Source organism: Mustelus asterias, chromosome 15 (assembly GCF_964213995.1).
Source record: "Mustelus asterias chromosome 15, sMusAst1.hap1.1, whole genome shotgun sequence".
NCBI lineage: Eukaryota > Metazoa > Chordata > Chondrichthyes > Carcharhiniformes > Triakidae > Mustelus > Mustelus asterias.
The window spans coordinates 72,733,756-72,877,934 of record NC_135815.1 but is presented as its reverse complement, the minus strand read 5'-3'; the positions used below and the strand labels follow the sequence as shown (position 1 = coordinate 72,877,934).

General features: G+C 45.5%; 2 protein-coding genes across 2 annotated transcripts in view; both read right to left on the bottom strand.

Moving 5' to 3' along the window:
* The window catches only part of LOC144504837 (platelet-activating factor receptor-like), a 1,455-nt gene extending 147 nt beyond the window's left edge, over window positions 1-1,308 (bottom strand). Inside the window, exon 1 of the mRNA XM_078230589.1 lies at window positions 1-1,308. This exon is cut by the window's left edge and continues 147 nt beyond it. Coding sequence (XP_078086715.1) covers window positions 1-999 — 999 coding nt within the window. The 5' untranslated portion in view covers window positions 1,000-1,308.
* A 36,395-nt stretch (window positions 1,309-37,703) lies between these two features.
* Window positions 37,704-141,952, bottom strand: kif25 (kinesin family member 25). The gene is made up of 15 exons (XM_078230480.1): window positions 141,884-141,952; window positions 135,136-135,201; window positions 122,881-123,019; window positions 119,057-119,160; window positions 115,238-115,326; window positions 108,713-108,755; window positions 102,642-102,709; window positions 89,396-89,470; window positions 73,874-74,023; window positions 63,876-64,052; window positions 50,031-50,185; window positions 49,738-49,950; window positions 46,916-47,071; window positions 39,016-39,159; window positions 37,704-37,839 (listed from the first exon to the last, which is right to left on the bottom strand). The coding sequence occupies exons 1-15, from the start codon at window positions 141,950-141,952 to the stop codon at window positions 37,760-37,762; spliced, it is 1,728 nt and encodes a 575-aa protein (XP_078086606.1). The 3' UTR covers window positions 37,704-37,759.
* Window positions 141,953-144,179: the final 2,227 nt, after the last annotated feature.

Here is a 144,179-nt window from a genome sequence, read left to right as displayed (position 1 = left end):
CTGAATCGCTTCAGGTTTAGAGCTTCTCCTAATGGTACATTTCTGTCTCCAGGACTGTGTTAATTCTTTAAAATATTGCTTGAAACGTCTTGACAGGAAGCAGTAAAGAACGGGGTCCAGAATACAATTGATAGACATCAGGCACAGAGCGACTTGATGAACATCGTTGACAGATTTTCTGAATGTGCAGTTCTTAGATTCCCAGAAATTCAGAACTAGAAGTGTCCAGAACAGATGGACTATATGATAAGGTAGAAAACAAACAATGTAAATGACAAAGACGGCAAGCACCATTCGAAAAGCCCGTGTCTTCAACCTTTGGGAAGGTCTCAATATTTCCTTCGTCATTGAAAGTCTTTGAAGAATAAGGACACTGTTAGCAATCACCACTCCAAAACCAACGATAAAACCCAGTAGCATTACCAAGTGCAAAATTAATAATTTTATTTTGGTGTCTGCCTCCTGATAATATTCAAAACATCGTATAGTCCCGTTTGTTTTGTTAATGTGATCTTTGTGGTTGATTAAAATTGGTAAAGCAACCGATATAGTGAGTGTCCAGATTAAAGCTGTTAAGGCGACGCCTCTTCTGTTCTGACTCGACTGAGCCACCTTGACCGGCTGTGAGACGGCGAGATAACGAGTGAAACTGATCAGAGCCAGAAGGAAGATAGTATTGTAAGTATTGATGTAAAACAGAGATCCCCACAGGCTGCACATGAAACTGGAGAAGATCCAATTGCCTCTGCGATAGTAGTAATCAATCCAAAAAGGTAGAAATGTAACGAACAGCAGATCAGCTATTGTTAGACTGATCATGTAGATTTTGATTTCAGTCACTCTTTTTTTGCCACGTACTAAAAAGCAAAGTGATGCAACATTTAGCGGGAATCCCACAATAAATAGAAAACTGTAAAATATCGAGGATATTGAGTACCTAAATTCAGATGAATCATAAAAATGTTCTTCATTGCAGTTTTCATATATTGAGGCATTCATTTTAACTTGCAAAAATCTAATATCGCTGGACGTTATTATTTCCTCCTGTTCTTAAACATTCATAAATTTATGTTGTAAGGTAAAGTCACGAGTCACTTTACCGCTTTTTTCAAGATGGTTCTTCTGTCACTTTTAGGTCTGCGATTATTTAAAAATCACAAAGCGCGATTTCTGTGAAAATGAGTGAATTGTGCAACAGACTGAGTCTTCACAACCAGTTCAATGCGGGTACTTGCACAATTCACACTTGTCAAATGCTTCTCTGTTATAAGAACTGAAAAACGGTGGAAACACTCAGCAGGTCAGGCAACATCTGCGAAAAGAGAAAGAGAGTCAACATTTCAGCTCCATCACCTTTCATCAGAATTCCGGCTGGAGAGCAGAGCAGAACTTTTTCAATGCGGACATCCCGGGCTTCTCTGATCAACACAACGAGAGAAAACTGCACCTTCTGCTCCATGTATCTGGCAGGATGTGATGCTGAATGTTCACAACAGCTGAATGGTTAATAGTGATCAGACTGTGGGCAGTGTATCTCTAAATGCTGCATTTGCTGACGCATTGAAGGGTTTATGTTCTCCCACCAATCTTCTGTTTTCTAACTTGCTGCCCGATTTGAATTAATATCAGCAGTTGGTTATTCGAGCCAAAGCCCAACTTTCCCTCCTTTGGAAATCGGATGGAGTGCTGGTAGTTCCAGGAAGGGGTGAAAACTGTGGATTTGTGCTTGGAATTTTATTGGCGTCATTGTGTGTTTCTGCCAGGGCTTGTCAGCTCCCTTTCTAACTATTTAGCTATTCCGCCTATGCTGGTCACACCACAGTAAGAAGTTTAACAACACCAGGTTAAAGTCCAACGGGTTTATTTGGTAGCAAACGCCACTTGCTTTCGGAGCGCTGCCCCTTCGTCAGATGGAGTGGAGAAAGTCCACTCCATCTGACGAAGGGGCAGCGCTCGGAAAGCTGGTGGCGTTTGCTACCAAATAAACCTGTTGGGACTTTAACCTGGTGTTGTTAAACTTCTTACTGTGTTTACCCCAGTCCAACGCCGGGATCTCCACATCATGGTCACACCACTACCCACCTCTTGTATATTTTAACCCTTTGATATCTCTCATTGCATCTCCTTTTGTTTTCTGCAAAATCACCTATGCAAATTTAAAATATCTCAGTCTTCAGCTATTCAGACATATCTTTTGTTCCTCCAGTGTGTGTGCTGTTTTGGGTTTCTCCTTTCTCCGCCTTGATCTTTTCCTTTTAAAATATTTATCCATTATATTTTCCATTTCTGAGGGTGGGGTATTACCTGAAACATTGACTTTTGTATTCTGCACAAATGTTGTCTGACCTGTTCAGTGTTTCCAGCACTTGTTTCAGATTTTCAGCATTTGTAGCAGTTTGTCTTTGGAAGTTAATGTCCACGTCCAAAAAAAACATTCGCCAAACAGGAACAAAGTAAAAGCTGGTGAACTTAACGCAGGAAATTGCCAAGCTTCTTACATTTATTAAAAACACCGCAGGCATGAACTTGCACAAATGTATGTTTGAGGGAGGAGTTAGTTTGTGATGTTTATGCATGGAGTGAAGGGGCATTTTGTAACTTGCTCTCCTGCGTTCCACTCAAATAAACATTCAGGGCGGAATTTTCCGCTCCTGCCAGCAGCTGGAGTCACGGCGGGCGGGAACGGAAAACTGGCCTTGAGACCAAAACTCCAATATTCGTCGGTAAATAAATTAGTTGGAATCTTCCCCTTGGGATTTTCATGTTGCCTAATGGCGAGTGGCCTGTCTGCTGCTCCATGTTGGGAAGCCAATTTGTAAATATTAGCAGATCATGAATACTCGTATCACAACTGATCAGAATCACAGTCTCCCTCCTAATTTGGTGCCATATCGGTGAGTAATTAGACCGGTCTGATGTACAACAGGAATACCGAGGCATCCACCCGCCCACCTTCACTTTACTCACAATTTCCAGGTGCGTATATGCAGTGTTCTCCCACCTTTCACTGCTCTGCTGTCAGCTCTCACCAGCGCTCAGACTCCTGATCACTGGCAAAGCTGCTCTGTCAGGCAAGAGCAGGGTGGAGGTTGGCAGCCTGGCAGCACTGTATTCAGCGAGACTGTTGTGGGGCATAGGCAGGGCTGCCCTGTAACCTGCGAGACCTGACCGGGCAAGGGGAGGTGGGGGAAATAGTAGTCATGCTGGTGTTGCAGGGGTGTGTAGGTTTCAGATGAACAAGAGAATGAGTGACTGGATGACAGGCAGAGGAACAACTGTGGCTGGGTGGGTGTGAGGAACTAGGGATGGGAGGTAGAGTCATAGAGATAGAGTCGTAGATCTGGCATACAGAGGAATAACTGGGACTGGGGGGACTGGAACCTGACATGGAAGGGGTGGTTGCAGAAGGGGGTTAAGTGGAGTTCAGATTTGGACAAGAGAGAGGGGCTTCACACAGACTCGTGACTGGGTGAGGTGGTGGTTTTATGGAACTGCGAGTTTAAGTGACAATCTCTCATGTAGTCGTGTTTCTTGGGACCACATTGTCGGAGTGGGAAATCAAAGGGGCTCTGCAGATCTTTGATACAGGTGCATGCCAGGCAAGCACATTATGGTCGCTGTCCAGTGAGAGGAAGGCCTATCCGTGCTGCCTGGTGGTTCACTCAGTGGTATGCGGGGCATGATCCATGCCTCATACACAGCAGTCCCAGAAGTGTGTGGCTCAGTATTGGGCGGCACACTACCATAGATTGCTCTAAGGGCTCTGTGGCAGCAGCTACTGATCTTCATCAACATGAAGGGGTTCCACTCCCTCAATGTGCAGCTAATGTGCAATCATCAGAAGAAGACCATGCATGTTTGTGTTAGGTTCCCCAGGAGTTCTCACAGGTCCTACATCCTGATTCACTCCCAGGTGCCACAGATCTTTGAGGGCCCGCAGTGTTTATGGGGTTAGCTGCTGGGAGATAAGAAGACTTGGCTTGTGACACCGTGGGGGGAATGTTCCCATCCTGCCCATCATGGGAATTGTAGCAGGTGGGGGGCAGACCATGCAAAGGTCCATTCCAGTTTTGGGGCGAGCGTGGTCAGAAAATCACACCCCTTGTGTTATCCTCAAAGTGCCTCAGAGGAGAGGTACGAGGTGGCACATACTATGACAAGGTCCATCATAAAGCAAACCATTGGCATCCTGAAGATGTTCTTTTGATGTTTGAACCATTCATGTGGAGCTCTGCAGTTCTCTCCACTGCAGGAGAGGAGTGCAGGGGAGAGAACTGCAGAGCTCATCATGGTCTATTCACCCTGCACAACCTGGCAGTTCAAAGGAGAGATAACTTGCCAGAGGGAGACATGGAAGAGGCAGAGATTTCCACTGAGGAGGAGGATTTGAAAGGGATGGAACCTTAAGAGGGTCAGGGTGGAGACTTTCCATCACAGTAGCACAGTGCGGAAAGATGTACCTATGAAATGCTGATCGCTTCTAGCTTCACAGAGGGGCCAGGCCCACACAAGGTGACAAATGTGCATTTTGTATGTATCCCAGCGGCATGGAAGTGATTCGGAAGACCTTTACAAATGTACAAATCTCAATCAAGCTCATCTTTCAGCCTGGGACCAATAACCCTCAATGATTATGAAAGTATCAGTGTTGGAAGGATCTGCATCAAATGCTGCATGTGGTGTCTGTGCAATGTGAAAAGCAGCACACTATCACTCACAAACTGAGTCAACTGCTGATTGTACAGTCTTCGCCAGCAGCACACAACACTTTTAGCAGCCATTTAGATTTGGACTTGGTTGCAGTGAATATAATGTACTCAGGAAGTGTAGCTTCCACACTCAACCAGGGACACAGCTCAATGCTGATGCTACTACAATAGCCATCACCGACGGACTACTCCATCCCTTGTTCTAGTCTGGTGATTGCCTGGGGTAACTCTGTCTGCTGCTCACCTGCCTACTTCTGCATCTACAGCATGTGTGCAATGGCCGACTGCAGAGGCTCATCATCTGACTCAGCAGGTGCCTGTTCTCCAGCAGTCCTCCAACAGAGACCTGGGCTGTCACTGCCTCCAACTGCTGGGGAAGCATGTCCATGAGGCGTTCTCCAGATAGTGAATCCAATCCTATTCTAGGTCTAGTACCCACCGAGGTATGTGCCCTGATGGTGGGTGCAGGTGAACATTGTGACAGATTGACACCTAGTTGGCCTCAGCATCATCATTCGAGGTGAACTGGCAGTTTGGGTTGAGGGGCTAGTTGGTGGTTTGCCTTGGCCTGCTTCTGCTGGTGCCTGGAAGAGAGAGATGATCAAGTTAGTTCCTGAATAGGCAGTATCCAACATTACATTTAACTCACTGTGAAGGGCATGCTGTCACAAGGGGACACAGGTTCAAGGTGAAGGGCAAGAAGTTTTTGGGGGGATCTGAGGAAAAGCTTTACTACCCAGAGAGTGATGACAGTCTGGAATGCACTACCTTGGAAGCTGGTAGAGGTAGGTTGCCTCACATCCTTTAAAAGTATCTGGATGAGCACATGGCACAGCACAACATTCAAGGCTATGGGCCAAGTGCTGGTAAATGGGATTAGGTGGGAGTTCAGGTGTCTCTCGTGTGTTGGTGCTGACTTGATGGGCTGAAGGACTTCTTCTGCATTGTATGATTCTATGTATTTAACTAATAGAGGATCACTCATTCTGCTTTTCTGGTGTGAACTGATCTGGCTTTGGACACAGGAGCAATCCCTATCCTCCCCTACCAAATCTGTTGCTGCCTCCTCAGATAGAGTCAGTTCCTGTATTTTGGAGGTTCCCAGCTGTTCTGGGATCGCTCCCTCTTGTTGTGGGTGAGCTTGACCTGTATGAAGACAGATGGAATGTAATGTGATGAACATGGTTGGAACAGAAGTTGGGAGTGTGCTGTATGTGCTGTGCCCTTTCCAGTAAGGGCAAAAGCTGTTGAGTGTGGAGGATGATACCTGAGAGAGTGGTGATGTTGAAGTGTGCGTGAGATATTCAGTGCAGATGGAGGATTTGATGTCCAGCCGCACCACATAGCTGGCCTGCAGAGAGAGTGAATGTTTGTTTGGACGCAGCTTAAATATGGCGCCAGGAACCTTAACCCGATGAGGTAGTGTTCTGCAGACTAATTAGTGCCCACTCCCTAATGCGATTCGGCGACCAGCACCCTCATACATAATTAATCCACGCTCAAGTGGAAAATCAGACGTGACAATCCACCTACCAATCAAGGGAAACTCACTGATTATCATACCGCACTTAGTCTGCAAAATGGAAAGTTCTGCCCTGAGAGTGATAGCTTCCATGAGTGTTTTCTTTTCAACATTGGAACGATTTTAGTGGTTAAGTTTAAAATTGACCTGATGGAAATGTTGGAGCATGTTATGATCCTCTTCGTTAAAATTTAAAGAAGAAATCTGAACATCCAATGATTAAGTTGCAGGTTCATTCATTCGTTCTTTGGGACGGGTCTAAAAGGTATATCACAGCACTCTGGAATTTAGCCTGATTTCTCTTCAGTGTTCCAGCTATTCTCCAAGGACAAGATTTAATTGAGAGGATCACTGTAGATGCCAATTTTTAGTTTCCAGCTAAATAAATCTTCCAGTTGGTCTTCCCCTTTCCAGTTTTGAATACAAGCTCCCAACACAGACTGCGTCACGGTTTACTCCAATTCAAGTAAAGGTCTGGTGAAGGTCCGGTTTTGACTCTGAACTTCCAAGGAACTACAAGTTACATACAACCTAACGATGAAACGTTCTCATAGTTGCACTTCCAAACATCTGTCAGTCCTACCTGCTTTCTATGCCCTCACTGAGTTCACAGAGATAAAGTTAAAGCAAAGAATCTCACTAAACTCCACCATCTCCATGGCAATGTAATACACTCTGCCTGCTTCCAGGTCAAAATGCAAATTAACTACCTGTTAATTTCAAAGCTTTCCTTAATTCTGGGAAACCACATGAACAACTATTGGAATAACTGTAAACATTATGTCTTCAGTTCTTTACCTAAGTAAGCCCACCGGACTTTCTAGTTGTTAACCTCTTAGGTCAACAAGGTCCCAATGGTTGAAGTGTAATAAGCTCCAAGCTTGTTTGAATTATATTTACTTCAGTATGGTTTATCAATTTCTTAACTAAATGGCTCAGTTAAAACATTAATTCCTAAAATCAAAGGTTACTCTAAAACATATGAATTATGAACTAGATATTCACAACAAATAAAGGACATTAGATTCATTTTATCATCTATTAGAATATATATAAAACTGTAAGTTAGGTTACATGGTGCACATCGAAACAATATTCTTTTTGTAATGATTAAATAACACCCTAATTTAAAAATGAACTTTCATACAAACAAGAAAACAGTTGAAACAAGAGTCCAGTAAGGACATAATGTTATCAGAGTTTCCCCAATAACCCTGATAAAAGAAATGGATATGGCATAGAGGACTGGCAAATTATAAGACATGCAAAACCATGGTAATGGTTATGAAGTGGGGAAAACATGGAGAGGGGTACACAACATGGCTGCCTGGCCCATAAACGGTCACCTGGGAAAAGAGACATTAAACAGGCACTGACTTTTAGTGCAGATAGTTATTTAAAGTTAAAAAATGCAGGGAACAAATGTTGCAGGAAGCCAGGGCTTGAGGCACTTTTAGATAAAGGACACCTGGACAAAAGGGTCTGTTAAAGAGATTAGCCACAAATGGGAATGGGAATACATAAATGCAGGAAAACCAATTACTGTATGAATAGACTGAAACCAAACCATTGATAGTCACTGACGTAGGAAATGTATCCATTCATAGAACAATGCGATGTTAACATGCTTATGTCTGTATCTGTCTGTATTTGTCTATAACGATGTGTTAACGATCGATCGCCTACTTGATTACAATGATGTGATAATGGAGGGGAGATCCTATGAGGAGAGGCTGAGGGATTTGGGATTGTTTTCGCTGGAAAGGCGGCGGCTAAGAGGGGATCTTATTGAAACATATAAGATGATTAGAGGTTTAGATAGGGTGGATAGTGATAGCCTTTTTCCTCTGATGGAGAAATCCAGCACGAGGGGGCATGGCTTTAAATTGAGGGGGGGTAGTTATAGAACCGATGTCAGGGGTAGGTTCTTTACCCTGAGGGTGGTGAGGGATTGGAATGCCCTGCCAGCATCAGTAGTAAATGCGCCTAGTTTGGGGGCGTTTAAGAGATCCGTAGATAGGTTCATGGACGAAAAGAAATTGGTTTAGGTTGGAGGGTCACAGTTTTTTTTTTTTTTAACTGGTCGGTGCAACATCGTGGGCCGAAGGGCCTGTTCTGCGCTGTAATGTTCTATGTTCTATGTTCTATAATGGCTAGATGTCCGGTCCATCTATTGTGTAAAAAGTATAAAGATGGACCGCTCCTATTGTCTCATTGAGAGAAGGTAGCTGTCTAGTGTGCTGCAGAGTGCCAGTGCCTTTTCTCCACAAAGCTTCGTTAAAATAAAACTGTATTGTTGAAACCTCCAGTCTGTCTCCAAAGTGGCATTTTTCCCACAACAGTTAGACCATAAGACATAGGAGCAGAATTAGGCCACTCGGCCCATCGAGTCTGCTCTGCCATTCAATCATGGCTGATTTTTTTCTCATCCCCATTCTCCTGCATTTTCCCCATAACCCCTTATCAATCAAGAACCTACCTATCTCTGTCTTAAAGACACTCAATGACCTGGCCTCCACAGCCTTCTGCAGCAAAGAATTCAATAGATTCACCACTCTCTGGCTGAAGAAATTCCTCCTCATCTCTGTTTTAAAGGATCGTCCCTTTAGCCTGAGGTTGTGCCCTCTGGTTCTAGTTTTTCCTACTAGTGGAAACATCCTCTCCACATCCACTCTATCCAGGCCTCGCAGTATCCTGTGAGTTTCAATAAGATCCCCCCTCATCCTTCTAAACTCCAATGAATACAGACCCAGAGTCTTCAACCGTTCCTCGGTTGTTGCAATCAGTGTCCTACAGCACAACAACTATAGAATAAAGAGTCAACAGATAGGATATGCTATTGTATGATATAGATGATGTACCACTGACATTAGTCAGCCATGTGTTACGCTCTTTCTAGAGAGGTTGGAACATCATTGCCTAGGAGCAATTTACCTACTTTGTAATCTGTTTAGATGTAGTACTAATAAACAAGTGTTAAGCAGGTACCAGATTATGATTGCAGTTTGTCTACTAAACAAGTATGAAGCCTAGAGTTCATGGATAGTTCATAGACCATCTCAGAAGATGGTGGCAGCAGTGGAGACATCGATGTAAAAAACACAATGGTGTTATCGAAGAACCATAGAGTGCAGAAAACCTTGATAGCAGCTTGTAAAAAAATCAATAGTAGGAAGCACACTAGAAAGAGGTAATGTGACTGTGTCTGGTGAGCAGTTCCTATCCCTACCCCCCATTGGACTGCCTGAAGGCACGCAGAGAGGCCAGCAGTGGGAGTTATGGAAATGTCATTTTCTCCAGTACTGAGCAGAATCAGAGCAGAAGCATCAAGGAAGTTCTTTTCTTAATGCCGTATATCCAGTGGCAGATGACATTCTGCTAAGGCAGGGCATGGAGGAGTCCACTGTTGACTTTAAAACTATTCTCAAAGCCTTTGACAGCTAGTTTAGCCTGAAGCGAAACTTGGTAATTGAACAAACACAGTTTAACCAGCCGACAAAATGACCTGGGAAATTGATTGAATTATTTTTAGGTGACCTATGTTGCTGTTAGTTCTTGCAGATTCGGGGTGCTGAAGGATGCGTTCATCCATGATGGCATAGTCATTGGTGTCTGATGAAAAACTCTTTGGGCGGAATTTTCCCATCCCGCCCACCACAGGAATTGTAGCAAGTGGGGGGTGGACCATGCAAAGGTCCATTGTCCTCGGGCGGGATTTTCCGGTCTTGGGTGAGTGCAGCCAGAAAACCCCGCCCTCTGACTTTCTACAGACCAAAGGTGATCTTACTTTGGATCGAGCAGTGCAGTATAAGAGGCAAGCCGAGCTTAGAGAATTTAATTAGGCTATAATTTGGTGTAACTTTGAGGCTTCACATGATTCCAATGACTGTGTACACCTACAGGCAGCAGCCTCACACACAAGAAAGTTCACCAAACCAGGCAAAAGGGCAGGAAATTCCACACATGCAGCCATTTTGAGATGCTTGTATTGTGGCTCGAAAACCAAACACTGATGCCAGGATGGCCCAGCAGGGGGCGCAGAATGCTTCCAGTGCAGCAAAACTGAACATTTCAAAAGTTTCTGAAAATCCAACAATTTTAGCTGAAGTGGAAGACAAGAAATTATTTATGAAACACATCTCATCCTGTCAAATTACAGGGAATGCAATCCTAGTTTCTGCAATGTCTTCTTGTAACTTAATCCATAGAGTCCAGGTATTATTCTGGTGAAGCTACACTGCACTCCCTCCAAAGCCAATATATTCTTCCTAAGATGTGGTGTCTCGAATGACTCTACTCTTGGTGTGCTCTAACTCGAACTTTGTCTGGCTGCAGTAGAGCTTTTTACCCTCATATTCTAAAAGCCATTCTGAACATAAAAACCAACATTCCATCAGCTTTTTTGATTAATTTCTGTAACTGTTCATGTAATTTACTAATCTGTGTACCTGGATTCCGAAGCCTCTTTGGATCTCCAGGGCTGAATTCTCCCCAAAAAATTCTAAGACGTCACATGCCCCCCTACCCTCCCCTCCCCCCCCCTCAGGGAAGAGACGTCACGTCCGTCCCCCCCCCCTCAGGGAAGAGACGTCACATCCCCCCCTCTCCCCCGCCCCCCTCAGGGAAGAGACGTCACATCCCCCCCTCCCCTACGCCCCCCCTCCCACTCAGGGAAGAGATGTCACGTCCGTCCCCCCCACCCCCCCCCCCCTCAGGGAAGAGATGTCACATCCCCCCCTCTTCCCCCCCCCTCAGGGAAGAGATGTCACATCCCCCCCCCTCTTCCCCCCCCCCCCCCCCCTCAGGGAAGAGATGTCACATCCCCCCCTCCCCTACGCCCCCCCCCCCACTCAGGGAAGAGATGTCACGTCCGTCCCCCCCCCCCTCAGGGAAGAGATGTCACATCCCCCCCTCTTCCCCCCCCCTCAGGGAAGAGATGTCACATCCCCCCCTCTTCCCCCCCCCCTCAGGGAAGAGATGTCACATCCCTCCCCTCTTCCCCCCCCCCCCCCTCAGGGAAGAGATGTCACATCCCCTCCCCCCCCCCACCCCGTCAGGGAAGAGACGCACATCCTCCCCTACCCTCCCCCTCAGGGAAGAGACGTCACGTCCCCCCCCCCCCCCCGCAGTGAAGAGATGTCATTCTACACATCAGGACCCCCGGATCCAGGATCACAAGATGCTTTCGATGGACACCAGCGATCAAGATAGGTCGGGGGCCCGGGGGGTCCGATCCCAGGGGGGAGGGGGGGGGGGTTGGTGGGGCCTGCGTCCCAGGGTGGTCTGATGGGGGGCGGGGGGGGGAGTGGGCTGCCGGGGTGGTTCGCGGCGGCGGTCCGCGAAGGGTGGTCGGGGGCGATTCGGTGGTTCAGTTGCTGAGTTGAAGCCCTATCGGACTTGAATTCAGCAACACAGTAAATGCGCGGGCGCCGATCGGATCGGAACCTCGTAAAGTGGGAATCCTTGGGTAAGTTGGGCGCGGGCTTCATTATGCCAATTTAAATGCATGCAAATGCATTTAAATCGGCCCGCTGGCTGATTCGGGCGCGCACCGGATCGGCGCCCGGATCGGCCGTTGGTAAAGGTGCGATTGAACAAGAACAAAGAACAGTACAGCACAGGAAACAGGCCCTTCGGCCCTCCAAGCCTGTGCCGCTCCTTGGTCCAACTAGACCAATCGTTTGTATCCCTCCATTCCCAGGCTGCTCATGTGACTATCCAGGTAAGTCTTAAACGATGTCAGCGTGCCTGCCTCCACCACCCTACTTGGCAGCGCATTCCAGGCCCCCACCACCCTCTGTGTAAAAAACGTCCCTCTGATGTCTGAGTTATACTTCGCCCCTCTCAGCTTGAGCCCGTGACCCCTCGTGATCGTCACCTCCGACCTGGGAAAAAGCTTCCCACTGTTCACCCTATCTATACCCTTCATAATCTTGTATACCTCTATTAGATCTCCCCTCATTCTCCGTCTTTCCAAGGAGAACAACCCCAGTCTACCCAATCTCTCCTCATAGCTAAGACCCTCCATACCAGGCAACATCCTGGTAAACCTTCTCTGCACTCTCTCCAATGCCTCCACGTCCTTCTGGTAGTGCGGCGACCAGAACTGGACGCAGTACTCCAAATGCGGCCTAACCAGCGTTCTATACAGCTGCATCATCAGACTCCAGCTTTTATACTCTATACCCCATCCTATAAAGGCAAGCATACCATATGCCTTCTTCACCACCTTCTCCACCTGTGTTGCCACCTTCAAGGATTTGTGGACTTGCACACCTAGGTCCCTCTGTGTTTCTATACTCCTGATGACTCTGCCATTTATTGCATAACTCCTCCCTACATTATTTCTTCCAAAATGCATCACTTCGCATTTATCCGGATTAAATTCCATCTGCCACCTCTCCGCCCAATTTTCCAGCCTATCTATATCCTGCTGTATTGCCCGACAATGCTCTTCGCTATCCGCAATTCCAGCCATCTTTGTGTCATCCGCAAACTTGCTGATTACACCAGTTACACCTTCTTCCAAATCATTTATATATATCACAAATAGCAGAGGTCCCAGTACAGAGCCCTGCGGAACACCACTGGTCACAGACCTCCAGCCGGAAAAAGACCCTTCGACCACTACCCTCTGTCTCCTATGGCCAAGCCAGTTCTCCACCCATCGAGCCACTTCTCCTTGTATCCCATGAGCCTTAACCTTCTTAACCAACCTGCCATGTGGGACTTTGTCAAATGCCTTACTGAAATCCATATAGACGACATCCATGGCCCTTCCTTCATCAACCGTTTTTGTCACTTCCTCAAAAAACTCCACCAAATTTGTAAGGCACGACCTCCCTCTTACAAAACCATGCTGTCTGTCACTAATGAGATTGTTCCGTTCTAAATGCACATACATCCTGTCTCTAAGAATCCTCTCCAACAACTTCCCTACCACGGACGTCAAGCTCACCGGCCTATAATTTCCTGGGTTATCCCTGCTACCCTTCTCCCGGCCCGACTCCCAACTTTACCACGATTAAATCGGGCCCTAAGTGTTGAATTCGTGGTGAAACTGGAGTAATTCACACTTTTTTTGTCGTGGGAGTTCACATTTGAACCTCCCACACTCTGTGCAATGCAGAGGCCACCAGCGTGAATCTCATTAGATTTCAGGGGGCGGGATCTATTCCCGCTGGAGAGGCTGAAACCAGCAGGCCTCTGCGCATGCACAGTGGCCCCGAACTGTCAGCCTCCCATTTACTGGCCAGCACGAGGATTGGCCAGCCCTGCGACCCCCACAGTGCTGCCACCACAACCCCCCCCACGGCCTGATTGCAGCCCCCGGACCATCCCGATCTCCAGCCTCCTCCCTGCAGTGCCAATCCCCCCACCCCCTCACAGTGCAGGCACAAGCAGACCCCCCACCCCCCAGCCTGCCCCAATCGCTGGCCTCCCTCCTGCCCCCATCAATCCCAATGCTGCAGGATCCCCACACTCCACCACCCCGCCCCCATATGCCCTGTCCCTTGACACTGCCCCATGCCCAATGGATAGTGCCAAGGTGCCCCTGGGCATTGGCATCTTGCTCCTTGGACAGTGCCGGGGAACAGGCTGGCACTGCCAGGGCACCCATGCCCAGAGGGCACCACCTCCCCGCCATCTAACCTCTGGAGGGCCCCGATTGACCCACCTTCACTCCAGCAGGGTCGGGTCGCTAGTTCCCCGAAGGTGGGGAGTTAGTGTAATCCCCACTGGAGTGAAACACTCTGGTGGGGTGGGAAAAGCTAGCAGGCCCAGAGAATTCAGTCCCAGGCCCACTAATCATATTAAAATTAGATGTAAATAGGGATTTAAATAACTTACCTGTCTTCCTGCCGGTTTCCAGCATGAATCTGGTGGCACTGGAAATCCAGCACTGGGAGGTACACGCACGACGGGAACGAATGCGAGAACCTCACGCATGCCCAGCCACAAGATTCTCCCACCCCACTGCGCTGGAAAATTACTGCGGCAGGGTGGGAGAATTCACCCCTCCAATGTTTATATTTTTTCACCATTTAGAGAATAATAATCCATTTAGGTCCAAAATGGATGATCTCAGATTTGACTACATAGAAATCCTTTTATTACGGATTTGCCTATTTGGTTACTTTGTAATTTTATGCTTCCATCTATGTGAATTACAATGCCACCTATTTTATTGTCATCAGCAAATTTGGATTTCAATTCCACCATGTAAGTTGTTAATAAATCCAGTGATTAATAGTTGAGGCTCCAATACAGATCCTTGCAAGACATCACTAGTCACATTCTGTCAATTAGAGAACCTGCCCATTATCCCTTCACTCCTGGCCGGAATTTGGCTTTGAGGTATGTATCTCAATATTCCCAACTAGCTGGACCTGCCTTGGTTAAAGAGTGCCATAAACCATCAGCTGTTTTCTCCAGGGAGGTGTGAGTGGGATGCAATCAAGCCTACCTTTCCCAGAAACAAGTGCTAGAAGTTACAGGGGCTGGTTAGAAGACCCACATCGATTCTCCGGAATTCGCTCCCAATTGTTTTAAAAGATTTTAGATCATCTAGTCCTCACTGTTCACATCCTTTCAACTGTTTGTCCCCTCATGCATTCCATGCAAACACATGCCCCCAAACATCTCTTGATGTGAAGTCAATCCCAACTCACGTGTCCCACCATTCCCCTCATACCACCCATGTCAACTCATTGTCAACTCATCCAGTATCGACCAATGAGAGATCTGAGGAGCCATGAGGAGATTAAGAAAATAAACATCTAAAAATCTAATACATTTCTCATGATAGACTTGATAGTGAAAAAGTCTCATGGATACATCAAAGCTTTTAAAACTGAAGTGGTTAATCTTTTATAAAAACAAACTTCTGTTCGTACCCATAATCTTTTAATTGCCTCTTTAAGCTGCCAGGCAAACTGTGAACTCACAACTACCTGATGAATTAAATGTAGCTTTTGAAGCCAAGCATTCATAATGAATAGCCACTGAAGAAATGCCAACCAAGAACTCTATTGAAACTACTTGAACAGATGCTACACAAACTGGCTTGTGAATGAAAGCAGTCCAACAGAGCTTTCTTTAAGAACCATTGACAGTAGCAGCCAGTTTTTTTTTGCAGTTTAAAGAATGGGTGATTTAAACAAAACTTTAGATCATGACAGTTAAAACGGTCTTATCTGCCCTGCAAGAGACTTTAGGTTTATTCCATAAATTTGTGACTCCCACACTGCGGGTTAAGGTCTTTACAACAGTCTAAATGGGGTCTATTTGTATTTAGCAAAATTAAAATGATCTGCTGAATTTGGATATCCCTCCTGTGTGAATCACATCTGCCCTTTTCCCCTACAGGCAAAGGTTGGCTCTGTTGGAAACAGAGGTTGGGCTTCTGGTTCCAGGTCCAGTCCGCCATTTTTAAATGACTTCAGAGTCTTCCTGGGTCTGCCAGAATCCAGCCCTTTGTCTCCTATTGTTAAGCCAATTTCTAAACCTGAAATTGGTTTAGAAATTTCTAAATTTCATTTCACTTTCATAAAATTCCTTTTACTAAATGATTTGCTCACAATCCTTGTGTAGGCTTGGACGTGAAGGATGATCTTTTGGATGAAGTATGTGTGACAGCTCAACATCTATGGGACCATACTCTAGACTCAGTCAGCATTTCCAGGCAAATACAGATCTATTATTACTGAAAAAACAATCACACTACAGTATTGATGAGAAATCATTGCAGGCTAGAATCTGAAAGATGATAATGTTTGCGTGTGTGATCATTATGTGTTTGTTTTCCATCACTTCCCCTTTTCCTTGTTTATGTTTAAAAGCAGCTCATCTGCAATATATTTCAGTTCTGAGGAAGATCTATTCTTGAAATGTCAATTGTTCTGTGGTCTCTCAACAAGTGCCACTTGACGTTCTAAGTGTTTCCACAGTTTCCATCTCTGTTTAAGAAACAGAATGACCAATTTCCCAAATAAGATCCCATGGAATTATGAAGCAAGATATCTGAGTCAGGTTCTAGGGTTCTGCATGTCATCACATTCCTTGAACATTTTGAGATGTCAGTTGCCTGTTTCAATATTTATTTGTTAGGCAATATCCTTCTATTTCAGCTATGTCACAGGAAGTCACATGAAGAATTCTTTCATTACAGTTCTGTCCTGATGGTATTTTAACCTTTGTTGGTGGCATATCAGGGGGATGTCAGATCAGCCACTTCCATAATACACCCTGTCTGATTATCCATAATATTCGGGTCCATTGAAAGGAAAGAAACCAAGAATCTTTTACGTTTAAGAAGGATAGACAAGGAAGGAAAGGTGGTGGAGTTGTGATGATCATAAAGGATGGGATCAGTGCATTATTAAGGGAGAATCTCAGATCGAAGGAACAATGTGTGCAATCTGTTTGGATGGAGCTAAGAAAGAGCAAAGGGCAGCAGACGTTGGTTGGAGTTGTTTATAGGTCACCTCATAGTAATGGTAATGTGGGACATAGTATTAATCAGATGAGAGAAACGTGTAGCATGTAGCGTGTGCTCATGGGTGACTTCAGTCTGCACATGGACTGGTTAAGCAAGTGAGCACTAGGAAGACAAGTTTCTGGAGTGTGTTAGGGATGGATTTGTAGAGCAGTGTGCTAAGGAGCAAACTGGAGGACAGCTTATTTTAGATCGAGTATTATTTACTGAAAAAGGGCTAATTAATAATCTATTTGTAAAAGAACCTTTAGGAATGGGGAACCACAATATGATAGAATTTTAGCTCAAGTTGTCAAAATTCCAACTTGCTGGACACGCCTTGGTTAAAATTGCTGTGAACAATGAGATCATTGCTTCAAGAAGACGTGAATGGGATGAAGTCACGCCTACCAACCCCATGGCAGGTGCGAGAGGGTTAGAAGCTGTCACCCTAAGGGCGGAATTTTGCAGACTAAGTGCGACAGCGGATGTGATAGTCAGCAAGTTTCCCATTGATTCGTGGCTGGGTTCTCACATGATGGCCGGGACACTCCTAAAAAAATTCTAAGTCACCAGTTTGCAGGAAAATAGGAATAAATCCCGTTTTGTTTTTAGCGTGATTTCCAGAACGAATCTCCTACACTCTGCATCACAGAGTGCCCTAGTGGGATTCATCTGAAAATTTGGGGGCGGGGCCTAATCCTGCTGGACAGGCCAGCAGCATAGCACTGAGCGGGCCACTGCACATGCACCGATCTGTCAGTGCAGAGACCAGCGCATATGCAGTGGCTCCGCATTGCTGACCTCCCGATCGCTGGCCATCCCCAGATCACAGGCCTCCAGCCCTCCCCGGACTAGCCCCTATCCCTCCCTCCCGCCCCTCCTGGCCAGCCCATTTCTCCCTAATTCCACCCCTTCCCACCCTCCGGACAGTCCCAACCCACTGGCAGCCCTGCCTGCGATCTCGATTGCAGAGTGGCAGTGGGTAACCCCAGGCCCATCGATTGCCCCCCCGCAATAGGCCCTGTCTTCTGGCTCCGCCCCCTTGACTCCACCCGATGCCCAGTGGGCGGTGCCAAGGTGCCTGGTGGGCAGTTCGAGTTTTCCCCTTTACCAACCCCCCTTTACCCGCTACCTCCTGCAGGGACCTCTCTTCCTCCAGTGGGGTCGGCTGCCTGTTTCCCCATTCGTGCTGGGAGGGGGGGTGGGGGAGATGCTAGCGGGCCCGGAGACTTCAATCCCAGGTCCGTTAATAAAATGGAAATAGCGATTTCCAGATTGCAATCAGCTCTGCGCCGATTTCCAGCAGAGAGCTGATTACTCTGGGAATGTTAGGCTGGGAGATTCACGGAGGCCGTGGTGCAAAACGGCTTCCGCTGATGTCTCCCGAACCGCTGGCCTTCAGTACAGACCAAATCACCGACAGGGATGGCTCCAAGTTCTTGCTAATAAAAGCCTACTTGTCTTGCTCACAACTAGTCTTGACTCGATTGATAGTGCATCATCCTCTTCCTGACGTTGGAAGCTCGAGGGTGACCATTCTGATCTTGCTGGACAGGGATGAAGTTGCCAGTGGAGATCTGTGCCCCTGGCACGCAGAAAAAAATGTGCTGCAGTGCAAGATGAAGATGAATAATCTCGACTGCTCTGCCAGGGTAACTCTACTTCTATTCATTCTCGACTCATTCTCATGACGGCATCAGGCACTCCAAGGATTCCAGTCCACAGGGATCTCACATTCTATCAGCAGAAGGGACATCTGCATTGAATGTCTCATGCACACTTTAACATCACCACAATCACATGTATCATCCTCCACACTCAACATTCATTACATCATTCTACAGCAGCCACGCACACTTCGCAACTTCTGTTCATCACATTACTTTCCATTCATCTTCATAAAGGCCAAACTCGGCCAAGAATAATGAGGATCCCCAAATAGAGGAGCTGATTCCATTTGAGGAGGTAGCAGAGTTGGCAGGGGAGGTCAGGGATTGCTCCTGTGTCCAAGGCCAGATCAGTTCACCCCAGGAAAGCAGAATGGGTGACCCGAATTAGTTCAATACATCATGCCCTTCACAGTGAGTTAAATGTAATGTTGGATTCTGTCCACTCAGGAACTAACTTGACTATCTGTCTCTTTCAGGCACCAGCAGAAGCAGGCCAAGGCAAACCACCCGCTATCCCTCAATCCAAACTGTCAGTCCACCTTGAATTATGATGCCATTCACTAGGTGTTGATTTGTCACAATGTTCACCTGCACCCACCACCAGCGCAGGGCACACACCTTGGTGAGTACTAGACCTAGATTAGGATTGGATTCACTCTCTGGAGAACACCTCATGGACATGCTTCCCCAGCAGTTGGAGGCAGTGACAGCCCAGGTCTCTGGCACTTGAAGAACTGTTGGAGAACAGGCACCTGCTGAGACTCTGAAGTCGGCCATTGCACACATGTTGTAGATGCAAAGGCAGGCAGGTGAGCAGCAGACAGAGTTACTCCAGGCAATCACCAGACTGCAATGAAGGATGGAGAAGTCTATTGGTGTTCGCTTTGATGTCATAGCCCTGGTATGTGAGCACATTGGCTCTCCATGATGTGGTGGCCAGCTTGGAGACCATGGTCCAGCAGTTTTGTCCAGATTTGAACAGGGATGTGCACTCCATCGCTCTAGGCATAGGTCGGATACATCAGTGGCTGGGTGAAATGTGGTCCAGGCACCTTGATCTCCCACCAGGAACCCTTCTCCTCAAGGAATCAGGCAGGGCCACAAGGGGTGGAGGAGTTTCTATGGACACTGTGGTGAACCATAGATGGTCACCACTATGGGTACTTGTACATAGGTTACTCTTGTTACTGTTGGGGTTAGGGTTGGGGTGTTCCACCTGTTAACATTGTTCTGTGGTACACTCCGTTTGGCTCCGCCTTCTTATAGGAGTATAAAGGTCACTGCTACTTCCTAGTGGCCCTTAGTCTGGGATAATATTGTTAAGCAGTATGCTCTATTTTTGTTGCGAATAAAAGCCTTTATTCCCAGGTACGACCGAGCCTCCCGAGTGAATTAATCGCGCATCAATTTTATTCGCAACAAAATACCGAAATTTTGTTCGGAGAAAAAAAAATGGAGCAGATGCTGAAACCCGATCGGCTAACCTTGGATCCGCGTGCCGCGGGAGCGTCGAACACTTTCGACCATTGGTTGAAGTGTTCCCAGGATTACATCGACGCCTCGACAGCAGTCCAGACTGACGCCGACAGATTGCGGGTCCTCCACGCAAGGGTGAGTGACACTGTGTACGCAACAATCCGTGATTCCCAAGATTACAAAGAGGCCATCGAATTACTCAAGAAGCTGTACCATAAACAGCCGAACGAAATTCATGCTCGTCACCTATTAGCCACTCGACGGCGGCAGCCCGGCGAAACGACGGGACAGTACCTGCGCGAACTTCAACAGCTAGCCAGAGCCTGCAATTGCAAGGAGGTGTCGGCTACTCAGTGCACTAACAATCTAATCCGAGATGCGTTTGTGGCGGGAATCGGCTCATCCTATATTCGCCTGCGGCTGCCAGAGCAGGGTAACTTGGACCTGGCGAAGATGGTGGAATTGGCTGATGCGATGGAAACGGCCTCCAGAAGTCTTGAAACCTACCCCACCGACCACGTGGGAACATCGTGGCAAGTACAGCCACCGCCTCAACTGTACCCGGCGGCTCCTCGGAACTGCACGATAATGCTCTCAACTTCAGATCTGACGGCTGCGGAAGCTCCAGGAGGCCCACGGTGCTATTTCTGCGGATTGGCGAAGCACCCTCGTCAGAGATGTCCGGCCAGGACGGTGTTTTGCTCCACCTTTGGGAAGAAAGGGCACTATGCAAAAGTGTGCCGAGCAAAGACCCCTTCCAAGCCTAGCAGTGCTGCGTGTGACTCCCCAGGATCCATCTCCTCGTCTCCGGCCTCGTCGATGTCTTCAACCACGTGCGATTCACGGGCGCCGCCATTTCTGATGACGACGACGCAAGCCACGTGTGACCTGCGGGTGCCGCCGCTTTCAACACCATCGACCACCATCGATTCGTGGGCGCAGCCATTTTGGTCGACACCGGCCGCAGAAGATCAGCAGGGGTCCTCGTCGTCGACTATCTCAGCTGCCTGCAGTTACACTCGAGATCCAACAGTGGCGTCAATCATCCTGGACCAGGCCAAGCCTCACAGACTCGACAAGTCCATGATGGACATAGAGGTAAACGGGCGCCTGACACATTGCTTGTTTGACAGCGGGAGCACGGAGAGTTTCATCCATCCAGATACAGTGAAATAGTGCGCTCACCGCGTGCAAACTGTCAGGCAGACAATCTCTATGGCGTCGAGGTCCCGATCTGTTATTGTTCTTGGGAACTGTGTGGTAACCTTAACGGTGCAGGGCACAGTTTACGAGAACTTCAGGCTCCTCGTGTTACCGCACCTTTGCGCTCCAGTACTCCTGGGGCTAGACTTTATGGTCCACCTGAAGAGTGTGACCCTGCAGTACGATGGGCCACTCCCTCCACTTTCAGTGGGAGAACAGCAGCCTCCAAATTGTCCAGCGCACTCCACATGCAGTCTCTCGACACTCAAAATTACCCCGCCTTCCTTATTTGAAAATCTCGTGCCAGGCTGCAAGCCCATCGCGACTAAGAGCAGGCGTTACAGCGCTGAGGATCGGATCTTTATTCGATCTGAGGTTCAGCGGCTCCTCAGGGAAGGGGTCATTCAACCTAGCACTAGCCCATGGAGAGCACAAGTCGTGGTGGTCAAGACTGGAGACAAGCCCCGGATGGTCATAGACTATAGTCAGACCATTAATAGGTACACGCAGCTGGACGTGTACCCTCTCCCGCGCATATCTGACATGGTCAACCAGATTGCGCAGTACCGGGTGTTCTACACCATCGACTTGAAGTCAGCCTACCACCAGCTCCCCATTCGCCCAGAGGACCGAAAATACACGGCCTTTGAGGCGGATGGCCATCTCTACCACTTCTTAAGAGTCCCTTTTGGCGTCACTAATGGGGTCTCGGTCTTCCAGCGTGAGATGGACCAAATGGTGGACCAAAACGGGCTACGGGCTACCTTCCCGTACCTGGACAACGTCACTATCTGCGGCCATGACCAGCAGGACCACGACGCCAACCTCCAGAAGTTTTTACGCACTGCGTCTCTCCTGAACCTGACCTATAACAGGGAGAAGTGTGTATTCAGCAAGCACTGCCTAGCAATCCTCGGATACGTGGTGGAAAACGGGGTCATCGGCCCCGATCCAGACCGTATGCGTCCCCTCCTTGAACTTCCCCTACCCACTAGCATCAAAGCACTGAGAAGATGCTTAGGCTTCTTCTCGTACTATGCACAGTGGGTTCCCAATTACGCGGACAAAGCCCGTCCGCTCATAAAGTCTACCTCTTTTCCCCTGACAGCAGAGGCTCGCCTAACCTTTGAAGGGATAAAAGCCGACATCGCGAAACCCACGATGCACGCTGTCGATGAGTCCATCCCCTTTCAGGTGGAGAGTGATGCATCTGATTTCGCCCTGGTCGCCACACTTAACCAGGCGGGCAGGCCATCGCCTTTTTCTCTCGCACCCTCCAAGGCCCTGAAATTCGGCACTCCTCAGTGGAAAAAGAGGCTCAGGCCATTGTGGAGGCCGTACGGCATTGGCGCCATTATTTGGCTGGCAAACGATTTACCCTGCTCACGGACCAGCGGTCCGTGGCCTTCATGTTCAACAACACGTTAAGGGGAAAAATTAAGAATGATAAAATCTTGAGGTGGAGAATCGAACTCTCCACCTACAACTATGATATCATGTACCGTCCGGGGAAGCTCAATGAGCCCTCAGATGCTATGTCGCGTGGAACATGTGCCAGTGTGCAGGAGGACCGGCTACAGGCCCTCCACAATGATCTCTGCCATCCGGGGATCACTCGGCTCTTCCATTTTGTAAAGGCCCGGAATCTGCCCTACTCCATAGAAGATGTCAGGTCGATAACTCGAAGCTGCCAGGTATGTGCAGAGTGCAAGCCGCACTTCTACCGGCCTGACAGGGCACACCTCATTAAGGCCACTCGCCCTTTTGAACGACTGAGTGTCGATTTCAAGGGCCCCCTTCCTTCAACAGATCGGAATGTGTATTTCCTCAACGTGGTTGACGAGTACTCCCGATTCCCTTTTGCCATCCCCTGTTCTGACATGTCCTCTGCCACGGTCATCAAAGCCCTGCGGAGTCTTTTTGCCCTGTTCGGCTACCCCAGTTATATCCACAGTGTTAGGGGTTCGTCGTTTATGAGCGACAACTTGAGGCAATACCTGCTCTCTAAAGGAATTGCCTCAAGTAGGACTACGAGTTACAACCCCAGGGGTAACGGGCAGGTCGAGAGAGAAAACGCTACAGTCTGGAAGGCTGTCTTACTGGCGTTAAGGTCTAGGGGTCTTCCAGTCTCCCGTTGGCAAGAGGTATTTCTGATGCGCTCCATTCAATCCGGTCCCTCCTGTGTACGGCAACCAACGCTACCCCACATGAGCGGAGGTTTACCTTCCCCAGGAAGTCTTCCTCTGGGACCTCACTGCCGTCTTGGTTGACGTACTCAGGACCTGTCCTCCTGCGGCGGCATGTTAGGGCCCGCAAGTCTGACCCTTTGGTTGAACAGGCCCATCTCCTCCACGCCAACCCTCAATATGCCTATGTGGCATATCCTGACGGGCGAGAGGACACGGTCTCTATCAGAGATCTGGCGCCTGCAGGGGACCTGGAAACCCCCATCACTCCCGCACCCCTGGTTAGGATTCCTTTGCCCATTCTCTCCCCTCCTGACACGGCGCGGGCAGCATCGGGACCTCCACTTAATCCTCTTACTCCCATGTACAGCTTGCCTGAGTCCAGGAGATTGTCGCCACCTCGAGGTCCACAGGTGCGTGAGGAACTGGAGGAGTCACTGGACACCACTTCGGAGAGAGGGACACCACGGTCACCAGAACCGGCACTGGAGCCAGTGCTGCGGAGGTCACAGAGACGGTGCGGACCTCCGATACGACTGAACTTGTGAACATATGGACAGTTTGTATTGTCTTTTTACCCCACCGGCCTTTGTTTTTAAAGGAGGGGTGAATGTGGTGAACCATAGATGGTTACCACTATGGGTACTTGTACATAGGTTACTCTTGTTACTGTTGGGGTTAGGGTTGGGGTGTTCCACCTGTTAGCATTGTTCTGTGGTACACTCCGTTTGGCTCCGCCTTCTTATAGGAGTATAAAGGTCACTGCTACTTCCTAGTGGCCCTTAGTCTGGGATAATATTGTTAAGCAGTATGCTCTATTCTTGTTGCGAATAAAAGCCTTTATTCCCGGGTACGACCTAGCCTCCCGAGTGAATTAATCGCGCATCAGACACACAAAGGTCATCCGCACAAGAGTCTCCAAGGCTGTTCAGCCATTCCTAATCCCTTGTGCCTATGGCCCCATCAGCTCCAGCTGGCCAGACTGAGGAGGGTGCATCTGTCCAAGGGCAGGAGACCCAAAGTAGGCAGGGGCCCTCCAGCCCCCAGAGAATGCCTGCCAAAATCATCTCAGCTAACAGGATAGCAAGCAGCAGGCTGCCTCCACCTCTGCTGCTGATGTCGGAGCAGCACCCATGCAGAGCAGCAGCATATGGAAAGCTAAGAAGTTTTGGATACTGGTGCACGGGTGCACCATTTATATAATGCACATTTGTAAATTTAATTTGATTTTCTGACCCAACATCTCAGGATCTGAATGTCTCTTGCATTTGATTCCCTGTGACATCTTACTTCAAGAGCAACCTAAGCTCCAACTCCTCAATGGTCTCTCTTCATGTCCCACAGATTAATTTTTGTTTAGCAAAGTCATGATAGTTACTCGCCCCTTACTTCACCTCAGGGAGGTGTGTCAACCCGGAGACTGAAACTGCTTGTAGATACAGAAATGCTCTTTTAAGTCTTGCCGTTTTTGATTGAATAATGTGCCTTAGAGGGTGATATCTAAGTTGTTAGCATCATTTCTGAGCTGTGTCCCTGGTGAGTGTGGAAGCTACACTTTCTGGGTACAATATGTTCACTGCAATCAAGTCCAAATCTAAATGGCCACTGAAAGTGTTGTGTGCTGCTGGTAAAGACTGTACAATCAGCAGTTGACTCAGGTTGTGAGTGATAGTGTGCTGCTTTTCACATTGCACAAGCACCACATGCAGCATTTGATGCAGATCTTTCCAACACTGATACTTTCATAATCGTTGAGGGTTATTGGTCCCAGGCTGAAAGTCATGAGAGAACTGCAGAGCCCCACATGCATAGTTCGAACATGGAGAATGCATCTTGTTCTATGATGGACCTTGTCACAGAATGTGTCACCTTGTACCTCTCTTGGGCATTCTGAGGATGGTACACAGTGTCATAAGCCAAGTCTTCTGTGGGTATCCCTTATCTCCCAGCAGCCAACCCTGATTCCCTGTGACATCTTACTTCAAGAGTGACCCAAACTCCAACTCTTCAATGGTCTCTCTTCATGTCCCACAGATTAATTTTTGTTTAGCAAAGTCATGATAGTCACTCGCCCCTTACTTCATCTCAGGGAGGTGTGTCAACCCAGAGACTGAAAGTGCTGGTAGATACAGAAATGCTCTTTTAAATCTTGCCGTATTTGATTGAATAATGTGTCTTAGAGGGTGATATCTCATTTGTTAGAATCAGTTCTGAGTTGTGTCTCTGGTGAGTGTGAAAGCTACACTTCCTGGGTACGTTATCAAGCACTGCGGGCCCTCAAAGATCTGTGGCACCTAGGAGTGAATCAAGATGTAGGACCTGTGAGAACTCCCAGAAAACCTGACACAAACGTGCATGATTTTCTTCTGATGATCGCACATTAGCTGCACATTGAGTGGAACCCCTTCCTGTTGATGAAGATCAGTAGCTGCTGCCACAGAACGCATGGAGCCATATGTGTGCAATCTATGGTAGCCTGCCGCCCAGTACTGAGCCACACACCGCGTGAGGCATGGATCATGGCCTGCATATCATTGTGTGAACCACCCGGGCAGACGGCAGGCTTTCCCTCACTGGTCAGCGACCATGATGTGTTTGCCTAGCATACACCCTGAATCAAAGATCTGCAGAGCCCCAGGCCTGTCTTTGATTTCCCACTCCGACACTGGTCCCAAGAAACACGACTACATGAGAGATTGTCACTTAAACTCACAGTTCCATAAAACTACCACCTCACCCAGTCATGAGTCTGTGTGAAGCCCCTCCCTCTTGTACAAAACTAAACTCCACTTAGTCCCCTTCTGCATTCATCCCTTCCATGTCAGGTACAGTGCAACCCAGCCTGTGTCTCACAACAGTCTCTCTGGGTACAGTGCAACCCAGCCTGTGCCCCACAACAGTCTCTCTGGGTACAGTGCAACCCAGCCTGTGCCCCACAACAGTCTCTCTGGGTACAGTGCAACCCAGCCTGTGCCCCACAACAGTCTCTCTGGGTACAGTGCAACCCAGCCTGTGTCTCACAACAGTCTCTCTGGGTACAGTGCAACCCAGCCTGTGTCTCACAACAGTCTCTCTGGGTACAGTGCAACCCAGCCTGTGTCTCACAACAGTCTCTCTGGGTACAGTGCAACCCAGCCTGTGCCCCACAACAGTCTCTCTGGGTACAATACAACCCAGCCTGTGCCCCACAACAGTCTCTCTGGGTACAATACAACTCAGCCTGTGTCTCACAACAGTCTCTCTGGGTACAATACAACTCAGCCTGTGCCCCACAACAGTCTCTCTGGGTACAATACAACTCAGCCTGTGCCCCACAACAGTCTCTCTGGGTACAATACAACCCAGCCTGTGTCTCACAACAGTCTCTCTGGGTACAGTGCAACCCAGCCTGTGTCTCACAACAGTCTCTCTGGGTACAATACAACCCAGCCTGTGCCCCACAACAGTCTCTCTGGGTACAGTGCAACCCAGCCTGTGTCTCACAACAGTCTCTCTGGGTACAGTGCAACCCAGCCTGTGTCTCACAACAGTCTCTCTGGGTACAATACAACCCAGCCTGTGCCCCACAACAGTCTCTCTGGGTACAGTGCAACCCAGCCTGTGTCTCACAACAGTCTCTCTGGGTACAGTGCAACCCAGCCTGTGTCTCACAACAGTCTCTCTGGGTACAGTGCAACCCAGCCTGTGTCTCACAACAGTCTCTCTGGGTACAGTGCAACCCAGCCTGTGTCTCACAACAGTCTCTCTGGGTACAATACAACCCAGCCTGTGCCCCACAACAGTCTCTCTGGGTACAGTGCAACCCAGCCTGTGTCTCACAACAGTCTCTCTGGGTACAGTGCAACCCAGCCTGTGTCTCACAACAGTCTCTCTGGGTACAATGCAACCCAGCCTGTGTCTCACAACAGTCTCTCTGGGTACAATACAACCCAGCCTGTGTCTCACAACAGTCTCTCTGGGTACAGTGCAACCCAGCCTGTGCCCCACAACAGTCTCTCTGGGTACAATGCAACCCAGCCTGTGCCCCACAACAGTCTCTCTGGGTACAATACAACCCAGCCTGTGCCCCACAACAGTCTCTCTGGGTACAGTGCAACCCAGCCTGTGCCCCACAACAGTCTCTCTGGGTATAATACAACCCAGCCTGTGTCCCACAACAGTCTCTCTGGGTACAGTGCAACCCAGCCTGTGTCTCACAACAGTCTCTCTGGGTACAGTGCAACCCAGCCTGTGTCTCACAACAGTCTCTCTGGGTACAATGCAACCCAGCCTGTGTCTCACAACAGTCTCTCTGGGTACAATACAACCCAGCCTGTGTCTCACAACAGTCTCTCTGGGTATAATACAACCCAGCCTGTGTCTCACAACAGTCTCTCTGGGTACAATACAACCCAGCCTGTGTCTCACAACAGTCTCTCTGGGTACAGTGCAACCCAGCCTGTGCCCCACAACAGTCTCTCTGGGTACAATACAACCCAGCCTGTGCCCCACAACAGTCTCTCTGGGTACAGTGCAACCCAGCCTGTGTCTCACAACAGTCTCTCTGGGTACAGTGCAACCCAGCCTGTGCCCCACAACAGTCTCTCTGGGTACAGTGCAACCCAGCCTGTGCCCCACAACAGTCTCTCTGGGTACAATACAACCCAGCCTGTGCCCCACAACAGTCTCTCTGGGTATAATGCAACCCAGCCTGTGTCTCACAACAGTCTCTCTGGGTACAGTGCAACCCAGCCTGTGTCTCACAACAGTCTCTCTGGGTACAATGCAACCCAGCCTGTGCCCCACAACAGTCTCTCTGGGTACAGTGCAACCCAGCCTGTGTCTCACAACAGTCTCTCTGGGTACAATACAACCCAGCCTGTGCCCCACAACAGTCTCTCTGGGTACAGTGCAACCCAGCCTGTGCCCCACAACAGTCTCTCTGGGTACAGTGCAACCCAGCCTGTGTCTCACAACAGTCTCTCTGGGTACAATGCAACCCAGCCTGTGCCCCACAACAGTCTCTCTGGGTACAGTGCAACCCAGCCTGTGTCTCACAACAGTCTCTCTGGGTACAATACAACCCAGCCTGTGCCCCACAACAGTCTCTCTGGGTACAGTGCAACCCAGCCTGTGCCCCACAACAGTCTCTCTGGGTACAATACAACCCAGCCTGTGCCCCACAACAGTCTCTCTGGGTACAGTGCAACCCAGCCTGTGCCCCACAACAGTCTCTCTGGGTATAATACAACCCAGCCTGTGCCCCACAACAGTCTCTCTGGGTACAGTGCAACCCAGCCTGTGCCCCACAACAGTCTCTCTGGGTACAATACAACCCAGCCTGTGCCCCACAACAGTCTCTCTGGGTACAGTGCAACCCAGCCTGTGCCCCACAACAGTCTCTCTGGGTACAGTGCAACCCAGCCTGTGTCTCACAACAGTCTCTCTGGGTACAATACAACCCAGCCTGTGCCCCACAACAGTCTCTCTGGGTACAGTGCAACCCAGCCTGTGCCCCACAACAGTCTCTCTGGGTACAATACAACCCAGCCTGTGCCCCACAACAGTCTCTCTGGGTACAGTGCAACCCAGCCTGTGTCTCACAACAGTCTCTCTGGGTACAGTGCAACCCAGCCTGTGTCTCACAACAGTCTCTCTGGGTACAGTGCAACCCAGCCTGTGCCCCACAACAGTCTCTCTGGGTATAATACAACCCAGCCTGTGTCTCACAACAGTCTCTCTGGGTACAGTGCAACCCAGCCTGTGCCCCACAACAGTCTCTCTGGGTACAGTGCAACCCAGCCTGTGTCTCACAACAGTCTCTCTGGGTACAGTGCAACCCAGCCTGTGCCCCACAACAGTCTCTCTGGGTACAGTGCAACCCAGCCTGTGCCCCACAACAGTCTCTCTGGGTACAGTGCAACCCAGCCTGTGTCTCACAACAGTCTCTCTGGGTACAGTGCAACCCAGCCTGTGTCTCACAACAGTCTCTCTGGGTATAATGCAACCCAGCCTGTGTCTCACAACAGTCTCTCTGGGTACAATACAACCCAGCCTGTGCCCCACAACAGTCTCTCTGGGTACAGTGCAACCCAGCCTGTGCCCCACAACAGTCTCTCTGGGTACAGTGCAACCCAGCCTGTGCCCCACAACAGTCTCTCTGGGTACAATACAACCCAGCCTGTGCCCCACAACAGTCTCTCTGGGTACAGTGCAACCCAGCCTGTGCCCCACAACAGTCTCTCTGGGTATAATACAACCCAGCCTGTGCCCCACAACAGTCTCTCTGGGTACAGTGCAACCCAGCCTGTGTCTCACAACAGTCTCTCTGGGTATAATACAACCCAGCCTGTGCCCCACAACAGTCTCTCTGGGTACAGTGCAACCCAGCCTGTGCCCCACAACAGTCTCTCTGGGTATAATACAACCCAGCCTGTGCCCCACAACAGTCTCTCTGGGTACAGTGCAACCCAGCCTGTGCCCCACAACAGTCTCTCTGGGTATAATACAACCCAGCCTGTGCCCCACAACAGTCTCTCCGGGTATAATGCAACCCAGCCTGTGTCTCACAACAGTCTCTCTGGGTACAATGCAACCCAGCCTGTGTCTCACAACAGTCTCTCTGGGTACAATACAACCCAGCCTGTGCCCCACAACAGTCTCTCTGGGTACAATACAACCCAGCCTGTGCCCCACAACAGTCTCTCTGGGTACAGTGCAACCCAGCCTGTGCCCCACAACAGTCTCTCTGGGTACAGTGCAACCCAGCCTGTGCCCCACAACAGTCTCTCCGGGTATAATGCAACCCAGCCTGTGTCTCACAACAGTCTCTCTGGGTACAATGCAACCCAGCCTGTGTCTCACAACAGTCTCTCTGGGTACAATACAACCCAGCCTGTGCCCCACAACAGTCTCTCTGGGTACAATACAACCCAGCCTGTGCCCCACAACAGTCTCTCTGGGTACAGTGCAACCCAGCCTGTGCCCCACAACAGTCTCTCTGGGTATAATACAACCCAGCCTGTGTCTCACAACAGTCTCTCTGGGTACAATACAACCCAGCCTGTGCCCCACAACAGTCTCTCTGGGTACAATACAACCCAGCCTGTGTCTCACAACAGTCTCTCTGGGTACAGTGCAACCCAGCCTGTGTCTCACAACAGTCTCTCTGGGTACAGTGCAACCCAGCCTGTGTCTCACAACAGTCTCTCTGGGTACAGTGCAACCCAGCCTGTGTCTCACAACAGTCTCTCTGGGTACAATGCAACCCAGCCTGTGCCCCACAACAGTCTCTCTGGGTACAATGCAACCCAGCCTGTGCCCCACAACAGTCTCTCTGGGTATAATACAACCCAGCCTGTGTCTCACAACAGTCTCTCCGGGTACAATGCAACCCTGCCTGACAACCATACCCTGCTCTTGCCTGACATACATACTTAGAAACATAAATAGAAAATAGAAGCAGGAGTAGGCCTTTTGGCCCTTCGAGCCTGCTGCACCATTCATTATGAACGTGGTTAATCAAACAACTCAATACATTGAACCCGTTTTCCTCTCATATCCTTTGATCCCTTTAACCCCAACAGCTATCTCTAATTTCTTCATAAAATCACGTTTTGGCCTCAACTACTTTCTGGGGTCATGAATTCCACACATTCGCCACTCTCTGAGTGAACAACCCTGCCTGGGATGCATTGGCGGCCCTGGTGAGTGCCAGCTCACTGCAAAAGAGGAAGGGCCAGGACTGCCACAAGATGAACGATCTTCTGCGCTTTGCCGGGGTAAACTGAGCCTTATGCAGTCTTATTTTGGACCCCCTCCCACACCCCTCGCAGTTCCATCTTCATCTCTCACCCAGCCACTTTGAAGTTTGCCAGAACCTGTAAGGAGACCCTCCTATCCCTCCCCCAAATCACCATTATCCCACCTACTCGCTGCTCTGCTTCTCACATGCCAACTCCCACTCAAGTCCCATGCTTGCCACACCTCATCACTATCTTAAATATCAAGACTCCGACACTCACCCTATCTGTGTCCCTATAGGACAAAATCAACCAGAACAATTGTGGACAAATATGCCCAGCTGGACTAATGCTGGATCTCAGAACTCTCCTTCTAGACTGCTCTCCTTCTTGAGATGTGGTTCCCCTGGGAATGTAGTGTCCTGTTGGCTGCAGGGCCTGAGTGTGTGTTCGGGTGCTTTGGTTCAGTGTTTTTGAGAGTATCTCTTCGGTTGGAGATTAGACTCATTAGAGGAGAAAGTCTCCGCCTCCAAGTGGTCTTACATTGAGACTTCCAATCTGTCTGTCTTTTAAGTTTGGGCTCCCCTGGGGATGGCAACATCCTGTTCCTTGAGAGGTTATGCTGTTCTGTTCGTGGTCCCTTCCTGCAAAAGTGGATGCCATAAGACTGCACTTGGCATCTATTGGATAATCCTGATGCTTCTCTCTTTCTGGAGCTTCCTTTCTCTATCTGGGTAGTCAGAGTATTGGCATAGGCTCTGGTTTCTTAGTTAATCCTGGAGTGTTTCCCATAACTTGTCGGGAGAAGGAGGGTAGTACTTTCCCTGAGATATCCTGTTGATGGTGTCTTGATGATTCTTCTTCTCCTTGTCAGTAGGGTTTCCTTGGTGAAATATGATTTAAATTCTTCAGTGATGGGGAGCCTGATTGGTGCTTTTGATATAGCTGGAGAGGAGGGAGATTTGTTGTGTTGTGAGCCTAGGCGAGGTTTACAAATCCTTGGCTTACTGGTTTCTGTATATGAGAGCGTACACTGCCACGTCACATCTTGTACTGATGGCAGGATCCTAAAGTTCCCCTTTTTCTGGGTTATTCTTTTATCATGGTTATCCACATTATGGTTATCCCTTCATTGCATGGAGGTCCTGGGATGCTGAGCTAGGCCCCGGTTGTGCAGTTCTGTCTTTGTTATTCTCGGGAGGAGGGTGTGCATCATGGGGCCATGTGTTCATGATTTTACCCTGTTATCCGGAGATTCCCCCACCCTTTCTGCTATCCTTTCTTTATCCGTACGAGAGGGAATGCCAACTACAATGATTGTAGTGATTTATGATATGAATCATTTGTATGAATATTCGCTGAGCTTTTCAGTATGTTTATTTGGAATTGTGAATACTCTATACTAGATTTTGGGAACTTGTTGTGTCTTGTGGTAAATGGAAAATGGAAAACCTTCAATAAAAACATCCTGAAAAAATGCCATAAGACTGGCAATTTCCTGAGTTGAAATGCCTATTCACTGCCCCTCTCACCCCTCCAGACTGAAGAACACAAGGATCTCCATGTAGCAGGAAGGTACATCACTACATTCGTAACAAGAATAGACAAAAGTAATGTGCGCTCTTATCAATCTAGGCACCAATGAAATGAGCAAAATACTGCGGATGCTTGAATCTGAAATAAGAACAGGGGGTGCCGAAAAAACGAAGCAGGTTTGGCATCATCTATTAGGTGAGAAACAGAGTTAATGGGTGCAATTTAGCAGCCGTGTTAGCTTGATGGTTGCTTAATCTCTTAAGAGGCCAAAAATGGGATTTGCTCCAATGAGATTTGAGTCTGTTTGCAGGGCAATAGGGAGGGAGTGGGATGTGTTCAGTGTCATGCAGCCTGGCCAGATGGGGTGGTGGTTGTGAGCCCATAAGACAATACTACTTGGAGCCCCCTCCTTGGGGGGTTTGGGGGGGGGGGGGCTGCACCTGAGGATTAATAATGCAGGGAGCTAAAGTATGGAGGGATGACAGCAATGAGCTCCATATCTGCCGTATGAGTAAGCAGTGCGTCTATTAGCACTATTTCGCCCTGATGGAGGAACCAAGTGTGCCCACTTAGTATGCTGAGGTGAATGATCGTCACACTGATTGGCCCTCAGCAGTTAACCCTTAACACCATCAGCTCTCCACAGTGTCAAGTCCAAGGCTGGGACTGAGCTTTAGGTGTCTGGGTTGTCAGCTAGTGCCTTGGGAACAAGGGCCAAGGGGCTAACACCTCCCCATGTCCCCAATACCTATATGTGCGGTTCCCCTTACCCAATGCACACCTCACCATACAGATGTCCATGACCAGGTGTGGTGATTAAACACAAGTCCCTCCTGAAAGATCCTCCAGTTGTCCCATGTCTGAGGGAAGACAGCGCTAGACTGATGACCAACTCCAAGTCAGAGTTGCTGTACCACTCTGTTCTGTCTGCTGCGCTTGAGGGGCCCCGATCTTTGGACAGGGGGAGTCACAAGGGCTGGACATTCCCAAGGCCTTGGGTGGAAGGCCCTGGGGCTATGCACCAGCGGATCCTTTGTGTACTCGGGGGCCCCGCGGTCATTCCATGGGATAGAGAGGCAGCTGGAGTGAGGTCCAGAAACCCTGCTGTCCTCTGGCGCTGGCACTCACGGTGAACACTTCTGAAAGTCCAAATAAACCACATCCACTGACTCTCCCTCATCAACTCTGCTAGTTATATCTTTGAAGAGTTCAAATAGATTTGTCAAGCATAATTTCCCTTTCATAAATCCATGCTGATTCTACCACTGTTTACCAAGTGCTTTGCTATAAATTCTTTGATAATGGACTCTAGAATTTTTCCTACTACCGACGTCAGGCTGACTGGTCTATAATTCCCTGTTTTCTCGCTACTTCCCTTTTTAAATAGTGGGGTTACATTAGTTACCCTCTGTAGGAACTGTTCCAGAGTCTATAGACTCTTGGAAAATGACCACAAATACATCCATTATTTCTAGGGCCACTTCTTTAAGTACTCTGGAATGTCTCTTGAAGTCTGAATTATTAAATGGTTTCAAGGAGGAGATAGATATAGTTCTAATTTTAAAAAAGGAATAAAGGGATATGGGGAACAGGTAGGGAGGTGGATTTGAGACCAAGGAGAGGTCTGATTGAATGGTGGAGCAGGCCCAAAGGGCTGAATTTGCCTACTTATGCTCCTAATTCCTATGTTTCTATGTAGATTATCAGGCCCTGGGGATTTATCGGCCTTCAATCCCATCAATTTCCCCAACACTATCGTCATCGATGAAGACGAACATCTCGCCAAGGCCATCCTCACACCCCCACTTCTTGCCTTCAAACAACTGCACAACCTCAAACAGACCATTGTCCGCAGCAAACTACCCAGCCTTCAGGAGAACAGTGACCACGACACCACACAACCCTGCCACAGCAACCTCCGCAAGACGTGCCGGATCATCGATACGGATGCCATCATCTCATGTGAGAACACCATCCACCAGGTACACGGTACATACTCTTGCGACTCGGCCAATATTTTCTACCTGATACGCTGCAGGAAAGGATATCCCGAGGCATGGTACATTGGGGAGACCATGCAGACACTATGACAACGGATGAATGAACACCGCTCGACAATCACCAGGCAGGAGTGTTCCCTTCCAGTCGGGGGACACTTAGGCAGTCACGGGCATTCAGCCTCTGATCTTCGGGTAAGCATTCTCCAAGGCGGTCTTCACGACACACGACAACGCAGAATCGCTGAGCAGAAACTGATAGCCAAGTTCCGCACACATGAGGACGGCCTAAACCGGGATCTTGGGTTCATGTCACACTATCTGTAACCTCCACGACTTGCCTGGGCTTGCAAAATCTCACTAACTGTCCTGGCTGGAGACAATACACATCTCTTTAACCTGTGCTTAACCCTCTCTCCACTCACATTGTCTGTACCTTTAAGACTTGATTACCTGTAAAGACTCGCATTCCAACCATTATCTTGTAAATTGAGTTTGTGTCTGTATATGTCCTGTTTGTGAACACAAGTCCTCACTCACCTGATGAACGAGCGAGACTCTGAAAGCTTGTGCTGCCGAATAAACCTGTTGGACTTTAACCTGGTGTTGTGAGACTTCTTACTGTTGATGGAATTTGTCATAGGTGTCAAAATGTGAGCAGAGTTTCCAGAGTCGGTTGTTGGATGTGGATTGGCCAGAAGTCTCCTCTGTGAGATGGAAGCTCTTATTATATTTTCAGATTTATAGTTATAGAGCACCAACCAAGTGGGGAAAGCCTCAAAGAAAAGTTGCATATTTGTAATGACATTGAGTGTGTGGTGGAGATACGTGCTCTACATGTACATGATATCCTGCTGTTAGGAAGTGAAGATTCTGAGTAATGTAGCTGGTAAAAAAGAACAATTAAACCTCTTTATGTGTAATGTACAACCATTATTAACATTAATCAGTTACATACTGGGGGCGGCACGGTAGCACAGTGGTTAGCACTGCTGCTTCACAGCTCCAGGGTCCTGGGTTCGATTCCCGGCTCGGGTCACTGTCTGTGTGGAGTTTGCACATTCTCCTCGTGTCTGCGTGGGTTTCCTCCGGGTGCTCCGGTTTCCTCCCACAGTCCAAAGATGTGCGGGTTAGGTTGATTGGCCAGGTTAAAAATTGCCCCTTAGAGTCCTGAGATGCGTAGGTTAGAGGGATTAGCGGGTAAATATGTGGGGGTAGGGCCTGGGTGGGATTGTGGTCGGTGCAGACTCGATGGGCCGAATGGCCTCCTTCTGCACTGTCGGGTTTCTATGATCTATGACATACACAAAAACTTTCAATTGCAGCTTTCAATGAAGGAATTCTTGACCTTCATAGAGTCATTAGCCAGGATTTTCGCAGCCTGCTGTGCTGCTTGAATAGCGTAGGGGGCTGGGAAACAATAGTGGGGGGCCTTTAGCAAGATTCGCAACTAGCGTCTGGCCGATCCCAAGTCTCCGAGGCCCTTTTTTAGTGCAATCAACTCCGCATGGAGATTGATGTTATTCTCCAGGCCCACTAGCATCTCCCCCCCTCCCCGGCGGGGAGAGGTTCCCACCAGCAGGATTTACAACTGCTCCCCACTAACAGGGAACAGGTGTCCTCACTCCGCTGGTGGGGACAGAGACCATTGAGGCTCCCCCCAGGAGGTCGGGGACAAGGGAGTGCACCTTTGGCAGTGCCAGCCTGGCAATCTGACACTACCCAAGGGCATACTGGCACTGCCCAATGGGCACATTGGCACTGCCCACTGCGCACCAGGTAGTCCTAAGGGGGTGGGGACAGAGGGGCGGAGCATACTGGGGGTGGCTTATTCGGGAGGAATGATTGGTGGTAGAGGGAGTGAGGGGGTGATCATTAGAGAGGGGGGGGGGGTTTGAGGCTGGCCATCGAGGCGGGTTCGGGGCTGGCCATAGGTTGGATAGATCAGGGCTAGGGAGGGAAATCGGGGTTGGCCCGGGGGACTTGGTAGGCCAGTGATCGAGGTGGTTGGTCGGGAAGGCCAGCAATCAGGGGGGGTGTCAGAAGGCCAGCGATCGAGAGGGGGAGGCCAGCGAGCAGATGGGGGGGCGTGTTCAGGAATATCGGGGAGGCCAGCAAATGGAAGGGGTTGGCAGGTGATCAGGGGACCAGTGTGCATACGCCTATCTTCCCAATGACAAATCAGCACATAGCTCATCGCTATGCTGCCAGCCTCTTGGGCAGGATGAGACCCCATCCCCCCACTTACCAGCATGAATAGCTCCAAGGCACTTTGCATTGTAGAGTGTCGGAGATTTGTTCAGGTAAGGATGTCCAAAAAATGGCGGGATATTCTCCCATTTAACTGCCCATTGGGCACTTTATTTTGTTTTGGGAGAATCTTGGCCATAGAGCTTTACAGCACAAAAAGAGGCCCTTTGGCCCATCATGTCAGTGCCAACCATCAAGCACTAATCTATTCTAATCTCATTTTCAACAGTTGGTCCATGGCCTTGTATACGATGGCATTTCAAATGCTCATCTAAATGCTTCTTAAACGTTACCACCCTTTCAGGCAGCGAGTTGCAGACTTCCACCACCCTCTGGGTGAAAAAGTTTTTTCTCAAATCTCCTCTAAATTTCCTGTCCCTTACCTTAAATCTGTGCCCCCCTTCAAACAATTGCACATAGAAATGCATTATATAATGAGTGCTTTATGATCATAATTAATTAATTATATGTTCAGGCTTGATAATTTTAAAAGCTATAATAAATCTGATAACTTTCATTTCTTCAGCCTCATTATCTGAGCCACTCTCCTAAATTAGATTTCTTTGTAGTCCATTGTTCCTTTAAGTTACCAAAGTAGTTATTAAAGCACGGCAAAACATTTTCACAGGAAACTGAATTGAAATAAAATAATTAAATATTTGACTAAATACATCAAACCGTTACAGTGATTCTTTCATTGTTTTTGATAACAAAGTTATGACTTATAGTTGCTGCTGTAATTTTGGAAGATTAATACAATATGGTTTTGTCATTTCATTACTCTTGCCTTTCACCCCAACCTAGAACTTTTATTTTACTCTTTTCTCCTCTCCCATTTTCCATGCCCCTGTATATGTTTAAACTTTACATCTCTAACTATTTTCAGTTCTGATGAAAGACTATTGACCCGAATCTGCTTTTCGCTCCACAGATGCTGCCTGACCTGAAATTTCTCCTTCTATTTTGGCTTTCCAGCATTCGTGATATTTTGCTTTGCAACACTAAATGGTTATTGGACAGAAGTAAAGCTGGAAATACTTCGCCGAGATCCTTGGGGTTTATTTTGTGAAGTTCTTCCTCCAATGTTCTCTGCAAGTTATAAATAAATTATAGTTAGAGAAGATGTCATTAAATTCCAAGAAATCAAATATAAAACACAGAATTCCTATCTCTTTCTGGAGAAAATGCTAATTAATTTCCTCTGGAGCAAATGCGAATTAATTCCAGTTTTGTGAGCTTCACAATAACAGTGTAGTTCTATTTCTCTGCATCATTTGGACAGGCCTAACAACAGCTATTCAACTGGCTGCCAGCTAGCAGATGCAACCCTAGGTCCTGCCGCCCGCTGAAACAGGGTTACCCCTCCAGTTTTGACCCCAGCAGTGGGTCAGCTGCCACCTTTGAAAAATCCCAAACAAGATTAAATGTATTATCTCAAGAAGAAATAAAGGCAGAGATTATTGCATTGGCTGGAATGTTGTACTCCAAAATGGCACTGTTGACATCAAATCATTGTTCCCAATGCAGTTGAAGATTTTACACAGTGCAAAAGCCTGCACCGATATGGCATCAGCAAGATTCACCCCACATGTGTGCAGCATTTTGAAATTCTAAGGGATCATGCAGCATTTTTAAAAATGGGCATGAGCCTAATTTCTCATTTATGCTGTTTTACAACAGAAAAACTAACAAGCAAGACTTGGAAACAAGTGAGGTCACGGAATCTCGGTCTTGAACTAGAACTAGCAAAACAATCATAGAATCAAGTCTTTATCAATCTAATTGACACCTCTTGACTGTCTGACATATGTTCATCTAATTGAACAAATGTTTGGAAGGGATTCACTTGTGGATCCTCCTGGTTTACAAATTGGCCCATTTATTGGCATATTTAAATATAATTAAAGATAATTAAAGCAATGATTTTCCCTATCTATAATTTTGAACAGATGGGAGAAATATTTCAAGGAAGTGTTAGGAAGGTTTCTTAAAACTAGATTTTTTAACAAAACGTTGAAAGGAGCCACTTTGCAGTTGTGCAAAACATTATTAAAGGCTCAACCAAACAGACATAAATATGTTAAGTATAACAGTGTTATTATTAATTTGTCCTTTATTTTAAGTGGGTGCTATTGCACCTCAGTACTTCAGCAATTTTTGTATAATGGCTTGGATAATTAATTGCTCTGAGATTATGACCAAAATGAGGCAAATTTAACAGGAATATATTGAAATTTGACATAAAACTTAAGTATTTAACTTTACCTGGGATTACAGGACTCTTTTTCCTCACATGACCTTTTCGTATTTGTCGAGCTCGGGTGCCAAATCCTAATGATTGCAATGATTCCGTAGTATACTTCTGGGCAGGCGAAACACATACTACCACCATCAATTTAGAATCACCCCCTAAAGAAAGAGGCATAACAATATTTAGAACACGTATTGTTGCATTTTTGCACAAACTATGTAATTATAAGCAAACCACAGTTTCTTTGACATTACTAATTTGATTAACTGTCCCATTTAGCAAATGTTCTTATCCATAAATTCAGTGTAGTTGTAATTTAGAAAAAAAATATTTTATAAACGTATCTGGAGGTATCTGGCCCTGCATTCAGAGCAACCACCTTTGTTGCATGTCTAAAGCTAGGCGTGCAAATATGACTATGCTTTGGCTGCCAGCATTCTTAAATCAAATTAGTGGACATCTGATGGTAAATTAAGTTAGTGTATTATACCTCAGACTGCAAATTTCAACATGGATTAACATTTTCACCCAGCACTGTTGAGATTATAAATAGGCCACATTTGCTATCCTCAAATACAAATGTAACCCCCTGCTGATCACTATATGGGGCTACTATTTAACTGTTTGATTTACAGGATCCTGAATTCCTAGCAGTTGATGGTGAGCTGGCTAAATTTCCTGTTTATCCATAAATGCCAGTACAGGCTTGCATGGAAAGGATTTGAGTATGTTTAGCGCGGTGCCTCCAAAAATGTTATTGAGATAAACCTTATAATGAGAAAAGGTTTGGAACAACAAGGTAAACGGAATAACAAAAAAATTTAATAACAAATATAATTAGCAGATACAAACAAGTAAAGAATCCCAACTGAAGATTTTCCAATTAACAGTTTCAACCTGAGAAATGTTCAGAATATCACCAAGCACTTTGAATTTTAAACGTTGGGGCCCATCCGTTGGTGCACATCTGAAGAAAACCACATTCTGTTACCGTTCCTGTCTGATAGTGCTCACTTAACCCCGACACACACACAGTCCAGACGGGTCTACGAGAGGGAAGATGATGGAGCAAGCACACGAGGCAGAGGTGCCGCGAGCTATCTGTGTAGTAACGCAGGTCCAGTGCGCTGAAGGCTGTCCTCCTCGGCAGTCATGAAAAACCAAGCAGTTCTACCGGAGAAAGATTCACTTCGAAGTGACTTTTTACTGCCTCTGAAAAGCTTCTCTAAAAAAAACGTGGCTGTCCCTCTTCTGCACACTCCCTCCTCAGCTCTGCAGCTACTTCACTTCCTGGCGCCTTTTTTTCTTCCCGCCCCCAGAGCAATCCCATTGGCCCAGCCCACATCACTCAACCAACAGCATCCTGTTTACAGCACCCGCCCGGCAAACAGGACACTGAAACCCACAAGGGACAAAGAACACTGATAAACGTCTTCCCCACAAATTTTCCTCAGTCCCTTACACAAAACATATTATAAAAAGAAGAAAGTAAGAGTGCCTCAAAATCCATCCAAGAGGGGTGTATGGACCCAAGACTATGCCTGAGTGAGGTGTAGATTGAGTGAGGAGTTCAGAATTTGGTTCAAGTGGGAAATCTGTGCAAAGGGACAAAGAGGTACTCCTTTTTCTATTTTTATCAGACTCCAGTGGTTGGTGAGTTTCCTTCCTGGTCTCCTTTCTTGCCTTCCATAGTCAGTGTAACTTTCTATAACTTTATCTGTATAAATCAGGGTTTCCCAATCTTTTCGAGCCACTGAACCCCTAGTGACCTCCCAAGAGCACTGGGAAACCCCAAACATTCTCATAATATTGACACCATGAAATAGGTGTGAGCACAGAAATCAACTATAAACATGTCTTTTCTAGCTATATCTATTAGGAATTAGGAAGAGGCATAGTCACAAATACATTTGCCAGCTACATGGCCCCCTTCACATGAGCCCCCTGGCCAAAGCCACCCTCCCATGGCCCCTTAACATTAACACCCCCTGGAAGTAGCACCCACTTTAGGAATAATTTAAAAAATGCTTTATTCCTACCTTTGGTCATTTTTAATGGGAGGAGTGATGCTATAAAGTTAATTCTCATATCGGACACACGCACCTTTCTCTCCCTCACACAGAGCTCTCAAACACTCACTGCTCACACACTCACCCCTCTCTCATACATAAGACCATAAGGAGTAGGAACAGGAATAGGCAATTCAACCCTTCGAGTTTGCTCCACCATTTAATAAGATCAGGGCTGATCCAGCACTTGCTAAGTCCACTTTCCTGCCTTCTCTCTGTAACCCTTAATTCCCCTACTGATTAAAAGCCAATCGATCTCAGCCTTGAAAATGTTCACAGACTCAGGCTCCACAGTTTCCTGGGGTAAAGAATTCCAAAGATTAACCATTCTTTATGCGAAGAAATTTTTCTTCGGAAGACTGCGCGCTCCGAGGCCCGCCTGCTCCGAGGGCTGCTCGCTCACTGCGAGGCACATCCCTCCGCTCCAAGGCTCACCACTCGCTCTGAGGTACATCTGCTTGCTCCGAGGACATGCTCGCTCTGAGATCTGCTTGCTCCGAGGCCCCATTGCGCCACCTCTCTTCCATGCAATCTTGCTGTTGGCCGTGGGCCTTTCCACCCAGCGACAGCGAAATTGAAGAAATCAAATGGGCCAATTAGATTTCAAAAGATGTCAAAGGTTTTGAGCTTTCTTGGAAGGCTCAGAGACTTGAAAAAATGCAGTGTTTAGAGAATGGGGCTGAGTGAGTAGCAGTGGAGAGGGAATACTCTTCGTGAAAGTGACTTCTCTTTGAGTCAGAGGACTTAAACAGGGTCTCTCATACCTGCAGCTCCTTAGAGCAAGAGTGGAGTGCTGCTGTGATTTGGAAGCCTTCCAGGTGTCCAGGGAGCATGGAGATTAAATTCACCATGGCACTTCAAAGTTTTCACAGTACACAGACAAGAATGAAGATTTTGATCAGAGGGCTGCCTAAAATCACGATGCCAAGAGTGATCTTCAGGTTCCCGAGGGTTAGAAGGGGCAATCCAGCCAAGAGAATCCCCCCCATCCCAGAGGGGAGTCCTGAGGTCAACACCTTGCCCCAAGACCCTCCCAACCCCCAGATCCCTTGGGGAAACCTCCCTCTGCAGTTTGGCAGTGGCAGACAGGCATCTGGGCAGAGCACTTACCTCCTGGACCCCTTCTTGGGGTCCAACATAGCAGGTCCACGCTTGTCAGGACCTACACCAAAGCTCGCTCGGTGCAGTTCCCACTGGGGGAGGGAGGGTGGTACGGGTGCATCGCCCAGCAGAATCCTGATTTAGCTCCAATGCATAATTCAGCTGGCTGTTGGGATTCCTGCCGGTGGCAAACAGGCTAATGAATCCTAGCCATTGTAAAGTAATGGGAAACAACAAAGTAATGGAGCAAGGCAACAAATTGGATAATAAATTCCAGAGTGTGACAGGAAAGGATAGAACATACAATCACTACAGTGCACCAGCAGATGAAGCCAAAAATGGTAAAATAGAGTTTAAGGCCCTGTATCTGAATGCATGCAGCATTTGTAACAAAATGGATAAATTGTTAGCACAGATAGAGATAAATATTTATGACCTGATAGGTATGACAGAGACATGGTTGAAAGGTGACCAAAGCTGGGACCTGAATGTTGAAAACTTTCTGACATATCAGAATGACAGGAGCTAGGAATAGGTGTCAGGATAGCTCTGTTAATAAGGATTAGTTCAGTACTGAGAGAAGAATGCATCACCTGTGGCTAAATAAGAAAGTTAAGGACAATATTAAATTGAAAGAAACATTGTACAAATCTGCAAAGATTTGTGGTGGTCAGAAGATTGGAAGGGTTTTAAGAACTAGCAAAGATTAACTAAAAAGTTAATAAAGAAGCAGAAAGCAGAGTACAAAAGAAAGCTGGCCAGTAATGTAAAACAAATAGTAAAAGCTCATACAAATATTTGAATAGGAAAAGAGTAACTACTGCTAGTGTTGGTCGTCCGGGGAATTGATAATGGAAAGCAAAGTAATGGCGGGAGTATTTTGTGCCTGTTTTCATAGTAGAGGACTTAGAAAACTTCCCAAAGATGTTTGAAAATCAAAAGATATGGAGGGATGAACTTAATACAATCAGCATCTCCAGAGAAGGGGTGTTAGAAAAATCTATTAAGCTTAAAGGCTGCCAAGTCCCCAGGATTGGATGGTCTGCATGGTGGGATCTTAAAAGAAGTGGTGGCATATATAACAGTGTATTGGTTATAACCTTCCAAAACTGCTTGGAAAATAGCCATTGTAACACCTTTATTCAAGAAAGGGGTGGTTGGGGAGATATAAAGCAGGAAACTATAGGCCAGTTAACCTAACATTTCATGGGAAAATTGCTAGAATCTATTATTAAGGAGGGTATAGCAGGTTACTTAGAAAAATCATAACTTGATCCGGTAGAGTTAACATTGTTTCAGAAGAGGGAAATAGTGTTCAACTAACTTGTTAAGAATTTTTGATGAAGCAACATTCAAGGTGGATAAAGGAGAACTGGTAGATGTGGTGTACTTGGGTTTCGAAAAGACATTTGAAAATATATCACATCAAAGATTACTCCACAAAATAAGAGCACGTGGTGTAGGGGAAACACGGTAGGATGGATAAAGGATTGTTTTCAGATTGGCAAGCTGTAACTAATGGATTGCCATAGGGATCAGTGCTAGGTTAGAACATAGAACAGTACAGCACAGAACAGGCCCTTTGGCCCACGATGTTGTTCCGAGCTTTATCTGAAACCAAGATCAAGCTATCCCACTCCCTATCATCCTGGTGTGCTCCATGTGCCTATCCAATAACCGCTTAAATGTTCCTAAAGTGTCTGACTCCACTATCACTGCAGGCAGTCCATTCCACACCCCAACCACTCTCTGAGTAAAGAACCTACCTCTGATATCCTTCCTATATCTCCCACCATCAACCCTATAGTTATGCCCCCTTATAATAGCTCCATCCACCTGAGGAAATAGTCTTTGAACGTTCACTCTTATCTATCCCCTTCATCATTTTATAAACCTCTATTAAGTCTCCCCTCAGCCTCCTCCGCTCCAGAGAGAACAGCCCTAGCTCCCTCAACCTTTCCTCATAAGACCTACCCTCCAAACCAGGCAGCATCCTGGTAAGTCTCCTTTGCACTCTTTCCAGCGCTTCCACATCCTTCTTATAGTGAGGTGACCAGAACTGCACACAATATTCCAAATGTGGTCTCACCAAGGTCCTGTACAGTTGTAACATAACCCCACGGCTCTTAAACTCCAACCCCCTGTTAATAAAAGCTAACACACTATAGGCCTTCTTCACAGCTCTATCCACTTGAGTGGCCACCTTCAGAGATCTGTGGATATGGACCCCAAGATCCCTCTGTTCCTCCACAGTCTTCAGAACCCTGCCTTTGACCCTGTAATCCACATTTAAATTTGTCCTACCAAAATGAATCACCTCACATTTATCAGGGTTAAACTCCATCTGCCATTTTTCAGCCCAGCTTTGCATCCTATCTATGTCTTTTTGCAGTCTACAACAGCCCTCCACCTCATCCACTACTCCACCAATCTTGGTGTTATCAGCAAATTTACTCATCCACCCTTCAGCCCCCTCCTCTAGGTCATTAATAAAAATCGCAAATAGCAGAGGACCAAGCACTGATCCCTGTGGCACTCCGCTGGCAACCTGCCTCCAGTCCGAAAATTTTTCATCCACCACCACCCTCTGTCTTCGATCAGATAGCCAGTTACCTATCCAATCGGCCAACTTTCCCTCTATCCCACACCTCCTTACTTTCATCATAAGCCGACCATGGGGGACCTTATCAAACGCCTTACTAAAATCCATGTATATGACATCAACTGCCCTACCTTCATCAACACACTTAGTTACCTCCTCAAAAAATTCTATCAAATTTGTGAGGCACAACCTGCCCTTCACAAATCCGTGCTGACTATCCCGGATTAATCTGCATCTTTCGAAATGGTCGTAAATCCCATCCCTAAGGACCTTTTCCATCAACTTACCAACCACCGAAGTAAGACTAACCGGTCTATAATTACCAGGGTCATTTCTATTCCCTTTCTTAAACAGAGGAACCACATTCGCCACTCTCCAGTCCTCTGGCACCATGCCCGTGGACAGTGAGGACCCAAATATCAAAGCCAAAGGCTCTGCAATCTCAATCCTTGCCTCCCAAAGAATCCTAGGATATATTTCATCAGACCCAGGGGACTTATCGACCTTCAGTTTATTCAAAACTGCTAGTACATCCTCCCTCCGAACATCTACTTCCTCCAGCCTCAACTAGGTTCTCAACTATTTACAATCTACATCAGTGATTTGGATGAAGGGAGCTATTGTACATAGTTAAATTTAACGATTCCACCAAGATAGGTAGGAAAGTAACTTGTCGAGAGGAGGCAGAGATCGCCAAAGGGATATAAAGGTTAAGAAAGTGGGCCAAAAATTGGCAGATGGAACAAAACGTGAGCAAATGTGAACTTGTTCATTATGGCAGGAAGAATATAAAAACATTATACTATTTAAAGTGGAGAAAGATTGCAGGATTTGGTGGTACAGAGGGATCTGGGTGTCCTGGTAAATGAATCACAAAAAGTTAGTATGCAGGTACAGCAAATGACTAGGGAGGCAAATGCAATGTTGTCATTTATTGCAAGGGGTGTGGAATATAAAAGTAGTTAAGTTTTGTTACAGTTGTTTTATTACAGGGCCTTGGTGAGAACACATCTGGAGTACTGTGTGCAGTTTTGGTCTCCTTATTTAAAAAAAAGATATAACCGCTTTAGAAGCAGTTCAGAGAAGGTTCAAACTGGACTCATTCCTGAGATGAAGGTGTTGTCTTATGAAGAAAGGTTGAACAGGTCAAGTCTATACCCACTGGAGTTTGGAAGAATGAGAGGTGATTTCAAAACAAATATGATCATGAGGGGACTTGATAAGGTGGATACTGGGCAGTGGTTTCCTCTATTGGGGGGGGGGGGGGCGGTTAAAACTAGGGGACTATTACAGAGTGTCATTTTGAGTAGAGTGCTCTTATGAGCCTTTTCTCCAATGTAATTGTTTTACTGGCATCCGTTGAGGGTTCTGAGCATGTGTAGGTTTTGGAGGGCTTTTCAGTCTGCAAGAGTGTTCTGCAAGCAAGACCTGTTTTACTAGTGCTCCTGTTCTCATAGTTATTACTGTTCTACTAAGTTACTGTTATTAAACTTCATTATTTATTTATATAAAGAAATTCCTTCTTTTAAACAATACATCTTTATTGTGGTCTCAGGTTCCACAGGGACATAGTTTAAAAATAAGAGGTCTCTTTTTCTCTTAAAGGGTCATTGGTGTGTGGAATTCTCTTCCCTAGAAAACATAGAGGCTTGGTCTTTGAATTTATTCGTGGTAGTGTTAGACATTTATATTAGCAAAGGAGTCAAAAGTTATGGGGGCACACAGTAAAGTGGAACACAGACCACAACCAGATCAGCCGTAATCGTATTAAATGGTGGTTCAGGCTTGAAGGGCCAAATGGCCAACTCTTATGTTCCTATCTGAAGGACAGCACCTCAAAAAGTACATTCATCCCTCAGTGCTGTTTCAGACAAAATTATGTGCTCAAAGTGGGTTGATTTTACTTGAACTTTTCCTCCTAAAATAGGAGCGAGGGCATTCAAAGATGTGCGAATATCTAGCAAATACCCACAGTATGTAATTTATCAGCAATTTGAATTATATAGCTTAAGCTTGTAACTTCTGGGTGGAATACACTTCCATTGTTTCAACATGCATGCACAGTGAGTATTGGAGTCAAGGACTTGATGTCAAAGTTGATGTGATTATTGCAGATCTATTTTACAGAATATATATTCCTACCTATGGAGTCCTGGAGTAAATGAGTGAGTTTGCTGTTTCGATAAGGTACATGGGACCGTTGTTCAGCAAGTGCTCCAAGCACATCAGACAATGCTGATAAGCTTCGATTTATGAATGAAGTCTCTCTCAAAGCTGTACCAGTCACTCCTGACATTCCTGAAAAAAATCAAACCACAGATTTAATGGTGAGAAAATCAATCTATAAAAAGAGATGCTGGTATGAAAATGCATCCTGACAAATCATACATGCCTTGTAGTTCATTTTTCCCCAAAGGGTTTTTGAACCTTTTTCCCATTCCTTGCTTGTGGGTTGAATTCTCAGCATTGGATCTTGGCCTGAACTCGCACCAATGTCAACCTTTTGCTGCTTATTGGCAAGTTATAATGATCAGAAGCGGAAACCCTTGCTGATTTTTCTTCTCTGTGGCCCAAGGATGATCAAGGCACTTCTTAAAACACCCCACTACCGCACACCTGGGTTTATGCTGAGTGCGATTCACCCCAATCAGCTCCAAGTGCCCATGCCAGCGGGAAAACTGGAGTGTTTCCCACTGGCCTTAGCAGCTGCTGCGAAGTGGAATTTGCCCATCTTAACCATTTAAATTTATGCAGAGCATGGAACACCCACCAGCCCGGCTGTTCAAAGATTGGGGCGCTATTTTTAAAGGATGCTCTGATTTCTGTGTTCACAGAGAGGCCCCCCTCCCCACACTGGAAATGATGACCCCAGCTCAGGAGGGGAACACCCCCAACTCATCAGCAAAGAAGGGCATCCTCCCCCACCACTAACTAAAATAATGTGTCACCCCTCCCCCCACTATGCAAGCAAGAGGGTGACCCGACCGCACTGCTCCCTGCCCCTCAGCACTTCCCTCATGTAAGTGCTAACCTTGCACTGCCCCTTGACACCCTGGCATTGATACCCTGGTCTGTTGCATTGGATATTCAAGGGGATCAAGGAGGTGTGTCCAGGTCCCATGTGTCCCTCTGCTGCTGCCAGACTGCAGAGGGAGCATCCCCGAAGGGTCCTGGGGGTTCGCTAGGCTCAGGCTGAGAGCAAGGGGATGACCTCAGCCCTCTCCCCCAGGATGGGGTTTTCATGGTTGGACTGTCCTATCTAGCCCTGAGAAACCTGAACAGCTGCAAGCAACTTCAAAAGCAGCTAAGTGCTTTCAGTTTCTTTTTTGTGTAAACATTGCAGTTCGGAACAATGTGGGGTAATTCAGATGCATTTAACCGTGAAGGAAAGATCAACAAACAAAGCTGACTTCATGCCCTCTAAAAATCATTAGGCTGACAATCAAAGGAGCGTTAAAAGGACTGGACTGAAACTGAATGGAAACACAGTAAGAAGTCTCACAACACCAGGTTAAAGTCCAACTGGACTTGTGAGACTTCTTACTGTGTTTATCCCAGTCCAACGCCGGCATCTCCACATCACTGAATAGAAACACATACTTTCAAAGGGTTTGAAGGGATTTCAAAGGCTTATACCTTTCTCTGAAGGCTCAGAGACTTGAAATAAATACTATGTTAAAAGAATGGGGCTCGGTGTGCAGCTGTGGAGAAAGGAATCTCCCCCTAGTGAAAGTGATTGATTTCTGGGACTTGGATGCCTTCCAAGGGTCATGGAGATTAAATTGACCAGGCCACTTCAAAGCTTTTGCAGTACACAGACCAGAATGAAGACCTTGATCCGAGAGATGCCTGAAATCATCATGCTAACAGTGATGTTCAAGTTCCCAAGAGGTATAAGGGGCAGTCTTGCCACAAAACCACCATCCCTGAGCACAGTGGCAAAGTCAACCTCTTACCCCAGCTCAAGCCCAGCCAACCCCCAGGATCCTTGGGGAGCCTCCCTCTGCAGCCTGGCAATGGCAGAGGGGCACATGGGCATTGCACTTAGCTCTTGGAGGCTGGTGATTGGCGGGAGGGCTTTGAATTGGGTTTAAACCCACTAATTACATTCCACTGGCAGTTTTTTTGATCGGGGCCAGCAGGGCAGGCCGGGTGAATGGCAATGGGTTTGACTCACATTGAGAATCCCGTTTTAGCCTGGACGCCCCAGTCTGCAGGACATTGGGATTCCCGCCAGCGATGAATGGGGCCGGTGAATATACCCCGCCCACTGTTTTTTCTAACCATTGGTAATTGATCCAGATTTTTGCTTTTGTGGTTTGGGGCTACAACTCACCACATAGATATACCCTTCACTCCAACCAATCTTTCAACCTTTGTGTTAGGCAGACAAGATCCTCTGGCGAATCTAGACAGACAGTGGGTTTAACTTAGCAGCAGCAAATCTTGGAAACTTGCTGAAGCATAGTGGTGTTAGCAGCTTCCAAAATGTCAGTCAAAGTTTTAATTACTGGTATAAAACTTGAAATATATTGCTTTATCTCCAGTGAATGACATGTATCCCAAGTGTAGAGCGGTGTTATGACACAAATGACAGCATTGTTCATAGATGGGCCTGTGGGGAATTGGGATCATATAAAAATAAACATGCACTCAGCAGAGTGCATTTCTAAGCCATTTTCCACCCCACTCATTGTCATAAATTAGTGGATGGTAGGTGGGAAATCCTGAAATGCATCTTCTAGCATCACTCTTTGCACATCTTGGTAGTTCAAAATCAAATTTATTGATAGAAAAAATAAGCCATTTGATGTCAGTGCTTCAGTTTTTGAAGTTATTGCGATGTTTCTTTGGACATCTAATCATCCTTCATCATCTATTCGATAACACAATTGTGTGATATTTTAACAAGTGGGCAAGAAAGCAGCACATGATTGGTCCATTGTAGATTTAAGGCTGTTTACCTATGCATTCGCTGCCAGCAAGATCTACCAATTGTAGTTTGGTTTCAAGATACTCGGGAAATTTTGTAGATTCTGTGGAAAAGTGCTTGGCAGGCAGAGATCGGAGAAGTGGCGCTGAATTGTTATCCAGGATAGGAGATGGCAGCTGCTTGCAGGACTGATGCTGAATTGGTTGAAGTAGATTTGATTCTGATGTCCTTTTCATCTGCACTTCTAAAACAAAAAAAGTACAGAACTGAAAGATAGTCAACAAACCCTACAACTTTGGCAATTCACAGTTGTGGCATCCTTACCAGATCTATTAACAGCAGAGACCCTTGTGGTGATAGTAATTGTTATCACAAGGTGGGATCGAGAAGAGTGTGCATGGACTAGAGTAGGGAGCTCGGTTCTATGTTGTAAACCATGGGTGATTAGATTCAGAATACTTGTGGGATTTTCAACATGCCTGCAACATAGCAAACAGCTTTATTATAAACAAATGAAGCAATAACACCATTTATCATGAATTACAAATTACAGCTGTGTAATACTGAACAACAGACTCTTTATGTAATGCAGTCAGTAGTCTTTGAAAGTCATTATGAAGGAATACTACATTGAATGGCAAACATTCAAATGATGGTTTATGAAAAAACAAGGTCGGAGTCTCAGTAGGAGATCTGATACAAAATTGCCGAGGTTGTACCAAGGTTGCATTCCTTTGGGGCTTCAGAATTTGTCTAAGGATTGAAAAAAGATCGTTGGGGGAGGAGGGGTGTGGAGGGAGATTCACTAGTCCCGTTCGCCCTGACGGGAAACTCGATGGCCCACTGAATAAGGTACCAGGCTAAATTGGGATGCAGGCTCTTTGATCCAGGAGACTTGTCAGACTTTAGTCCCTTTAGATTTCCTAGTACTTTTTCTTTAATGATTGTTTTAGGTCCCACCCTCCCTTTTGCCTCTTGATTTTCACCTTTTATTGAAGCACTTTCTGTCTTCCACTCTGAAGACAGATATAAATATTTGTTCAAAGTATCTGCCATTTCTGTGTTTCTCTTTATTAATTTTCAGTTTCACTTTCTAATGCTCACTTTAGCTATTCTTTTCCTTTTTATATAGCTTGTAGACGCTTTTACAGGCTGTTTTATATTTCTTGCTAGTTTTCTCCGACACCCCAATTTCTCCCTCTTTATTTTGGTTTTTTGGTCACCCTTTGCTTGTTTCTAAAATGTTCCCTTTCTTCTGGCCATCACTAATGATTGCAACTTTACACATCTTTCCTTTTAATCGGATACCATCTCTAACTTCCTTACTAAGCCATGGATGGTGCATCCTTCTCAGTCTTTTCTTCTTAATAGAATGTATCTTTGTTGCTAGTTATGAAATGTTGCCTTAAATATCTGCCACTGCTGTTCAATCATCTTACCTGTTAACATATTTTCCCATTTCAGTTTAGCCAACTGTTTTCATAAGGAGAGAAAAGAGCTGACATTTCGAGTCCAGATGACCCTTTGTCAAAGCTAAAAAGCATAGAAATTGGGAGATATTTATACTGTAGGGTGAGGGAATGAAAGATGAGTCACGGCCACGAAAACAAGGGGAAAGCCAACGCTAAGAGAGAAATGGAAAGCAGTGAAGGTTGATAGGTGGGGGAGAGACATACGGAAATTCAGTCAGAGAGAAGAGCAGTACTTCTTCAGGGTAGGCACAGATGTCTCTTCAGCCAATTGGATTCACTTCACGTGATATCAAGAAACGACAAGAGGCACAGGATACTGCAAAGGTTAAGGGCCATGACAAAATTCTAACAAAAGCACTGAAGACTTGTGCTCCAGAACTTGCTGGCTGCTACCAAGCTCTTCCAGTACAGCTACAACACTGGTTTCTACCCAACAATGTGGAAAATTGCCAGGGGATAAATGCAGGTCTAGCCAGTGACAACCACATCCCATAAATGAATTTTCAAAAGATATTTGAAGACCTGGGTTGCAATTTTCCCCAAAAATTACTGTGTCACAATTGCTCTAGCCTGTTCAGCATGGATTGGACCATAATCAACCCACACTTGGTCACATTTTGGGAGAGTGGTGAGTTGCGTGCTGGTTTAAGAGGGGCGCGGTCTAAACAGGCTGGTGAACCCGGCTGCAAAGCGATCAGGCACCGTTTTGGAAGGGTGCCCAATCTCTCAGTACATTGATCGATACCCTCCCTCAACCCATGTACATCGGGATCCCCCTCAATGGTGGCATGTTTCCTCATCCCCTCCCTGGCACAGATCGCTGGCATCGGGGCATTGAAGCATTCCTGATGGGCCCCCCTTCATGACCCCTGACATGCTCCCCCCATCATGGTCCCCAACATTCCCCGCCTTCATGCTCCACCCCTGCATGACCCCCTGCACAGCCCCATCTGCATAATACCCCTCATCATAGCTTTCAACAACCTCTGTGGCTGAGGTCGGAGCTCAAGATGCAATAGAATGGCCAAAGCCATAGTGACTCAGTCATGTGGAGCATGGCAAGGGTGGTGTGCGATCCTGCCAAAGCATAATATGAAGGAAGGATTGGGCATCAATAAGGCCATGACATGAGTCAGTGGGCTTTAAGAGGCAGCCTCAGATGATGAACAGACAGAGTGGTTCTTGGGAGACAAATGCTAACTGTCGAATCCCTCTCTTTGATACAATTGTGAGAATATACGGAATATAGAACCTGGTGATCGCACTGTCATTTTTCTCGCTCAAAGGCAGGAAGAAGGAAATGAGTCAATGGAGGCATCTGGCTTGCCAAAGGCAGGAGCAGAACCCTGAAGAAGGGGTGACAGGGCTTGTTCTGCATGCAGAGAATGAACTCCAGAGAGCTGTCGCTTGGAGACGTCTCATTAGACCCAGGGTCTACAGATGGGGCTTAACATACCTGCAGATGTTTGGAGAGCCAGTGTCACCAAAGACTGTGCTCTCAAGATCCCTGATATGTTTCAGGGTCTACAAAGGGACAAGGTGTGGAGATGGCTGATGATACTTGTGAGGTGGCCACAAATCATATCTGAGACAAGGTATAATGAGGCTCATGCTTCAAGTCATACTTTGGTGGAGCAGACCACGGGGATGCTGAAGATAAGGTTCCAGTGCCTGGACCAGTCTGTTGGAACACTGTAATATAATTTGCAGAAGGTGTCATGCATTGTGGTCAGTTGCTGCACCTTACACATCCTGGCACTGAAACGGGGTTTGGAATTGACTGGGGAGAAGATAGAGGAGCGGCATGTTTCCTCCGATTAGGAGGACATCAAAAGGGATGAGGCTGAGGAGATCCTCGAGGGAGAGGATTTCGGTCATGGTGATGTCCAGATGAGCTCAGGATGCACTAATTGCCCTTAGATTCAAGGAGGAGGATGAGATCATCCAATGAGGACATCCTATTATCTTCAATGGCTTCTGTGAGAATTGGTCTCCTGTCTGAATGATGACAGTGCACTCTCTGTGGTAAGGCCCTTGGGGACACAGTGGTTGCCTTAATCCCTGCATTGTAGGACAATGATGATGACTTGCAGTGGTGACAGTGCATAGATCTTCAATGAGCTTCTGTAAATGCCTGACTCCTGTTTGACTCTTGCTTGCTCTCAATGACTAGGGTCATATCATGGCAACACAGCAGGGAAGTTTCACCTCTCCTGGTCTTACAGCATCCTTTGTAATGAGCTGTACCCTTGAGGTTCAATGTGCTGGAGGCTAAAGCAGATGGAATGGGGATCCAGCCACAGTTCAAAGTGCCGAGAGAACACATTGACAATGACCAGAATGAATGACGCTAACCCTGTACATTGCTGCATTACTGATGTGTTGAATCACTGTGAAGAGATGCTACCAATGTACTGGCAACCTTGCACAAAGCACATGGAGGAAGCTCTGGGCTGAGCACCCGGCCTTTTCCTTGTGCAGGAATCAGGAACTACAGGAACACAACTCATCAGAACAAAGGGCCATAGAAAATGACAGCTTATTTACAGAGATGAACATTATTTAGAAGTGCTTAATACCCATGGCAACTGGAACTTCTTAACTTTTCTAACCCTATCACTACGTCTTGGTGAATCCTCAACATCCTCAGAGCAAGTTGAGGCAGCCTGCTGTCGGCCATCCTGTTGTCTGAGATGATCTTGACAGGTGTCCTCTGGAGGCCCCAGACCTAGGGGGCCCCAGTCTGCTATTAGGATTCTGCTGTGTGACAGAGCCACCCTCCTCGGCGTGTGGAGCTGGAGCTGAAGCGGTCAAAGAGGAGATTCGGATGTGTCGGATACTCCCAGAGTCACCTGGATGGATGGTCCCGGGGTGTCACCTGCTGGTCCTCCTCTCCATGGGCCTGAGGGTCTTTGGCTTCTTCCTTGGGATAAAGGGGCAGCTGGAGTGAGTATGAGAAGTCTCACATCCATTAATGGGGGCATTAATGGATTCCAGCAAGTGCCTGTACCATGGAGTGCATGTCCTGTAGCAGTGCAGGAGAAACATCTTGCACCAAGGTCTCCATGGTGGCAGTCACCCTCGCTGTATTGACCTCATTGCATTGCTGTGTCAGCACAATAAACTCAGGCACAAGGCAAACGGTCACTTCCATGCAGCTTTCAATCCGAGGAGTGTACCATCCATTCCTGACGTTCCCAAGTTTGCCTTTGGAACTCCAGCAACTGAGGCATGACTGAGTCCAGAGGTTCATCATCTGACTGGGACTCAGCAAATTCCTGGCCTCCAGCAGTCCTCGAGTTCCAGCACCCTGGAACGTCCCTGTCTCTGCCTGCTATGGCTCTGAGTGCATGATGTGCTCAATAGATTGTAACCCCAAGGGTACTCCAGAACTATGTCCCACTGGGGTGTGTGTGTGTCTGCGCAGGTGGAAGATGGGGGTGAGCACTGTGAAGGTCTTTCATATTGGGGTCCATGAATCCCATCTTTGTGCTGGTGTTGAGGCTGGAGTCGAGGACATGGCTGGTAGATTCCCTGATCTGCTTCACAGATGCGTCTGTGAAAGAAAGGAGAGGTAATTAGTGTATGGCAGGGGCCTTTAGAGACAGGAGACATGACTCACTACATTGGAGCACTGGATGGCTGTCCTCTTCTGCAGTGTTGTCATTCACAACCGCTGCCATTGCCTCCCATGCTGGGTTTGTGATCTTGCTGCCATGTTTCCGTCCTCACCATGGTTAGGTTATGTCACGCTAGCCTCAACAGCATCGAGGAGTCTTTCCAGGAAGGTGTCTGAGAATTTCGTGGCAGGTTTCCATGGCTGAAAATTTTTGACGCTAAGTGTCACGTTGTATGGTGGGAAAGGCTGCCATTACCGTCGACAGGCTCAACGCCACTTTTCCTACCCAACATTGGCCTTTGCTGATTTCCGGGAAAATCTTGTCCATGGACATTGCTGGTAAGACTGACATTTGTTGTCCATCCTACATTCCCCTAAGAAAGTGTGGCGGCCTTCTTCTTGAACTGATGCAGTCATTTGCTGTAGTAGTTTGATATAACTGATAGCTTGCTTAGCCAAAGCACAGGCCAGATAATAGTCAACCAAATTGTTGTGTGGTTGGTATCACACATCAGTAAGACTCGTTTCTTCCCTGAAGGTTATTAATGAACACTTGGGCTATTTGACAATCCAAAAGCTTCATGCTGACTTTTAACTTAAATGTTTAAAATTGAATTCAAATTTTCACTGTGGTGTTAGAACTGAACTGAATTTTGTTTAGATTACTAATCCACTACTCTGGATTTCTAATCCAGTATCATAATCACTATATGACCCCAATCTCCTAAATATCCAATTCTCAATCAAATAAACCACTGCCAACACTCCCCTTAGCCTCATGCCAACGGTCTGATTACTAAAGCTTATATTGAGCTATCCCATCCCAAATTAAATCACAATAGCTTAGTTTGCTGGGGTTGCTCTCCCTGGAAAGACGGAGGATGAGGGGAGACTTAATAGAGGTGTATAAAATTATGAAAGGCATAGATAGGGTGAACGATGGGAAGCTTTTCCCCAGGTCGGTGGTGACGTTCACGAGGGGTCATAGGTTCAAGGTGAAGGGGGGGAGGTTTAACACAGATATCAGAAGGACACAGAGGGTGGTGGGGGCCTGGAATGCGCTGCCAGGCAAGGTGGTGGAGGCGGACACACTGGGAACGTTTAAGACTTATCTAGATAGCCATATGAACGGAGTGGGAATGGAGGGATACAAAAGAATGGTCTAGTTGGACCAGGGAGCGGCACGGGCTTGGAGGGTCGAAGGGCCTGTTCCTGTGCTGTATTGTTCTTTGTTCTTTGCCAACAGAACCAAATTTTACTTACCCTAAAATATATGTTTTGCTCCAATATTTCACCCGTGTGACAGTACATGAAGTGCTCATTTTACTTTGTAATCATGTGTTCCTTCCAACCATTTCCTTATTGGGAGAGGACATAAGCTGGGTGGCTGCTCTTTGTATTTCCTGTTTCTAGGGATGGCCCTGCAACGGCAGGTGGTACCGTACTGATGCAAGTGCTTACCTGGAACTGTTTCCACTTCAATACATTTGCAGTCATTTGAGCTGAACTGTTGAGGGTAATAGATACAGCATTACCTTGAGGTACACCTTCATTATCTGTGCGACCATTTTCCATTTCCCTGATACTGGGCACTCTTTCTGTCTGGTCAGAAATCTGTGTGGAACTAAACAGCTAATATGACAGGACATTCTACTGTCACATGCTGCAGTGTGTTCTCATATTTGAGGAAGTGAATGGCTAAGTGAGTGACTAAGAAAATAAAGTTTCCCATAAGTTTTGGGGAAGATCTCCAATTCCTCGGGTTTTGGAACTCTTTCCTCATGAGAAGTAATCCTCCCTCATATCAGGATGCACTGCATCTTATCATGTGGAGAATATTTTGATAAGCACGTTGAAAAGGGACACATATTGGAAAGAGCAATTTGAGAATGTGTGCCATTCAACTGCCTAAACCAGCAGCCACATTGTGACTGTGAAAAAAGAGCATTCAGGTACTGTGTTGGCAGCACCTTTGGTGTTTGTTCATCTTTACATTAAGAGGACTTCTGTGTGAAATTATTGCCATGGAAGCAATACATCTAGGTAAAGCATGGTGTATGAATCTGCATTTGAAAAGCATGCCAAAGCAACAATATCAACTTCTCTTTAAATAGTGCCTTTAATAAAACAGAACCTCCGAAGATGCTTCACAGCAACATAATGAAGCAAATTTGACACCAAATCACATAAGGTGATATTAACAAATGGCCAAAGCCGCTTTTTATTCGTTCATGAGATGTAGGCATCATTGTCAACACTGCCAAACATGATTGCCCTTGAGAAGATGATGATAGTGAACCACTGCAACCCAAGGTACACCCACAATACTGTAGGGGAGGGATTTCCAAGATTTTGATGCTGCAACATTGAAGGAGGAACAATATTATGCCAAATCAGGATGGTGTGTGACTTGGAGGGGTACTTACAGGTGATGGTGTTCTCATATATCTGCTGCCTTGCTCTCCTAGATGATAGAGGGCATGGTTTGAAATTGTTGTTGAAGGAGCCTTGACGAGTTGCTGCTGTTAGTCTTGTAGATGATCTACATAGCTGCCACTGTACACGAGTGAAGAGACTGAATGTTTAAGGTGGTGGTTGGAATGCCAATCAAGCAAGTTGCTTTGTCCTGGATTGTGTTGAGGATCTGTAGCGTGAGGGTAGTCAACAGTTAAGTTTGAAGGAAGGAGAGAGAAAAGTGGAGGGGTTTAGAGAATGTATTCCAGAGCTTAAAACCTAGGTTGCTGAAGGCCTGGTAAAAATGGTGGAACAATTAAAATTGGGGAAGCTCAAGAGGCCCGAATTAGATATTTGGAGGGCTGTGGTGCTGGAGGAGATTACAGAGAGAAGGAAGAGTAAGACCATGGTGGGATTTCAAAATTAGTGAAAATTTTAAAACGGAGGTGTTACTTAACTGGAGTCATCAGCCAGGCCCTTTGGGGATAACCACTGGGAGGTGTGACAGCTGCACAATGAATGAATTACAGCAGCTCCTGGGATAGCTTGCACAGACGTGCATGATAACCTTCTGGTGGGCATAAATGATCCGACCACTGAGGAAGTGGAATCTCTTACAACTGATGAACACTCCAGGTTAATCTGAGGGCACTTTTATTGTTCATAAACGCAGTCAACCAGTATCTGTGCCTGAAGGGGATCCAGCCACTACACTGAAATTGACAACCCTCTGTTTGACTGGCATTATCTGTGGCAGAGTGGACAAAAGCAGTGGCCTTGTAAAACAAGCCATCGGTGACCTAGGAGATGCACTATGCATAATATGCTGATGATGACACCAGCAGATCCCTTGAAGAGGTCGACTATGAAGAAACTGAGGGCTGTGGTGATCTTAATAGCCACAGCCTACGCGTGTCCACTTGACCCTCTTGGAAGGAGGTCTCCAGATGTCAGCAACAGCCTGTCATGAAAGCCCGAGCCTCCTAAGGTACTGCTGTACCATTATGTCCAAGAGGTTCATCCTCTGTCTGCATACCCTATGCTGGAGTATCAGTTGAGCTGGAGTTCCCTGTTCAGTGGAGTGGGCTGTGGCTGAGGAGACCGTAGCTGATGCTGTTGCTCCTGCTGGTACTGTAGTTTTTACAAAAGATTACAAGGGATACGTTACATTGGGCCCAAACAGTCCATGTTGGTATTTATATTCCATTTGAGCATTCTCCCATCTTTAGTTTTAATCTATCATTGTAAGCCTCCATTCCTTTCTCCCTCATACACTTGCTTTCTTGACCATTGAAATGCGTATAATACTATTTGCTTCAGACATTCCTTGTAGTAGTGAGTTCTACACTTTCATCATTCTTTAGGTTACTGCTGCTCCTGCAGCTGTTCGTGTGTGGCTTCTTGTTCTTACTTACCTGCCTGGTTTAAAGTCAGAAATAGGTACAAACATGTCTGAATACTGACTGTTGCCACTCCTTAGGGCGTTAACTCACCTCCCTTCACAGGACCTGTCACCATGTAACAGTTGAAATTATGCCCAAAGAATCTAAGACAGCCTAAGTTGAGACTCCAGAGTAAATTAAGTAAAAAGAACCAAAGAGGTAAAGTTATTAGGTTAATAACTTTTCAGTGTTAAACCAAACATGTTTATGATCCTGTAATGAGTATCAGCATAGTGCTTTATCCGTTGCACAGTGAGGTATAACAACATGAAGCTGATAGCTCTTGGCCACTTGCTGAGCCAGATAGCAAAGACATTGGCAATGTCGATGATAAGTCACGACAAGTGTCCCTGATGGGAAGATGAACAGCCAAAAAGAAATCGAACATAAATTTGATCTACCTAAGGAGCAGACATTAAATAAAGTGTGCCATATGGCTTTCTTGACCTGAATTGCTCTTAGCTACAGTTGAAGTTGAAGTAAATATGTTCTATGTTCTAAATAATTTAAATACACTGTTCCCTTTTTAATCTACGTTTCAATTCCTGGTATTACTAATTCATGGAAGAACATGTACAATCATAATGTTAATTATAAACTCATTGTGAATTGAAAATCAATTTTAAAATGAGTGTGCAACATAATAGTAGCTGTAGCAGTAGGCCTGTGTATGATTGATGCTTTATTGTTGGAGAATATTAGTGCGTTGACATAAGTGGGTATTACACTTACTGTTGTTACAACATCTGTGTTTGGCTCCATCTTTGGTAACACTGGCAACAAAGGGAATGAACTCATTTTTCGCAGGTTGCATTGTTGTGCTGTTAGATCAAAGATTATTCCAATGCATTCAGTTTCAATATCAAAAACTTTGCGAATAAATTCTTTACAAATGGGGCACAAAGTACCATCTACTCACCCTATCTAAAATGTTTCAAAGGGAACTGTCTGACTTGTTCTTTACTTCCTTTTTTGTTGTACTGTGATGTGATCAAAAGTTGATCACTGCGGACAGGATGGTACAGCAGTTCCCTGCGGTTCATTTCTCAGATAAGAACTGTTTGTTCATGGATGCTTGGTCAAAACTGTATAAGCAAAGTTTCAGAGGACTACGATGGCTTTTTGTTTTATTATTTTGAAAGAGACATGGCAGCAATTCCAGCACTGTATGCCTATGACAAAATGACTTTGTGTGACATTGCGAGGTCAGCTGATTTAAATATTTCAGTGCCACACCAAACATAGAGAACATGTTATTGGTATTATTCCAACATTACGACTACATTTCAAAAGTCTGTAAAGAGCTTTGAGACATGTGGTGGTCATGCAAAATGCTACACAAATGCAAGCCTTTCTTTATTTTTGTTGAAGATAATTATGTTTCTTCTAAACCATAACAATTTCAGGCAAAAATGCAGATCACCATAGTGAAGATTGTAATATTAAAAAGGCCCTTCCTGTTAGAAAGACATGGAATCTTTGCTGAACAGATGCAAGGTTAAAAAAATGTGAAGTCGCCATAGTCCCGGGTGACCATAGGTTGACTGGTGGTTATTTAACCTGAGGATCACCACACCTCAGGCAAGGAGCAAGGTTAAAAAGACTTTCAACCTTCATGAATAACCTTAGCTGGTACAGGAATTGAACCCACACTGTTGGCATTGCTCTGTATCACTAACCTGCTGTCCAACCAACTGAGCTAAACTGGTATAATGTAAGGAGGTCTCCGATTTCTGACAGCAAATGCATTTACCAGACCACTAACCAATTCCAAATATAGAGCTAGAAGAGCTGAGACCAAGTCATTTGGCTTCATGTATAACGATGCAAGACTCAGTCTGCACAGATCTAAATCTGGAAACATTCAAAAATGGAGTGAATACTAAGTCTTAAGATTAGGATCAGAGAGCTCAGTTAATTGTGGCCTACATAATTGGCTAAGTTTGTGTGGTTTGTTATTTTGGATTTTACAAGAAGAAATTCTAATACTTTCCATTCAAACACATATTGTAAAAACCCATCTGATTCACTGATGTCCTGAAGGAAAGGAAATCTGCTGTCCTTATCTGGTCTGGTCTACATGTGACTTCAGACCCACAGCAATGTAGTTGACTCTTAACTGCCCTCTGCAATGGTCTAGCAAAGCACTCAGTTTAAGGGCAATTAGGTATAGGCAACAAATGCTGATCTTGCCAGCAAATCTCACATCCATGAAAGAATAAGGGCGGCACGGTAGCACAGTGGTTAGCACTGCTGCTTCACAGCTCCAAGGTCCCGGGTTCGATTCCCGGCTCGGGTCACTGTCTGTGTGGAGTTTGCACATTCTCCTCGTGTCTGCGTGGGTTTCCTCCGGGTGCTCCGGTTTCCTCCCACAGTCCAAAGATGTGCGGGTTAGGTTGATTGGCCAGGTTAAAAAAAATTGCCCCTTAGAGTCCTGATGCGTAGGTTACAGGGATTAGCGGGTAAATATGTGGGGGTAGGGCCTGGGTGGGATTGTGGTCGGTGCAGACTCGATGGGCCGAATAGCCTCCTTCTGCACTGTAGGGTTTCTTTAAAAAAAAAAAATAAAGAAAATAGGTATGAAAAATAAACCAGCTTGTTTGTTTGTAATGGGTCATGTCTCATTAGGATGCTGATCAGATTCCTCCCAGAAGATAGGGGAAACACACATAGACAAGCTCTAGATTACAGAATCCAGTTCAGCAAATAAAGGGTCTCACCCACATGAACTCCAGATCACACTAACAAAGGAAATACAGGATCTGTTTTTTTGGAGTGCCTGGGACCAAGAGAAGTGTTGACATAAAATGGCTATTAGATTTGTTACAACAACCCTACAGGAAATTTTCAAGTTACTAAAGTAAACCTCTCCCAAAATATTTGTTGCACAGGATACTCTAGTCACAGTATAAGAAAGGAATCTATGTGTATTTTGGGCCTCATGAGCTTTCCGCACATTTTGTGTGCATGTTTTCAGTATGCTTTATGCATAAAAATTCAGTATGCAATCTCACTAAATTAATCAAATTTCCATGGGAAACAGGTCTCAAGAGGAAAGAGCCCTATATTTTTAGTGATTATTGTATTTCTCAAAGCATTAATAGTCAAAAATTTGTGTTTATACGAACTCTATTAGAATACTGACTATTGCTAGTTATCTATCTTTCCATCAAACCCTGTTTGCATACAGAAGTTAAATGTGCTTGCAACATACTAGCAGAGTTTACAGATCTGTAAAGAAACAGTATCTGGTCAGGGGCAAGATCAGTGTGTCCAATGTGAACCTGTTTTATTGGATATAATTAGAGGGCTATGGTCAGTGTTCGTCCCATATTATTAGACATAAAAACATTGGAACATCTCCCATAGGGTGCTTTACTTCTCCCAATGGGTGCCTTACCTCTCCAGTAACAGTGAAGGAATAGCATTATATTTCCAAGACAGGATGGTGAGTGGCTTGGAGGGGTACTTCCAGGTGGTGGTGTTCCCATGTGTCCTCTGTCCTTGGCCTAGATTGTAGCAGTCGTGGATTTGATGCTATTTCAGGAACCTTGATGGGTTCCTGCCGTACATATTGTAGATGGTATACTATGCTGTCACTGCACTGGTGGTCGAAGGAGTAAATGTCTATGAGTGGGGTGCCAATCAAGTGGGCTGCTTTGTCCTGGATGGTGGCAAACAACCTATGACCCTCACACCATTTGCAGTTGTTGGAACTACATTCATCCAGGCAAGTGAAGAGTATTCCATTACACCCCTGACTTGCACCTTGTAGATGATGGACAAGCTTTGGGGGTCAGAATGTGAGTTGCTCACCGCTGGATTCTCAGCCTCTGACCTGCTCTTGTAGCCACAGTATTTATATGGATGTTCCAGTTCAGTTTCTGGTCAATGGTAACCCTCAGGATGCTGAATGTGAGGGATTGAGCGATGGTAATGACATTTAATCTCATATTAACTTGTTATGCTCGGTGAGTAGAATTTTGTCAACAACTGGGCAGTTACCTAGACAAATGTATCAGCTTTGGCTCAATTGAGTGTGTTTTTTCCTAGAAGTCAGAAAATTTACCATTTAAATATACTTTGAAGCCGAGATTTTTGTCAGTGGGTTCATGTTCGCCGAGTTGGGAGATTTCCCGGCTGAGTGAACCTGACCTTTAGTCCAGCCGAGTTCAAATTTCTGGTCAGGAGGGTTCAAAAATGAGTTGGCGAGGACCCTGGAACAAATTCGTAGGATGCCAAGTGCGGAGACAAACTGGGAGCAAAACCTGTCTCTGTGCTCCAGCACTATGCTAAAATAAATTTTTAAAAAAACATCCCTCCAGTCCTCACACTCCCTTCAGCCCCACACACACTTTGTCCCATCCACGCCAACCTATCCCATCCCCACCAAATGGCCCGCACAACCATTTGCAGTTTCTTTACAGCTTTGACACTTTCTGGCTTTGACACTTACTGGATAACTTTGACAGGTGGACAGCTCCTTAATATTTCCTTGATAGCCCTTTGACAGCTGGGTATTTCCTGAACAGCTGGCCTGTTCCCAGATAGCTCCTTAACATCTCCTTGACAGCTAGACAGTTGGGCCGCTCTTTTGCAGCTTAACAATTCTAATGAATTTGTGTATAAATAGTGCATAATCCCCAAGGGTGCATCGCCTCTCCCCCAAAGGGTGCCTCGCCTCTGCCCCAAAGGGTGCGTCTCCTCTCCCAAAGATGTCCCGAGCCTCCAAATCCCGACTATGCATAAGAAGCCACCAAGATCAGACTTCTTTCCTGCTTGTTCTAATCTGCACACTCCAGTTCTCCCAAAGTCCCACTACAATGGAGGAAGCTGGTGATTTTAGTGGCCAGCTGCCTCTGCAAATGATGCATGCAATAATCCTGGCTTGACTCCAACCCACCCTGCCAGGATGGGAAATGCTAGATTCAGGGGTGAGTGGCACCTTGAATCTTTGGCCATTTCACAGGATTTTCGCCATGACGGAGAGACTCTTCATCATGGCAAAAATCCAGGCTCAATGCTGGAGGATATAATCCGAATTGCATTACTAGATCGTTTCAGATAAAATGTCTCCTTCTTTGATACCTCAGTGGTACAATATATTATCCTGATCAGTTGTTCATTATCAAATCTTTACACCAAAAAATAAAAATCAATAATCTGAAAGAAATTTACTTACACGTAGGTTAAAAAAGGAACCTCACTGGCACCAGTAATGGTAGTCAAAACATCTCGTTTTACACCTAAGACAGGTCCATCGTTGTCTTTCGCCAGCAGGTCAATTATTTCATTATTGTACACTTCCACTATAGACACTTTGACAGAATGTGCTTCAAGTGGTTTATTTGACAACAGTCTGCAAAGATAAGAGCAGCCTTTTATTCACAAAATTCTTAGTCTGTCCTAAAGTCTCCACAGTAAACATGCATTAGGTATACTGAATAATTTATTAAAGACATTTTACTCTCAATTCTTTTTACAGCAAAATCTGTAGAGCAATAAATTCTGCCTGGATGTGAAACCTTTCAATGCCTTTTCTCGGACAATCTCTGCTGTGTTCACATCAGTGGGAAACCTGATTTTGAAAATAGAGATGGAATCTGAAAGTTTACAAGGTTTGGAGCAAGAGGGGATAAGCAGGATTGGAAATTGGAGTGCAACTTGTTCCGTGATACCCTGTTGGGATTACCTTTATGAGCGGGGCAGATGAAGGTGGGTTTGCCTGCATGCAATACTTCAAAATGACATAAATGAAGCCTAAGGCACTATTTTAGGCCTGGGGTCAGAGAAGAAAGATTTTTACACCCTGAAGTTAACTTCCCTGGAAATCAGCTGAAATGTGTACAGAAGTGCAAGCTACTGGGACACAAGCTGTGCTATTGCTGATATAAAAATCCCAAAGCAATAGCTAATTGCCGAATTTGGAGAATTCTGGTGAGGTCAGACATTTCAGTTTCTGATTATGTGCAAGTCCTTGTCCTCTACTATTAAAGATTTTGGTCATGGCATTCTGATTTTGAACTCATCAGCTATAATTTTCTATTCATTCACTTCTGATAAGTTCAAAGCACAAACGCCCAGCCCACCTGTGGGGGTAGGGCCTGGGTGGGATTGTGGTCGGTGCAGACTCGATGGGCCGAATGGCCTCCTTCTGCACTGTAGGGTTTCTATGTTTCTATGTTTCTATCTCTTTAAGCAGGATCCAGATTTGGCCATTAAGGTCCATATTTCAATAAAATTATAAAGAACAAAGAACAGTACAGCACAGGATCAGGCCCTTCGGCCCTCCAAGCCTGTGCCACTCCTTGGTCCAACTAGACCAATCGTTTGCATCCCTCCATTCCCAGGCTGCTCATGTGACTATCCAGGTAAGTCTTAAACGATGTCAGCATGCCTGCCTCCACCACCCTACTTGGCAGCGCATTCCAGGCCCCCACCACCCTCTGTGTAAAAAACGTCCCTCTGATATCTGAGTTATACTTCACCCCTCTCACCTTGAGCCCGTGACCCCTCGTGAACGTCACTTCTGATCTGGGAAAAAGCTTCCCACCGTTCACCCTATCTATCCCCTTCATAATCTTGTACACCTCTATTAGATCTCCCCTCATTCTCTGTCTTTCCAGGGAGAACAACCCCAGTTTACCCAATCTCTCATAGAGGTTTATATAAACAGATAAACAACTAGGACAGTGGAAATTGGAGGATGCCGAATTATTTGGTTCCCAAATGATTTCCACCCTTCCCTCAACTTTACATTGTCCATCTCTGATTCATCCCTTCCCTTCCTTGATTTTGCTTTCTCCTTAGGCTAACTATGCATATTCACTACAAGTCACTGACTTTGAGGGGAACTTGCTACCTCACTGCATTTCCTCATGCCCTGCTTCCTAGAAGGTTCCATTCCATTTTTCTAGTTCCTCCATCTCCATCACATCTGTTTGAATGATGGGTATATCCATATCATTGTTTCTGATATGTCTTCCTTTCCCCTCAACCAAGGTATTCTCCCCATGTTGGTTGACAGGGCACTTGGCCATGTCCTGTACTCCTTCCTCTATCTCCCAGAACCATGGCAGGGTGTCCCTTTCCTTCCATCTATCTTGGCAGCCTCTGTATTCAACAGATCATTGACCACGATTCCACCATTTCCAGCACAACATCATCATTCAACACAACTTCCCCCTCCCGTTTCAGCATTCCAGAGGGACCGTTCCCTCTGTGACACCCTACTCCATCCCCAAAAACCCTTTCCATGCAAGCACAGGAGTTGCAACACCTGCCCTTTTACTTCCTCTCCCCTTACCATCCAAGGCCTCAAACAGGCTTTCCACGTGAAACACAATTTGAATGTACTTCTCCCAATTTAGTATACTGTATTTGATGCTCATGGTGTGGTCTCCTCTACACTGTGGTGACCAAACACAGATTCAGGACTGTTTTAGGAAATACTTATGTGGTGACTGTCTCTTTAAGGATCCATCTGCCGAGTAAGGGTCATAGAGGTTTACAGCATGGAAACAGGCCCTTCGGCTCAACTTGTCCATGCTGCCCTTTTGTTTTTTAAACCCCTAAGCTAATCCCAATTGCCCGCATTTGGCCCATATCCCTCTATACCCATCTTATCCATGTAACTATCTAAATGCTTTTTAAAAGACAAAATTGTACCCGCCTCCACCACTACCTCCGGCAGCTTGTTCCAGACACTCACCATCCTCTGTGTGAAAAAATTGCCCTTCTGGATACATTTGTATCTCGCCCCTCTCACCTTAAACCTATGCCCTCTAGTTTTAGACTCTCCTACCTTTGGGAAAATATATTGACTATCTAGCTGATCTATGCCCCTCATTATTTATAGACCTCTTTAAGATCACCCCTCAGCCTCCTATGCTCCAGAGAAAAAAGTTCCAGTCTATCCAGCCTCTCCTTATAACGCAATCCATCAAGTCCCGGTAGCATCCTAGTAAATCTTTTCTGCACTCTTTCTAGTTTAATAATATCCTTTCTATAATAGGGTGACCAGAATTGTACACAGTATTCCAAGTGTGGCCTTACCAATGTCTTGTACAACTTCAACAAGACATCCCAACTCCTGTATTCAATGTTCTGACCAATGAAACCAAGCATGCCGAATGCCTTCTTCACCACTCTGTCCACCTGTGACTCCACTTTCAAGGAGCTATGAACATGTACCCCTAGATCTCTTTGTTCTGTAACTCTCCCCAACGCCCTACCATTAACTAAATAAGTCCTGCCCTGGTTCAATCTACCAAGATGCATCACCTCGTATTTATCTAAATTAAACTCCATCTGCCATTCATCAGTCCACTGGCCCAATTGATCAAGGTCCCGTTGCAATTGGAGATAACCTTTTTCACTGTCCAATATGCCACCAATCTTAGTGTCATCTGCAAACTTACTAACCATGCCTCCTATATTCTCATCCAAATCATTAATATAAATTACAAATAATAGTGGACCCAGCACTGATCCCTGAGGCACACCGCTGGTCACAGTTGAAAAACAACTCTCTACAACCACCCTCTGGCTTCTGTCAAGAAGCCAATTTTGTATCCAATTGGCTACCTTACCCTGGATCCAGTGAGATTTAACCTTATGCAACAACCTACCATGCAGTACCTTGTCAAAGACCTTGCTAAAGTCCGTCCCCCCCTCACATGACCCAGGGAACCAATCAGGGAGCTGGGTGAGGGATCACTCTAGTGAGCTCGTGTTTCTGTTCTGGATCCTTGAGGCTGCGAGCCTCTGTATTATAGTTCTCTATAAATAAACATTGCAATTGTTATTTACCTAACTGGTGAACAGGAATTATTACAACCTCCATTCAGTCTGCAAAAATGACCCTTCCAGTTTCTGTCATTTGAATTCTCTACCTCATGCTGACCACCCTGTCTCAGTTTTTCTGCTATGTTCCCATGAAGCTCAACCTAAGCTTTCATCTTTTATTAGGTACTCTACACCAGACTCACCACTGACTTCAACAATTTCAGACTGTAACCTCTGTCTCCATTTTGTTTCATTTCTTTTGCAGGTTTCAGTTTTAGTCTTGTTTTCTTTGTTCTTGCTTTTGGATGGCGGTTGTACATCATCTGCCACTCACACCTCCTCTAGACACATCTTTTGTTTCCTAAGTTGTCCCATTACCATCGGATTTGGCCCTAAACCATTCATTTTATAATTTATTCTCTCACTTGCTTAAAACCTATTAATTTTATATCTTATTTCTGTTCTGATGAAAGGTCATCAACCTGAAATTTTAACTCAGTTTCTCTTCCTACAGGTGCTGCCTGACTTGTTCAGTATTTCTATCATGTCCAGCAGTGTGTATCATATACAAGATCCAATGTTTTAACTCATTAAGATTCCTTTGACAGCATCTTTCAAACCTGCAACCTTTACCACCTAGAATGACAAGGGAGTGGCAAGTTCCCTGGCAGAGTGATACAGTGGTTAGCACTGCTGCCTTCCCAGCGCCAGGGACCCAGGTTCAATTCCGGCCTCGGGTCACTGTCTGTGTGGAGTTTGTACATTCTCTCCATGTCTGCGTGGATTTTCTCTGGGTGCTCCAGTTTCTTCCGACACTCCAAAGATGTGTGGGTTAGGTTGATTGGCCATGGTAAATTGCCCCTTAGTGTCAGGGGAAATAGCAGGGTAAATACGTGGGGTTACAGGGATAGGGCCTGGATCGGTTTGTGGTCAGTGCAGACTCAATGGGCCTCCTTCTGCACTGTAGGGATTCTATGATTCTATGAAGTCACACATCATCCTGACATGGAACAACATCATCTTTCTTTCACCGTCACTTGGTCAAAATCCTGGAACACACATCCTAACAGTAGCACAGGTAAACTGACATTGCATTCACTCCAAGCTCAATATATCCTTCCTGAGTATGATGCCCAGACTGCTTACTGTATTCCAGGTGTGGTCTAACCAGGGATTTGTGTAGCTAGAGCATACCCTCTTTTATTCCAGTCCTCCAGATATAAAGGCCAACTTCTATTAGTCAATTTGACTACATTCTGTACTAATTCATGACATTGAAATAATCTATGTTTCTGGATGCCCAAGTCTCCTAGAGCCTTCACTTTTCAATGGCTGTCACCATTCAGAAGGCACCTGTTCTATCGATTTGGGTTCAAAGTGGATGACCTCACATTTGCCTATATTTGCCAGTTTTTCCCATTCACTTTAGCTATTAATATTGCATTGTAATTTTATGCTTTTGTCTGCACTGATTACAATCTCACCTACCTTTGCATCATTATCAACTTTGGACATGTCACTTTCAATTCCAAGAGTGGTTGAGGCTCCAACACAAACCTTTGTGGGACACCACTCATCACATCTCTTTGTATTTTCCCGACTCTCTATCCCTGCTGCACAATCAATTTCTTAAACACATCAATCAGTTGCCTTCAGTTGAATGGGCTTCAGTTTTAACGAGCAGTCTCCAAAGAGGAACTTTGTTGCCTTTTGGAAGTCCAATTACATAACATTTATAGACATTCTCCTGCTTAGTGCTTTGGCCACACCCCCCTTCAAAAAATTCAACAGGTTCATCAGGCATGACAAACCAGATCCATGCCATCTCTTTCTGATCTGATGAAAATTTTCACTGTGTTCAGTCATCCTCTCTTATGGATTCTAGTAATATTCTGACAATAAATGCTAAGTTGAACTAGGTCTTGGTTTTCCTCTTTCACCTTTCCTAATTTCAGAGTAACATGTCAATTTTCCAATTCCAAGTAACAGTTCTCAAAACAAAAGAACTTTGGAACAATGTCAACAGGTTGTCTCCGAGTCCATGTACTCTCATTTTGGTCAGCAAGCTTTTATGTAAAACACATTGCAATTTCCGAAAGCCTTGACAGGTATTTCAATTCCAATTTTCTTTCCACACCTAGTGGTGCAAGAAGGCAGACTTCGGTCTGTTTCCATAGTTAGTTATTTCTGAAACAGATCTTTAGTTTGTCGCCAGGTGCACCACTCCATATCAAGTATGACTGACCAAGAGTCTCTGTCATTCTTACCACTAGCCATTGGCCTGTTGAAAGAAGTGGTAGGTTGCCACCTAGCCTGTTTGACTGCATTATGAATGCACCTTCCTTGGCCATCAACTCCTGGAGTGGGACTGAGCTTCTGGCTTAGAGTCAGAGACACTACCCATTGCACAAGACCTTGTCATTTATATTAAATGATTTGGGTGAGAATATAGGGGGCATGGTTAGTAAATTTGCAGATGACACCAAGATTGGTGACATAGTAGACAGTGAAGAAAGTTATCTCCAATTGCAATGGGATCTTGATCAATTGGGCCAGTGGGCTGACGAATGGCAGGTGGAGTTTAGACAAATGCGAGGTGATGCATTTTGGTGGATTGAACAGGGCAGGACTTACTCAGTTAATGGTAGGACGTTGGGGAGAGTTACAGAACAAAGAGATCTAGGGGTACATGTTCATAGCTCCTTGAAAGTGGAGTCACAGGTGGACAGAGTGGTGAAGAAGGCATTCGGCATGCTTGGTTTCATCGGTCAGAACATTGAATACAGGAGTTGGGACGTCTTGTTGAAGTTGTACAAGACATTGGTAAGGCCACACTTGGAATACTGTGTGCAATTCTGGTCACCCTATTATAGAAAGGATATTATTAAACTAGAAAGAGTGCAGAAAAGGATGCTACCGGAACTTGATGGATTGAGTTATAAGGAGAGGCTGAATAGACTGGGACTTTTTTCTCTGGAACGTAGGAGGATGAAGGGTGACCTTATAGAGGTCTATAAAATAATGAGGGGCACAGATCAGCTAGATAGTCAATATCTTTTGCCAAAGGTAGGGGAGTCTAAAACTAGAGGGCATAGGTTAAAGGTGAGAGGGGAGAGATACAAAAGTGTCCAGAGGGGCAATTTTTTCACACAGAGGGTGGTGAGTGTCTGGAACAAGCTGCCAGAGGTAGTAGTAGAGGCGGGTACAATTTTATCTTTTCAAAAGCATTTAGATAGTTACATGTGTACGATGGGTATAGAGGGATATGGGCCAAATGCTGGCAATTGGGATTAGCTTAGGGGTTTTAAAAAAAAAGGTTGGTGTGGACAAGTTGGGCTGAAGGGCCTGTTTCCATGCTGTAAACCTCTATGACTCTAAGACCTCCTTTTGACAGGTATAGTACTATGTAAATATTGAACCTTATCGAAGGCCTTCTGAAAGTTGATATTAATAGCATTTACCTACCATGTCAGTTATCTTCCTGAAATATTCAACTAGGTTTGCTAGACATGACTTATCCTTCACAAATCCATGTTGGCTCTCTCTGATCAGTTCATGCTAATCCAAGTGCTTAGTCACTCTGACCCTAACAATATAGGCTATTCATCTCTCCACAACAGACATTAGGGTGATGGGCTTTTAATTCCTAGTTTATTGCTATTACTCTCCTTAAATAGTGTAGTCACATTGCAATTTTCCAATCCAACAGGACAATTTCTTAATCAAGTGTGTTTTAGAAGATCCTGATGAGAGTATCCGCAATTTTTGCAACTGCTTCTTTTAATGTTCTATCATGGAGTTCATCAGGTCCTGGAGTCTTCCTAACTTTAGTCTCATTATATTGTGGATAAATGTGAGATTATCCACTTTGGTAGCAATAATAGGAAGACAGATTATTACTTGAATGGGTGTAAATTGAGAGAGATGGATACTCAGTGAGCCCTTGGTGTCCTCATGCATCAGTCGCTGAAAGTAAGTGCGCAGGTACAGCAAGCAGTAAAGAAGGCAAAGGGTATATTGGCCCTTATAGCGAGAGGATTTGAGTATAGGAATAGGGATGTTTTACTGCAATTATATAGGGCGTTGGTGAGGCCACGCCTGGAGTATTATGTGCAGTTTTGGTGTCCTTATCTGAGGAAGGATGTCTTTGCTACAGAGGGAGTACAATGAAGATTTGCCAGGCTGATTCCTGAGATGACAGGTCTGTCATATGAGGAGAGACTAAGTCGATTAGGATTATATTCACTGGAGTTTAGAAGAGTGAGGGGGGATCTCATAGAAACTTATAAAATTCTAACAAGGTTAGACAGAGTAGATTCAGAAAGAATGTTCCCAATGGTGGGGGAGTCCAGAACTAGAGGTCATGGTTTGAGGATAATGGGTAAATTTTTAGAACGGAGGTGAGGAGAAATTTCTTCACCCAGAGGATGATGAATGTGTGGAATTCACTACCACAGAAAGTAGTTGAGGCCAAAACGTCTGATTTCAAGAAGAAATTAGATATAGATCTAGGGACTAAAGGGATCAAGGGATATGGGGGGAAGGGGGGATCAGGATAATGAATTCGATGATCAGCCATAATCAAAATGAATAGCAGAGCAGATTCGAAGGGCTGAATTACCTACTCCTGCTAGTTTCTATATTCTGATTTCCCTCTTTTTAACTATCATCAAATATGGTAAAAGCTCCTCCTCTTATTTTCTTTCCATCTCAAGGCCGGGATTTTCCCAAAAAAAAGCTAAGTGCCCAATGAGTGGGAAAACAGGAGAACTTCTTGCCTGTTGTTTGGGCGCACTTGGTTGAACAAATCTCCAGCCTCCTTCTCCCAATCGCCAGACTCCTGATCACTGGCCTACCAATTGTTTCTCAACTGCCCTCCCTCCACTTCCTCCCTCCCTCTCCCACCAATCCCATTGCAGAGTGTGTAGTGTGTTTCCCCCCCCCCTCCACCACCACCACCGATTGGCCCCCCCAGTATGCCCCGTCTTCCAGTGGACCCTGAGCCCCTCTGGCCTATGCCCTTGGCACTGCCCAGTGCGTGGTGGCAGTGCTAGAGTGCCAGGTGGGTAGTGCTAGGGTGCCAAGCTGGCATTGCCCAAGTGACAGCCCCTTGTCCCTGACCTCCCAGGGGGGCCTTAAAGCCTCTGTTTCTACCAGCAGGGTGAGCATGCTTGGTCCCTGTTGGTGGTGACCAGTTGTAAACCCCGCTGGTGAGAACCTCTCCCGGCAGGGATTGGGGGGGGGGGGGAGGGAAGAGAGAGGGGGAGGGGAGAGGGTGGGGGAGGCACTAGCAGGCCCGGAGACTACTGTCCTGGGCTTCCTAATCATATTGAAATGTCAATGCCGATATTCTGTGCAAGGCTGATTACATGGAAAAACATAGCCTGGCAGACTTGCGATCAGCCAGATGCCAGTCACGAGTCCCACTACAAGCCCCCCGCTGAGGTCCCGGCCCATTGCGCTATTTGACCAGAAGACCAAATTTTTTTATTCACCCTTTTCCTTTTAGCTACTACTATTGCCCTGGCAAGTTTTTTCTCAAATTTCCTTTATGACCAGAGCTCTTACTACTTTCTTAATATCCTTTCACTATTCTTTATGTCTCTCTTAGATCATCACATCTCCATTCTTCAATGCATTTGTATAAGCTCTTTCTTTTAGCTTTATACCATATACAGACATGAATGGGCACAATGGGACAAACTTTTTCTCTTTGCCATTAGGACAGCAGATTTTCACATGTGTATGACTTGTGCCTGATTTTTATCTGTATCTCTGAATCCTTCTAAGAGTTAGGAAAATTTAAATGATTAGGGGGTATGTCAGGGCCATTTATAATGCCCCTGGCGTACTTGCCTCAGGTGGAAATGTGGGTGAAATAGTTATAAATCAGAAATATTTTCATTTGTACTTTAGTTTTACATCTCTAATACAATTAGTGAAGGGAGGCTTTTAAAATGTAACCCACCTTCTGGTTAATAGCAATGTTGTACTCCAAGAATGTCCTTTGTTGTCTGCACTGTGACAGGAATAATGTCATTCTGTCATTTATATATTATTACAATATAGCCAGCATGCACCCATGCAGTAATATCAACCTGATGATACTTCCAGAAGTATTATGTCAGATCACAATGAATCAGGCCTGCACCTTATCCTCCCTCCCCTAGGTACTCAGGTTATGTTAGACCAAAGAGGAAAATCAGCCTCAGTCCTATTTTAGATAAGTTATCAATAAATTGATGCAAAATATTATAAATTGGAAGAACTTTCAAAGTAATTTAAGTTCACTTCCTTCCCCCAAAAATGTGTGTTTTTTAAATATCATTTATCTGTCTTACAGCATCAAAATTGTTGAATGAAAACTGGTAGGCTATAGGACCACTTCCATACCTGTATAACTCTCTTGCAGCTTTTGGGATAATTCCTTCATCTAATTGTGGCTCAGGGAAAAGAGTGAAGTTTTCTTTAGAATGTGGTCCGAACATGGTATAGGTTTTGCCACTGCCCGTCTGCCCATAAGCCATGATACACACATTGTATCTAAAATACAATAAGAGATCATAAGGAGTTTGAGGATTTTAAAAAATCATTATTACATTTGTCTTTGAATACTCTGCCACCTGTCACATCCAACGTAAACATAAATGAGGTACAATCTGTAGCCATATTGCATTAATACATCAATACATTTTTCGATCCTGCATGATCTTTGACAACGAACTTGAAAATCCTTCTTGAGAAGTGGAGGCAGATGAGGTTTACTGTCGGTACAGAAAACCATGCCCTGCTGCTTCAATTCCGATTCTCAAAACTATTATCCATTTTGCTTTTTAATAATAGCTAAATAAGATAAAACTCATCTTAGCCCTTTGACATAGGCAGTGTTCCATAAATTTCTGTCTCTATGACCAGTGAATGTAGGGATTCTATGATTCTATGAGATGTAATTTTTGTCAGTGTCATTGCCAGAATCTGACTCATGTGAGCGACTTCTGACTTATTGGAAAATTCATAAAGGTATTGGAAGGTTCCTGGAAATATTTGGAATATTTTTGGAGAATACAAAAAGTGTAAAGAAATGCAGAGAAAGTCCACCAGAATAAATACAGCATGTCTGACATTCAAGGGAGTTGGAGGGTGGGGCCTGTGGCCTTGGAAGGACCCATCTCTTTGGCTCTCCAGACTCAGGCATGGGTAAAATGCTCTTTCAGAGAGTTGGAGGAGGAAGAATAGTGTGCCGATAAGGGGATGTGTGCACATTGTGCCAAGCAAGCTGCTGAAAAGGGAATGGCACCATCACATATATGGGCCATAGAAGATCATGTGCGGGAGTAACATGTGGCCAGAGGGAGGTGGCTGGATAATGTGCACCAGGCACCACAACATTTCACCCTGAGGTAGGGATATACCGAATCTGAAGATCATGGGCAGGACAGAAGCCAGTGTAGAAGATGGCTGAGATTATCCTGAGATATGCTTTCAGAGATATGCTATGTCTGTCTCAGTGTTTTATTATTTAGACCAGAAAATAGGTATTGGCAAGTTGTTTTATATTTTATAGGAACCTTCTACATTTTCTGTAGACTTTAAATGGAACCATAAAATCCCTACAATGCAGGAGGAGGCCATTCAGCCCATTGAGTCTACACCGACTCTCCGAAAGAGCATTTTACCCTGGCCCACGCTTTGCGGGCTATCTTACCCAAGCCCAACTATCCCCGTAACCCCACACATTTACCATGGCTAATCCACCAAACCTACACATCTTTGGACACTAAGGGGCAATTTAGAATGGCCAATCTACCTAAACTGCACATCTTAGTTCTCGTGAACTGATTACAAAACACTATCAGTTCAACTTTTTGTGTACTGGCTATAGAATGCATTAATTAAATGCTTTAATCTGCATACTGAAAGAATACATTACAGGAAATAATGGGTGTATACCGGTGAATTTACACTAAGATTAAGAAAGGAAAATCATAGACTGCATGCCAATGATTTCTTGTACCACACCCTCATGGAATCAGTTCTAATACTTCAGGAATGATGATTATAAATAAGTTAAGCAGTTTCATATGATTGAAATAAATATTGTCTTCCATTTTATTTCAATATTTAATTCTTTCTGCTGCAAGTGCAGTCATAGATGATAGGGTGAATGCTTTAATATACACCACATGCGTTGTATGACATTATTCATGATCAGAAACCTGCACCGACAACAATTCCACCCAGGCCGTATCCCCATAACCCCATGTATTTACCCTGTTAATCCCCCTGACACTCAGGGACAATTTAGCATAGCCAATCCACCTAACCTGCACATTTTTCGGTCCGTGGGAGGAAATTGGAGCACCCGGAGGAAACCCACACAGACACGGAGAGAACATACAAATTCCACACATTCACCCAAGGCCGGAATTGAACCTGGGTCCCTGACAGTGCGAGGCAGCAGTGCTTAACCACAGTATCCACTTCTGAGTGAAGTCACTCAATAATAAATGTCCTGTTGGTTCCATAAAAGGTGCATGTTTGAAGTCCATCCCGTCCCCATTATCCAACCCAGATATGGGGGCAGGACTTCCAGATGCAAGGTCCTGGTGACAGATTAGGTAAGATGTGGAGTCTCCACGACTCCATTAAAACCCTGGCCCATGTCACAGGGAAATCTCCTAGGCAATAAAGTGAGTTTATTCTCAGAGGTGTCCAAAGCACTTGTAATAAGTTGCATTAGTTGCTATTCCCAACAAAATCAGTTAGTTTAGGCTATAGGAATTGCGCAGTGCACATTTCACAGTGGATGAACACAGGCTTGTTGGTTTCACCCTTTCTACTGTTCATATCAGGTCAGTTTCACTCAATGATTACTTTATGTTGTGCACTTGTCTTTTCTAACCCTTAAGGTAAGGTGCAGGCGCTGTATGTAACCCGTGTGCTGTTGGCAAAGAGGGGTTCCATTCTTATGGACAGGAAAGGGGCAGTTCAAATTGTGCTGATTTCCTCTGACCACCCGTCCTTAAGCAGAGGTGTTTTGAATTAGTTTTTTAAAAATAGGCACAGGCGTGTTTTCCCAAATTTGTGATTCAATTTTACTAATAATCTACAGAAAACACCAGTTAGGATTAACTCAGAAGGCTAGTTTATTTCACACATTCAAAATCCTGAGAAAAGTAGTGTTCTCCACTTCCCACTCTGCACATTCATACAATAAAAGGGTTGGGATGGAGAAAAGGACTTTTACAGTATAAAGAACACAAAAGTAATGAATATTAGTTTATGATTTCCAGAGTCCAGATGATGTTCCCTTTGTGGTGGGGTTCCATTCCAATGAGTTTCTGGTTGATGAAACAATTTCAAAATCCTTGATATCAATGATGCTGCTTTATGATGAGCTTTTCTGTGTTTAGCCCACTTGGCAGGCATTGATCAGTGACTTTTAGGATCACGCAGGCTTTGAGGAGTTGAGATTGCTTACCCAGACTGGTTGTTGCAGTTCTGTCTAGTTTTTGTTAAACAGCACTTTGGCTGCGAAGCCAAAGTTGTAATATTAAACTATCCAAAAGGTCAGAGGCTTGGGTCATGTGACTTTCCTTCTCCACACTGGCTTCAATAGGGCAGTTTATCCAACGTCTGGAATTGGCTTTGATTTTGAGACTAATAATGTCTCAGTCATTAGTTGTTGAAAGGGGTGCCATCTACGTTGATGTTTGGGAAGCCATTGCTGCAGCAGATCTACTGATTCTACGAGCAAGGTTGGTTTATCAATTGCAAATTACATCCTTGTTAGTTCCTTTGAAATTGGTCTCTACAGTCCCAGGTCCCATGTGAGTCTGTTAGATGCTCGCTAAGCATAACAAGGTGTGATATTCCAGAAACTGAGAAGAGAATTATTTTGTCTTTGAAATTCCTGGGGACAGCTCCCAGAGGGCCGGCCAGGTGATCAGGTGACTTGTGGCAGCTATTTAATTTTCTTTGGTGAGCAAAAGAGATTAGTTTTAAAAAATAAACAGCTATAAGGATAATTTAAAAAAATATATAGTGGTGGGTTTCTTTCCGTGTCATAGGAACCCAATACTATGCTTAAAAGGGCTCTTACTTGACTTTTAAACTTTCTATCAGATCAGCATAAGTTCCCAGCTGCACTCATAATCCAGCTGTGGGAAATCTGCAAGATTCCAACTTGATGTCCTTTGTCTCAACTTTCCAACACAATTAGCTCCTGAACCCCACCTCGAACAGTTTGGGAAAATTCTGCCCAGTGCTGTTGTTCTAAGTAATTCTCAAAGTATGGAAGAATATTTTCAGCTTTCAAACTATAAACATCAAATTGATTTCCCATGTATACATATATACACACTTTAATACTTGTAATAACTTACACAGTTAGAGTTTTAGTGCAGAAATACTTTATTCCTCAAATCATAGCATCATAGAATCCCTACAGTGCAGAAAGAGGCCATTCAACCCATTAAGCCTGCACCAACAACAATCCCACCTATCCCCATTACCCCACGAATTTAACCTACTAGCCCCACTGACCCTAAGGGGCAGTTTAGCATGGCCAATCAACTTAACCTGCACATCTTTGGACTGTGGGAGGAAACTGAAGCACCCAGAGGAACCCAAATAGACACGGGGAGAAGATGCAGTCTCCACGCAGACAGGGTCTGAAGCCGGAATTAAACCTGGATCCCTGGTGCCATGAGGCAGCGGTGCTAACCACAGTGCAACCATGCCGCTCCCAAAAGCAGTGTCAACCCATCAATAAAGTTTTACAAAATAAATTCTACATGCCTGCTTGACTAAGCTACTTTTCTGCCCAAGCTGAAAAATGTGTGCAAATATCAGGTTTTTAAATACAGAACTTTCACCCCACCTTGACTCACCCCCCCCTTTAGTTTTCTATGTTCAGTTCCTCTGGCTTGTCCAATACAACAACCCCTCCCCCCGTGTGCTGTAAGTTTTTCGGGCAACTCAGGCCTTTTTTATGAGCTGGGAAAAGGACTTGAACCCTAAAGAACTGTGAAAGTGGCCACACTTAGCTGCAGGACTTGACCAAAAATGTCCCAGGGAGCCCAGCCAGCCTGTGTGTGTGTGTGTGTGAAGGGTCCCAGTCCAAAAATTGCAAGCAGCCAAAAACCAGACAGACTGCTGATTAGGTTATCAGCAGCACAAAAAGAACCTCACGACACCACCAGACTAGGCCGGCAGCAAGACAATGCACCTGGCCTGGACTCAATACAGGTGATAATGGCCTTGTCCCAGAGCGAGGAGAAGCCCATTTCCCTAATGGGAAAACAATTAAACGATCTCCGATGGAACAATAAAGGACAGCAAGAGACCTATCACCTGGGATGGGACCATCTGGTCTCTATGGACTGTAAGATCGCAGCTGCAGATAACGAGCAAGCCTTTGTCTGTGGAAACTGCCGGTTGGAAGGGGGGCGGAGTTGGCAGGAAAAGAATTCAAGTTTTACAATATAAAAGGATGGTCAGGCCGGCCATTTCTTCCTCTTTTCTCTTCGGACCAGCATGACAGCACTCCTCTCCTGTTTCCTGCCTCTCGTTCGTATCCAGCACGCAGCCCGAAGCCCACTGAGCAATTTAAACTAGGATCATGAGTATACTCTGGTAATTCGCGAAGTTCCCGAGATCATCATAGTGGATGAGGCTTTGGGGAAAGTGGGGGGGCTTTTGCATGCACCTTTCATAGTTTAAGACACTGGTAAACTTGTATAAAGTAAGAATTCCATGGTGTCCGTTTTAGTATTCCTTCCATAGTTATAGTCTTATAGAGCATAAGGCATTGTGTGTTGTTTTCCTGGTGTTTGGTGACCTTTGACCTTGATGTTTTAATATATATATATCTTTGACTTCCGTTGGAGTCCGTTTTGATCTTTTCAATTTCTCACCAATGATCTCTGACTAAGTCACAATATAAATATTCCTTACCATAATTCCGGAGTCTAGAACTGAGGGTACCCTGGGCGCTTCAAAACCGCCCACTCAGGAAAGGCTGCCAGGTAGTGGATAGGCAGCAGTTTCCTTTTCTCTCTCTTGGGAGCGCTACTCTAGTGAAGTAGACGCAAGGTGGCCATTGTTCCATTGGCAAGAGAGAGAATCACTCGGGCATTGGTGGGGTTTTGGGTGACGGAGAACCAAACCTAAAATAAGCCCAGTGGAGTTAAAAAGAGGGATCCCGCTACAGTGCCCACAAGGCCACTGTCTCTTGTTGTTCAGTTTTACTGACCTTTGTTCTATTAACACATTCTGCTTTCCTACCTTTGCCACTATTAACACTCTTCAGTCCCTAATGGCACCATTAACAGCCCCTCCATCTCTTGTCCGTGACATCTTTGTCAATCTCTCCTTAGCTTCAACCTACACTGACTTTCCATTCTGCCCCATACCCTCTCCAAGTATATAATTCATCATATCTCTATCCCTTTCAATTCTGTAGAAGGGTCATATGGACTTGAAACATTAACTGTGTTTCTCTCTCCACAGATGTCGCCAGGCCTGCTGAGTTTATCCAGCATTTTCTGTTTTTATTTCGGATTTCCTGCATCCGCAGTATTTTGCTGTTCTTTTAGTTGGTATATCAGTGTTGAATTTCAGTGTAAGTAGGAAGGAAATGAAACTGCAAAACACAATCATCACGATGCAGAAAGAATATTCAAGCTATGAGTGGGAAAAAAAATGTTTTACAAATAATGAAAAGAAAGAGCTTGAATTCAAATAATAATCCACTGGACATTCCAATGTAAGAAAAGGAGTTAATCTGATTGATAAGAACAGTGCTAATGTCATATAACAATTGACTTATCTTTGTATTGTAATGTTTATAATGTTAACTTTTAGTCTTTGTTGTTCAATGGAGAAGTATTGAGTAATAAACACTGTACTGAGACTGACCCGACAGCACTGTTTTTTAAGTTTATTTATTAGAGTCACAAGTAGGCTTACATTAACACTGCAATGAAGTTATTGTGAAAATCCCCTAGTCGCCACACTCAGGTGCCTGTTCGGGTACACAGGGAGAATTTAGCACGGCCAATGCACCTAACCAGCGCATCTTTCGGACTGTGGGGAGGAAACCGGAGCACCCAGAGGAAACCCACGCAGACATGGGGAGAACGTGCAGACTCGCACAGTGACTCAAGCCAGGAATCGAACCCGGGTCCCTGGTGCTGTGAGGCAGCGGTGCCGACCACTGTGCCACCCACACTGACATGTTTTAATAGGAAACAATTACCTGCTTCATGAAAGTTAATTAGCCACCACATACTAGTTTCAGAGGTTCAGGGAGAGGTAATCAATAATATGGATGCAGTGACAATAGTTTGTACTGCAAAAGGAATACTGTCTGGATAAGTAATGGGGGAATCAGGCTGGTGCTGTGTGGTACAGAATCAAAGATAGACTAATAATTAGTAGTTTCACTTAACGGAAGAGTAATTATATATTCCCGCTGCTTATTGTGGAGGCATTGGTGCAGAACAATACAGCAATGGAGAGTTCAAAGAGGCTGAAATGTGCAGTGGTCTGCACGGTTTCCTGTCTTGTTAATTTCACCTCTGGTTTAAATTCATCATCACAACCTAGGGAATCATGGGGGAAATGACTGAAGGCGGCAGTGCTGCCTGTAAGGACGTAGTGACAGATAACTGCACTTTGACAAAGTGCAAACAGCTGTCTGATATGCCGGAAATAGTTGGTATTCTAATAGCAGCCGAAGCAACAGCATTATAATTGATCTACAGTGATGACAACAGTGGCTGTCTGGGAGAAGAAGAAATGGTTACAAGGAGAAGCACATCAAATGAAGCAGGAGGCAAGACAGAGAGGCAGTGGCAGGAGGGGAGTGAAGAAAGAGAGTGAGAGTGCGAGAGAGTGCAGGTGATGGGCAGTCAATTCCCAGAGTCTGGCCCCGATGGCCCACAAGAAGTTCACTGAAGTCACAAAGGTGGGTCAAGGAGTAAATGACATTTCATATACTATCCTTCCCACCACTCCACCAACCTCTCAAGCTACTCCGTACACCACGAGAAAGAGGGAGATGTTTGTCTGGGTATACTGAAGAATGCCACTACCTCTGTCTAGGCAACAAAACCTGTTTCTGAGTAGACCATAGGTGTCCCTGACTCTTTGTTGCAGCAAAGCTCTGTCACTGTTGTTGGATTCCTCACAGGTGTCATTAGCCATCTCCCATAGATATCCCATATTGTCCGGAATCCGGTTCAATTCCAGCCTCGGGTCACTATCTGTGTAGAGCTTGCACCTTCTCCCAGTGTCGGCGTGAGTTTCCTCCGGGTGCTTCAATTTCTTCCCACAGTCCAGAGATGTGCAGTTTAGGTTGATTGGCTATACTAAATTGATCCTAGTGTCAGGGGAATTAGCGGGGTAAATCTGTGGGGTTATGGGAATAGGACATGGATGGGATTGTGGTTGGTGCGGACTCGATGGGCTGAATGGCCTCCTTCTGCATTGTAGGGATTCTATGATGAATTGTGGTGCTGTGGTGAAGAGCCATGGTATTTGAGAGTGTCTGAAAATGTAGGAGTTATGACTATTCCCCGGGTACCGTGCTCACACTTGAAGCCGGTGGTCACACAAGAGCTGCACATTTAATGAGTGAAATCTCTAGCAAATTATGAAGGCTTACCCACAGGTAACTTAATAGCCACATGGGTGCAGATTATTATCTCCTAGGCCCTGGGGAAACTTGCTAGGGCGCCAGAACATCTAGCACTGTCGACATGACCAGCCTCAACTGTAGCATAGTTTATGAATTCCTGGAATAAGGCATCAGTAACAACCTTGATGTGGTGGTGTGCTGTGCCCAGAGATATACCAGAGAAATTCCCGGCTGCTGCTTGAAATGAGGCCATTATGTAGAAGCTCAGGGTCACTGTCACCTTAAGTGTGACTGGCATCACATGGCCTCCCATGTAGATGGAACTTATCTCCCCCGCCATCATGTCACGGAAAGTCATGAAGGTCTGACAAGATAAACACAGGCGTATACCACACCGGGGCTCAGGCAAGCGTAGGTAGTGGAGCCTCTGCCAGTAGACTCATCCCACAGGGTAAAGTCTTCTACATCTTCACATGTGGGGTCTAAAGAGGATTAAATTGAAAGAATAGATTACATAAACTTGTCTTGTATTCCATTTAGTATATAGAAGATCATGATGTGATATGATCCAGCTGTTTAAAATGTTAAAGGATTCAACAGAGTAAAAATGGAAAAACGGTTTCCTTTGTTGGTATATAATCAGGAATAAAGGACATAAGGGTTATTTCGGCTGAGGGGGGGGGGTAAAAGGAAATATTAAACATTTGCTGCATTAGTGAGAGATGTTAGTTTGAAAATCTGGCTTGAGTAAATATTGTAGTGTTAATTGCTGAATACCATGATTTGAATTTTCTTGGAGGTGCTAAACCAGATACCAACACTTACACGCTCAACCTACAGGCAAGACAATTTTTGTGGAAAGGTATATGTGGGCTCCTTGCACCCATTCCCACTGAGTGCATGGAGTGTTCTGGCTGGCACACAGCAGCACATTGCAGGATGGTTCCCAGACAAGGTACTGCATGTCAAATAGAGAGAAGGTATTGTACCATTGAAAGGTAGGTGCATATGTCATCTTGTCTCCCATTTTTTTCTCTTGGAGCAACTGGTGCTGTTCTGCCTGACCTCATTTTCCTCTTCCCATCCCTTGGTGACCTGACCAAGGAGACCCTAACAAAATGTTCACAACAAAGCATTTGCTTTTCTTCTTATGACTCCTGTAAGAATATGGCGCTGAATGTTGGAGGCTAATCATCTCAGCCCCAGGATATCACAGCAATAGTTCCTCGGGGCTGTGTCCCAGGCTCAACCATCTTCAGCTGCTTCATCAATGACCTTCCCTCTAGAGGTGGATAGTTTGTTGATTGCAGTGATCAGCTATTCCTCAGCTACTGAAGCAGTCCATATCCTCATGAAGCAAGACCTGGACAACATTCAGACTTGATAAATGGCAAGTAACGTTCACCACACAAATGCAAAACAATGACCATCTCCAACAAGACATTTTACCATCACCAAATTTTCTTAACCAACAATATCTTGAATGTTATATTTGATCCAAAACTTAACTGGCCAGCCACATAAAGTGGCTGTCTTGTCTGGAGACAATACACATCTTTTTAGCCTGTCTTGATGCTCTCTCCACTCCCATTGTTTTGTTTCTTAAAGACTGGATTAGTTGTAAGTATTCGCATTCCAACCATTATTCATGTAAATTGAGTCTGTGTCTTTATAAGTTCTGTTTGTGAACAGAATTCCCACTCACCTGAAGAAGGGGCTCAGAGCCTCGAAAGCTTGTGTGGCCTTTGCTACCAAATAAACCTGTTGGACTTTAACCTGGTGTTGTTAAACTTCTTACTGCAGCCACATAAAAACAGGATTACAGGAGCAGGTCTGACGGCTGGGAATTCTGCGATGAGTGACTCACCTCTTGACTCTGCAAAGCCTGTCCACCATCTACAAGATGCAAGTCAGGAGTGTGATTGAATACTCTCCTCTTGCCTGAATGAGTGTAGCTCCAACATCACTCAAGAAGCTCAACACCACCTTAACCATTCACTCTCTCCACTACTGGTGCACAGTGGCAGCAGTTTGTACCATCTACAAGATGCATTGTAGTAACTATCACATTTCCTGTGAAAACATCTTCCAAATCTGCAGCCTCTACCACCGAGAAGGACAAGGGCAGCTTCGGAATACCACCACCTGCAAACTCCATTTCAAGCCACACACCATTCTGGTTTGGAACTGTGCCAACTTTTCTTCATGTTGCTGGGTCATAAACCTGGAACTCCCTTCATAACAGTGTTGCGGGTGTATCAACATCATATGGCAGCGGTATTTACCATCTTTTACCAGGGCAACTGGAGATTAGCAACACATGCTGGATTTGGCAATGAATCCCACGAATGAAAAAATGAAGTGACCAATACGGTGGAGTAGCACAGCACTTTTATCGGTGAAAATCACAAGGAAATTTTCAGAATAAATGTTGCTAGAATGTAGACGAAGTCTTGACAAAGTGCCCGAAGTATTTTGGAGGTCCTCTTCACAGTTCCAGCAGCAAATTAATGCAAAATAGTCAATTTCCCTTTAAGTAGCAGTTAAAATCCAAATAAATGTCTTGATTACAACCCTGATTTAGCTGCTGCTGCTAAGAAAGGGATTAGGACAAGCACTAGTTCCAAAATGCTGTGAAACTTCCTAATGAGCATCAGCAGGCATTTTAAGTGGCAATCAGCCCTTAATGAGCGAGCATACTGCTAATCTTGGAGCAGGCTTCAACTCCTTTACTGAGGTGGTGTCTTGTGACAAATATAGGCTTAATGGGTGTTTCAACTGAAGACCCCTTTGTGGTTGCCCATAATTACTGTGTGAGTGCAGCTTCAACAACACTGAAAAGGCTCGACACAAATCAGGACCAAGCAGCGCACTTGATCCCCTTCCACAAACATCCATTCCCTCTACCGACGACGAGCTGTGGCAGCAGTGTGTACCATCTACAAGATGCATTACTGAAATGCACCAAGACAGCATCTTTCAAACCTGCAACCACTACCATCAGAAGGACAAGAGCAGCAGATACATGAGAACAGCCCTACCTGGAGGTTCCCCTCTAAGTCACTCACCATCCTGACTTGGAAATACATCGCCATTCCTTCACTGTCGCTGGACCAAAATCCTTGAACTACCTCCCTAAGAGCACTGTGGGTGTACCTACACCACATAGACTGCAGTGAACCAAGAAAGAAGCTCACCACCACATTCCCAAGGGCAATTAGGGATGGGCAATGAATGCTGGCCCAGAAGGAGATGCCCATATCCCTTGAATAAATAAAAGAAAGGGTATTCTGCAATATGGACCATACTGGTTTTGGGACCCTGAAAACAAACAGGATATTAATAAGCAAAGGTTTCATGTCATCCATACTCAGCAATTCTAGTTAGTGTTAGTGGAAGTCTGCATTTAACCTTGTTATGTGCATGGTTCCAGGCAGTGAACATATTTGGGGAAAAGGTTCCACTGAAGGGGCAAAAGTTGCTTGAAAGCAGCAGCAGCAGCAAAGTAAAATGCAATCTAGTTCTCATGTTGCTGCTAATATTATCTTCTTGGGCCCACATCCTTCCTGTTTTACTGAATTTTTGGAATAGAGTTTCTGTGCAAGACGTTATTCTGTAACAATCATTATGTTGGTAATAAAGGTACTGCTTTTATCTCTCATTGCAAAAACATCCGGAAAACATAGCAGCAGTGCATGAACCATTAACTGGAACAAAAGGAAACGTATATTAATACATTAACATCAGTTAGATCATCCTAGAACTGATGGGCTTTTCCTATGGGTGAAATGTGGATGTTCCTGATCAAAATGTGCTTAAGAGTCCACCAAGTGCATTCTCAAAACACAGCCATGGAGATGGCATTGCCTTGCAACCAGATAATATGAAGTGATTTAATTACCTGGCTAGGTTCAGTAGATGAATGAACAACATTGCCTTACTCATTAACCCATCCACTTGCTTTATCGGCACTCAAAGAACAAAGAACAATACAGCACAGGAACAGGCCCTTCAGCCCTCCAAGCCCGTGCCGCTCCCTGGTCCAAACTAGACCATTCTTTTGTATCCCTCCATTCCCACTCCGTTCATGTGGCTATCTAGATAAGTCTTAAATGTTCCCAGTGTGTCCGCCTCCACCACCTTGCCCAGCAGCGCATTCCAGGCCCCCACCACCCTCTGTGTAAAATACGTCCTTCTGATATCCGTGTTAAACCTCCCCCCCCTCACCTTGAACCTATGACCCCTCGTGAATGTCACCACCGACCTGGGAAAAAGCTTCCCACTGTTCACCCTATCTATGCCTTTCATAATTTTATACACCTCTATTAGGTCACCCCTCATCCTCCGTCTTTCCAGTGAGAACAACCCCAGTTTACGCAATCTCTCCTCATAACTAAGCCCTTCCATACCAGGCAACATCCTGGTAAACCTCCTCTGCACTCTCTCTAAAGCCTCCACGTCCTTCTGGTAGTGTGGCAACCAGAACTGGGCGCAGTATTCCAAATGCGGCCGAACCAACGTTCTATACAACTGCAACATCAGACCCCAACTTTTATACTCTATGCCCCGTCCTATAAAGGCAAGCATGCCATATGCCTTCTTCACTACCTTCTCCACCTGAGACGTCACCTTCAAGGATCTGTGGACTTGCACACCCAGGTCCCTCTGCGTATCTACACCCTTTATGGTTCTGCCATTTATCGTATAGCTCCCCCCTACGTTAGTTCTACCAAAATGCATCACTTCGCATTTATCTGGATTGAACTCCATCTGCCATTTCTTTGCCCAAATTTCCAGCCTATCTATATCCTTCTGTAGCTTCTGACAATGTTCCTCACTATCTGCAAGTCCAGCCATTTTCGTGTCGTCCGCAAACTTACTGATCACCCCAGTTACACCTTCTTCCAGATCGTTTATATAAATCACAAACAGCAGAGGTCCCAATACAGAGCCCTGTGGAACACCACTAGTCACAGGCATCCAGCTGGAAAAAGACCCTTCCACTACCACCCTCTGTCTTCTGTGACCAAAATGTCAACCGGGATATTGGGTTCATGTCACACTATTTGTAACCCCCACAGTTGCGTGGACCTGCAGAGTTTCACTGGCTGTCTTGTCTGGAGACAATACACATCTTTTTAGCCTGTCTTGATGCTCTCTCCACTCACATTGTTTTGTTTCTTAAAGACTTGATTAGTTGTAAGTATTCGCATTCCAACCATTATTCATGTAAATTGAGTCTGTGTCTTTATATGCTCTGTTTGTGAACAGAATTCCCACTCACCTGAAGAAGGGGCTTAGAGCTCCGAAAGCTTGTGTGGCTTTTGCTACCAAATAAACCTGTTGGACTTTAACCTGGTGTTGTTAAACTTCTTTCTGTGACCAAGCCAGTTCTCCACCCATCTAGCCACCTCCCCCTTTATCCTATGAGATCCAACCTTTTGCACCAACCTACCATGAGGGACTTTGTCAAATGCTTTACTAAAGTCCATATAGACGACATCCACGGCTCTTCCCTCGTCAATCATTCTAGTCACTTCTTCAAAAAACTCCACCAGGTTAGTGAGGCATGACCTCCCTCTCACAAAACCATGCTGACTATCGTTAATGAGTTTATTCCTTTCTAAATGCGCATACATCCTATCTCTAAGAATCTCTCTGGATGCACCCACACAATGAATCCATGACAAGGTCCCTCATATTTTCACAGTATCTCGGCATAACAGTCTGAATAAGAAAGTTTGATAGTAGGGCTGTCAGTTGTCATTGAGCCCAGCAAATCACTTTGGAGCAACAGTCACAACAAAAACAGCACCAAGCATATATGCTGAGCCCTTCTCTATGCCACATTGTGAAGAGTAATCTTGGATGAAAAGATGCAAATGTTTAGTGTATGTGAGCATCCAAAATTGAATTAGAGCAATGTCTTCTGATTGCTCATGACCCTTCTCTCCTTACATTTTCACAGAGTGTCGCACAGAGGAGCCACTTTTGAAGGGATGAGGCCAGCTGCCCTAGGAGTTTCTGACCACGATCTAAATGTCTTGGTAAAGGAGATGCAAAGGAAAAGAGAGATCATATACTCAGTTGACCATCACAAACCATCTGCTCTTATCAGGAAGACATGGGTTCAGATTGCAGTAGCGGAATGTGGTGAGTGTCACCAGAGATCATGGGTCCAGTGTTGCAAAGTTTCAGTGACCTGTTGCCTTTTGGCTAGATGAGCTTAGCTCATAGACACAGGGGTCCAAGGGAAAGGTCATGCAGTAGCGTGGGCCTTGAAGGGGGTGGGAGAAAGGAGGGCTATTATACGAGCCACTTCATCAGTGAGGATCCTATGGATTGCCTCGATGGGAAGCTGAGCCAATCGGCAGGAGAGCGCAGACCACGGGTTGAGGAGGAACTTGCAGTTGGAGCCTGGGAGCCAATAAGAGCAGTTGTATTTGTAGACTAGTCTTACCTTGTTGTACATAAATATAATTATTCTATCAGCAATAAAGCCTTTATAGTTAAAGCTGCATCAAGTTGCCCTTGATCTATTACATTGGCGATGAGGCAAAATATCAGGTGTCAGCGCCGGAGTGTCCAGCTAGAGGGGAGGAGAATTGAGCAGCAAGAATAAGAAGTGAGGGGCACTCATTTAGTAATGCCTATGTTGGAAAGATAGAGCCATTCGACCTAGAGGTTGATGACTGGGGACTATGCATAGAAAGGCTACGATATAATTTGAAAGATGTGCAGGCTAGGTGGACTGGCCAAACTGTAAATTGCCCACTAGTACCCCAAGATGTGTAAGTCAGATGGATTAGCCATGGTAAATGTGTGGGTTTACAGGGATAGGGTGGGGGCGAGGGCCCGGGTAAGATACTCTGTCAGCGAGTCAGTGCAAACTCAATGGGCTGAATGGCCTCTTCTGCAATGTAAGGATTCTATGATTCTATTACTTAGTTGCAAATGAAATAACCTGGAAGACAAGAGGAAGGTTATTTTGTTTATAGTCTGTGGCTCACAGACTTACAGTTTGGTGAGAAATGATTTTTGACCAACTCCATAACCCGGTCAAAGGACTTCCTGTCTGGAGTGTTTGGCCATGTTCAAATCATAGAATCCTATAATACAGAAGGAGGCCATTCGGCCCATCGGGTCTGCATCGACCACAATCCCACCCAGACTCTTAAGTTGTGTGCTGCAGGCTGAACTTTCCTGAGAAAAATATTGCATCACGGAGAATCTGTTAATACGACATGGTTAGAAAAATGTGTAACACTTACCCATCGAGTACAGAGGTGAGTAAGGGACGCACTTCCTCAAACATGGACTCCTGAGAATCACCAGGGCTATAAACCCTATTGTGTAGAAATAATTTATATAAATGATGCATTGTACATTAATTAGGGATGCACAACTGAGAGAAATGTTCATGAAGCTACAAACACAGTTACTGATTCAAACCTCTGAGGATTGCAGCAGTAAATCTTTCACTGCACTGCTATCATAAACTTCTACTATTAACATTTGAAACAGACTGACCCCAAAATGTTGATGCTGTAAATCCCAGGGTTAACTTACTGGAATAATTCTGGATGGGACTTGGCCATGAATCTTACTGGCAGTAAGCCTGGAATGCTTCAGGAGACCTAGAAAACTTGTAGAGTAGGATGGGATAGGGGTAAAGAAGGTGGAGGGCGCTGTCATTTAAAGACACCCTGCACTTGCATGTAACTATCAGTAATCAGTAAGTTGAAGCTGTAGTGGCAAGAAGGTATAAAAGACCAGCTATAAGAATGTAGGAGCAGCAGCAGGGCATCAGGCTTGCTCCCTTCTTCAATTAGGTCATGGCTGATTTTCAATCTAACTCCACATCACTGTGTCTCCTGTCAATGCAGAAGGACAGAGATGTCTGTCTGCACATCGGCACTGGTCCATGCATGTGTAGAAATCCAGTGGCCCCACACCACCCAGCATGCCAGTACCCTCTGCACATGCGGCAATAACATCACCACGCACATACACCATCTGCATGTTTCTGTCATTTCTGGGAATCAAATTTTTTTTTTTTAGCTTGTTCACAAGATAGCAATATGTTCGTCATTTCTCGTAATTTACGCACAGAAATGTTTTTTTTCATGTTATTTAACTTGGATGGATTTCACTCTTCCTTGAGGGACTTGTGTTCTACCTGGGAATAAGCACCGCAGATCAGGAATAGTTCCTTGCCAGCAGAGGAGGATTTACATTTTGTGGGGCCCTGCGATCACCTTCATTTCTGAGGCCCCCCACACATGACGTCACACCCCTCCAGATCCAGCCCACCTCACCCCACAAAACGTAAAGCCACAAAAATACATAGTTTGGTCACTGCTTTAGTGCTTTTTAACTTGTGAAAACACACCCGTATGAATAATTGTTCAATTGAAATCCAAGCTTACGTCTTGTTAGAATGACAGTCCCACCCCCAACTTATACCCATATCCTCACACCCCCTCACAACCCACCCCCCTACCCATATCCTCACACCCCCTCACAACCCACCCCCTACCCATATCCTCACGCCCCCTCACAACCCACCCCCCTACCCATATCCTCACGCCCCCTACCCATATCCTCACGCCCCCTCACAACCCACCCCCCTACCCATATCCTCACGCCCCCTCACAACGCACCCCCCTACCCATATCCTCACGCCCCCTCACAACCCACCCCCTACCCATATCCTCACGCCCCCTCACAACCCACCCCCTACCCATATCCTCACGCCCCCTCACAACCCACCCCCCTACCCATATCCTCACGCCCCCTCACAACCCACCCCCCTACCCATATCCTCACACCCCCTCACAACCCACCCCCCTACCCATATCCTCACGCCCCCTCACAACCCACCCCCCTACCCATATCCTCACACCCCCTCACAACCCACCCCCCTACCCATATTCTCACGCGTCCTCACAACCCACCCCCCTACCCATATCCTCACACCCCCTCACAACCCACCCCCCTACCCATATTCTCACGCATCCTCACAACCCACCCCCCTACCCATATCCTCACACCCCCTCACAACCCACCCTCCTACCCATATCCTCACGCCCCCTCACAACCCACCCCCCTACCCATATCCTCACGCCCCCTCACAACCCACCCCCCTACCCATATCCTCACGCCCCCTCACAACCCACCCCCCTACCCATATCCACACGCCCCCTCACAACCCACCCCCCTACCCATATCCTCACGCCCCCTCACAACCCACCCCCCTACCCATATCCTCACGCCCCCTCACAACCCACCCCCCTACCCATATCCTCACACTTTCCCCTTCCCACGATCTCACTAACTCGCTCACCTGGGGTCTTCAAGCCTCTTGTCTCCTTGTGCTAGTAAGGCTTGATTCAGTGCCTCTCTGTTGCTGCCTGGTCTGCCCTCAGCCCTTGCTGTAATGAATCACCTCTTACCTGCTCCCCTGGCTGCTCAGCGACTGCTGACCCCAACTGGCTGATTCGTCACCTAATGGTTTTCGCCTGACCCCAGCGCCTCACTGCTGCTGGCTGGCCTGCCCTCCTCAGCTCTGGCTGGGTTGGGTTGCCCATCACCTCCTCCCCTCACTGCTCGATGGCTGCTGATGCCAACCGGCTGGCTCACCTTGGCTCATGGCTTTAGCCCGCCGCCTCACTATTGATGGCTGGCCTCCCTCAGCCCTCAGTTGAGAAACCTGCTGGCTGTGCCTTTTTTTCACAAAAGTCAAATACAGGATCTTCAGCCTCTCTCTCCCTCGTCGCCTCTCGTTCCTCAACATTTGGATCAGTCTGTTTTCCCACTCTAAAGGGACTCAACCAATTAGAGTCTGATGTCGCTCTGCATTGCCTGAAATGCAAAGTTGTCAGGCTCTGTTTCGTGCCCACATGTTGAAGTGGAAACTTTCCTGCTTCTTGACTGTGATAGAAAAACTCAACAAAGTTCGTTCCGACAAAACAACTAGTATTTATTTACAAAAGACTGCATGCAGTTTTGGCTGAAAACTTGAGTTCAGAGAGCAGTTGGTACAACTTGCTAATTCCTCCTCAAGTCCGCAATTACACAAAGAATCAGTTCGGTATTGAGACATAATCATTATCAGTTTGAGTGACTAGAGCTTATTCAGGAATTTGATTAGTAATAGAATTATAAGCAATGTCCAAATCATGGCACAACCTGCTGACCTCCTAGAACTCTTTGTCTCATCATTCATGCCCTTATCTTGTCCTTTGATAGAACAGAAAAAGGTTGGTGACTCCTTCATCCCTGACCTTATCTTGTCTTATTCATACAGCCCTAGGTTATGTGGAGTCAGCCTTATCAGGTTATACAGAGGTCAGGCATGTCTTAAAGTTATGCGGAGTCAGTCTTGCTTATATTGTACCAAATAGCTGACCAATTTTCCCATCATGCTATTCCTTAGTTCGTACAACTTCACACACAGACACTGGCTGGTGTGGGTCCCCCCAATCATTTGGGGCCCTGTGCCCAGGCATGGCGTGTTTCATTGTCAATCCACCTCTGCTTGTCAGCTATTCAAATGTTTATGATGAATTTTTAAACTGAATAAGCTAATTCAGTTACAGAGAAATCCAGTCAAAAATAAAGAAAAAAAAGACTAATAAGATATATCAAGTCACCTATAACACAGTTGTAATGATTTCAGCCACGCCATCTTTGCTCCAGGCCATTGCCTACTCTATCACTCACAATGACATAACAGAGTAAAACAGTACAACTGCATTGGCAACAAATACAGCCACTTCAAATACTCACCTTTTCCCTATATCTCTTGACACCTTTGAATAACAAAAATCTATCTAATTTAAAATTTACAAATGATCGAGTATCAAGTACTGTTTTCAGAAGAGAGTTCCAAACAGCTACCTCCCTGTGTGTTGAAGTGTTTCCTAATTTCACTCTTCAAAAGTCTGGCTCTAATTTCTATATTTTGTCCCCTAGTCACAAACTCCCCAACCAGAGAAAATAGTTTCTCTCCATCTACCTTATCTGTTCCTTTAAAACTTTTGAAAACTTCACTTACTCTTCAAATTCCAGGGAATACCACCATAATTTGTGTTATTTAAACATAGAAACATAGAAAACTACAGCACAAAAACAAGCCCTTCGGCCCCACAAGCTGTGCCGAACATATCCCTACCTTTTAGGCCTACCTATAACCCTCCATCCTATTAAGTCCCATGTATTCATCCAGGAGTCTCTTAAAAGACCCGATTGAGTTTGTCTCTACCACCACTGGGCGGCACGGTGGCACAGTGGTTAGCACTGCTGCTTCACAGCTCCAGGGACCTGGGTTTGATTCCCGGCTTGGGTCACCATCTGTGTGGAGTTTGCACATTCTTCTCGTGTCTGCGTGGGTTTCCTCCGGGTGCTCCGGTTTCCTCCCACAGTCCAAAGATGTGCGGGTTAGGTTGATTGGCCATGCTAAAATTGCCCTTAGTGTCCTGAGATGCGTAGGTTAGAGGGATTAGTGGGTAAATGTGTAGGGGTATGGGGGTAGGGCCTGGGTGGGATTGTGGTCGGTGCAGACTCGATGGGCCGAATGGCCTCTTTCTGTGCTGTAGGGTTTCTATGTTTCTTTCTATGTTTCACTGACGGCAGCCGATTCCACTCGCCCACCACCCTCTGTATCAAAAACTTACCCCTAACATTTCCCCTGTACCTACCCCCCAGCACCTTAAACCTGTGTCCTCTCGTAGCAGCCTTTTCCACCCTGGGAAAAAGCCTCTGAGAGTCCACCCAATCTATGCCTCTCAACATCTTATATATCTCTATTAGGTCTCCTCTCATCCTACGTCTCTCCAAGGAGAAAAGACCGAGCTCCCTCAGCCTATCCTCATAAGGCATGCCACTCAATCTAGGCAACATCCTTGTAAATCTCCTCTGCACCCTTTCAATCTTTTCCACATCCTTCCTGTAATGAAGCGACCAGAACTGAGCACAGTACTCCAAGTGGGGTCTGACGAGGGTCTTATAAAGCTGCATCATTATCTCCGGACTCCTAAACTCAATCCCTCGATTGATAAAGGCCAGCACACCATGCGCCTTCTTAACCACCTCCTCCACCTGCTCCATGTAATTTATCCCTTGGTGTCCAGATATCATTTTGATAAAACTATGTAGTATTTCCTCGAAGGTCCACATATCCTCTCTAAGGTATGGTGTCCAGTATGGTGGCACAGTAGTTCGATTCCCGGCTTGGGTCACTATCTGTGCAGAGTCTGCTCATTCTCCCCAGTCTGTGTGGGTTTCCTCCGGGTACTCCGCTTTCCTCCCACAGTCTGAAAGATGTGCTGGTTTAGGTGATTCGGCCATGCTAAATTTTCCCTCAGTGTACCCGAACAGGCGCCGGAGTGTGGCGACTATGGGATTTTCACACACACAAAACAAAAAATGCTGGAAAATCTCAGCAGGTCTGGCACCATCTGTGGAGAGAGAATAGAGCCGACATTTCGAGACTGGATGACCATTCGTCAGATTCCAACATCACAGTTTTTTGCTTTTATCTTAGGGGATTTTCACAGAAACTTCACTGCAGTATTAATGTAAGGCTACTTGTGACACTAATAAAAATAAACTGTTATAAAAATAGCAGTACTCCAGATATGGTCTAACCAGGGCTTTGTAAAGTTGTAGATTAACTTCTAACCAATTCTATTCTAATCTTCAAGATATAAAGGCCAGCATTCCATTAAACCTTTGGATTATTTTTCCGTGCCTGGACTCACTAAAGTCCAAAGCACTTAACTCTCACTTGCCTGCACTGAAATCCATTTATCGCAGCTTTACTCCTCTTCTTCCATAAAAATGTAAGAAATATAGCAGAAATTGACCATATGGACGTTCAGCCCTATTCCATTATTCAATATGATGACAAATAATTTTCTGTCTCAGTTTTTTCTGTCTGTCTCCCATGTCCCTTAATATCCTGAAAGGTCAAAATTCTTTCTCTCTCAGCCTTAAGTAGATTGAATGATGGGGAATCCACAACTCTCAAGATAAGATAATTCCAAACACTCACAAACATTTCTGTAAAGGCATTGGCAACACTTCAGATATCTGAAGATGTTATTCATATCTCTAAAGAAGCAAAGCAATATTCTCAGAAATATTGCTCAGAAGTGGAGATTTAAAGGTCATCATCACTGGGATGTTACATCAGAAGTTTCCAATTATTTGTCCCACTAATTACTTTATTAACCTATTCTAAGAGAAGCCTTGTTTTAGGTGTTCACCAGCCAAGACAACAAAAACTGACACCATTGATGATGATTTATCACTGGATGAGCCACAGCTTGCATTGTTATAATGCCTTTGACAATCTACCTCAGGAGACAGTGGTCAGGGGAAAGATTGAATTGGTGGTGAGGGTTCAAAGTTTATGGTGGAGGTTGAAGAAATTAAGAAAAAGTGGCTCATTGTAAGTTGCAGTGACAGGTGCTTCAATGCGTCTTTTAGAGAGTGCCATAAAAGGCATATACTGTAATTGCGGGCTTCTTCCAGTGAGATTTGAGCTTGGGATGGCAGCAGGGAAGTGGAAAAGGAGTGGTGTAGAATATGGGCAGCAAAGTATGCAAGAGGAAAGAAACAAAAGGTGGCATGACAGAGTGATAAGGAGACGCAACGGGAAAGAAAGGCCCAAGAGGGAAGCCAGGGAACATGACAATGGGGAAGGCTGTGGTGTAGTGGTATTGTCACTGGACTAGCAATCCAGAGACCTGGGGTAATACTCTGGGGACACTGGTTCAAATCCCACCAGGACAAATGGTGAAATTTGAATTCAATTTAAAAATCTGGAATTAAAAATCTAATAATGACCAAAGAACAATCTGGTTCACTAATGTCCTTTAGGGAAGGAAATCTGTCGTCCTTGCCTGGTCTGGCCTACACATGACTCCAGGTCTACAGCAATGTGGTTGACTCTTAACTGCCCTCAGGGATGAGCAACAAATGCTGAGCCAGCTAGCAACTCCCACATCTCACGAATAATGAAAAAAAGGGAAACCTGATTAACCTCAGTGGAGATCAATGAAAACCAGTCTTGGGTTATAAAATGGATGGATAATGATTTCCGAAGTTGTGTCATTAAGATTGATGGGACAGCAATTGGCCTGACTGGATTTGTTCTGTTTATATCTGGACAGGGAATTCATTATCTTGGAGTCACCTTCAGCTCATGTCCTCAGGTGGTACCAAGAAAAACTGTGAAACTGAAAGGGCATATATGCGTGGGAATGAGGAGGGAGGGGGGGGGGGATTTTGGCTGTTCCCACAGTGGGATCTTCTGGTCCTGCCGACAGTGACTGCCACCATGGGTTCTCCAGCAGCAGAAGATATAAACAAAGATATAAACCCCGTTGACAGCGGCAGGACCAGAAGATCACACTGCCAGCCAATGGCGAGCCACCTCCATTGCTTCAAAACATGCTACGGTGGGGGGAGTAAGTAGTTTGTCATTTCAATTTCTATTGGAATGATGAAATACTACATAAAGCACCCAACACATCATGGCCACGACACTGGATTCCATGGTGATGCTAGTGTCAGAGCTCCAGAATCCTGGAAAAATAATGCCAGTTGGAATATTTCTGGTCAGCTCGAATGTAGTTTGATTGACCATGAGTTGGGCAGCTGTATGCAGCGTGGGTAGATCTTGATATCAATTACTCTCTACAGCTGATTTGACTCATTGGAACCACACAGGACCATTTAACAACTTCTAATATTGACTCACTGCTGAGCATGCATTCAGCAGCATGAGGAACCCCTCAAAGACATTATTTAAAGGGTCAGTCATCCAAACTTCCAAGTTAAGTGCTTCTGACTTACTTTTGTTTTTGCAAAGTTTGTGGAAATATGCAGTGTGTTCTTGAAGGAGTGTTAATAACCTGCCAAATTTTAAAGGCAGTGTTGCAGCACAATGACAAGGAGGTCAAAGGAGTTTTCTGCCCTGTCAGCAGAAAGCCTGCGAGAATTATGAGGCGATGATTGCAGTCTCCCTTGGGTTGAAACATGGCAGGGAAGTGGAACACAGGCTGTAGAGAGGGTAAACTGTGTACAGAGTGAGGAAGAGAAGGGCTCGCAGTTGAAGGCCCTACCCACAAATAAAGCACTTCTGCTTCCATCACCTTAGTCAGGAGCAATATGCAGCACTGAGACATTGGGTGGCTTCCGCCTGTGCTGCAATGGTTATGTGCCAATGCAAAACAGATGGTTCACCAAGTCCTGTCATGGAGTTGGTCACTACTTCCACCATGGAAAGAATGGACTTCAAGCTTGTTGTAAAACCCTAAGCCAGATTGGAGACAGACTCTTCCATACTTCTTTGACAATGACAATAGGCTAGCAGGCCTGTACAAGGCATCTTTGAGTGCATCACTATTAGTATTCTCCTATACTCCAACCCACTGAAATCCTTCTCCAAGTCCCTCGCAACAAAACTCATCTGCAATTTCACCATCTGGGGGAACTAGCACATGAACTGCCCTTTTGCTCTGCATCAGCAGCAGCCGACTCATCGCTGGTGACTCATACAAACGTACGAATTAAGAGCAGGAATAGGCCACTCACTCCTCGAACCTGCTCCGCCATTCAATAAAATCATGGCTGATCTGATTGTAACCTCAACACCACATCCCTGCCTATTACCCACTGGTTAATCAAGAATCCATCTAGTGCTGTCTTAAAGATTCTGCTTCCACTCTCTTTTAAGGGAGAGAGTTTTATAGACTCGGCCCTCAGAGAACAAATTTCTCCTCATGTCTTAAATGAATGACCCTTTTTTTTTAAAAAAGAGTGACCCCTAACTCTAGATTCTCCCACAAGAGGAAACATCTCCACATTTATCCTGTCAAGAGCCCTCAGGATCTTAAAGGTTTCAATCAAGTCATCTCTTACTCTTTTAAACTCCAGTGAATACAAGTCAAACCTGTCCAATCTTTCCTCATAAAACAATCTGCCCATTCCAGGTATTAGTATAGTAAATAAAGACTCACCACCTATAGATCCTGACTCTATACAATGTTCTAGCATAGGGTCAGTTTCTGAGCTAGTGGCTGAGATTGTCACATCAAGTGACTGTGCTTCTTCACTGAAGTCAGTCCTGACTAGCTGCAATATTCCCTAGTCTGCAAGATGCTTGGCCATCCCCTGTTAAGTGTGCAGTCAACATCAGCATGTTAAGTGCTGGGCTGAGGCAACACAACGTTCGTATGCTGCCAGCCTCAACAGGACCGGACTAAGAGTAATTGCGAATTGCCCATTTCCGGAGAAGGGAGCACTCAAACACTATCCCCTCCATGTGTCTCAGTGTATCGTTGTGAATTTATTTTCAAGACCCATAAAATAGCCCATAACTTCCTCGGAGTGGCAATCAGTGGCAGATTACAACTCTAAATTGTAAAGCACCCGCCTTGCCTGACCTTCCTGACACATGCTAGATGAGACTTGAGAAGCGAAGTGTGTCCCCAGCGTCAATGGCAAAGTGTAAAAGTAGTGGACATGCCCCCTTTTTACAGCACTAGCTGCCATAAAGCAGGTGAGTTTAATGGTCCCATTGAAAGAGAGAAGGTAAGTTTCTAAGGAAGGTGAATACTGTGGGTATCAGTGTTTTGTTGGTGAGGTGGGGGTTTTGCCTGTGCGAGAGAGGGTGGGGGCGAGAGAGGGCCAGGCAAACATGCCTCTGTTTGGGAAATTGGATTCTTTTGACCTTCCAGTAGAAGTCTGGGCCCAATATGTAGAACGGATTAAGAGCTAACAACATAGCCTCAGATGGAAAGCAACAGGTTATCCTGATGATTGCTTGTGGACCGGCAGCTTTCGCTGTTATGCGCAGTTTAACTTTTCCAGAGGCACCGGACACAATAACCTTCCAGGAATTGACGGACTTAGTAAAAGAATATTAAGACCCTAAGCCACCTCTGATCCTGCGAAGGTACCAGTTTTACTCAGCATTCCGAGAGACGAGAAGTCAATCACTAGTTTCCTGATGAGATTAAAGCGATTAGCAGAGGCTTGCGAATTCGGATTAACATTAGATGAGATGCTCCGAGACCAATTGGTGTGTGGAATCAATAATATGACCATACAAAAATGTCTGTTGGTGGATGCCCAGCTGGACTGCCAACAAGCATTACAGCTGGCTTTGTCTTTGGAAAAAGCAGCGAGTGGAGCTCATGAGTTACAGGATATTCCGATGGAGGTAGATGACCACACCAGTGCAACTGAGTTAAGGGACTACCATCACGGGATAGGCAACTATATAGCCACCCTCAGGAAGGATTCAGATACAAGGGAACCCAGGTCCGCGCACAGAACCGCTCCTAAACAAGGCCGAATTGGGTCCACACAGACAGCAGTCCCTGCAGAGCCCCGCCCAGCACGACATTGCAACTGTTGCCAGTGTCAGGAATCGGAGAAGAAAAACAAGGTTACAAAACTGACATTTTGAAAAAGGACATGTAGGCTGGGGTACAAGAGAATGCACATTCTGGAAGCTTCACCTACCTCCCGCGACAAACAGCTCCTTTGCAAAGGAATGACCAAATCGGAATCTATTAAATTATCTGTGAGATTGAATGGACGTCAAATTTAAATGGAGGTCGACGCAGGCGCAGTTGTATCCGTGGTAGAGGAAACAGTGTTCAGCAAAATACGCACTGGACTCCAACACTTATCCCTGACCGAGACTTCGGCAAGACTGAGGATTACATAGAACATAGAACAGTACAGCACAGAACAGGCCCTTCGGCCCACGATGTTGTGCCGAGCTTTATCTGAAACCAAGATCAAGCTATCCCACTCCCTATCATCCTGGTGTGCTCCATGTGCCTATCCAATAACCGCTTAAATGTTCCTAAAGTGTCTGACTCCACTATCACTGCAGGCAGTCCATTCCACACCCCAACCACTCTCTGCGTAAAGAACCTACCTCTGATATCCTTCCTATATCTCCCACCATGAACCCTATAGTTATGCCCCCTTGTAATAGCTCCATCCACCCGAGGAAATAGTCTTTGAACGTTCACTCTATCTATCTCCCCTTCATCATTTTATAAACCTCTATTAAGTCTCCCCTCAGCCTCCTCCACTCCAGGGAGAACAGCCCTAGCTCCCTCAACCTTTGCTCATAAGACCTACCCTCCAAACCAGGCAGCATCCTGGTAAATCTCCTCTGCACTCTTTCCAGCGCTTCCACATCTTTCTTATAGTGAGGTGACCAGAACTGCACACAATATTCCAAATGTGGTCTCACCAAGGTCCTGTACAGTTGCAGCATAACCCCACGGCTCTTAAACTCCAACCCCCTGTTAATAAAAGCTAACACACTATAGGCCTTCTTCACAGCTCTATCCACTTGAGTGGCAATCTTTAGAGATCTGTGGATATGGACCCCAAGATCTCTCTGTTCCTGATTTATACAGGGGAACCACTGAGAGTGTTGGGCACAACACATGTGCCTGTTGCTTATGGAAAACAACTGGTCAGACTAACCTTGATGGTAGTGAAAGGTTCGGGACCGAGCCTATTGGAACAAAATTGGCTGAAGGAGATCCAACTGGACTGGATTAACATTTTTCTGCTGGAAAATAGTCGCCTGAGTGAAGTCCTGAGCAACTACCCGGAGGGTTTTTGGGAAGGGTTAGGAACAATGAAAGGAGCAAAAGCGACATTACATGTCGATCCAGAGGCAGTCCCAAAATTCTGCAAGGCCCGGTCTGTACCATTCACATTAAGGGGAAAAGGTTGATACAGAAATCAAATGATTGGAATATGAAGGCGTAATAAAACCGGTCCAGTTTTCGGAATGGGCGGAACCTGTGGTGCCTATTCTAAAGCCGGACGGCTTGGTTCGTCTTTGTGGAGATTTTAAACAGACAATAAATCACTACTCACAACTTGATAAATACCCAATTCCCTGGATCGAGGACCCTTATTCTTAAAACTGGACATGAGTCACTCATACCTACAACTGAAGCTGGACGAAGATTCACAAAAATTCTCTACAATCAACACACTGAAAGGCCTTTTTCAGTGTACAAGCAGGGTATCGTCAGCCTGTGCTATATTCCAGAGAATGATGGAGAACATACTACAAGGGTTGCCACAGGTCACCATTTACTGGACAATGTCCTCATTACGTGGAAAACAAGGGCACAACGCCTGCAGAACCTGGAGGAAGTCCTTAGAAGATTTTCAGCAGCGGGTGTGCGCTTAAAGAGGGGGAAATGTGTCTTTTTAGCACCGCACGTAACCCGAGTTACAAAGTCGATAAGTCAGGCCTACATCATCTGGAGGATCGGGTGCGAGCAGTAAAAGTTGCCTCGGCCCCGATCACCATCCAGGAGTTATGGGGCCTCCATTCTGGAACCCCTACACCAGCTACTAAAAAAGGGAGAAGCCTGGGAATGGTCTGCCCTCCAAGACTGGGCCTTCAAGAAAATCAAACAGCAGCTCTACTCAGAAAATGTTTTAGTGCATTATGACCCCAAGAAAGAATTGGTGCTGACTTGCGATGCGTCCCCATACAGGGCTGGCGCAGTTCTAGCACACAGAGGAACGGTCAATTGCATATACCTCCAGGACCCTGGCAATAGCAGAACGAAAGTACACGCAGATCGATAAAGAAGATCTGGCCGTAATTCTCGCAATGAAAAAATTCCACCAGAACCTATATGGGCAGAAATTCACGATCGTCACGGATCACAAACCCTTGCTGGGTCTACTCAAGAAGTGGAGGCTGGTATGTCATAGAAATCATAGAAACCCTACAGTGCAGAAGGAGGCCATTCGGCCCATCGAGTCTGCACCGACCACAATCCCACCCAGGCCCTACCCCCACATATTTTACCCACTAATCCCTCTAACCTACGCATCCCAGGACTCTCAGGAGAGATGTTCCCCCACATTGATGGTACAAAAACAGAACACTGAAAATGCTGGAAATCTGAAATAAAAACAGTAAATGCTGGGAATATTCATCAAGTCAGGCAGCATCTATGGATATGCGAGGTAATAGCAATCCCATGGCGGTCCTAGGATGCACAAAGTATTTTTTTAATTTTAAAATAAATTTTATAGTTAGGGAAGTATGTAAAGACACAGAATGTTAGGGGATGATGAGGGCATGGACAACTCACCCCAATGGCATGCAGCAAGGCACCAGATTTTGTGACAAAGGACTAGAGCTGTCTCCCTAGTCCACAGCAATGTGGGTGTCCATGCAATCCCTCACACTGACCTTGCAAGCTCTGACATAATCAGCAATAGAGGGCACTCCCCCAAAGACATCCATGGCTTTATTGTGAGACTAAATTTATTTTCTATTTACATTCTACTTTTGCATACACCAGAGGTAGAAACATTGCCAAGCATGCCTCAAATACATCTTAAACAATGATCTGAGGAGTTTTTCACCTTGGATTCTCCTTTGTAATGTGGTGACTGAATAATGCAGTGAATTTTTGAAATGTTACAACTTACCGGTCAAACTGAAACATCTTGTTCACCGTTGTATGACCAGGACGATTGCATTTTACATGAACAGTTTCCTAATTAAAAGATAAAATAGATATGAAACCACAATTTTTAAATTGAACATATAAAAACAATTTCCAGAAATAATTTTGACAGATTTGAGAAACTAAATCTACAATGAAATCAATTTATCTTAAGTAACATACAGTGGAGGTAATGGGGATTACACTGTTCATACTTCCTTCTGTTGCTCCCACAAACAAATCACCTAGAAACACCACAAGTGCTGCCTGCATCCATGTATACAAATATATCTGTGAACATATCCCAGACGAATAGCGCAAATGCACATACCTAGGAAGGTAAGAACAGTGGTAGGCCCTTCAAACCTGTTCAATGAGATCATGGCTGATCTGTAACCTAACTCCATTCACCCACCATTTTCCCCAATATTTCTTGATACCTCTGAATAACAAAATCTTATCAATCTCAGATTGAAAATTAACAATTGATCCAACACCTGCCACCTGTTGTGTGGGGATGTGTTTCCTAATTTCAATCCTAAAAGGTCTAGCTCTACTTTTCAGTCTATGCCCTTAGTCCTAGACTCCATAACTAGGGGAAATAATTTTATCTAACTTATCTGTTCTCCGTAATATCTTGAAAGCTTCAATCAGATGACCCTTAGCCTTCTAAATTCCAAGGAATACAATCCTAGTTTGTGTACTGTTTCCTTTGCAATTTATTCCCTGGTCTGCAGTTATTCTGGTAAAATACACTCATCAGAGGCCAATATATCCTTCCTCAGGTATGGTACTCTCAGTACTCCAGGTGTACTCCAACCAAGGCTTTATATAGTTGAAGCAGGTTCTACCTCCTTGTATTCTATTCCTTCAGATATAAAATTGTGAAGATTAGAGGTCGGAGTGGATGACCTCACTGGGTGTGCCTGGCATCCACTGCATACATCACTGTACCATAAAAGTGTCACTGACTGGTCAATGCTACATAAAGTGGTAAGAAGCGACACAGGAAATTGTTCAGTAGAAGTGATGGATGAAACCAAATAGAGCAGCAGGAGTTATCAAAGAATCCCTACAGTGCAGAAGGAGGCCATTCAGCCCATCGAGCCTACACCGACAACAATCCCACCCAGGTCATATCCCCATATATTTACGCTACTAATCCACCTGACATTAAGGGGCAATTTAGCATGGCCAATCCACCTAACCCGCACATCTTTTGAGTGTGGGAGGAAACTGGCGCACCCGAAGGAAACCCACGCAGACACGGAGAGAAAGTGCAAACTCCACACAGTCACCCAAGGTCGGAATTGAACCCGGGTCCCTGGTGTTGTGAGGCAGCAGTGCTAACTACTGTGCTGTCCAGTTGTTTTGATTGAATGGGCTACAGCCAATGGGGAGCAACTAAGGCATTTGGAGAAGATCAACTAAGCCCAGGCCAATATTTGAAACTCAAGTCAAGTACTTCAAAATATGCCCCTGAACTCTAAGGATGGAGTAGGCCTCTTTGGGATAATTGATTCTACAGAATTACAGCAATGTAGAGTTGGAATCGATAGGTTTTATTAATCTTTCAGGGAACTTTGGGACATGAGGAGTGGCAGGCAAATGGAGTTGAGACAGAAGATCAGCCATGATTGTATCAAATGGAGGAGCAGGCTTGATGGGCTGTCTGGTCTACTCCTATTCCTATTTCTTATGTTCTTAAGTAACTCCAAGAACAAGCATTCTATTTAAAATGATCTAACTTTATATGCGTTATTTTAATGGGAGAAACTAAAAAAACTTGACAAAATCTTGGTTCAGGATTGGTATTTCCTGCTACTGCATGTTTACCAGTTTGATATTGGTTGCTGAAAAAATGCTGTTTTTTCTGCCGCTTCTGATATCTCTGGTACGTGCAAATTAAATCTGTTTCTGTTCTGTACTCTAATCAACTGAACATCTTATTAGTGATTTAAGCTAAAGCCTCATATCAGCCAATATGACATCCTGAGGTGCAATATCTTAAGCACCATTGACTTTGAAAGAAATACGATGATACTAGTAAGAATTTTAACTGCATAGACAATAAATATTCTTAAATATTCCTGTAGGTGATGCTGTTGCTGAATAAACAGAAAGCCAGTATGCATTTATTTATATTTACTGATTACATTAAATACTTAATATCAAGTACAACCACAAGACTCAATACTTAGAAACCATAAATCATGTGCTATTGGCATTCATTTATCTAAGTTTCATAACAGACAAAACATAAGCAGTCTGATCCCATTGTAAAGTACAACAATAACTGAACATTAACACAGATTAGGAGAGATTGGAATTAAAAAGCTGGAGATTAGTGGAGTCATAGAAAATGGCACAAACCTTTTCCCAATGTATTCATTCGATATAGTAAGAAGTCTCACAACACCAGATTAAAGTCCAACAGGTTTATTTGGTAGCACAAGCCACTAGCTTTCGGAGCGCTGCCCCTCCATCAGGTGAGTGAGTGAAGGGACAGCGCTCCGAAAGCTAGTGGCTTGTGCTACCAAATAAACCTGTTGGACTTTAACCTGGTGTTGTGAGACTTCTTACTGTGTTTACCCCAGTCTAACACCGGCATCTTCACTTCATTCGATATATCAGACGTGTAATTAAAACGGAGTGATTTGTAAATACTGATTTTTAAATGCAAACTATATTATTGCATTCCTATCACCATTTTGATGTGTTGGAGTTGCTTGTGTGCTCGGAAGGTCCCTTGAGTAATGCCATCGGGAACTTCTTGTTTCTGGTAGGGCCACTCATGGAGGTCAAAAGAGTCTTTAACAGCAAAACAGGTGAAGGCAGAATGTGCATCTCACTGGCTGTGAAGGTGGAAGGTCGTTGCAGTAGCCAGGTGATCCCACTCATCTTCATATGACACATCACCTAAACTCTGATCACCATCCCGTAAGATTGTGTGGGTAATAATAATCCCCACATTTAACAAAGTCAAGCATTGGTTTCTACCAGGGTCCATTTGTTAAGTCTTGTGGAGATGGAGAAATGGTGACAGGGACAGGGCTGCGGAGACTTTGGACACGATTTTACAGTCTCGCTCATCCTGAAACCGTAAAATTCCGCCCGAGGTCAACTGACCTTTCCATGGTCTGCCCCTCGCCCTTTCCGAATCCCGTAGCTGTCAGGGTGGTAAAATTCCAGCATCTAAATCACAAATCTGCACTCAGAAAACAGATGCATGAATGTCATTGTCCCAAGAGGTGTCTTTGGTCAGCAGCATCTGTGATTGAGCATCCTCTTCAGATACCATCTGCTCACCCCAATGGGAAAAAGGATAGAGGGGTTGCCCTAAAAATGGGCTGGGGAATGACACCCTGAGGGATCAACATCTCTGGTCAAAGAAGGAAAACTTTTACATTTTGTAACTTGGCATGTTAGAACATTTGTGGATGATCTCAGGAATGACCAACCAGAAATAACTGCAACTGTATCAGGAGAGACTCCGAATTGACACGCTCAGGGAGAACTGCCTTTCTAGAGAGGGGTTAGTTGGAGGAACATGCAGGGGGATACACCATCTATTGGAACAGAAAGGCTGAGAGCAACCCTCATGTTCATGAAGTTGGTTCTGCCATCCAGAACAGGATGTTGGATGCACTGCTAGAACTCCCCTGTTGTATAAATGGAAGAGTCATGACACTTCACCTGCAGCTTCTGACAGGGAGAGGGGAAAATCCCTGCTACAGAATGGAGTGCTGCAATGATTTAAAATCCTGCCAGGTGTCCAGGGGACATGGAGATTAAAGTGACCAGACCATTTCAAAAGTTTCTGCAAGTGTGAGGAGTCCCCTTTGAAGTCCCCTGTTAGAGAGGAGATGTCAATTTCACCTAGGGTAGCGGAGGTTCCATTCTCTACAGCTGTGCACTCAGCCCCAATGTATTCACACAACTTTGATTTGAAGTCTATGAACCTTCCTAGCAAACTGAAACCTTACCGTTACATTGGAAACCTTTGGTCTCTGACAATTACAATGTGTAGTGGTTTGAAATAAGCTTCCATTGACAGCTCAATGGCTTTCTATTTAGTTTCTAGTCATCTGTGTTTATTTTCATTTGTCTTCATGCTTGAATGCATCTCTAGTATCTCCATTGCTCCTAACCTCAATGCTCACAGAGACTCTAAGCCTGGTTGACAGCTGTGGTTTTTTCAAAAGAAATAAGTGGTTTAACTTCCTCTTTTCCAGACTACTTATTTCTATTGGGACCAGCGGGGTGGGTCGGGAGCAGCGCTAAACCCATTTTTCCCCCGATACTATTCTCCGGGCCATCGCAATTCTTGCTAGTAGCTGACAGGTCAGGTGGGTGAATCCTCCCCTTAGTCCTTTTACAATAATACTTTGTAAATAAAATCAAAGGAAAATGGATAGCGAAGGGGTTTTGACACAGCTAAGTTTCTGACTGATAGTGGAAGGGATTTTGCCAATGAGTTCAGAGACATGTGTGAAAATAAATGCTACCCCTCAAAAGTGCTTCCTGCAACGGACTCTGTGAAAAGCATCATTCTGTGATTGATGAAACACTGCAATTTAACTGATCAACCAGACTGCCAGGTTGACAGCCACCCTATCACAGGAGGTTCACACAAATAATTCACTCCAGATATTTGGAGAATATGAAAAGGGGCTGGGAAGATAGGACCCGAATCAGATTTTGGCCTCTCATGCTATCTTCCTGGTTCGTCATACTGATTGACCAGCGCAGCAAGTTGGTTAAATCACACTTGACATTGTTGTTGTCCATTCTGCACCAGATTTGCAAGCCACTCTTGCTCTCTTCGACTCTGCACACAAGAAAGCCTGTCCTCGAATACTGTGAAAACAAAACTCAAATCAACCCACACCCAGTCAGCCAAAATTTCACCCTCCATATATGTTGAAGGGGAGACTCTGGAATATGACGAGCACTTCCCATACTTTGGCAGCCACCTCTCTCAAAAGGATTTTGTTGATGAGGCGATCCAATACCTGATCAGCTGTGCCTACCCCGTCTTCTGTAAAGCATAGCAGCGATTGCTTGACCAGTCCTCCACAAGTCAACAAAAGTCTTACGCACAGAGCAGTGAGATCTGGATTTTGTATCAGTGACACATAAGAGGGTTAGAGACATTCCATTGGCAATGTATACTGCATCACCTGGACTCAATGGGAGAACTGTCAAACAATCACTAGTGTCCTTCTTGAAGCCAATACCAGATGGCATTCAAGCAAAACTCCTGCAAAATCAACTTCAATAGACACTGTGCCTGCTTGGCCATAAACCATCTTCTCCATCCGGTCCGGTTTTCTCAACTCTCAAATGGCCTGAATTCCAGAGAAGGGCAAAGAAAACACTTCAAGGACAATCAGTTCTCCTTGAAGCACAACAGTATTGACATTGATGACTAAGAGCAGCTCGCTATCAATCATCCAGAGTGATGACAGCTTGTCTATGAAGTTGCATCACTCTTTGAGTCACAAGACTTAATACTGAGGCAAAGCAGCAGCAGAGAAGGAAAAGACGAGAAAGAAAATCCTGCACTTCGATCCAAATACCTCTTGGATGTCCTGCCCCGTGTGCCCAATATGCGAGTCAAGAATTAGCCTATTCAGTTACATGAAGACCTATGGCAGAAACCCACGACCCTGAATAGATATCATCCTCGAATCACGGAACATGTGATGGTAATGACGATATCGATCCAAGGGTTCTGATGAGATCTGGTGATACCTCATTCAATGTAATCTGACATTGTTATTTAAGTAACTAGGAGGAAAGTCTCATCAAGATGAAATAATTATAAAGGTATAACAATATTTAGACCATGTGGATATTAACTATGCATAAAGAATAATCATGGAATTGCAAGGCACAGATTTAAGTAGAGGAGCAGATTTAAAACAAGAATAATGTTTACCTACTGAGGCATGAACTAACTCGTGGCTTATTTTTAACACATCACTAATTACACCTTCTAACACAATGATAAGATTATTATTGGGTAATGGACAGGATAGTAGCACTCACATCATCAATCCAGTGAATCACCCTCTCTGATGCAGTTCCAGGCCTAAAAGAAATCACATGCAACAAAATATTTGAAAAACTAATAAGGGACACCAGTATAAAAAAAAAGGCAAATTCAAATAATACTACATTATTGTTCAATTTTATTGCGTAAGCAAAAAGAATTGTCAGCATTGTAAATGCAAAGATAGATATCCTCATACATTATTCAACCTGGAATCGGTTTGCAAAAAAAGGAATAATTTCAGTTTTGATACACACTTCACTAAAGACTGTTAAATGGATTGAAAATACCTATACAGTGAACTACTCATTTAAATTCTTTAACATTTATTCTCAGGGCATCAGTCAGGAAAGGTCAGCATTCATTGCCCATCCTTAATTACCCATTTACGGGATGTGGGCATAGTTGGCTAGACCAGCATTTATTGTCCATCCCTAGTTGCCCTTGAGAAGGTGGTGGCGAACTGCCTTCTTGAACCACTGCAGTCCCTGAGGTGTAAGCGCACCCACAGTGAAAGAATTCAAGGATTTTGACCCAGCGACAGTGAAAGGACAGTGATACATTTTCAAGTCAGGATGGTGAATGACTTGGAGCAAGAAGTGTTCCCTGGTAAAAGCAAATTACTGCGGATTCTGGAATCTGAAACCAAAAGAGAAAATGCTGGAAAATCTGAGCAGGTCTGGCAGCATCTGTAAGGAGAGAAAAGAGCTGACGTTTCGAGTCGAAATGTCAGCTCTTTTCTCTCCTTACAGATGCTGCCAGACCTGCTCAGATTTTCCAGCATTTTCTCTCTAAGTGTTCCCAGGTATCTGCTGCCCTTGTCTTTCTACATGGTACTGATTGTGGGTTTGGACGGTGCTGCCTAAGGAACCTTGGTGATGGATTCTTCTTGTTGAATAATGGTTAAAGCATAGAACTTCAGAACACCTTAAGGTACTTTCACAGTGCTATTAGGTTGGGAGTTTGTGGTTATAACTCAGTGACTATGAAAAAAATCAATATATGCCCAAGTCAGGATATGTGACATGGAAATTAGGAAGTGATGGTGCTCCAATACACCTATTGCCCTTGTCCTTTTAGATAGTGGTGGTTGCAGGTTTGTAAGGTGCTACCAAAGTAGCAGTGGTGACCTGCTGCACTGCAGCCTGCAGATAGTACACAACTGCAGTTATGTTGCACTGGTGATGGTATATGGAGTGTTGATCAAACAAACTTCTTTATTCAGGATAGTGTCAATTTCCTGGGGAGTTGTTGCAGCTGCACCTATCCAGGCAAGTGGAGAGTATTCTATCACACACCTGGCTTCGACCTTGAGGAGAAGATTTGGGAGACAAGTGAACCACTGACAGGAAAATATTCAACCTCAGATCTGCTCTGGTAGCTATAGTAGTTACTGTGGCTAGTTGAGTTGAGTGTCTGGTCAATGATGACCACCAGGGTGTTGAGATGGTGGGGTATTTGGTGATAGTAATGTCACTGAATGTTATTGCTGAGTTGAGAATTCCAGCCATAATTTGAGATTAGAGCTAACAAAAAAAGAAGCAAAAGATATTGCAATTAAAAATGATACTGGACTGAAACAGATACCAAAAGAAACTGCATTTAAATTGTGTCTTCCACATCCTCAAGACATGCAAAGTGCTACACAGCCAAAAAGTTGCTTTTCAATTGCAGTCACTGTTGTTTAGAGTCATCAGTTGTGTGAAAGAAGGGCCTCACAAATAACATTGAGGTAAGTGCCTAATCAATTTGCTCTGATGGTGCTAGCTGAGAAAGAAATGCTGGTCAGGACACCGAGGAAACTCTTCTGTTCTTTGAATACTAACTGTGAAAGGGAATTTGAGCAGGAAAAAGGACCCCAGTTTAATATTTCATTCAAAAGTTGGCAGCTCCGACAGTGCAGTGGGTATTAAGTGCCGCACTGAAATGTTAGCCTTGAATATACAATCTTGAACCCATGACCTTCAGATTCAGAGGTGAGAACACTTCCACTGCTTCAGCTCGATACTCCTTAAAAATTTAGGTTGTGTGTAAAACAAAGGCAGACTGGGAGGGAAACTAAACCAAATATTAGGAGGAGACTTGAGATTAAACCACAGATGTCTACTTAAAAGCAGAGACATAGGGAGTGGCAGTAAAACGATCCACAAATATTGAGTGGAAAAAGAAAGCTGTACCAGAAAGTTAACAAACAAGGGTGGGAATAAAAACAGATGGCTATAGAAAAAGCAAAACAACAGAGTTATATTTAAAAACAAATACACTGGAAGCAACATCATAGACAAATACCACAAGCAAGAACAACAACACCAAACCTCAGGGGCGGGACTTAAAAACACAAACACTGAATACAAGATACCAAAGAGTGTGGCCAGAATTGTCCTACTGTTCTCACTGGCAGGATCTTCGGGCCCCACCTACAGTGAACCCCTAACTGTGGGTTTCTCGGCAGCCGGTGTTGCATAGAACTGGAAACCCCATTCACAGCTGTGGGATCAGAAGGTCCTGCCGCCGGCCAAAGGCTGGGTGCCTCTGCTGCCGCAAAACATGCCGCACGGGGAGTGGAAATCCCACCCACTGAATGGGACTCAGTAAAAATTAAAGCAGAACTGAAAAAGGCAACATGTTGTGGCATGGTCAGGCTGGATAAAGACTTGGAAAGGAAAATCAGGGTCGTAATGGGGGAGGGGAGGTGAAAGGGTTTCAGATTTCTCTGGTGGGAGTCAGGACAGAGGCATTTACTCCTCCCACCCCGACCCCAACACAGGGCTGTGAGCTCTTTGAGGAACAAGCAGTTGTTTGGATAGTATGGGGAGATCTGAAAACTGGCAAAGTGGAAAAGGAAGTTCAAGAGGCAATGCAGCAAAATTAAGACTAAGCCCAGAATCTTCCAGGCCTTCACCCTGGCGGGATCTTCCGCTCTCGCTGATATGAACAGAGATTTCAATGGCTTGTCGGCCCTGCCCTGGGGAAACCCACTGTGGGGAGTGTGTGGAAAATTCCAATATATGACCCATAGAAATGGTTGAGAGACAATATTAACATTTGCATCAGAGTTCATGACTGAAAAAACAGGAGTGAACAACGTTGTGTTCTACATTTAATGACGATAAGGTATTTGAATCTCAGGGTTATGGGGTTGGTTTGATGCAGAATGAAGAAACACAGGGAGGATGACTTCCATCTATAGAGGGTGCGATGGACAACTAGCCACGGGCAAGAGCATGGATTGCATAGGAAGCAGGGGGGAAACAAATTGAGAAGGAATACATACAAGTCAGTGACAAAAGCAGAGTGGGGTGCCAGATATAGCAGGGAAAAGGGAAGAAGAAAAGCAGGAAGCAACCAGAGGGTGAGTTAAAATGTAAATCATATTGGGGCATAAGGAAGATGAGGACGGCTAAGCTGAAGAAAGATATTAGCTGGGATTTTCAACTCCAGGTCTAAGTCCCATGGTGACGGAAATCCCGCCAGAGTCTAGCGGGAAGACCCACCAAATCATATGAGGCGGGGTTGATTAATCATACAGCCAGGAGGTTTCTCAGAGAATCATACAGTATTGGCAGGCAGGTAGTCGCACGCTCCTCCGTCATATCTGGGTGGCATATTTAAAAGGCACCCAAACAGCTATTCATTCATCACACTTTGGAGTTCGGAGCTAGACATGGCAGACAGGAGTTAATAAGCACCCACAGTTCAACGCCAAGTCATGGATGACAGGAGGGGTGTCCTTTTTCCAAGGGACAGGAGGAGGAGGCCCAACTGTCTCACCATGCCTGCGTGGGAGGTGGTCGCCAGGGTGGTTAATGCCAATTCCACTCATAAGAGGAGCTGCCTGCAATGCAGGAAAAGAATGAATGACTCAACCACACCTGCAGGGTAAGCGAACACTCTGCTCCTCATACTCCTCTCACTGAATGGAAATTGGGTCTTGGTCCTTGGGGAGGTGGTGTCCTGGTAGTATTATCACTGGAATAGTAATCCACAGACCCTGAGCAATGCTCTGAGGGCCTGGGTTCAAATTCCACCAAGGCAGATGGTGAAATTTGAATACTATAAAAATTTGAAATTAAAAGTCGAATGACGATCATGAAACCATTGTTGACTGTCGTAAAAACCCACTAATGCCCTTTAGTGAAGGAAGTCTGCCATCCTTACCTGGGCTGGCCTACATGTGACTCCAGATCCAGAGCAATGTGGCTGATACTTAACTGCCCTCTGAAATTACTGAGCAAGCCACTTAGACAAGGGTAATTAGGATGGGCAATAAATACTGGCTCAGCCAGTGACATCTATATCCCATGGATGAATTTTTAAAATTAGCAAGACCACCACCTGGGCTGCCCATACACTTCCATGGTGCTGGGGTGCTGCCTCAGCCTCACTCCAGTCATTGTGGTCTGCAGGTAGGGAGGTGACTGTGGGTCCCTGACCCAGCCACACTGAAGGTACAAATTTAGGGCGGGGAGGGGTGGAGGATGCGTAGGCTGGTTGCTGTCACCAAGTCTATGGTCCCTGGTGTCCTTCTCACTGCTTGCGTGTCTGAAGAGTGTGGCTGGAGTACCCTTGGGGTCCAGCAGCAGTGCATTTCAGGCCTCCAGAAGAATCCTACCACAGTCTTCAGAAACAGCAGGGCATAATGGTCAGCAGGCTGTCTCCACCTCTGCTGCAGATCTAGAGGGAGCACCTAGATGCAGTGGTAGAGCACGTAAAAATAAATAGCTCTGAGTTCACTCTGGTAGCACGGGTATACAATCATTGCAAATTGTTGTTGCACACCCTCCCATCCATTACCATCACCTTCCCTTTGGCATCCCATCCATCCCACTTCATATCTGCCCCTCTCCTCAATAAAACCTCCACCTGGGTCACCATGGCCCTTCCAGCTGCTGCAGCCTGTTGTGCTGGTTAGCCTTGAACAGCATGAATGCCCACAACCAGGGCAGATGATTGGATGATGGGGGTGGAACAGTTCCCGTCAGGTGGTAATTTAAAGCCCCTAATGATATGGTAAACAGGGGAGGCGATGGTGTGGTGATATTGTCTTGGACTAATCACCTAAAGACTCAGAGTAATGCTCTGGGGATCCAGATTTGAATCCCACATGGTAGATAGTGGAATTTGAATTCAATAAAAATCGAGAATTAAAAGACAGCATTGTCAATTGTTGCAAAACCTCATCTGGTTCACTAATGAACTTCCTTCTAATGAACACTAATAGTGAAGGAGAACCACCATTCTCACCTGGTCTGGCTGACAAGTGACTCCAGATCCACAACAATGAAGTTGATTCTTAATTGTTCTCTAACATGGCCGAGTAAGCCATTCAATTCAAGGGCAATTAGGGATGGGCAACAAACATTGCCCTTGCCAGCCATGCCCACATCCCGTAAATGAATAGACACAGCTTCCTCCTGGCTTTGGGCAGGAATGGTGACCCATCATTCTCCCACCATGACGTTTGGGACCTCAGATCTCACCATCAGGAAACCAATTTTTTTCACTCACACCATACTTTCCACACCAGCTCGATGCTGGTGGGAGGGAACGATGAAAAAGGAGGAGGCTCAATGGGAAGACCGAGCTGCTCAGATGGTCTATTCCAAGGCTTGACATAAGCGGGGAACTTAAGATTCAACAGCTATCAACTTTTAAAATATTGATAATTAAAAATCTATATTAAAAACTTAAAAGCTAAATAAATAAAAGAACAAGATGGCAACTGTACTGGGAAAGACTTGGGAGAACTTGGTCCTTTAAGCTACTTACTCTCCAGAGCTTGTAATTATATTCATAGAATCCCTACAGTGTAGAAGGGGGCCATTCGGCCCATCGAGTCTGCACCGACCACAATCCCACCCAGGCCCTATTCCCGTAACCCCACATATTTACCCTGTTAATCCCCTGACACTAGGGTCAATTTGGATGGCCAATCAACCTAACCCTCACATCTTTGGACTGTGGGAGGAAACTGGAGTACCCGGATGAAACTCACGCAGACATGGGGAGAATGTGCAAACAGACAGTGACCCGAAGCCGGAATTGAACACAGGCCCCTGGCACTGTGAGGCAGCAGTGCTAACCACTATGCCACCGTGCTGCCCCATTGTTACATTGGTACAATCAATTTTAATTTTGTGACTACATTGAAATTGTTAATGTTAAAATAAGCTATTTCCTATATCATTGCCCAATCAAAACCAAGTCTAGTCTTCAACTGAAATAAGGAAAAAGAGTGGGAGATATTTTGACCAGGGATGCAGATGTAATTCAGGTCCAATTTTAAAGTCATCCAACACTACTTTTACATTTATGCAATGTTGGACTTTGCGTTATTTAGTATACCGGAAATGCTGTGTCTTTGTGCACGTCCTGCTATCTTTTCAATTATAAATTCTGGTGTTCACATATATAATGGTGATAGCAAAAGTAAACTTGTCATGCTATAAATATATCATTCCTAGTGTGGAGATGCTGCAGCAAAAGGAACTATTGCAATACAGAGAAAAAGCATGTCTTACCTTTCCAAAGAGCTTGGGTCATCATTTCCGGAGTCAAATGGTAAAGAAGGGCGCACTCTGCAGTGCACTCTAATATTCCCACGCAGTTCCTGAAATTAAAAATACTTAGCAGACTATAGCTGATCCCTGACATGTAGAAAAATTAATGAATTTAGATTCTAGTGTGTATGTTAATAGCTAGATCACTGCGAAAACAATATCAATCTTATGAATAGTAATGACAGGCTTGTGAAGTAACCTTAACACTTAGGCAAAATTTTGAATTTCGGTCATTCTCTGGACACCTGTTGTTGCACATTTGTCTTTTTCCTTCCTGATTCTTTTTATGTTCCAAGCACAAATGCTAACAGAGATGGCAAATCGGTATCCTGCCCCCCTGTCTCCATCAAAGCTATTCTTTACTTGTCGATTTGATATACTAAGGGTACGATTTAGCGAGCACATTAGCCGCAGGTGCAAATTCCATAATGGCTGCTAAATCTCATGAGCAGATGGAAACAGGATCTGTGGCAGAGAGATCTCAGTTTGAGATCTTCTCTCCCCTCACCCCTCTTAACCACCCCGCCCCCCAAAAAAACCGATGATATAATCAGTTCACACCGAGAAAGGAGTAAACTTGATTTCCATATATTTTAATAAATGCAGCAGAATCCCAAGGCCAATTGGGGGGTGGGAAAGGGAGGGGAGAGCCCCAATGCCTATGGGGGGGGGGGGGGGGGGGGGGGGTCTTGATCTCTGTGGTGGGGGAGGGGCTTTAAATTTAAATTTGAGATCGGGACGCCCTTTAAAATTGGTATAAAAATCAGTATGACTCCAGCCAGTGGAAAATTACCGCTCCCACCACCCCCTCCCCCATTCCCAATTTTACCAGGGCTGCTTGATACCATAGCCTGCTAAGTGCTGTCACTCTCACTTTTCTTCTGAAATTCAGCTCTTTTGTCCATATTTGAATTAAGGTTGTAAGGAGGACTGGTGCCATGGCCCTGGTGAAACCCAAATTGAGTACAGGTGATCAGATTTGTGGTAAGCAAATGCCGTTTAATAAGGCTGTCAATGACTCCTTCCATCACTTTGCAGATGACAGAGAATAAGCTAACGGGGCAGTAATTGACTGTATTGAACTAATCCTATTGAACTAATAACTTATCTGGGCACTTTTCCATTTAGTTGGGCAGATGCCAGTGTTTTCCAGCTATATTAGAACATCTTGGCTAGAGGAGGAGCTAGATTTTGACACAAGCCATCAGCACTACACCTGGGATGTTTTGGAGCCGATGTATCCAGTGTGCTTAGTGGTGGTTTGATACCGCATGGAGTGAATCGAGTTGACTGAAAACTAGTCACGCGCTGTCACAGGTTTCGAAAGCATGTCTCTAAGTTGCTGGTAGAGGCCTCTGGATTGTTGCTCCAGTAACATGATGAATCGTGGCTATGTTACTAGACCACTAAGACACCTTAGCTATAGAACATAGAACATTACAGCGCAGTACAGGCCCTTCGGCTCTCGATGTTGCGCCGACCTGTGAAACGAATCTAAAGCCCATCTAACCTACACTATTCCAATATCATCCATATGTTTATCGAATGACCCTTTAAATGTCCACTACTGTTGCAGGCAGGGCATTCCACGCCCTTACTACTCTCTGAGTAAAGAACCTACCTCTGACATCTGTCCTATATCTTTCACCCCTCAATTTAAAGCTATGTCCCCTCGTGCTAGCCATCACCATCCAAGGAAAAAGGCTTACACTGTCCACCCTATCTAATCCTCTGATCATCTTGTAAGCCTCTATTAAGTCACCTCTTGACCTTCTTCTCTCTAACGAAAACAGCCTCAAGTCACTCAGCCTTTCCTCATAAGACCTTCCCACCATACCAGGCAACATCCTGGTAAATCTCCTCTGCACCCTTTCCAATGCTTCCACATCCTATCTAGATAACCACATGAACAGACTGGGAATAGAGGGATACAAAAGAATGGTCTAGTGGGCACATGAGCGGTGCAGGCTTGGAGGGCCGAAGGGCCTGTTCCTGTGCTGTATTGTTCTTTGTTTGTTCTATCCTTCCTATAATGCGGCAACCAGAACTGTACACAATACTCTAAGTGCGGCCACACCAGAGTTTTGTACAGCTGCAATATGACATCATGGCTCCGAAACTCAATCCCTCTACCAATAAAAGCTAACACACTGTACGCCTTCTTAACAACCCTATCAACCTGGGTGCCAACTTTCAGGGATCTATGCACATGGACACCGAGATCTCTCTGCTCATCCACACTACCAAGTATCTTACCATTAGCCCTGTACTCTGTATTCCTGTTACTCCTTCCAAAGTGAATCACCTCACACTTTTCCGCATTAAACTCCATTTGCCACCTCTCAGCCCAGCTCTGCAGCTTATCTATGTCCCTCTGTAACCTGCCACTTCCCTCCGCACTGTCTACAACTCCACCGACTTTAGTGTCATCCGCAAATTTACTAATCCATCCTTCCATGCCCTCATCCAAGTCATTAATAAAAATGACAAACAGCAGTGGCCCCAAAACAGATCCTTGCGGTACACCACTAGTAACTGAACTCAAGGATGAACATTTCCCATCAACCACCACCCTCTGACTTCTTACAGCTAGCCAATTTCTGATCCAAACCGCAAAATCACCCTCAATCCCATGCCTCCGTATTTTCTGCAATAGCCTACCATGGGGAACCTTATCAAACGCTTTGCTGAAATCCATATACACCACATCAACTGCTTTACCCTCATCCACCTCTTTGGTCACCTTCTCAAAGAACTCAATAAGGTTTGTGAGGCATGACCTACCTTTCACAAAACCGTATTGACTATCCTTAATCAAATTGTTCCTTTCTAGATGATTATAAATCCTATCTCTTCTAATCCTTTCCAAAACTTTGCCCACAACAGAAGTAAGGCTCACTGGTCTATAATTACCAGGATTGTCTCTATTCCCCTTCTTGAACAAGGGGACAACACTTGCTATCCTCCAGTCTTCTGACACTATTCCTGTAGACAATGATGACATAAAGATCAAAGCCAAAGGCTCTGCAATCTCCTCCCTAGCTTCCCAGAGAATCCTAGGATAAATCCCATCCGGCCCAGGAGACTTATCTATTTCCAGAATTGCTAACACCTCCTCTTTATGAACCTCAATCCCATCTAGTCTAATAGTCTGTATCTCAGTATTCTCTTCGACAACATTGTCTTTTTCCTGTGTGAATACTGACGAAAAATATTCATTTAGTGCCTCTCCTATCTCTTTGGACTCCATGCACAACTTCCCACTACTGTCCTCGACTGGCCCTAATCTTACCCTAGTCATTCTTTTATTCCTAACATACCTATAGAAAGCTTTAGGGTTTTCCTTGATCCTACCTGCCAAAAACTTCTCATGTCCCCTCCTGGCTCTTAGCTCTCTCTTCAGATCCTTCCTGGCTAACTTGTAACTCTCAAGCACCCTAACTGAGCCTTCACGTCTCATCTTTACATAAGTCTCCTTCTTCTTCTTCACAAGAGATTCAACTTCTTTAGTAAACCACGGTTCCTTCGCTCGACCACTTCCTCCCTGCCTGACAGGTACATAGTTATCAAGGACACGCAGTAGCTGTTGACTGGAGTGGGACTTGAACTCACAACCTTGTGACTCAGAGATATCAGTGCCACAGCTGATATGCTGACATAGCAAATTACTTTTAATGGTAATGTTAGTCTAAAATTAAAATCATACTTTATGTTTTTGCTAATAGAATTTCTACCTACTGATTTTGACAAAAAAGAGCAGAATATGAACTAAGTACTTACAATTAGTGCATTGTGAAGCATCTTCCTTTTATGCTTCTCTGCAATGTATCTGCCACTAACTTCCTGAAGAGATTTTTCAAGTTGAAAGACTTGTCCTTGGAGCTCTGTGATCATAGATGAGTAACATTATTTTATTTTCTTGGAAATATTCCCTGCTTATTTTGTTTTCTCCAATGCCTAGTAACTATTTGATGGAGTACAGTTGTACAAGCATTCATTGCACTCCAGTACCATGACTATTATTATTGCATGGGCCTCAATAGACATCAACAGGCTCCACAGCCATACCCAGTCCTATACCGAGCAGAAGAGTAATCAGTGCTATATCTCCATATAGCCAGGTGGTGAAGGATAGAACTTGGGTCAATCGTTCCATGCTTTTATAAGCATTTATTTAAAGGATACACATTATAAACATATGCCTCCAAACTCAACCATCACAATTTCTCTATATTCCTATTTATATCCTTTTGAATGAAACAAACGAACAAAGGTCAAACAAATTAATAAAAGTATATAATCCCTTAAAGGAGCCCCACAACCAAAGAACAAAAATGCAAAAGAAACTTGCAAAAATTTAAATGTGATTATGGAGGTCAATACAGCATTCCAGCCTCTATTCCAGTTTATAGGAACATAAGTGAACCTAATGCTCACTACCTGCATACAATTATATCAAATTAACATATAATTAACAATTAAGGTTGGGAATAGTAACTAATTTTCCTCACTCTGTAACCAAGGGCATCAGGGCTAATTGTAGCTCCCTTGACACTGTTCCAATGAAGGTGAGCTAACTCAGCATTGACAGAGGTCAGATCAAAATCTGTCTTCGTTTTTATGTCTAGAGGGCTGGGGTACTATATGGGATGTTTAGATCAATAACGTTAAAAGGTAAAATATGCAACTTAATTAAAACAGAAACTTTCATTGATAACTTCTTAAATATAAAAATACAAAGTGTTAACCATGACAGTAAAAATGTAACTAACACCTGCTGAGCAGATTTAATACATCATAATGATTAAAAGACATGGCAAATTGAAGGACTACAGTTTCAATACCATATTTATGATAGAATTGGTACCTTAGCTCCCTGAGAATCCTCAGAGTTTAAAACTGTGCAAAGGGCAAGCTAAGAGAATGTTTAGTACTATAAACTAGCCTACTCCTCCAGTAGTAAGGCTAGAGACTTTAATGTAAAGTATTGTATAGTTTTAAGTGCCAGCTGTGATTCAATTAGTAGCACTCTCTGTTCTTCAATTAAAAGTTATGGATTAAAATCCCACTCCAGAGATTTTCACCCATTTTCGACCACAATCCCATCCAGGCTCTATTCCCGTAACCCCACACATTTACCCTGCTAGTCCCCCTGATACTAGGGGCAATTTAGTATGGCCAATCTACCTAACCCGCACATCTTTGGACTGTGGGAGGAAACCAGAGCATCCGGAGGCAACCCACACAGACACGGGGAGAACATGCAAACTCCACGGACAGTCACCCGAGGCCAGAATTGAAGCCAGGTCCCTGGCGCTGTGAGGCAGCAGTTCTAACCACTGTGCCTTGAAATTATATTTTCCAATATCATTTGAAAAATGTTTGTTTCAAATTATATTTCATTTTATGAGGGGAGGTGGTGGCACAGTGATAATGTCACCAGACTAGTAATCCAGAGGCCCAGGCTAATGCTCTGGAAACATGGGTTCAAATCCCACCGTGGCAGCTGATTGAACATGAATTCAATTCATAAATCTGGAATTAAAAAAGCTAGTCTCAGTAATAGTGACCATGAAACCATTGTCATAAAAACCCATCCAGTTCACTAATGTCCTTCAGGGAAGGAAATCTGCCATCCTTATCTGGTCTGTCCCACATGTCTCCAGGCCTAGAGCAAAGTGGTTGACTCTTAAATGCCCTCTGAAATGGCCTGGCAAGCCACTCAAAACCGCTACAATGCCGGCAAAAAGTAATGAAACTGATGGGTCGACCTTGGCAACAAAAATGACAACAGCAAACTCAGCCCTCTCAACCCTGCAACGTCCTCCTAACTAACATCTGGGGGTTTGTGCCAAAACTGGGAGAACTATCTGACAGACTGGTCAAGCCCTGACATAGTCCCGCCGGCAGGACAGACACTGCAAAGATGGCAGCACAGTGGTGTGCAGTCAGGGGGGAGTTTTTGGGAGTTCTCGACTCCATGAATTCTCATGGCATCAAACATGGATAAGGAAACCTCCTGATTATCACCCCCCACCCACACCTGAAGAATCAGGACTCCTCCATGTTGAACACCACTTGGAGGAAGCATTGAGGATGGCAAGGGCCCAGAATGGGTGGGGGATTTCAATGGTCCATTACCAAGAGAGGCTCAGTAGCAGCACTACTGACCGAGCTGGCCTAGTTCTAAAGAATACAGCTGTTAGACTGGGTCTACAGAAGATGGTGAGAGAAACCAAGAGAGAAAAGCCTGCTTGACTTCATCCTCACCAACCTACCTGTTTCAGACGTATGTGTGCATGACAGTATCGGTAGGAGTGACTACCACACAGTCCTTGTGGAGATAAAGTCCCATCTTCACATTGAGGATACCTTCCATTCATTATCACAGTGCTAAATGGAATAGCTTTCGAACAGATCTAGCAACACAAAACTGAGCATCCATGAGGTGCTGTGGGCCATCAGCAGCAGCAGTATAATTGTGTATCACAATCTCAATAATTATATTTGACCAAGTGTGGCATCAAGGAGGCCTAGCAAAACTGGAGTCAGTGGGATATCAGGGCAGAAATTCTCCGCTTGTTGCACATACTTAATTGCAGTTGTTGCAAATCAATGATCTTAGTCCCAGCATATCATTGCAGAAGTTCCTCAGGGTAGTGTCCTATGTCCAACTATCTTCAACTGCTTCATCAATGACCTTCATTCCATTCTAAGGTTGGAAGTGGGATGTTTGTAGATGATTGCACAATGTCCAGCATCATTCGCGACTCCTCAGATACTGAAGTAGTCTGTGTCTCTATGCAGCAAGACCTCGACAATATTCAAGCTTGGCTAACAAGTGGCACGTAACATTCAGGCCACACAACTACCAGGTGACGACCACCTCAAACACGAGAGAATCCAGCCATTTTCCCTTGACATTCAATGGCATTACAATTGCTGAATCCCTCACTATCAACATGCTGGGGGTTACCATTGACCAGAAACTCAACTGGACCAGAGATATAAATACAGGTCAGAGACTAGGAATCCTTGGATGAGTAACTCAACTGACTCCCCAAAGCCTGTCCATCTACAAGGCAGTCATGAGTGTGATGGAATACTCTCCTCTTGTCTGGATGAGTGCCTCTCCAACAAAACTCAAGAAGCTTGACACCATCCAGGAGAAAGCAGCCTGCTTGACTGGCACCCCATCCACAAACGTACATTCACTCCACCACCAATGCAAGGTAGCAGCAGTATGTACCAAATACAAAGATGCACTGCAGGAAATGACCAAGGCTCCTTCCACATCTCCTTCCAAACCTTCGACCTCTATCACCTCAAAAGACAAGGACATCGGACATATGCGAACACCACCTCTTGCAAGTTCTCCTCCCAGCCACAACATCCTGACTTGGAACTATATTGTTTTTACTTCACTGGGACTGGGTCAGAATCCTGGAAGTCCCTCCCTAACAGCACTTTGGGTGTACTTACACCACATGGGTTGTAATGGATCAAGGATGCAGCGCACTACCAACTTCCCAAGGCAATTAGGGTTGGCTGCCCTGACAAGCGATGCCCTTATCCCATGAATGAATAAAAATGACGATACTTACTATTTGTATCGACAGTCTGTACATGTTGTTTCTCACTAACAGTTAGAAATTCCTTCAAGGTTGCTTTGCATTCTTCTTGAAACTGATCAGGCAAATCAAGAACCAATGAATGCAGGGATTTTAACTCTTGTTTCAAGACCTGCAGATCAGTAGGAAAAGAGAAAAAACACAGAAATGAGACCCTCATAACACATTTATTATAACAATATATGGTGAGAGATTTTCCAACTTGCACGGAAGTTTTAAACATCAGGGGTAGAATTCTCTGTCCCCAGCAGGAAAACCGGTGAGATTCCAGCTGGCTGTTTTGGAGCGATTCAGTTTGCAATTTAACCATACTTGGAAATTTTTTTGGTGCCTGGTGATATTCTCACTGAATTCTCCCACACTTTGTTTTTGTAGAGGGGACCTAAAGATGCCGGGAAGATCAGCTCCTCAGAGATTGGTGGGCCATTGTTAAAGGGCATCCTGATATGAAAATTAAGTTGAAGGTCTGCCTCCCCCATGGACATCGCAACCCCCCGCAGACATGGAGAACACCCCCAAACTTTGACCCTGAAGGGGCAAACTCCCCCCTTCACTAAATGTCCGGGTCACCAACGCCCACCAGCACCCTCCTACACCCTCACAAACACACAACATACAGGTGTGAGGGAGATCCTGCACGCCCGCCCCCCCTCTTCCACCTGGTACTGCTTCCTGGCACAGGTTGGCACTTCCCCTGACATGTTGGCACTGTCATGTTGGCACTGTCATGTTGGCACTGGCGTGGGTTTCCTCCGAGTGCTCTGGTTTCCTCCCACAGTCCAAAGATGTGCAGGTTCGTTGAATTGGCCATGCTAAAATTCTCCCTCAGTGTACCTGGAGTGTGGCGACTAGGGGGTTTTCACAGTAACTTCATTGCAGTGTTAATGTAAGCCTACTTGTGACTGATAAATAAACTTTTATACTGGCATTGTGGTGGAGAGGGCCTCTGATATTGGTTGGGGGGGCAGGTTAGTGGGGAGGAGAGAGCTCCATTGCTTGTGCTAGTTGGAGGAGGGGTGGAGGAGGCCCCAGTGCTTGTGAGGAGAGTCTTCCATGTCAATGGTGGTGGGGGGTGGGCAAGAGGCTGAGCCACGTGAGGATGGGACCCCGATCTCTGTGGAGCCGCCCACCAGACTGATGATATTATCCCCACCCACTCGAGTGCCTGACAATCTGGACTAAAAACTGGGCAATGCAGCTGCAGAGCTACCACCAGTTTTCAGTCAGAGCCTGACACTTTGAAAAAATAGGAAAGTCGCGCCCAAAACATTTAAAAATGCTTTGAAAGTTGTTCATTCTCAGTGATGAATAGATTACATTTAAGAATTTGCCCTAATTAACTTCTCATTGCCCGTACTTGAATCTGAATGAGAAATATGAATTCCGGTTTAGGAAATTTGTTCGTCAGCATGTTAAGAATGAGCAACAATTCAAAAAAGATGACATTTAAAGTAAATGTCCCAGCTGTCTCCCACCGGCCTCCTCCCCACCCTGCCTGCCATCGTACATAAACACTCAATGCAGGTTTGATCATTCAATTTTTAAAATTCTTCCCACATAATCAAGTATATAAAAGTTATTTTGTAGAAAAGGGATCTCAGATTGATAGCGAACATGAGACTACTATGGAAAGTTGGGTGGTCAGTAATTTGTTGAGAACAGGGTCAAGGGAGCAGAAGTAGGTCTTGTGGACAAGATGTGCTTAGAGAGGTTGATAGGAGAGAAACATTCAGGCTAAAATGTCACATATAACAAATCTCAGTTCCTTGGGCTTAAGGGAGATACTTGAAGGGTGACCAGAATGGGTGACTGTAATTGTTTGAATGGGACATGGGCATCAAAAGATGAAGATGAGGGTATGATTAAGTAGATCAGTAGTTGCAGAAATGCCCTGTTGAACAAAATACCAAAGTTGGTGACTTTGAGGCAGAGGTTCTTTCAGAGGTGAACACAGGAGGCCGTTGGATTGGCAGGGGGAAGGGTGCAGAACATAACAAGGAAATGATCAAAGATGGCCTTATCTATGATTGACATGGTTGACCACAGAGAAGGCAAGGCCAACAGGGTGGCCATGAATATAGAGAGGGGACTTTATTATGAAGGAAGATATAAGGGGAGGATAAAATGTAGTAAGTTCAGAAAAAAGAGAGCATGATGAGTTGAGACAGAGCATGGGAAGCCTCGAGATGCAGAAACTGAGTGAGGACAGCAGTGACAATATCACTATGAGAAGCCTGGCATGGTACTTGTGTGGGTAATAGAGAAAAAGAATTATAAATGAGACATGTGGAGTCGAACAAAGTGAAATGCTCAAAAAGTTGTGTGTGTGCCGGGTGTTCAAAACAGCAAGAGAGAGTTAAAGGGATGGGGGGGGGGGGGGAGGAAGGGCAATGATCTTGAAGGGTTGCCTCTGATGCACCCAGGGTTCCCCTATCCCTTGCATGACACCAGCCCTGCACAGCTAAATTTGCTGGGCTTCCCTCATGGCATGGGTCAGTCTGCTTCAGGTACTGGTGGGGGCGGAATTAGATTCTTAAATAGCCAAGTGGTCAATAGGCCCCAGGGCAGGTGGGCAACCTGATGCCTTCCTTACCGAACATAAAATGTCAGACAGGTCGGGAGCAGGCTGATTGCCGGCGGGAAGGTCACCTGCTGGATTTTACATGCGCCCCAGCCTGCAAACTCGCCAGCGGGGCAGCATAAAATCCAGCCCATGGTGCGAAACGTGAGAGAAGCAAGTTCCTTCCTACAAGTAAATCCGAAATTCGGCTGTAAACTGGTTGGAAGGTCAAGTGTTGTGTATGCCCAAGGCTCTGATTTGTGTTGCCAGGAGCTGTTTTTCCAAATCAGGACCGTAAACTCAACAGGTCACCCCCCCAACTACAAATTGTGACCTCCTCCAGACAGAAATCTGCTAAGGGCAAATGCTTCAGACAGTGCATAATCTGGGCAAAAGATTAAACTGCAGAAATAATCAGCAGCTGCGTTAGCTTCAAAGTTAATTATCCCAGGAACAAGCAGGGATTAAATGAAACACAGACAGTCCAGAAGAGTGGAGATGTAGCTGAGATTCCGTGCTGCCACAGGGGTCTAACTTCCTCTTGATACATTAATGCAGATATGTTGGTGAGGAATTTTGCTGTTTACATTAATGAGCTATGAAATGGATTTTTCTCATTGCATTCGCTTCTCTCTCCCATTGATAAAGTGCCAAGTTCGAAATAACTAAAATTGAGGAAAATTAAAAAGGCATTTTCACAGGATGCAAATCTCCCAGTAATGAGATCAGCAATTTTAGACAGACCAGAAGAATCCATTGTCCTGCTAATAGGAAATACCTGAGTTAGACGATTGCACCATGCAGGGGAGGCATGTGTATGTTAATCTTTTAGAGCCACAGAGGCTGAGCCAATATACAGAGAACCATCAAAGGGTAAAATAGTATAATTGCCAACCTTTCAAGGAAGCAGGGAGGCAGATTCCATTAGCAGCCTGTAAGTAAGTTCCAACTAGCAGACCAGAAGGAACAGTGCAGAAAGGTTCGTGGAGGCAATTAAAAGCATGGAGACGATCTTTCTGGTTTGTCACACTGGTCGATTGGCATGGTGAGTTGTAAAGTTGCGAGAGAGGCAAAAAAACTGGGTACGTGCCCAGTTTCTTGCCTCTCGCGATCTTACTGGCCCTGGATTGTCCGTGTGATCAGCCTCGCACCCAAACATTCATTTAAATGTTATTCATGAGCCTGGGACAGAATCATCCGGGCTCACTTGCCTTAACAACGTTGCCGGTGGAGGTCCTCACTGGTGAGGATCACATGTGTCCCCAGCAACGAGGACCTGAGGTGATGGCCTCGCTGGTGGAATTGGAGGCTATTGATGCCTTCCAGGTGGTCAGGGGCAAAGGGACTGTGCCACTTGGCAATACTAGCCTGGCACTGCCAACCTGGGACCCTGGCAGTACCAGCCTGACATGCTGGCAATGCCCATAGGGCCTCAGAACTGCCCACTGGGCACCAGGCAGTGCCAATAGGCGGGGTATATGGGAAGGGACAGGGGGAGCTGTGCACTCTACATTCAGGGATCGGCCAGGGTGGCGATCGGCCAGACAGGCAATATCAGGACTGTGATCAGCCGGAGTGTGGGGTGGAGGGTGGTGGGGTTGGGGGGCAGAGGGAATCGGGGCAGCAATCAGCTGGGGGTGGGATATCAGGACAATACCTGGGAGGGGGGGGGCATGGAATTCAGCCGGGGAGGCCAGTGGTTGGGGGAACGTCGATATCCAGAGGGGTGGGGGAGTGACAGCTCTTAACACTGAGATCTTCACGTGTGCAATGGCACCCTCGACAAAGAACAAAGAACAGTACAGCACAGGAACAAGCCCTTCGGCCCTCCAAGCCTGTGCCAATCACGTTTACCTATTTAAACCAATCGCTTATATCCTTCTATTCCCTGTTTGTTCATATGCCTATCAAGATACGTCTTAAATGTGGCTAATGTAACTGCCTCAACCACCTCACTTGGCAGTACATTCCAGGTCCCCACCACCCTCTGTCTAAAAAACCTTTGCCGCATATCTCCACTGAACCTTTCCCCCCTTATCTTGAATTGTGCCTCCTTGTAATTGTCGTTTCTGCTCTGGGAAAAAGCTTCCAACTGTTCGCCCTACCTATACCTCTCATAATTTTATAAACTTCTATCAGGTTGCCTCTCAGCTTCCATCTTTCCAGGAAGAACAATCCTAGTTTATTCAATCTCTTCTCATAGTTAATACCCTCCATACCAGGCAACATCCTGGTAAACCATTTCTGTACTCCCTCCAAAGCCTCCATGTCCTTCTGGTAGTGTGGTGACCAGAATTGAACACAGTCTTCCAAATGTGGCCTAACCAATGTTTTATACAACTGTAACATAATTTGCCAGCTTTTATACTCGATGCCCAGTCCGACGAAGGGAAGCATGCCATATGCTTTCTTCACCATCTTTTCCACCTGTGCTGCCACTTTTAAGGATCTGTGGACCTGTACTCCCAGATCTCACTGTGTGTCTATGCTCCTGATGGTTCTGCTATTTATTTTATAGCTCCCACCTGAATTGAATCTACCAAAATGCATCACTTCGCATTTGTCCAGATTAAATTCCATCTGCCATTTCTCCACCCAATTTTCCAGTCTATCTATATCTCTGACAATCTTCATCACTATCCACAACTCCGCCAATCTTAGTATCATCCGCAAAGTTGCTAATCAGACCAGCTATATTTTCTTCCAAAGTGATTTCTTCGAGCAGTTGGTTTTCCAGCAAGATTAGACTCCATCTACTGGTGTGAATCATACTTTGCCTCTTTCTTTGCACTAAAAGGCATAAGATTGTGTCTGAAAGCTCACTGAAAAAATGGACACGGTTCTCTCCTGTTTTCACATTCGATCGGCACTTAGAATTTTTTTCTTAAGATTGCCCCCCCATGAGCCACTTCCCAAAATAACTCCCCAATCATATGCAGTGTGGTAACTATAAGCTGGCCTTTACCTATAGACCTATTGAATTGGATATTGTTTGGGATGGGGGAAATCCTAAAAGAGTTCTCTCTATTTTGGATCAAAAAGAGTAATTTCTACATTAACTGTGTTGATGTGTTTAGTAGTTCTGGTACATAACTGTCTTAGATCATTAGAGTCCTGTTTCTTTTCTTTATTGTCTTTAATAAGTGTTATACCACGACTTGACTGGTTACTGTTCTCATTGGGTCTTGCACGTGACTCCTCACACCATTCCTGTAAGCAAAATTATACACTACCATGAACCAGTGTTCGAGGTGTGAGGTCATGCATTTTGGAAAGTCTAATACAGATAGGAAACATGCAGTAAATGGCACAACCCTTAAGAGTATTGATAAGCAGAGGGATCTGGGTGTACAGGTACACAGGTCACTGAAAGTGGCAACGCCAGGTGGAGCAGGTAGTTAAAAAAGCATACGGCATACTTGCCTTCATCAGCCAGGGCATTGAGTTTAAAAATTGGCAAGTCATGTTGCAGCTTTATAGAACCTTAGTTAGGCCGTACTTGGAATATAATGTTCAATTCTGGTCGCCACACTACCAGAAAGATGTGGAGGCTTTGGAGAAGGTACAGAAAAGATTTACCAGGATGTTGCCTGGCATTAGCTATGAGGAGAGGTTGGAGAAACTTGGTTTGTTCTCACTGGAACGACGGAGGTTGAAGGGTGACCTGATAGAAGTCTACAAGATTATGAGGGGTATGGACAGAATGGATAGTTAGAAGCTTTTTCACAGGGTCGAAGAGTCAATTATTAGGGGGCATAGGTCTAAGGTGCGAGGGGCAAGATTTAAAGGAGATGTACGAGGCAAGTTTTTTTACACAGAGGGTGGTGGGTGCCTGGAACTCAGTTCCGGGGGAAATAATGGAAGCAGATACGATAGTAAGTTTTAAGGGGCGTCTGGACAAATACATGAATAGGATGGGAATATAGGGATATGGTCCCTGGAAGGGTCGGGGGTTTTAGTTCAATCGGTCAGTGCAGGCTTGGAGGACCGAAGAGCCTATTCCTATGCTGTAATTTTCTTTGTTCTCTGTGTTCAGGTTGGGACACCCTTGCAGATAACATCAGCCAGGTTTGTAACACTATGTAACAGTTGCGATTTCAAGAATGAATAAAGAAGACACTGCCTGTACATGAATAGTCCAATTTTGGTATCCTAATGTTACATCAGCCTGTTCACTTCAGTGGTGTCATGATCTCATTCGCTAAATTTTTTTGGGTGCCTACCATGCTCCACTTCAGTTAATTAACACAACATTTCATGCACAAGAAAACCTCAGGTACATCTCCTGAGAAGATACTCTGAGTGAATTTTAACCTCACACTTAAACGTTAAATTCCATATGCCACAGTTTTGCCTACACTTAAGCTATCAATATGTCTTTGCAACGAGTGTGTGTGTATGCATGCGCGCATCTGTGTCCACACGCATGTGTATGTGGCTACACTCAATGTGGTGTAATGCCCTTCAAGCGAGAAGGGCCTGGTGACAGACTAGCGACCTGTTCCAGGAATAATTAGCTACAGAAACAGACAAAAGTCTGACTTATGTACTGCCTGGGTGCGGAAAGATTGAGAGAGAATTCCAATAGAAGAGACGTCAATAAGTCAGAAAGAATAGAAAAGCAGAATATTATTTAAATGTAGAGAGGCTACATAATCTGAGGTGCAGAGTGATCTGGGTGTCCTGGTACATGAATCAAAAAATAATAGTATGCAGGTACAGCATGCAATTAGGAAGGCAAATGGGATGTAAAGGTAGGGAAGTGTTTCTACAGGGAAACCATCTGCTGTACACAGTTTTGGTTTCCTTACTTAAGAAAAATATAATTGCATTGGATCAGCTGATTCCTGGAATAAAGGGATTGTCTTATGAAAAAAGGTTGAGCAGGGGTTAGGCCTTTACTCATTCGAAGTTAGAAGAATGAGAGGTGATCTTATTGAAACATTACACATTCTGAGGAGACTTGATAAGGTAGATGCTGGGAAGATGGTTCCTCTTCTGGGGAGTGTAGAATTAGGAGGCACATTGGTGCCACAGGGCTCAAGTTGCCCGAAAAGAAGCACAATGGCCTTTTCTTACCAGAGAAATTCTTGACATTCAGAGGTTGTCTGGACGGAAAGATGGAGGGAAAAAATAACTTCTCCTCATTGCCAATGTAGCAATTCAGCCACATATCGGTTTCCATCAACAACACCCTTTACTGTGCACCAAAGGAAAAGATCGCTCTCGTGGCTTATAATCAGGTCATCTTCACCTCAGGACCTACAACGCTGGTTCAGGTAAAGTTACAGGCTTAAAAACCCTCATTGGCTGCTTTCCATCGGGCAAGCCTCCGCTCATTCAATAAGGCAGCACATACTCCACAAAGCACATGGGTGGATCTATTGATGATCCCATGTGGCCCTCATGGTCATCATAATGGGTTGAGAGGAAGAAAAGGGGGTAAGGGTATTGGGGGGGCTTTACATTGATCTGAACAACTGAGCCGATGCCTCTGGGAATAGAGGCAGCCCTTTTAACCTGGCCACCTCGGCACTGGCCTGTCTCGGACTCTGCCTCAGGACTGCCATCAGGCCCAACTCCTGGTGTCCTGCTCTCTGGGAAATGAAATTCCCGCCTTTCAACGCTGTTGGGATGGAGGCAGGATTGCAATTCCTGACACTCTATTCCTACTCCCATGAGGGAAATCCAGCCCCAGAACTGTAAAATTCCCTTATACTATTAATGTTACTTTGACCAGTTTAATTTTATTCCTACTGTCTGTTAGTTGTCCTTGATAATCCAACAGCATGAATTTGATAATTGAAGAAGAATGGAATGGGATATCCTGACAGGGTGAGATGAAGTAGGGGACAGGAGATGTGTGTGAAGCATAAACATTGGCATTGGCCAGTTGGGCCAAATGTGCTGTTTCTCTGCTATATATTCTACATAAAATGGTGTATTTGTATGCGATTTTTAACTAGCACAATTAAAAAGTATGTGCAAAAGGGGGAGATTTAATTCCTATGAACTAACCTGCACCCTGCAGTCAGACAAATAAAATTTTTTGTGCATTTTTAAATGCTGGGCGCAATCTTATCGGCCGTTCACGCCACTCTCCAGCTGCAACGAGGTTGGAAAATTTGGTGGCCAGCTAAATCTCCGGACACTGGTTCCAGCAATTTTCTGTGAACAGCATTTAGAAGTGGCACAAAAACAAGTGAAAAATCAGATCTCAATTTTACCTTTCCTCAGACGAGGAACTGCCCCTCATGTCAACTTATGCCAATATTTCCCTATCCAAAAAATAAAAATTTGGTTTGCAGAGAGAGAATCATTGGCAATAGCTTATGCCAGGGAATGGTTCAGCCAAATCACTGTTAAATGTGACAAGCAAACGTAATAATGTTTACCTTTACTCCTGCAAATAGCTGAGCTAACTGGTAGCCGGTATTTTTCTGAATATTCCGCACATTCTCTAAGAGTCTACGTAAACGTGTTGTCTCTTCTCTGCTGTCTTCTACTGACCCTCGGTACTATGTACGAAAAGATTTAACTGTTGTACGGTCAGTATATAAAAACACATTATTATATCTACTAATAACAGATATCATTTGAGTTCAAGCTTCCTAGTGTTTCATTTGCAATAGCATACATTTATTGTTCGTAACTGCAGACTGCCCACTGGCTGCTTAAGGTACTTGCTGTGATTTATACCATCTATTTAGAAACTAAATACAGCAATATCTTTTCATCAGATTCAATGAAAACAAAGCTACATGTGGAAGTTGCAATTCTTATTTACTATAGCAACTGGACTGTTGCTGAATTAGCAAGTACTAAACTTTAGAATGGGGAGTTCCAGATAACTCCTTATGTTGCAACGTTGCTTTTGTAATTTCCCTTCTCCTTTTTGTTAATCACCCTCTGTCAGCTATCAATCCCTCAGTTTTGATTCTCTGGTTTGAAGCCTCAGGTGTAGGTTGAAAAATTGTTGATGCATACATTATATTTTATGAAGCGCAGTTTCAGGGGGAAGAATGAAGTGGTGGTAAGTATGATATATTTATTTAATTTGACCCCATGGCAAATTTTTCTTGAGCAAGGTACTGTGGATGCTGAAAACCTGGAATAAAAACAAACAACATTGGAAAAACTCAGTGGGCATGGTAGTATCTGTGGAGGGAGAAACAGAATTCATTTTTCATAGGGTTGTCTGGAGATCGGAGTGCCCTTTGAAAACGGTACCCTGATCTCTGAGGAGCCAGTCTTGCCACATCTTTAATTCACCACTCCAAAAAATTTACAGTTGTGGGTGAATTGCTAACTGAATCGCACTGACCTTCCCAGCAGGAATCTCACTGGTTTTCCTGCTGGGGACAATGCTTAGAAATGTTTGGGGAGAATTCCACCCCATTTATATTAAAAGGAAGAAAATTTTGCGTTTATATAGCACTTTTAAGACCCCCAGACATCTTAAAGCACTTTACAGCCAATAAAATACTTTCGAAATGTAGCAGTCCAGGAGGCAAGACAGCATACAGGCAGCATAGGAGACAAAACTCGAGTGGGAGGAAACAAGCCTACAGACAGCTGAAGGCTGAGATGCAACAAAGAACCTGTGATCTAAAGAATAGATGGTGGAAGGAAAGGGCACAGGAGACTCAGCAACTCACCGACAGCCACGACATGTGTGGTTTCTTCAGCACAACTAAAACCATCCACGGTCCGAGCACCCAGGACCTCATCTGGCTGAGAACCAAAAATGGAGAGGTGCCTCATCAAAGACAGAGAGGAGGTCAATGGCTGCTGGAGGGGAGCACTTTGAGGACCTCTTCAACCAAGACATAACCTTTGACGCATCCACTTCTTTTATGAAGACAGATGCAAAGTACTTGGTTGTTTTTTATCTTCATTAGTCATGGATATTGGTTATTTAAATTGGTTTTCAGTGTACAATTGCAGATTTTGTTTTTCCAGGGTGTAGATGGTGAACAACTAATGTCATCCAAAAACGACCTGCTGGAAATTTCCCTTTGTTTTCTTACTGTAAATTCATCACAAAATATACATCATATCTGTAACATCAGTTACTGTACATATCATGCCACATATGTGATGCAGACTGTAAGTTTTTAAACCTAGATTTTGTATTATTATTTAGCTTAATATTGTTTTTTTTAACCCCTTGCTTGTTTTGAGTTTTAGCAATATTCCAAATTATGGTCAAATTTTTCTGACTTTAGTCAGAGTTAGGAAACCTTAAATACAAGGAAGTTAAAAAAAATCAGTAATAAAAAAAATCCTCATTCTTGTTTGCTCTTGCTATTTAAATAGTCTTTTGGGGAGCTCTTCATGCTGCATTATTCAGATGAGGGGCAGAAATTTAGTCATTCAGGCAGTCACCAGTGCAAACCACATGACAAACACTTGGTTTGAAAGGGCAACAGCTTTCTCAATTTCCCCACGGGAAGGAGGCATCAGATATACAGGGTGCAGAACCTTCACTTCGTGGCAAGTTTCAAGACGTTAAAGATCTTCTGGGCCATGTGAATATATGGGCTTCTCATAACAATCCCATGGTCTATTTGATAAGAAAGGGGTTGCACCTAGGTATGTTCAGATGAGTTTTGACCATTGAAACATCATTACACAGCAATCCACACTATATATATTTCATGAAGTAGAAACATTGGGTAAATGGCCCTTCAACCAGGCCTAACCTTTGCATTCTGGCTGAGCTCAATGAGAAATCGTCCCTTAACAGCAGAGGAGATCCTTGCATTGAAAGCCTGAGCTTTTGTCTGTTGTTTCTGAGCTGCTACTTCCATCTTTAAGAAAAACGTTGTGTTCAGCGACAGCACAACAATGTTCATTACAAAAGGTGAATGATTGTGTACAGTGCTTCAAACCTAGGGGGTTCAGCAGTCCAGACTTTGGTCTGTATTGTGCTTGATAGGCCATACAAGAAATGTGTGCACACTGAGAAGTTCCGGTGTTCTTCCTGATACCAATAAAACCATTCTTCAGTTGCAGTCAGGTATGAGAGATCTATATGACTCAGGCAGCAACTTCCTCCATGGAGCTTGGACCTCTGCTTTTAGTGCAGGATGACTATCAGTCTCAAATGCTACCACTCTAATTTGGATACCTTGGAAAATAAGATCTTAAATTAGAAAAACATAAGAAATAGGAGGAGGAGTAGGCCATTCAGCCCCTAACGCCTGCTGTATCATTCTAGATTATCATAGTTTATTATCTACCCCAGCTACTCTTTCTCAAATCCCTTGATACCCTTAATATCTTAATGTTCAAATTAGTAGGACTCTCCCTATTAGAACATTCTACACAACCTACCTTCTGGGCCTTTTTTATTCATTGAGGGGATGCGAATGTCGCTGGCCAACATTTATTGCCCATTCCTAATTGCCCTTGAATTGAATGGTTTGCTCAGCCATTTCGAAGGGCATTTAAGAGTCAAATATTTGGTGTTATGTTATGATAACATATAAATGTTATGATAAGATCTCCCATCACAATAATTTAGTATATTGCTATTCCATGCAAAATAACGCTGCCTGGAAGGTTGAGCAGTCTTTCAAAGCATTGCTCCCTTCTGTACCAAGGGACAGCACCTTGTTTGAAAGTCACTGTTTAATGCTACGTTGTATTAAATAAGATATTACTTTAGCCAGTTTCAGGTGAAGCAGAGCATTTTCAGTTTCCAGCTGAACAATTCTTTCTTCTTTGCCCTGAAAGTAGAGAAAACATAATGTTAAAACACTTTAAAATACACTTCTCAGCCAAAGTACACTTTTAAAAATGGTATTTTATGGATGCACTTACCTAGGTAAATCTTTGCACATTTTGTGCATAAGATTAATGCAGATAATCACTTAGCAATACAGACATACACTACTGGAGTGCAACTTAATAAGACACAACATGGCATTGCAGTATGGTCTTGCCCAGCAAAGCTAACATCAAAGCATTTAGTATTACATTGCAATTTGTTACCAGGTTCATTGCTGCCTGCATAGGAAAGTGAGTGTTCTAACCAACACATGCACTGTTCTGGAGATGATCATTTTGCAATCTAAGTGCAAGCTTCAGTGGTGGAAGTGAAAAGGAGCCTAATTACTGCTTGAAAACGCAATTGAAAAAGAGAAATCTTGATATTAGTGACAGCAAGACTGTGATTGGAGAGTCTCAGTGAGATGAAAGTACAAGGCAGAGGAGGCGGGTTAGCAAATGGAAGAGGCAAAAGGTCAGGAGAGGAGGTGCTTTTCACATGTGTGCATTTCATTACAAGTCAGTCTGAGTTTGAGCAAGTAGCAGTCACTTGGATTGAAACCTAATACCTAACTGGAAATAAAAGATAGGTGCCTGAAAAATATTCATAATGATTCACACGTGTCTGAACAGAATGGAACTCACCATACAGGGAAATTGTGATGCAAACTTGGGAGAGTGCACACTTCTTGGTAATATTAAAAGTAAAGAATGCGATAGCATGTATCATACTCTTTCAACCTTTTTTCAGCAATTAGGTCATTTTATTTGAAAGACTTGGCAATGATGATTCATGGAAAAGAATTCCACTTTATCATCTGCAAAATGATTTTCTAATCATCTCAAATTCTTTATTTGTGATTAGCTTAAATTTATGCCCTTGTGTTACTGTCTTGCTGTCCATTGGAGGCAGGATCATAGTTTTACTCTATTACTGGAATAACTTACAACTCTTTTTTAAAAGACAGAGCTATAAAATGTAAAGAATATGTTTCAGTCATGGTTATCCAAAGCCCTTCTCAAAATTGCTGAGAGAGATTTTTGATACAGAGGCTTTTATTTCAGCAGAGGGTGACATGACCGCATGCATCAGAGGATGTTTTAGGGGCACAACAAATAAATAAACCTTGTATGAAGAGTGTATGAGGCCTGTTATGGCCATGTTGGAAGGGGTAGAATGGCTCCTCTATTTTCTCATTCCTAGTTTGACCGTAACAGGTTTTTAACAAAGATACGCTTGCCAATTCAGTGAACATTTAACTGTTTAAGTGCTGTGATTGTAAGAGATACACACAGGCAAGCTCTCCTGTAAATTCTGAAAAAAAGAGAGTAGTATTTATCATATTTAAAATCATATTTACAATCTAAATAAAAAGAAGAAAAGCACTGGTTCTTTCACACATGCACCAAGTAAGTTACAAAGTAGGAGGATCGACCAAGCAGTTTTTAAAAGTCCACAAAAAAGCCTCGTTTCAGACGAGGCCCAGGGATCTTTCTGAATTCTCTAACAGGACGATTTAAAGATGTTGATGGATGGTTTCTATTGCGTCTCCTGGAGTCAGCAGCTGCCGAGTAGATTCGTAAAACACCGGCAGCAGTGTGTGGGTGGTCAAACAATGGGCTGGGCCGGACTTGAGCTTGCAAGCAGGATGACCAACTCTTGCAGAGGAAATTAAGAGACACTCTGGCATGAGGGTTCATTAGGGTAAGGGTGGTGTGGGGGGGTGGGGGGTGGCAGGTGGGGGCTGCTGCTTCCAGGGTTTTTTGATTTGATTTATTATCACAGTGAAAAGTATTGTTTCTTGCGCCTATACAGACAAAACATACCGTTCAGTCCAAAGATGTGCGGGTTAGGTTGATTGGCCAGGTTAAAAATTGCCCCTTAGAGTCCTGGGATGTGTAGGTTAGAGGGATTAGCGGGTAAAATATGTGGGGGTAGGGCCTGGGTGGGATTGTGGTCGGTGCAGACTCAATGGGCCGAATGGCCTCCTTCTGCACTGTAGGGATTCTATGATTTCTATGAAACAAGAGAGTGCAGAATGTAGTGTTACAGTCGAAGCTAGGGTGCAGAGAAAGATCAACTTAATGCAAGGTAAGTCCATTGAAAAGTCTGATGACAGCAGGGAAGAAGCTGTTCTTGAGTCGGTTGGTACGTGACCTCAGACTTTTGTATCTTTTTCCCGAAGGAAGAAGGTGGAAGAGAGAATATCCAGGGTGCGTGGGGTCCTTAATTATGCTGGCTGCTTTGCCAAGGTAGCGGGAAGTGTAGACAGAGTCAATGGATGGGAGGCTGGTTTGCGTGATGGATTGGGCTACATTCACAACCTTTTGTAGTTCCTTGCGGTCTTGGGCAGAGCAGGAGCCATACCAAGCTGTGATACAACTAGAAAGGATGCTTTCTATGGTGCATCTGTAAAAGTTGGTGAGAGTCTTGGCTGACATGCCAAATTTCCTTAGTCTTCTAAGAAAGTAGAGGCATTGATGGGCTTTCTTAACTATAGTATCGGCATTGGGGGACCAGGACAGGGTTCCCAGAGCTGTGACAGTGTGGGTGCTGAGAAAGGGTGGGAAGAGGAGCAAAGTGAACACTGCCCATGCATGAGATTTAAAGATTTGCAATATAGGAAATCCAACATCCTGGATGTATGCAATCCAGGACAATGGGCTCAGTTATGGGACAATCTTATAAAGTAAGGGAGAGTTGATCATCTTGCTTACAGGCTGGATGGAGAGAGAGAGACAGATAGTACTCACGCAGGGTCCTACTTCTTGTGTTCTGTGGCCTGGAGAAAAATAGTTTCTTAAACAACAGAAAGTCTGTTGGCTCATCACACAATCCCCTCTCACCAACTGACCAGTGATCTAAACAGGGTCATAACAAATTGATTCCAGGTCTATGGTTTAGAGATATGAGATTATGGTTGGATGAGTTCGTTTCTCAGACTGGGTCATTGTCCAAAGTGATTGTGTTTAATGGTTTATTCCATGTCCAGTTGAATATCCAGGTGATTGTCTGGATGTTTCGTGATTGGTCAGGAGACAGGATCATTCACATTCCTCTTATCTTTGTGTTTGATGCTCTATTCTAGACAACCTGACTCCATTTTTAATAGCTTTGGAATTTATTAGGTACAGTTATATAAGTGTTCAGCCAACTTAGAATCTGCTGTTTTAAGTCACTGGAATACTGTTGTTTAATTTTTTAACATACAACAGTGGTTCCAGCCCAATAAATAAATAAAGCCATGTTTGATATAAAACATGACTTTATAACAGGTCATTAATCTGCTTGGTAAATTATTTGAAACAAGTGATGGTGTAACATGAGATAAGAGTTGCATCGGCATGAAGAGGACCTTAAACTAAAAGGGTATAAAGACAGGAGCTATGTTTTATTTAATAAACTTTGGGAAGCTGACGGACTTGGAGAAGCCACCTTTATGATTTCTCATTCAATCTAAGATAAGGAAGTTTTGAATGCAGACCTAACGTACAGTATTCCTTATGATTGGATAAATGAAGCAAATTTTCAAAATATTACTGCCTCTAGTTTGACAATTCTGTTTAAAGGATAAGGGTGGAATTATCCAATAATTAGAATCCATTAAAATCTAGAAGACCTCTACCTGGTTACCCATCAAAATTCCAGCTTTAGTGTAAAAGCTGTCAGGCAGGATCCCGCCACCCTGGCAGCAGAGGGGGCGCGCTATTGTCCACTGGTGGAATCTCTGGTCCCATCAATGTCCACAGAAAATGCTGGAAAATCTCAGTAGGTCAGACAGCATCAGTGGGGAGAGAGTAGAGCCAACGTTTAGAGTCTAGATGACCATCGTCAGAGCTCTGACAAAGTGGGGGGGGTGGAGGGGGGAGGAGAGTGCGAGCGGAGGGGGAGGAGGGCGCGAGCGGAGGGGGAGGAGGGCGTGAGTGGAGGGGGAGGAGGGCGCGAGCGGAGGGGGAGGAGGGCGCGAGCGGAGGGGGAGGAGGGCGCGAGCGGAGGGGGAGGAGGGCGTGAGTGGAGGGGGAGGAGGGCGCGAGCGGAGGGGGAGGAGGGCGCGAGCGGAGGGGGAGGAGGGCGCGAGCGGAGGGGGAGGAGAGCGCGAGCGGAGGGGGAGGAGAGCGCGAGCGGAGGGGGAGGAGAGCGCGAGCGGAGGGGGAGGAGAGCGCGAGCAGAGGGGGAGGAGAGCGCGAGCGGAGGGGGAGGAGAGCGCGGTCGGAGAGGTGGGGGAGAGAGCGCGGTCGGAGAGGTGGGGGAGAGAGCGCGGGCGGAGAGGGGGGGAGAGAGCGCGGGCGGAGAGGGGGGGAGAGAGCGCGGGCGGAGAGGGGGGAGAGAGCGCGGGCGGAGAGGGGGGGAGAGAGCGCGGGCGGAGAGGGGGGGAGAGAGCGCGGGCAGAGAGGGGGGGAGAGAGCGCGGGCAGAGAGGGGGGGGAGAGAGCGCGGGCAGAGAGGGGGGGGAGAGAGCGCGGGCGGAGGGGGGGAGAGCGCGGGCGGAGGGGGGGAGAGCGCGGGTGGGGGGGGGAGAGAGCGCGGGCGAAGGGGGGGGGAGAGAGCGCGGGCGGAGAGGGGGGGAGAGAGCGCGGGCAGAGAGGGGGGAGAGAGCGCGGGCAGAGAGGGGGGTGGAGAGAGCGCGGGCGGAGGGGGGGAGAGCGCAGATGGAGGGGGGGGAGAGAGCGCAGGCAGAGAGGGGGGGAGAGAGCGCGGGCAGAGAGGGGGGGGAGAGAGCACGGGTGGGGGGGAGAGAGCGCGGGCGGAGAGGGGGGGAGAGAGCGCGGGCGGAGAGGGGGAGAGAGAGCGCGGGCGGAGTGGGAGGGAGAGAGCGCGGGCGGAGAGGGGGGGAGAGAGCGCGGGCAGAGAGGGGGGGAGAGAGCGCGGGCGGAGGGGGGGAGAGCGCGGGTGGAGGGGGGGGGGGAGAGCGCGGGTGGAGGGGGGGGGGAGAGAGCGCGGGCGGAGAGGGGGGGGAGAGAGCGCGGGCGGAGAGGGGGGGGAGAGAGCGCGGGCGGAGAGGGGGGGAGAGAGCGCGGGCGGAGAGGGGGGGAGAGAGCGCGGGCGGAGAGGGGGGGAGAGAGCGCGGGCAGAGAGGGGGGGAGAGAGCGCGGGCAGAGAGGGGGGGAGAGAGCGCGGGCGGAGGGGGGGAGAGCGCGGGTGGAGGGGGGGGAGAGCGAGGGTGGAGGGGGGGAGAGCGCGGGCGGAGGGGGGGGAGAGCGCGGGCGGAGGGGGGGGAGAGCGCGGGCGGAGGGGGGGGAGAGCGCGGGCGGAGGGGGGGGAGAGCGCGGGCGGAGGGGGGGGGAGAGCGCGGGCAGAGGGGGGGGGGAGAGCGCGGCCGGAGGGGGGGGAGAGCGCGGGCGGAGGGGGGGGAGAGCGCGGGCGGAGGGGGGGAGAGCGCGGGCGGAGGGGGGGAGAGCGCGGGCGGAGGGGGGGAGAGTGAGGGCGGAGGGGGGGAGAGCGCGGGCGGAGGGGGGAGAGCGCGGGCGGAGGGGGGGAGAGCGCGGGCGGAGGGGGGGAGAGCGCGGGCGGAGGGGGGGAGAGTGAGGGCGGAGGGGGGGGAGAGTGAGGGCGGAGGGGGGGAGAGCGAGGGCGGAGGGGGGGAGAGCGAGGGCGGAGAGCGCGGGCCGAGGGGGGGAGAGCGCGGGCGGAGGGGGGAGAAAGAGGGCGGGGGGAGGGGAGAAAGAGGGCGGGGGGAGGGGGGAAAGAGGGCGGGTGGAGAGCGCAGGCGGGGGAGGGGGAGAGCGCGGGCGGAGGGGGGAAGCGCGGGCGGAGGGGGGAGTGCGGGCGGAGGGGGCGGAGCACGGGCAGAGGGGGGGGAGTGCGGGCGGAGGGGGGGAGCGCGGGCGGAGGGGGGGAGCGCGGGCGGAGGGGGCGGAGCGCGGGCGGAGGGGGCGGAGCGCGGGCGGAGGGGGGGGGAGTGCGGGCGGAGGGGGGGAGCGCGGGCGGAGGGGGGGGAGCGCGGGCGGAGGGGGGGGGAGCGCGGGCGGAGGGGGGGAGCGCGGGCGGAGGGGGCGGAGCGCGGGCGGAGGGGGCGGAGCGTGGGCGGAGGGGGGGAGTGCGGGCGGAGGGGGGGGGGGGGGGGAAGTGCGGGCGGAGGGGGAGTGCGGGCGGAGGGGGGGGGGGGGAGTGCGGGCGGAGGGGGGGGGGGGAGTGCGGGCGGAGGGGGGGGAGAGCGAGGGCGGAGGGGGGGAGTGCGGGCGGAGGGGGGGGGGGAGTGCGGGCGGAGGGGGGGGGGGGGAGTGCGGGCGGAGGGGGGGGGGGAGTGCGGGCGGAGGGGGGGGAGAGCGAGGGCGGAGGGGGGGAGTGCGGGCGGAGGGGAGGAGTGAGGACTGGGGGGGAGGAGAAGGGGTGGTTGGGATGGGGAGGTGAAGACTGGGGTGACTGGGATGCAGGGAGAGGGGTGGGAATGTTGTGTGTGGGGTGAGTGGGTTTGGGGGGTGGGGTGGGCGTAAATTGCTCCCGACTTCACCCCCCCCCCCCCTCTCCCTCCAAATTCTCTCTGGCATGTGAGAGTGACGCAGCTTTCTAAATGACCCAATCCCGGCGCTGACCGAGATCCCCGGACTTTCCCATTGGCTGGGATGAGGATCCCCGGACTTTCCCATTGGGCTGGGATGAGGATCCCCGGACGTTCTGATTGGTTGGGCTGCCGCTACTCACTCGGACGGTCCGCTCCAGCTGCCGCAGCCGCTGCTCCAGGAGCCGCTTCACCTCCATCCCAAGCGCCATCTCCCTCCGCAACCTCCAACACCAACTGTCCGTCACTACGGAACCGCGTTCGATCCTGTCCGCCTTCCCAATTGGACAAACATTCGGCCAATGGCGAGCAGCCCTGAGGGCTAATGGTCCATCACCATGGAGATGGCCCGCGCCACTATCCATCTGACTGATTGGACCGAACACTGAACCAGTGGGAGCGCGGGCCTGAGCCTAGCTGCAATCTGGGACAGTGACGGTTGGTTGATGAAGTGCGGACAACCCGCGACATACAATCAGACTCACTTAGAATTTAAAATTAGGGATAATTGTGATAAAGGAGGGGATTGTTTATTTGCCAGTGACGTTGAGCAGGGAGGATTTTGGAACTAGCTTTAAAATTTCATACACTTTCCTCTCACCAATTCACTGACAAAAGAAACCTGATATCTGCCAAACCCGTTTTAAAGTGTAAACCATTCAGGAACATTTCCTCTACCTGACATGGTCAATACCAAACCATCAACAGGAACATTGAAGCAAGAGTCGGCCATTCAAATCATCCAGTCAGGAATTTCGATTCGGTGGCTGGATTTCTTTAGAAAATCCTAAAGATTAATTCTAAATGCAGCTTTCGCCAGGGTAAAATGATTCAGTTTATTAAGCGTAATGAATTTATTTTCAAACTAGTTTTATTAAAATATAGAAAAGTCAAACATCACATACAGTAACTTGGGCTGAAGGGAGACCTCAGATATGTCTAATGGTACAACTGTACCACAGAGCTTTCTCACATTTTTTCATGCCAAAAAACTAATCGATTATCCACTTTCATTATCAATAGTTCAGCCCAATAATTAGCCTATGATTTCATTTATTATTCAGCATGTCAATCTAATCATGACAGCATTCTAAATCTAATCACAATCTGACACCTTAAATAAAAATATTCTACAGTTCCTTCCAATCAGCAGAAGTCTGCCTCTTGACATAGGTTGCTTTCTTGTTGTAATGGCATCCAAGAAACCTTCTGCTGCATAAGTCAGCACTGACTAAATGCTGAGACCTGGCACAATGCCAAATGAGGACCCATCACTTGACCTTTCTCTCGGCCTAAGCAAGTGAATCTTATACATTGTAATATAAAATGTCTCTTCCGTTCGATTTAATCACAATTAGTTTGCTTGCATTCTTTATCTTCTGGATGTAAGTTTTCATTAATAACAATTTAGTTGCTGAATGATATCTTCTGATCATAAATGCTGACTGTTTTGCACATTTCTACTTTTCAAAGTTTCAATGAATACATTTTCAATAAGTCACATTAATACATTTAAATAAGTTAATACATTTCAAGTTAAGACACAATACATTTATATAAAACATATAAATCTTATTAATTTCATTTCAATCTTTAATATAAATTCAATTGTTCAGTTATCCTCATGTTGGGTAAGATTGATTATGTTTTCTAACTCCTATGTGTTAGCTTGCTAATGTCTATAAGTTGTCTGCTAAATTCTCTTCTGCAAGTCTGCTCCACCATTCAGTTAGGTCACAGCTAATCATCCACCTCAATGCCACTTTCCTTGCACAATCTCCCTATCCCTTAATATCATTAGGCTCCAGATCCCAATCAATTTCTGTCCTGAATATGCTCAAAGATTGAGCTTCCACAGCCCTCTAGGGTAGAGAATGCCAAAGATTCACCATCCTCTCAGTGAAGAAATACCTCCTCATCACAGTCTTAAACAGCCTGCCCCTTATCCTGACAATGGCCTGTGGTTCTGGATTCACCAGCCAAGAGATCCACCCCGTCATACTCTAAAAACATTGCAAATTTAAATGAGATCACCTCTCATTTTTTGAAACTCTAGAGAATACAGATCCAGTCTCCTCACAAGACAATCCCAACATCCCAGGGATTAGGCTGGTGAACCTCCATTGCCCTCCCTCCATGGCAAGTATATCTTTCCTTAGATAAGGAGACCAAAAGTATACATGATACTGCAGGTGCGATATCACCAAGATTCTGTACAAATTGCAGCAGGGCATCTTTATTCCTGTACTCCCTGTGATGAAGGCCAACATACCATTTGCCATCCTTATTGGTTGTTACACCTGCATGCTACCTTTTAGTGACTCCTGAACAAAGACACGCAGCTCCCTTTGGACGCCAACACTTCTCAACCTCTCACCATTTAAGAAATATTCTGTCTTTCTGTTTTTTCTTCCAAAGTGGACAACTTCACACTTTGTC

Excerpts from the sequence above, each read along its gene's own strand:
- kif25 (XM_078230480.1), bottom strand. The coding sequence starts at position 141,952 with ATGGCGCTTGGGATGGAGGTGAAGCGGCTCCTGGAGCAGCGGCTGCGG. Across the intron at positions 64,053-73,873 it reads GCTGCAAGAGAGTTATACAG|ACTGTTGTCAAATAAACCAC; the intron begins GTATGGAAGTGG and ends TTATCTTTGCAG. Across the intron at positions 39,160-46,915 it reads TTTACTCCAGGACTCCATAG|GGGGTGATTCTAAATTGATG; the intron begins GTAGGAATATAT and ends CTCTTTCTTTAG.